The following is a 144,179-nucleotide window of genomic DNA, read 5'->3' on the forward strand; positions in this document are numbered from 1 at the left end:
GCTTTCCAGAACTGTGTCAGTTAGAAATAGGTTGACTCTTCAACTAAGTTATTCCTAAATGGCTGCATAGAGAATTGGCTTTATTAGATAAAAGCACAACACTTGAGGAGACTTATTTATATTTCAGGATTAAATCCCAGCATCTACCTCAGCATCAATACTGCTTAGTAGGAAAGTTATCTCCTAACAACACTGCCAGTTATTGAGCACTGTGTATGAAACACATCCACACTTTATTCATGAGCAAAATATACTTTTATATACTTTGAAAGATTTGGCATTTCATTGATGATTACCTTAAACTGCAGTGTCCCTAATCCTATAACCTGATGACTAACTTTACTGTGATGAGTCTATCTTACATTTATGTAAACTTTTTTTTTTTGAAAACAGATAAATAAAGTCTCTCACCAAGATCATAAAGACTCAGGATATTAGTAAAATCTGCCAGAGCTTGTGTTTCACTGACAACCTTATAAAACACAGGATGCTCCTCCCCTATACCATGACTCTATGTTCTCTAATCATTTACCTACCACATTTAATAAAATATCTCCAGAGTTATAAGATTTATATATTATAAATGCAGTATGTGTTTCAACCAACTTGTTCAGTGAATTTAATAGAAAAGTGGGAGGTATAATTTAGTCTCAGGGGAAGAAACAGCATGATACCAAAAGATCAGTCACGAGTACTTTTTTGATAGGTAAAAATAAAACAAGGTGAATAAACTTCCTATTAGCTAAATGCAAAAATCAGAATTAACTTCAAAATATGAAATGTCACTATCTGTATGCCACCTTGCTTTCATATACTTAATTTCTGAGGTCTAAAGCACCTTTTAAATTCACTCAAAGAGGTATTTTATGTTGATCTTTTTAATTGACAAAGGCAAATCTTTTTGACCACATACATCTCTTTTTTTTAAACTAGTATAAGACTCAATTTCTTAATGCCACTTCTACAATGACTTGTTCTTTTAAATAATAATAAATCTTCCCAATGGTTTAAGACATCTCTATTTCCATGATTTAGGTCATTTATATATTTTGTTAAATTTGCTGATATAAATTACTGAATGCCATAAATAAAGCCCCTTCTAATCCTAATAAGCTTAGTGAAATTGATATTTGAATATTATTTTAATGTTCTGAATTCCTACCCAGTATAGAAAATATATTTATAGCACTAATGATTCCATACTGACAGATGAGCCATGCTTACTTATGTAGCATTATATCATTACAGATGATAACAAAAATAAATGTGTATTTCCTTTATCACAATCTTTACAGGAAGATTTTACTGTGCTATTAATTTTTCATATATTTTAATATCTCACAAGTCATCCAAGAAAAAAACACAAAAATAACCATACTTGATATTTTTTCCACATGAAAGGCACATGAAAGACATGTGGTTGCAATCATGGTACAAGTTTTATTTTAACTTATACAATACCAACAACAACAAAAAAAACTAGTAAGAAACAAAACAATTTCCTGCCAGACTGATGATCAGTAGTTTGTTCCAAACCAACTGTTTACCTTTTCTATCCTTAGGTAAAGAGCCAGGCTAACAACATAATACTCTTCTGTTTCTTCCATCCATACCAGCTCCAAATTCACTTTTCCTACTGAGTCTACATAGGTTACATAAAAGTGACGTCCTCTATAATTAAAAAAGTCAGAAGGTCTGGTAGCAGGTCTCATGCAAACTGGGGAACTGAAACACCAAAATGGTTTCTCTGTTTCATCCAAAAGGGTAACATCCATCATATAACAATTCTACAAAATAAAGACAAAGAAAGTTGTAATACACATTTAGTACCTGATTATACAGTATTAGCTTAGACTTCTGAAAGTTATTGAGAAAAATCTGTATTATAGGCTTTCAAATCAAAATGTAGGGCAGTCATTTTCAATACATCCCAAACTTTCAAAAATATTTTGCTTTAAACTTTGCTACACTGGAGGTTTATGTTCAATTTCTTAATAAGAATGAAATTTGTGGGAGACATGAAATTTGGTTTCTAATATAAGTTCTGCCATTGTATATAACTCTAGATAAAACCCTAAACATGTCACTTTCTCTCTCAAGAAATCAAATTCCTCTTCTATAAAATGAAGGGGTTGAATTAAATTCTTTTTAAGGTTCCTTTAATCCCTAAAATTCTGATCCCTTTTGGAACTAGATTATTTGATCCAATGCTTCAACATAATGCCATATTTAATGAATACTATATGTTAGAAGGATATAGACCTTTGTAGAGAAAACCTCTTACAGGGAAAGCCAGATTGGGAAACTGGCTTCACTCATTATGAATGTCCACAAAAGAGAACTCTTTCAAGCATGCTCTGGCAGTTAGTTATTGGACTGTTGCATCTAACAGATCAGAAATGGAAGAATCAATCTTATTTTTATTAGATCTTTAGAAGAGAGATCTTAGGAAAGAGAAAGGAAAATCTTCTGGTCATTTTAAGGCATTTTAGTGTTATATCTTCCTTCCCAGGTGCCAAATCTCTCCTTAAAATGAACAGGAAAACCATAATAACTTAATTCAATAGCATACTAATGTTCTCCACCATACTCCAGCACTAAATTTTATTTTTTCAACCTAATTTTCATTAATTTTTAACTCTCCCCATTCTACCCCCATCCTCTCATCTTCATGTACAAAAAAAAAAAAACTGAAACAGAGTACAGTATCAAATAAGATCTAGGATTTTTTAAACTTTGGTCTGATATCTATCTCCTTTAGCTATGTGTGAGACATATGTATTAATGCAGCTAAGTAGTAGTCAAAACTAAATGGGCAAACAGTTTTAAAATCAATTTTCTGCAAAACAGTCCCACTTACTAAGCAAGATGTCAGATTCAAAGGTCTATCTTTGGGTAAGCTATGGCACTTAGATATGAACAGTCAAATTCTCAAAATAGAAATTCCTTTTTTACATATATCATTTATTGTTTATATACATTCAACATAGCATCACCTCATTAATTAGCTAGAATACCAGTTCCTAACAGCTGTATAAAAGGGCTTTTAGCAAGGGAGAGCTTATATAATCACCCAATCTCCACATAAAGCAGGAACAATATAAAAAAGGTATTGCCAAGTTGACAGTACTGGAAGGACCAACAAATATGGAACAGAATAAAGTATTAGATTCTAAATTGGATTGAAGGCTATAATTGACTTACCTTTTATAGTAACTACCTGGCCCTTCATTTTCTTAGTAACCATGTGTCCAGCAATTAGTAAGTACTTAGTAAATGTTTGTTGAATTCATTTAAATATAGCAACTTCTTTTTACTTACACACACACACAATGTTGTCATAGTTACTTGAATCAATAGAAGCATTTCTAAAGTGTGCTTAGCATCAGTAGATAGCACCAGCGCAGAGATCAGGAGTTTAAACTAGCCTCATACACCTGACATCTACCAGCTGTGTAACCCTAGGCAAGTCATTTAACCGCAACTGTCTTGCCCTAGCTTCCTCCCACTTCTAAAAAGAATATGGTTAGAGATGATTTCATCCTATATATTGATCTATATCAACCTGGTAATACTAAGTCTAATAGATATAAACTGCCATGTTAAATGTTAAACTCAAACTGTTAGAAAAAATTTTTTAATTTTAATCCCAGTGCAGTAAAAAGGACAATGGATTGCAATAAGAGACAGATATAAATTCCAACTCTTATTGCATAGTGACCCAGTTTTAAAATGTGCTATCATACATTTTACTATATTTGCATTTTATTAATTATCTCCCAGTTACATTTTAATCTGGTTCAGACTGCACCCAGAAGTATTGTGGGCTACCTCTAAATATGGGCCACATGCCTAACACTTCTGCTCCAAAGGACTGAGCTAACTAAGAAAATGGGTAAATAATGCAAAGAAGCAGCTTTTAAAAGAATATATTAAAAAGTTCCAATAATCAGTTACCTAAAAGTGGAATAAATTGCTTTTTGGAAATAATGATCTCTTCCTCACTGGAAGTCTTGCTAGGAATATTGTAAAGAGATTCTTGGTTAAGTATATTTTGGACTCCATTGCCCCAGAGGTCCCTTTCAACTCTGAGATTCTGTGAATAGAAGAATCCTTCAGTATCCATAATAAAGAGAGAGAAGGAAGTAGAAGAAGCAGAGGAAAATAAGCCTCACTGACAATTTATAAAGTATCCACTTTTTTCTTTTCACCTTTTCCTTCTCTTTCACTCCAAGTTTCAGCCACTAAGACTGAACTGGTCTAAGGAAAGGAAACATCTACGGGCCCAAATTCTCAAAATGTATTTTTATCATAAAAAAAACTCCATAACTCAACTAGATCTACTAGCGCTTTATATCAGTTTCCCCTGTAGAAGAGAAAAGTTCTGATTTGAAGATATCTGGTGCTCTTTTGCTTTCTTTTCCAGGCTACTAACCAAGGAAAACCAACAGTTAAAGCATAAAATGGAAGCACTGTTGCTTAGTAGCCTAAAGCCACACAACATACTATATACATCTAAGTTCTTTCTTGTCTTTTAAAGCATCTTTGTACACCTCAGAATTCAGGCATAAAGTTAAAGTCAGAGTTGAGAACATGGGCAGGCAAAAGAAATAAAAAAAAAATAGGAACTCAAGAACCACAGTGGGGAAAACAGTGGTATTTTAAACCCTTCTCAGTTCCTAGCCCTCTCCAAAAATGATCCCTGGATTTAAAACTACTTAAAGAAAACAACTTCAAATCCCAGCCCTGCCACCTGAAAGTTTCTGGTAACTCCTATCTGAGCTTTAGTTTCTCATCTGTAAAATGATGATCTGGCTCTAAATGTATTATGCATGAGAGTGGAAAAGTAAAGACTTAGAAAAAATGCATATTCTTATTAAATAATTACCTAGCTATCTTAAGGAGACTGGAGAAGGTTAAAAACATTTTTTAAAAACAATCCGTTACCTGTATACAACCAGCAAAAACATCTGTTTTCCAACAGAGGCCAACTTTTCCAATGAGAGGTAAATGCTGTGCGTTGTTTTTAAAACTTATAACGATGAGCTTCATGTATCCATTTTTAATGAAATCTGAAAAGATTTTTTAAATAATTACTAAATATTAGTATAATATCATCAAGAATTAGTCATTACTTAACTCACAAAATTTCTTTGCCTAGTTCTTTTCTCTTATATGTTATTTTGGTCCCAGAAGTATCATATGTGCTTATAACTAAATTATCTGAGCTCGGAACAATATTAGTACAGCTAAGACAAAATGGGAAGAAAAACTGCTAGAAGCCTTGTCTGGATCAACTGAGACAGTATGACAGTAAATGTTTAACAACCAGCTCTCCAGGGAGGAGAAAATGGCACATAATATTGGAGAATTTAATCTGTATTATCAACCTTTCCTCTACCATTTTCTTAGTCTAGACAATCAACAAAAAAATAGATCAAGCCCTGATCTGAAGCAATTGCAATTTTCCAAAGTGTAAATAAATGCACACTGAAAATATAATTAATTCCCTCAAACTAGTATGGACTGATATGTCCCTGCCTGTGTGATCCCTAGAAGAAAAGTTCAGAAACCTAGGTGTTTTCTAGGAGAGTCACTATAAAGTTCTGCTAAAAGAAGAATATAATCTTCTGATCTAACAATAATTGAAAAATATGAAAATAGCTTCATGTCTATTAAAAACAATGGAAGAGCAGTGTTTCTACTGGGCTTATATCCCAAAGAGATACTAAAGAAGGGAAAGGTACCTGTATGTGCCAAAATGTTTGTGGCAGCCCTTTTCATAGTGGTTAGAAACTGGAAAATGAATGGATGCCCATCAATTGGAGAATGGTTGGGTAAACTGTGGTATATGAATGTTATGGAATATTATTGTTCTGTAAGAAATGACCAGCAGGATGAATACAGAGAGGATTGGAGAGACTTACATGAACTGATGCTGAGTGAAATGAGCAGAACCAGGAGATCATTATACATTTCGACAACAATACTGTATGAGGATGTATTCTGATGGAAGTGGATTTCTTCGACAAAGAAAAGATCTAACTCAGTTCCAATTGATCAAGGATGGATAGAAGCAGTTACACCCAAAGAAAGAACACTGGGAAATTAATGTCAACTGTTTGCATTTTTGTTTTTCTTCCCAGGTTATTTTTTGCCTTCTGAATCCAATTCTTCCTGTGCAACAAGAGAACTTTTCGTTTCTGCACACATATATTGTATCTAGGTTATACAGCGACATATTCAACATGTATAGGACTGCTTGCCATCTGGGGGAGGGGCTGAAGGGAGGGAAGGGAAAAGTCGGAACAGAAATGAGTACAGGGATAATGTTGTAAAAAAAAATTACCCAGGCATGGGTTCTGTCAAAAAAAAAAGTTATAATTTTTAAAAAATGGAAGAAAGTAACAATAAAGTTACCTTGCAATTGAAGGCCCTGTTAAAAAAGCTGAAAGGAAAGAGATCCCAGAAATTTTGAAGAAAAGAAATCAAAGAGAAGTTTTGTGAAGCAGTAGTGAGAAAAATAGCCACTAACTAATAAGATTACTAAAAAATGGTATCATCAGAACTAGATGAGTAGAAAAGAAAAAAGATCCAGAGCATACAAGTAAGCTATGAAGTTATAACCTAAATCTACAAGGGGTTCTACAAAAATCAGTAAGTATAACCTTACACTGTATATCAATAGATCAGACATTTCTAAAAAGTATAGCTAGGTATAAGAATTTTCAATAATATTTCCTATTTTTGGTAGTCAGAAATGATCTTTTCCTCACTTGTACTCACATAAGCTATCTTTTGAAGCAGTTACCACATATTAATTTCTAAACACATGTGAAGTTTTTTTTTCCCTTCCCTACCAAATCATATGCTATTTGTATCAGTATAATCTACATTTTCTGCAAATTTATATTCTCTAAATATGTTTTGTGGCTGTAATGATGCAGTTTGTTATGGAAGTCATCTGGGAATCCTACCTGCTTCCTTCTCCTATTTTCCACCCCCAAATACCAAGAAATCAAAGCTCTCATACAAAAAAAAAAAAAAAAAAAAAAAAAAAGAGAGAGAAATATTTTGATGTCCTAAAAGCAATGTCAGTACTTTCTCTCCACCAGCTATATTGCCATTATCAGTGACTTCATTGTTCAGAATTCTTAATTCTTTCAATGGTGTTTTCCCTTAAATTATTGTGGTCATTGTGTAAATTGTACTGCTCGTTCTATTTATTTTGCTCTATATCAGTTCACATAAATCTCCACATATTTCTCAGAATTCTTCATATTTGTCATTTCTTATAAAATGGTCACATTCCATTTTATTCATATAGCATAATTTATTCAGCCATTTCCAAAATAAAAGTTAGCTATTTTATTTCCAGTTCTTTTCTATTACAAAAAGCACTGTTATAAATGTCTATGGGACCTTTCCCTATTTTATCTTGCAGTATATGTCCTGATGTTGTATCACTGAGTCAAAGCTTATACACTGTTTAATATTTCTAATATAATTCCAAATTGTCCAAAATGGCTCAAAATTCTACCAACAGTGCAATGTGCCTTATCTTCCCACAATATGTCCAACATATTTTCATTTTTGCTCACTTAATGGATGTGAAGAAGAAAAAAAAAAAAGGTTTTTAATGTGCATTTCTCTTATTAGTTTAGAACATTATTTTCCCCCAGACTATCTAGAAGTTTTTTTGGTTGTTCTTTTTTTTTAATGACAAACTTTATTGCAGGCATTGGTACAGTACTTTTTGTATTTTTTTCCATTTTTTTTAACTTGTCTATAACATTCTTTTTAAATTTTGAGTTAATCTGGATCGTTCAGTGTCTGATTTTATCTTCTGTTCACTGGGGAATGGCTCCAGTCTTATATATGGATCAATTCTCAATAATACTGGACAGCAAACATTTCTCCACAATATTTATTGGGAAGATTTTTTATTTATATTATTGGGTATAACCCAGCCAAGAGCATCACATTTCTCTCCTTTCTTTTCTTCGAGTTCAATGGAGTGATTTGTCACTGAAAATAGCATATTGTTGCTTGCAGAGATTTTGTTTGCTTTATTATTTTGAATGGAATTTCTTCTCAAGTTATTGTCTCTTTCTTCTTGGTTTAATTATAGATGTGAGTAGCAAATTTCATGAATGTATATACTCAAGAAATTTTTAAAGATCAAATATTCAATCATAAAAATAATTTTTCTTCAAAGAAACTAAAATGTTTTTAAATGATGTTAACTAAACATTCCTGGAGAAAATGAGGAGGGCAGACAGCACATCTGATTCTCAACAGGAGCTAGGTTCCAATAAGCTGAATTGACCTAACAGCAGAATAAGGCAGCACTTTGGGTGACATGAAAAGGGGTCTTTGAGGAGCCCTGGACTGTAAGGCCACTCATGGCACCTCCACCTGCCTTCTTCATCAGAGCCTCAGGAAAGTGGCTGAGGAAAAGCAAGTGAGAAGCAAAGAAAGCAAGAATGGTGAGTGCAGCAACTGAGGAATCTTTATAAACTAGGAAAGCACTGCCCTGTCTCCAACTAACTCCAGATTCAGGTACCCTACTTTGTAGGTGAATCTTTAAGCTTAGAACAGACACACGGTCCCCCAAAACAAAGAAAACTATCTGGCAGAAATTAAGTAATATGTCTACTAGGCAAAATATGGCAAAAAGTGACAGAGGAAAAAGCCAGGATATAATAAATGCTTTCCAATCTTGACTTTGTTGACACATAGCTTGGCTCTTTTAAAGTGGAAGACGTGAACAGATGAACAGAGAAAGGTGTGAACTACAGAGCACAAAAATGATGATATACACAGATGTGTGGTTAGTCAAAGCCCTCCTGTGGTGATCACATACACTATTCCACAAACGAAGGGGAGGCAATAGATGGAATCTACTGCTTGCCTGTGTGCCTCCCTTGTGACACAATGGCCTGCTTTGTAGATAGATATTTCTGTGCACTGCTGGAAGACATTAACAGTATAGCCCACATAAAGTGAGTCAAGCTGTAATTATCTGAAAGTCTTCATTCTAGCCCAAAGACACAGGCTGTGCACACTTCCTTTGCTGCTGCTGAGTAATTAAGCAAGAACTATGCAGCTTACCTCTCTTTTCCCCAGGCATAAGAAAGGATGCCAGATAAACCCTGACCCTTGCCAAACAACTATACTGTTGTCTCAGCACACCAAATGGGGGCAAAGAGGAAACCTGTAAAGCAGTGATGCCTCCTGAGGAGATATAACAATGACATTCTGAATGAACCAGATGTGACTCTGCGCCCTGCTCTATTATTGTACAATCATGCACAAAATCAAGAGACTCTAGACTAAGTGGGACTAAGGCAGGGATGTGTAATGGCAGTCAGATTATTGCCAAATGAGGAAACAGTCCCTCATTTTTCTGTGTTGCTTATATTTACCAGATTGCAGAAAATGGCCATAATTAAAAATCAACAGTTTCTGAATGGTAATTGTCTAAGCTAATAGATATTAATTCCCTTTAGTAATCACAGAATGTCTGAGAATCCCACAGCTAGAACAATGTTTTCTCTTAAAGGTCAAGACTTTTTTCATAATTACTCTGTAATAACTTGCAGTAAGGAATGATACTTGGAAAGTTTTTTTTTCTTTTTTCCAAGTTATATAATGCATTTATTACATGTACACATACATACATGAAGGCTGGAAGAAAAATCAAAGGAAAAAATATATATATACACACATATATAAGTGAAATTGCTAAGTACTTTACAAATATTACTTAATTTGACCCTCATAACTACCCTGAAGACAGGTGCTATTATTTATTCCCATTTTATTTTGGAGAAAATTGAGACAGACAGCAGTTAAGTTATTTGCTCAGGGTCACATAGCTAGTAAATATTTGAAGTCACATTTAAACACTGGTCTTTGTCATTCCAAGGTTTGGTATTCAAGATATATAAACAATTAATTATTTACTGTACTAAATAGCTGCATCTAGTAGTGAATCAGATTTCATATTTCAGTGAATTTTTACTCATCTAATGCTGAGTTTTTCATGTGGCTATAATAGTTTTGTTTTACATATACTAAATTCATAGTATTTATGCTAACTTAACTTCCTACTTGCATTTTGAAATATTTAAAGATAGAAGTTTAGGTGAATAAAAGTGAGTATTTAAGTATACATTAATGCTCACATCCAGAAATCTTCAGAATTAGAAAAGCTGTCAAAATTAAATAACAACTTGAGAACAAACATCACCTCACATTTCTATGGTGTTTTATACTTTAAAAAAATCAATTTTCTTATTAACTATTTTCTGAAATAAGCAATATCATTAACTCTATTTTGTAGCAGTAAACTAAAGTATTGGTATGTGAAATAATTTGCTAAGCACCACAATAAACTAAATGTGAACCAGAACTGCCTCTCTCTTTCCCTCTCTTTCTTCCTCTCCCTCTCTCCTCTCTGCAAGTGGAGTTAAGTGAATTGCCCAACGTCACACATCTAGGAAATGTTAAGTGTCGGAAGCCAGATTTCAACTCAAGTCCTCCTGACTTCAGAGCTGGTGCTCTACCCACTGCACCAACTAGCTGCCCCTCCTACATTTCTTTTATTTAGTTTTCCTATTTTTGTTTCCCTCCTAGCTCCTAACTATGAATATTCCAGAAAGCTATGCTCTCTTCATATTTTCTTCCTTATTACATATTCCATTGGTGAACTGATTTACATAACTGGCCTCAATTCTTCCTTCTATCCTAATCCTATCCTTCTATCCAGAATTCTTTGCACAGAATAATCATTTTTTAAATGTTTTAAGTTAATGAGCTAACAAAAAAAAAATCTCCCTCTATCTCCAGCTCTAAAAGCCTTCCCAACATAACATCAATACTTAAAACTGCCTATGGGATTCTCCTGTTTGGATTTGCTATATAAGTAATATCTAAAAGTGAATTTCTCATTCTCACTCAATATACTATCCTCTCTTTTCTGTCAGAGGTTACCATTATTTTTAAAATCTACAAATGATTTTTTTAATCATTTTTTTAAATGATCATTTTAAAATGAATCATTTTGATTCTTTTTAACTTCATACAACCAATCTGTCCTCACAGTTATTCTAATTAATCTCAATATCACTTGTTTTCTGTCCATCTCCATTTGCACTATTCTGGTGCAAGCTCATATCATCTCTCATGGATTACTGAAAGTGTCCCAGATGGTCTCCCTAATTTCCATCTCTTCTAATTTCTAATCTTCATGTATACTGTGGCCAGACTTTAATATTTACTCAAATGGTTTGTTATTTTGTAAGTTTGTATATAGCTTTCATCAATATATATTACAGATCCACTAAAAAAAATCACTAGTCATTATATTCAGAATCTTCATTGCTTGGTTGGCAACCTTTATGATGATCCTCTTCCCTCTGCTGGAAGATTTCCCAAAAAATAATAATAATAATAGGGTCATTTCCACAATGAGGCATCACAGCAATTTCTATGCCACTATTTTCATTATATAATTTCCCCATCCTTAAACCTACAATATAGCCTATTGCATAAAGTACAATCTCTTCTGCAAAGTTTTCAGAGCCTTTCACAGTCAGATACCATGCTATCTAGCATTGCTTCTTACAGAATATTAAAAGTCTAGAGGACTTTAGTGGCCAACCTTCTCACTTTATAGATAAGGAAATTTAAATACAGAAAGAGTAAGTGACTTGCACATAAGTGGCAGCACTGGTACTACTACTGAATCCAAGCTTTCTCACTCCTAGTTCAGTGCTTGTTCTAATATAATAGTTTGATCTTTATTTCTCTTTTCTCCTCTGCTTAATGATTTGGAGTCAATTTTAACACATACTGTTACCATAATTTGGTCATTGATATTACCCTTTTTGAGAATAGGTTTCTGTCTTTTTATTTCTCTCTCAATTTCATAATCCCACTTCACTATAAACTTGACCCTCTCTATCCTTTCCTCTTCTCCCAATCTATCATACCTTCTCTGGTCTCACATTTGTTCCTTCACAGCAGAAATTCTTAACCCTTCTGCTGTCACAGTTAAGAACTCAGAATGATTTTAAATGTATAAAATGAAATACAGATGATTAAAAAGAAAATCAATAATGCCATATTAACCGTTAAAATATTTTAAACTATTCACTATCCGTTTAAGTTACTTAGTCTTCCTGTTTCAGAGCTAAATTTCTTTTTTAAAAAAAAAGTATGGTCTACAGGTTCTGTCTTGCTTTAAACACTTCTCATTCACTCCTCAGTCCTTTTTTTTTCCCCCTCTTTCTTTTTTTTTTTTTTTTTTTTTTTTTTGGGATGAGGAAATTGGGGTTAAGTGACTTGCCAAGGGTCATACAGCTAGGAAGTGTTAGGTGTCCTCAGTCCTTTTTTAATGCATCTTAGAACTCCAGTTTTGGTCTGAAATCATTGAGTCCAAGGTTAATGACTCTTTCAAATGAAAAAAGTCTCTCTTGTTCTTTATACACCTTTGGATATTGTTAACCATGTCTTTTACTAACTGTCTCAGTTTGCCTCAATGACACTTTCTATCCTAGTTAATGTCCCCCTGTCTGATTATTTTTTCTTCTTTTAGTGGATAATCATTCATCTCCTGTTTTCTTAGATGACTGCCCCTTAAAGATTCTATCCTGAACCCTCTTCTCTTAATCTATGTATTTCCCCATGAATCTATTACTATGTCAGTTCTAAGAAACAGAATTCTAAATCTATACATCTATTCCTAATATGTCCTGAATTCTAAGCCCCACATTAGCTGTCTACTGGACATGTCTACCCAAATGTACCAAATATCAACTAACAAAAAAGTGTCAAAAATTAATATTCTCTTTTCCACCTATCCCTCACCTGCCTTAGCTCCAAATTTCATTATTTGTGTCAAGGCCACCACAATTCTCATTAACAACCTACGTACATACTCTTGGAATTACATTTGGAAATGGCAAAAAGATAAAGAATTTATTAATCAAGTGCTACATCCTGTTGATTCTGCTTCTACAAATCTTTCAAATCTGTTCCCTTCTTTTTACTTCCAAAGAGTTTAGCTTATCATTACCTCTTATTTGGGGTAATGAATTGAATTACTGCTATAGCCAATTAATTGCTCCTCTTGCTTCTAGTCTCCCTCTTCTATATTACCTCTTCTATACAGATGCCAAAATGATACTCCTCAAACAACCATCTAATCATATCACTTTCCTGTTCAAAAATTCAATGGCTCCCTAATATCTCTAAAGGACAGGAGTTCATAACCTTTTTGATGTCATGGACCTCTCTGTCCAAGAGTAATCTATGGAGAACTTCTCAAAACAATGTAATTAAATGAATAATGCACTGGTTTATATTAAATTATACTGAAATGCAGTTATCAAAATATTAAAAAAAAATTCTCAGACCTCGAATTAAAAAGCCTTGAGCTAAGATGAAATACAAACTCTTTGTCTGACATTTGAGATCTCCATAAGATAGCTACTTTTCCAGACTTACGTGGTAACTAATCTTCTCTTTGAATTCTGTTTCAAAGAAAGCGAAACAGAAATAGCTGTTGATTATACTCATCCTTCATCCTTCCTCTCTGAAATTTCTGCTATTTCCTGTGCCTGGGAAACACTCCCTTCTCATCAAGATTTTTACCTTTCTTCTAGGCTCACTTCAAATGCTACTTCCTTGGTGAGGCCTTCCCTCATGCACAAAATTGTTAGTGAATGAATAAAAAGCATAAAACCACCTTGCAACTTTCTCTTATCCATTCACCCCCCGCCCCCAAAAAATTTATCTTTTATTTATTTACATACTCATAAAAAGTAGAGGTTACTGGGTTCTTACCAACTCCACAAATATTGCATATACTCTGGTAGATTCTACATTGCTAGAGAAGCCAATCAGTCAACTAATAAACATTTAATAAGGAACTACTATGTACCAAGAACTGTGTTAAGTAATGCAGATACTATAGAGAAATAAAAGACAGTCCCTGAACTCAAAGATCTCAGAACCTAATGGAGAGAAACATGAACCAAACAAACATGAACAAACTATATTACAGGATATATAGCAAGTAAGAAAGAAAAGGAACTAGAATTAAGATGTATAGGGAAAGGCTTCCTGTAGAAGATGGAATCTAGTTGGAACCAAAAGGAAACCATTAGGTGAAATTAGGAGGGAAAATATTCCAGGTATGAGGGACAGCCAGAAAAAAATGTGCAAAGCCAAGACAGTAAAGAGGCAGTGTCATTGGATCTAAGAGTATCCAGAAGAGATTAAGGTAAGAACACTGAAGGGAGGACCCTAGGTTGTGAAAAATTTTGAACATGAAATGGGTGATTTTGTATTTTATTCTGAAGGTGACAGAGATCCATTAATCAGTCAGATAAGCTTATTAGGAAAAGGCTTCCCCAAAATGGTTGATATATATACTATATATACTTTCTGAGGACCAGAATAGTTAAAAACAGGGAAACACCACCAAGAAGCTAGGTACTATGCAATAAAGTCTCTAGTCATGACATGGAAAAAAATCTACAACAGCCTATATGCCTATAAAGCATTGCCTTCTACTTCTTCAGTAACAATGGTAAAGTGGTAGAAAGTAGGGTAGAGGATATTAAGAATGACAAAGATTTTTGGATCACCAATAGTAGCAACTATAAATAATAATTACAGCTTATGTGTTAACAGCTATTGCAGTTTATGAGGAAGTCAAGAAATTATATGAAGGATTCAAAATGGCCCTCAAAAGTAATTCAACATACTACATGATATTCGGTGACTTCAGGTCAAAAACAAGATAATTATCTTTTTTTAAAAAGTCACAAAACATAATCCAGAGTATGAAACAAAAAACGTGTTAAAGACTCGTAGATGACATAAAATCCTCAATTACTATCTTGTGATAGGTATGTACTGTATTTGGCCAATAACTCTGTAAATTCGTTAACTCATCCTATAATACACATATGGTTTTCTGATTATTTGAAAATGAAAGTACTATTATTCTATTCTTTATGAATGTAAACACTGATTTCTTCTAAAGTATATATAGGACCCTTGCCTCTCTTCATTCAGGAGATCCACAGTGAGGTGCTGTTGTTAACTGCCCTATGGAAAAACTAGTCTACTCTATATTTGCATTTTCCAAACAAAAATGGATCCTCTGGGAGTATTTTTGCTACATAGAAAATATGTTGAACTCTTAGTCTACCCCACAATTTAATGTGCCTTTAATGTCTAAGAGCCCTTTTTTGAAGGTAGAACTAGGGGTTAGATTAAAACAGTGTCTGTAGTATTAGCTTTTGTTTGATTAGCTGTTTGATTCTCCAGATTTCTCACTTGCCCCATTACATCATTCTCCTCCTCCTGCTGCATTCCCCCCACACTTTCTGGCTCCCTTTCATGTGCTATCTTCTCTCATTAGATTATATGTTCCTTGAGGACAGGGACAGTGTTTCATTTTGCTTATATTTTTATCCCCACCACTATTTTAACACACTGCTCGGCAAAGAGTAATTTCTTACTACAAGATTGTTGAATTGAAACACACCACACATCCCCTCAGTCATACAATTGCCTAAAAGGTATAGAGAACATAAAATTTTTGTTTACTGTGTTTACTCCTGACAATAAAAAAAAAAAAAGCATTTGACTTGGTAGAGCAAAATGCTACTTTAAAAGATCTCTTCCAAGATGATATCTCCTATGTATATATTAAAAACATATATAATTCACAGAAAGATGCAACAGAGATTTGTTGTTCAGTCATTTTTCAGTTATGTCCGTCTCTTTTGTGATTCCATAATACACCAATAATATCCATGGGGTTTTCTAGGCAAAAATACTGGACATTTGCTATCTTCTTCTCTAATGGATTAAAGCCAATATTAGTTAAGTGACTTGCTCAAGACCACACAACTAGTAAATGAAACCAGATTTGAACCCAGATATGCCTGCCTTCAGGTCCACTGGTTCTAAATTTAGGAATGATTACCAGGAAATGTGTCTGTACAATCATTTAGCTTCTATAGTAACTGAAGCAGACTTTTTACAAACTTTTTAGTTCACAATAAAATCATTACTTGGATATCATCTTTTCAATCATGTAAATGATTTTTCTATCCTTCCACACCCCATGTAAGAGATGGCTACCATTAGACACAAATAGATCTATATATGTGTGTATCTGTAAAATTATTCTATACATACTTATATTTGTCAGTTCTCTCTCTCTGAATGCAGAAAGTGTCTTTCTTCATAGGTCCCCTATAGTTCATTTGTGTACTTATAATAGTCAAAATAACATTCACTCAAAGTCATCCATAAGACAATATTGCTAGTACTGAATACAGTAATTTGGTTCTGCTCACTTCACATTTCCTTATTTCATGCAAGTTTTCCATGTTTTTTCTAAGATCACTGGGCTCATCATTTCTTATAGCATAGTAGTATTCCATTAAAATCATATACTACAACGTGTTCAGTCAATTCCCAATAAATAGGCATCCCACAATTTCCAGTTCTTTGCCACCACAAAGAGAACTGCATTTTAGCACATGTAGGTTTTCTTCCTTTTTGTCTAATCATCTTTGGAAATAGGCCAAGTAATAGAATCTACTACATATTTGATAGGGGTCAGTAAAAGACGACAAAGACCACAAAGAGAAAGAATAGGTAATACAAAGCCTAAGGAATTTTGTGCAAGTAGAAATACCTGAGTTATGAAGAAGAATCTGGTACAATTGATATAATCAATCGGTACAAGCAGCAAATGAAAGCATTACTAATGAGGGAATGAACAATTTTATGAATGTACCATACAAATTGAAGTTATGAAAGGACAGCCTTAGAGAGAAATAAAATATGAAATATTTATAGTACTTAAAAGGAAGGAACATATGTTCTGAAAGTCTCCAGTAAGATTAAGGCTTGTTCTATAAAATCTGACTTAAGATGAAAGGCATAAACTCTCGTCTTTAGAAAACCTTGAAAGTATAGTTTACAGTATAGGGCCTGAAACAAGAAAGCTTTCATCATTGCCTTTCAATGTATCCATAATCAATGAACAATGGTTTAAAGTATCCTGACAAAGAAAAAGAGAACTTAAAAAAACAAAAAAACTGGGGGAGGGGGTACACATGTGTGTATACATATACACATATATATGTTATGTAATACTTTGATATTAGTTCATGAGCGAGTTTCATGCTAAATAACAAATATAAGAAATAACTTTTTTCCCTACAGAGAAAAGGAATAAAAAGAGAAAAAAGAAGGGTAGAGAAAGGAAATGACACCAATTTAGAGATGCAACATCTCTCATAAGCCTAATGCCAAAAAAATGTTTGACAGCATAATATAATAAAATATTAAAGTTCTGAAAAATGGCCTCTCTTTTTCACTTCTGAGATCCTACTCCTTTTTAAAATCAATAGATGAGATATTAGACCAAATTGATAATGGAAATCTAAGTAAATGGTTATGGTAGGAATAGAAAAGGAGACCAAATAGCTCTAAGAGTATTCTTGCTATTGCAATGCAAAACTGCTTCCAATAACCACTAAATTGAAGCCTCATTATTTTCCCTTGACCTTGACACAAAAAAGACCAGAAGCAATAGTTAGATACAAATCACTCATACATACATCCATTTACCATCAAGTAATATCCATAGCCAAGATTTGAACAATCCTACTTCCTAAATAAGAGATATACCTAGCAGTTCTAAAAGAAAATGCTAGCTAGTCAGCTACACTGTCTCCCACATAGCAGAGATTAAAAGCACAATTTTTATGGCAAAAGATCTTTGTACACGAATTTTCTCTTAGCTCTGTTTTTGCTATAACTAATTAGTTTTTTAAAAAAGAGGCAAGCTCTGAAAAACTAGATTCAGTAATCACAAACTTTTCTAAAATAAAAAAAAAAAAACGAGTGCCCTAAAAAACAGTTTAAACGCAGTAACAGGTTATCAATACAAAAACACAATTTCTTACTTAAAAAGCAAAAAAAAAAAAAAAACCCTCAAAAATAAAAAAGGTTCATTCAAATTTAAGGGAAAAAATACTTTTAAGTATAAATGAAAAAAAGGAAAATTAAATCTTGCTAAGCATAAAATTTACTCACTGACACAATTTCTCAATGCAGGAATGTGTCTAGATTGGAATCAAAGGAGGAAACCCATTTTCCTGAATCTGTTTAAATTAGTTGCTATACAAATATTAGGGCAACTAGGTGGCTAAATGGATAATACCAAGCCTGAAATCAGGAAAACTCAACTTAATGAATTCAAATTCAGCCTCAGACAGTTACTAAACTGTGTGACCCTAGGCAAGCACTTAACTTGTTTGCCTCAGTTTCCTCTTCTACCCATATGAGCTGGAGGAGGAAATGGCAAACCACTTTCTAGTATCTTTGTCAAGAATAGTCCAAATGAGATCATAAAGAGAGACACAACTGAACAAAAACAACAAATAAATAATAGATTTCCAAGTAAAGAAATGTTACAATATCACAGTGAATTTTAATCCTAACCAAACTCATATTTCTAGCTATTTATATAAAAAAAATCAGCTTGTAGATATCATGGTCTTTTTATATACCTAAGCAATTTTACTATAAAAACACAAAAAACTATTTGCTATTTTATCAACTGATTTTCTGAAGGGGGATGCTGATGATAAAAGAGGAAAGGAGTATATGTGTTTTAGGGTCAGAGAAGAGGATTAAAGAGAGAGTATAGTATATTTTCACAAAAATGGTAAAATACTATCCAATTGGCAGAATTCATCTGAAAATCCTGTTAGACAACGAAGAACAATAAAAAAGGTGACAAGTCTGCTGATATAGTTTTAATTTGGGGGAAATTATTTCACTTAAACCTCCGTTTATTCACTTGTAAAAGATTTATAGTACATCAACTCAAATAGAAACAAAGGTCATTAAATCATATAGAAAGATTCCTATAACTTAGAAAACAACATATTAGTAGTATCTATGTTCTCTTCTATTTTTATTATTTTTGTTAAATAATTTCCAATTACATTTTATTCTGGTACAAGTTAAGTTGCGGGCAAGTTGCAGGTTACATGTTTGAAATCTCTGGATTAGACAATTTCCAAGGTCTCTTTCAATTCATAAACCGAGTTTTAGGCTTGATGCCAATGAATTGAAAATTCAATACTCAGGAATCATTTTTGCCTTATCCTAAGAATAATATTTGTATTTCTCCTACCCTAAATCTTGTTTTAGGTGACACGATATAATAAAAATCATAACTGATGGTCATTATTGGATATGCTAAAAGAACAAAGGTCAAGATTTTTTGATGGATAAAGTGTAGTTTCAGGGACAACCAAAATTTTTCTGGAAAGGCAAAAGTTGTCTAAATTTAAAATCAAAATTATTAACAGCAAAACGAACTAAGCATAAGATATAATCAAAACTTCTACAGCAAAAGTAAAATTAACATGAAGAGCAAGATTATATAATATTTTATCTTTTGGGGTCAAATGAAAATAGAATTAAAGTAACCATCTAAAATGAATTCTTACTTTCATCATGAAACTCCCTTAAAAAATTCATTTTCTTTAAATACTTCTTTATAATCTATTATGTAACTCAGGACTACACAGGAGGAAAAAGAAAACAAAACTTACCTTTCTGACCAATGGGTAAATAAAGGATGTCCTAAACATTTTAGTGAAGAAGTTTTAAGTTTCAGTAGCTTAAAAACTAAGACCTTTGAGGTACCATATATTATTGTTATCTATAGAGCTTTTTAAATAATAAGGTTCATGACAATAGAAAAAAAGTTTCTTATTGAAACTTTGACATCTCCTTGATACTTAATAAAATATTCTGCATACCCTAATTGATTAATAAGTGGAACTGAATTGAGCCAGGTAGATATAATATGGTCACCTACCTTAGATATATTTCTCAAGATTACTCTTACATGTTTTTTCCATTTGTTTAATTTTAAAATCCCTTATTAAATAAATAGTCCAAGAGGTTCAGGGAAAAAAGGAAATACTGGAGAAGAAAGATGGAGTCTTTCTAATATCAACATACAAAAGTTGACTGTATGTTCATATCAAGAATAATAACAATAGTAATAAATTTCTTCCTTGAAATTAATGAAAAAATGCAAATAAAGGGAGCCTAATTATGCCAGACCTAAAACTATATTATAAAGCAGTGGTCTTCAAAAGCATATTTAGTACTGGTTAAGTAGTCAATCAGTGGAATAGGTTAGGTTCACAGGACAAAACAGTCAATGACTATAGTAATTTAATATTTGACAAACCCAAAGGCCCCAGCTTTTGGGACAAGAACTCACTATCTGACAAAAACTTCTGGGAACACTGAAACTAGTATTGCAAAAACTAGGCACTGACCCACACCTAACATCATATGCCAAGATAAGGCCAAAATGGGTTCATGATCTAAAAGAGTGATATTTAAGCAAATTAGAAGAACAAAGAATAATTTATCTCTCAGATCTGTGGAGAAGAAAAGAAATTTGTGGCCAAAGAAGAATCGAAGCTCATTACTGAACACAAAACACATAATTTTGATTATATTAAGTTAAAAAGTTTTTGTACAAAACAAAACTAATACAGACAAGATCAGAAGAGAAACAATAAACTGGGAAATATTTTAACATTCAAGTGTTCTGATAAAGGCCTTGTTTCTAAAATATATAGAGAACTGACTCAAATTTATAAGAATTCAAGCCATTCTCCCACTGATAAATGGTAAAAGGATAGGAACAGACAATTTTCAAATGAAGATATTAAAACCATTTCTAGTCATATGAAAAGGTGTTCTAAATCATAATTAATCTGAGAAATGCAAATTAAGACAACTCTGAGGTACCACTACATATCTCTCAGATTGGCTAAGATGACGGGAAAAGATAATGACGAATATGTTGGATGGGAGGTAGGAAACCTGGAACACTAATACATTGTGGGTGGAGTTGTGAACTGATCCAACTATTCTTGAGAGCAATTTGGAACTATGTCCAAAGGGCTTTCAAATCGTGCATACCCTTTGATCCAGCAGTGTTTCTACTGGGCTTATATCCCAAAGAGATCTTAAAGAAGGGAAAGGGACCCACTTGTGCAAAAATGTTTGTGGCAGCCCTTTTTGTGGTGGCAAGAAACTGGAAACTGAGTGGATGCCCATCAGTTGGAGAATGGGTGAATAAGTTATGGTAGATGAATGCTATGGAATATTATTGTTTTATGAGAAACTATCAGCAGGATGATTTCAGAGAGATCTAGAGAGACTTATATAAACTAATGCTAAGTGAAATGAGAAGAACCAGGAGATCATCTTACACAGTAACAACAAAATTATATGAAGATCAATTCTGATGGAGGTGGCTCTTTTCAACAATGAGACAATTCAAGACAGTTCCAATGATCTTGTAATGAAGAGAGCCATCTATACCCAGAGAGAAGAGTGTAGGAATTGAGTGTCATTCACAACAGCATTTTCATCCTTTTTGTTGCTGTTTTGCTTGCATTTTATTTTCTCTCTTTTTTTTTTCCTTTTTGATCTGATTTTTCTTGTGCGGCAAGATAATTGTACAAATATATATGCAGATATTAGATTTAACATGTATTTTTACCATGTTTAACATATATCGGATTCTTGCCATTTAGGGGAGGAAGGCGGGGGGAGGGAATTGGAATACAAGGTTTTGCAAAGTTCATTGTAGAAACATTATCCATGCATATGTTTTGAAAATAAAAAGTTTTAAAATAAATTTCTCCCTGGAAAAGTAATGCTAACGATACTGAACTACAAAAGAAATAGTTGTGTCTGATTTAATTTACAAAAGTTCTGTGTTTTTGACTATGAACTATTCCTCTAGTACATCTGGTCCAGTGTTCAAAGTCATTAAATAACGTATAAAGTGAAGCCAGAAACTCTGATATCTACACACAGTAGGCAATTAAAATGGTTTGTAAAATGCCTTTAAGAACATATTTTACTAATCCATATTAAACAAAATTCTGTTAAGTTATAATATTATAAAACCTCATAATATGCTTTGCTGTGATTGTTTTTTAATGATTATTGCCCCTTTAACTGCCAAGAGTTGACTACAACTAAAAGTGTTCTGCTATCTAAATACCTTCACCCAATTAAAGAGGTCAAGTTGCAATCATAAAAATTATCAAATATCATTAATTCCATTTCTGTACTATTCATCTAGACATGCCAGTCTTCATATTCCTAAACGAGTGATCAGAATTTCTTTCAGCTTAAAACTATTTGGTCTGCCAAGGAATGTAACAGTTAAGGAAAAGGGTCCTTTTAAGAATTTCTAGCAAATACACCCCACATAAGGAAGAATATTTTTAAAAGAAAAAAAAATGAGTAAAGGGAAAAAAATAACCAACAAAATCAAGTGATGAATCTAAAAATTTTTTAAATAGACACAATCCACATCCATATATGTTCCAAAAGAAGTAGGTATGTCTTACCATATCTCTAATGCTTGGCCATCCTTATTTTTGATAATTCTGTACATTTACTATTACTTTATAAGACTTGGTTTTTGTTTCCTTTACATATAGTTATTTATATTATACTGTTGCTTGTTATATTATTTACTTTGCTTTCATCAGTTGTAAGCCTTCCATGCTTCTCTATATTCATCATATTCATCATTTCTTATAGCACAATAATTCACATGCCACAGATCATTTAGCCATTTTTCAATGTATGGGCATCCAACTCATCTCTAGTTCTCTGCCACTATACAAAGTGCTTGTTGCTATAAATATTTGGTGAATATGAAAATTATTTTTAATGCCAAAAACTTCTAAGGTTTATATGCCTAATAGTGGAATCTCTGGGTCAAAAATTACATTTTGATCACTTCATTTGCATAATTCTAAACTGCTTTCCAAAACAACTGTACTAATTCACAGCTCTATTAACACATTAGTAATTCTTATCTTCCTACATCTCCACCAACATTTACTTTTCCTATCTTTTGTCATCCTTGCCAATTTACTAGGTAACAGATGAAATCTTAAAGAGATGCTTTATTTGCAATTTTTTCTTATTCAGTGATTTGGAACCCTTCTTTCAGGTTATTAATAGTTAGATCTTCTTCTGAGAAATGTCATATCTTTTGGCAACTTACCTATTAGGAAATGGGATTCTGGTATACCTATTCATTTTACCTTCTTAACATCTCTCAGACATATCTTCTCTCTGACACTATTACTAACCAAGCATATACTATAGCAATGGCTCACTACTTGGAATCTCTGCAATGAATCTTTCCCCACTCTAACAAACCCTCTACTCAGCTGCTAAAGTGATCTTCCTAAAAGAGAAGTCTGATTTCTATCACTTAAAATGCTGTGACTCCTGATTACCTCCAGAATCAAAAATTAAATTTTGTTTGGTATTCAAAGCACTTCATAACTTGTTCCACCCCATCTCTGGCTTCCCTGATTTCCTTCAAATCTCAGCTAAACTCCCACTTTCTACAGAAAGTTTTTTCTGTTTCTCTTTAATTCTATTGCTTTCCCTCTATTGATTATCTTCAAATTATTTAGCTGTATGAACATGATTATTTGCATGCTGGCTCCCTCATTAGATTGAGTTTCTTAGCAAGCACTATATTTTGCCTGTTTCCCCCACTGCTCAGTATGACAATGCCTGACACATATAAAGCACTTAATGTTTATTGACTATATACAAAAACATGTATATGTATGTGTATACATGTGTGTATATGTCCAATATATACATGTGTATAAATACACACTTATATCAATAGTATATCTTTGATTATCTGAGAAATATGATAAAAAGTTCCAATTTGCTGGGTTCAAGGGAGCTAGGAGTTTGGAACCACAGAACATTATGAACCTGGGGTAGTCCCTCCATGGAGAACTCCACTATAAGTTGAAAGTTGTTAAGTAGCCCAATGAATTGTTATGATTATAATGTGAATAAATGAAGAGTTCAAGAGAATGGAATGATTCATATGAACTGATGCCAAATAAAGTAAGCAAAATATGGGGGGAGGGGGAAAAATTATGTGTAAGTGGAATGCATGTATATGTATGTTTATGTTATTGTTCATTTGTTTTTAGTTGTGCCTGATTCTTCATTACCCCATTTGGGGTTTTATTGGCAAAGATATTGGAGTGGTTTGCCATTTCCTTCTCTAGGTCATTTTACAGATGAGAAAGCTGAGGCAAATGGAGTTAATTGACTTGCTTAGGTTCACCCCACCAGAATGTGTCAGAGGCCAGATTTCAACTCAAACAGAATGAGCTTCCTGACTCTGGGTCTAACATTATATCTACTGCACTACCGAACTGATACTAACACTGACACTAAACACACTCTCCCTATCAAACATACCTACACATTGTGTATGTACTGCATATGTGTATGTGCATCTATAAAATGATGACAAAATAAATGAAAAGAAGAAAAATAGTAAAACTCAATATTGTATAACTATAGTGTTCAAGCTCAGCCCAAAGAATAAATGACCTCCTCCTGCAATTCCTTTGAAGATGGAGTAAGTGATAGGTGTGTCCCACTACAAATACTGTCAAATTTGGTTTATATGTTGCTTAGTTTCAGTGAACTTTTTTACTTTTTTCTTTGTTTTTTTATTATAAAGAATGACTTGCTAGGAAGGAGATAAGAAAGGAATATGTTCAAAAACAAATGAGTGTATATCCAGATGTTCAACTCCTAAAAGAAATGACTCCTCCCAATTTAAAGAATGACTCACATTGTCCTAACAATCTTCAAATATATTTATATAAGTAGCTGATACTATTTTTAGGCATCTAGATATTTTACTAAAAGTCACAGTGACTTCTAAAGATAAATATGTCAACTAGAGTATCCAATGTCTCACTTATAAAAAGTGAGGTGAAAAAAGAGTAAACATCTTGGCTAACATAAGACAATTAATAAAGAGAACCAGGATCTGAATCCAGGACATCTGATTCCACTCCATTGATCTTTTTTCACTAAAGAAGGATTTAGGAGAGGAAAGAAAGAAGAAGGACGAGTAAAGAAAAGGACGAGAAAGGAAGGAAAAGGAAACATCCTAATAGAAAAGAAAGTGGAATAAAGGAACCAGAACTGAAGTCACAGAAAGGATAATTAGACTTAGAGCAAGGAAGAGGAAAGGAAGGGAAAAGGAAGACTGGGAAATGGAAAAGGAAGAAAGGAAAGGAAGAGGAAAGGAAAGGAAGGGAGGAAAGGGAGAAAAGGAGAAGGAAGAGAAGGAAAGGAGAAGAAAGGAGAAGGAAAGGAAAGGGAGAAGGAAAGGGAGAAGGAAAGGGAGAAGGAAAGGGAAGGAAAGGGAGAAGGAAAGGGAGAAGGAAAGGGAGAAGGAAAGGGAGAAGGAAAGGGAGAAGGAAAGGGAGAAGGAAAGGGAGAAGGAAAGGGAGAAGGAAAGGAGGAAGGAGGAAAGGAGAAGGAAAGGAGAAGGAAAGGGAGAAGGAAAGGAAAGGAAAGGAGAAGGAAAGGAGGAAGGAAAGGAGAAGGAAAGGAGAAGGAAAGGAGAAGGAAAGGAGAAGGAAAGGGAGAAGGAAAGGGAGAAGGAAAGGGAGAAGGAAAGGGAGAAGGAAAGGGAGAAGGAAAGGGAGAAGGAAAGGGAGAAGGAAAGGGAGAAGGAAAGGAAAGGAAAGGAAAGGAAAGGAAAGGAAAGGAAAGGAAAGGAAAGGAAAGGAAAGGAAAGGAAAGGAAAGGAAAGGAAAGGAAAGGAAAGGAAAGGAAAGGAAAGGAAAGGAAAGGAAAGGAAAGGAAAGGAAAGGAAAGGAAAGGAAAAGGAAAAAGGAAAAAGGAAAGGAAAAGAAGGAAGATTTATAGGTAACCATGAGAATATATCACACCTGTTCTCAAATATAAAAGGACATAGTAAAAATATGACTCATATGTTCAATGACAACTGTCTCAGAAAATGAACAGTAATGAGAAAAATAAAAAGATGTTGATGCTGTGTCAAAAACAGAATTCTAATCTAATATCCAAAAGTAGTTATACTGAATCGGACTTGGAATACTCTAAGTTGAAAGAGATCAATGTCTCTAGCCATTCACAAAACGTAGTCTAAACTAAATTTATAACAACAGTAAAATGACCCTTATCCAATGGGCTTATAGTTTTCTTTTAAACATAGATTAGGCCTAACTAGATAGGTAAATATAGACTCGTCTCTACTCTAAATGTTCATACAGACTATCTCTGTCCAACTCTGTCGAAGAGCCATAAAAACTCATACTGGCCTAATCAGTCACAGTCTAAAACACTATACCTTAATTCCAAAGCTGTGATGTGATTTTGGTCCTCTTAGAGAACAACAGACAACAATCAACCAACTAAGTCATAACTAATGTCCAGACAACAATCAACCAACTAAATCATAACTAATGTCCAAGTACATTTTTTACAAAATGTTATTCTCTCATTTTTATTCTTTTATCAAAAGGCGTTATAAGAAATTAACTACTACCAGGTATCCACAATGAATTTACCCTCAATAAGACTTTCAAGTCTGGGTGGGGAAGAGTTCCATTTTCCATAAAATAGAAGAAAAACAAAAACAAATTTAAAAAAAAAGACTACTTAAATTAAGAGATAAAGTGATAATAAAGAGCAAGGGAAAATATAAGGTAGATAGGAATGAAGCTTAAAAGGTAAAAATTCTCTAACTAAACAACTCTCCCTAAAAACACATCACTTATGTGTTAATAGCTAAAAAACATGTTAGAATATAACATTATCATCAAATGGCATTTACTAAGCAAGCAACATGGAAAAGTACTATTTTGAATAATTCAGAAAGACATGCTCTCTGTTTCCCAAGGGCCATATAACCCTGGCATTGATTACAAAATAACATACAGCTGAATAATAAAATATTGAACACACAAACAAGTAAGAATAAATATTTACATTGTTTACTAGTCAAGCTTGAGCTCATTGAAAGAATATAGGAAAAAAAGGATTCTGAGTTAAGAATATTTTTTTCCCCTGAAAAATTTCCTCTACCTAGCTCCTACCCCCTCAGAAAAGAAAAAGGCCCTTTGTTCTCTTCAAATTCATTCCCAACATCTTTATTCAAAGATAAAATACTAGAAAAGGGAATTGCAAAATTAATAATCCAGAATCCATTTTTTTAAAAAAGTATGTTGTTTTCTTATTCACTGCCATCTGAGCCTAGCCATTTTAGACATTATGAAATCCTCCCAATGACCAAATCATAATCAGATGAAATGGAGGCTCATAGGGCCACAGATTTAGGGAAAGAATTTAAGAGCCCAGCTAAGAACCTGTCATTGAACTCCTAAGACCCAGAAAGATTAAATGACTTGCCCAAAATTACACAAGTAGTAACCAAGGTAGAATTTTAACCTAGATCCTCTTACTCATTCTTACATCATTCTTATATCATTCTTTCCATTGTACCATGCTGCCTCTAACCAAAAACAACAATAGTAATAATTAGCATTTAAATAGTACTTTATGGTTTGAAAAAAACTTTACAAGTATATTCTCATTTTATTCTCACAACAACCCTGGGAAATAAGTGTTATTAATATCCCCATTTTAAAGGTTAACTGATGTGTACAATGTCACACAGTTAGTAGGTGTTATAAGGTATATATCTAAACTCTATTTTCTCAACTACAGATTTTTCACTGTATTTTGAACCACTTAGCAGCTGTCTTAAAAGTTGCCAGAAGTAAACCTTCCTATTCCTATATCATTTTTCTTCTTCAGAACTTTTAAGGGACTCATGTTGAGTATCCCTATATTCCATATTATTTTTCCCCTGTCTACTGTCTTGCTGATTTGCTTCATTCTATGCAGGATTTTTATTCCATATCTGCTGTTTACTAGATGTTACTTTTATTCCGTATCTGCTGCTTACCAGATGTAACTTTTCTTCTCCATCACTGGCATGTATTAGCCATGTGATCATGATCTGTCTAAAGTTTCTTCTGCTGAATAGCTAGGTCGCATGCTGGGTTTAGAATAAGGCTCACCTTCATGAGTTCAAATCTGTTCTCAAACACTTTCTAGCAAACTACTCCTGCATCTTTACCAGGAAACTCCCAAAAAAGGTTCACGAAAAATTGAATATGACTTTAAAAAATGACTGAACAACAGCAGGTTAGAAATAATAGCTACATTTTTTTATTTCCTTCACAGGCTAAGTATACACTATTTCAAAGTCCAATTCTTTCCATACAGCAAAATAACTGTTTGGACATGTATACATATATTATATTTAACTTATACTTCAACATATTTAACATGTATTGGTCAACCACGATCTGGGGGAGAGGGGAGGGAGGAGGGGAAAGGAGGGGAAAAGGTGGAACAAAAGGTTTTACAATTGTCAATGCTGAAAAATTTCCCATGCATATATCTTGTAAATAAAAAGCTATAATTAAAAGAAAAAGGAAAAGGAAAAAAAAAAGGAATAATAGCTATACTACTTACTTCACTATATTGTGAAGAAAATGTTGGCAAAATTTTTTTTAATTATAGGAAGGTAGCTTATTGTTCTTTTGCAAATGTTTGTTCCCTAGGAAAACAACAATAAAAACAAAAGATAGAGCTCCAAGGGCTACTATCAAAAATCAATTATTTAGACAAAACTATTTTAGCTAATACAGGAACAGAGAACAAGAGCATAAATTCTAAGGATGAATGCTATGACAAAGCAGTTAGGGGTGGGGAACATTATGCAGAATGCTGAATTCATCAAATGAAATGACACAGCAGGAGGTTACTAAATACTAAATATATACAGAACCACATGAGACTTACTCAAAACTGTAGAAGGACACTGTGTTTTTATAACTCTGATGGCAATAGTGCCCTCTACTGAATTCTCACAAAAGCCAAACTGTATTACATTTGAATTCGGGCACTCAATTAGACTGAAGTCTAAAATCAATTTTTTTTTCCAATTCCTTTTATTAAAAGGCTTCCAGCTAGGTAAAAAAGCCATCTCGTTTCACTTAATTATTCTCCTAGTCCTCTCTCAATCTTCCTAACAATATCCTACTGGTTTTCTAGCCAATCTTTTTTAAACATTCATTTATCTATAAATGGAACTACAAATTAAGGAGACATGGCAGACCCTTAATCTTGGGAAGTTTGAATTCTGAGAGAAATACTTATACTTGTGGATAGAGGAGAACACATCTTTCCAGTTAGAAAACAATGCATGCTGACATATTATATAAATCCAAATGCCAAACCAACATACAGCTTAGTTAGAAGGTTATATACAATCAAGTTACTAATGCACCTCTCAGGCAAATTATTAATTTCAGTTTAATACTCATTTGACAGTCACCTATGTGCAAAGCAGAGTGATAGATGAACAAAAAGGAAGATAAAATTAAACAGCCCTTGTCCTCAAGAAGCTAACATTCTACTAGAGATACATATACAGAGACAAGTAAATTCAACATATTTGAGAAGGAGAAAAACAATAACAACTATATAGATTAGGGAAAGATTCACAGAAATGACTGTACTGGAGCTGAACTTTAAGGGAAGATACATAATCTGAGAACTATAAATAAGAAGAATATTCTAAATATCAGGCACAAATTATTCAAATGCAGAGGAGATGAATGTAGAGTTGAATTAAGGAAGAAGTTAATAGTAAAATCTGAAGGTAACAGTATAATGTGAGATAAGGTTAGAAAGACAGGAAGGAGCCAGGTTGTGAGATGCTTTATAAATCAGGCTAAGGAATTTCTATTTTATCCTAAAGATAACAAAAAACCACTAACAGTATTTAGCGAGAGAATGACATGACCAAACCTATACCCTATGAAAATTATTTTGTCATCTAATTGGTATGGATTGGAAAAGGGAGAGGCTGTAATTAATTAAGGATCTACTTAAGAAAGCTCAGGGGGACAATTTGCTAAAGGGAGAAGAAAGATGAGGAGGGAAGATGATGAGCTCAACTTTAGAAATTCCAAGATTAAGATGTTTTAGAAATACTCAGAGAAGTTCAATAAGCAGTTCAGTGATGCAACAAAAGAGGTTAAAGTTCATTAATTTGGGTAACCCAAAGCATGCTATTAAAATCACTGATATAAAGTGTAAAGATAGAAGAGCTAAAACCTTGAATACTCATAAGGGTATATAAAGTACGGACTAGCTCCCTGAAGGATCTGAGAATCAGCCAGAGTCAGATAAATCAAAGTCCTTGGTCTTTAGAGGGAGAAATGAAAGAGGCAGGCAAGCTGCCACATGGCTTGCCAAAGATGTATCCTGGATTCAGGAGTATGGAGTCTCCAGTCTCTCTCCTCCTCATCCTACCACTAAGTGACCCTGACTTCTCTCCCCCAGCTCTCTAATTCTTGCCTACAATTACCTCACCACCAAACATTCAGCAAGCGTCAATGGTGAGGAGACCCATCACATCACCACCTCATCTAAATATGTATATAGAGCCATTATCTCACATTGAATAGGTAATTAGCCTTAAATGCTCGGATGTCTGATTCAAGCGTACCTTTTCAGAGTTTCAGCCCTCTACAAGGGTAGGAGATAAATAGCAGACCAGTGAAGAAGACGGAGTAATAGCTGTTTGACATATATGAGAATGAGAAAAGAACAACAAAAAGTCAGGAAAGAAAATGTGCAGAAAGCAGAAAGTCAAGAAGTACAATAAGTAAGAAGAGGCCAGTGTATTTAAACAGTTAAGGCATTAACAATAATCTGTAAAAAAAAAAAAAAAAGCCTGTTTTGGGGGAGCAAGACTATATCAGAAACCTGGTTGTGTGTGTGGAAAAATGCATTATGTTATATAATAGTGGGAACATCAGACTGAAAAACAGGAAAGCCAAGATCTGAATCCTGCTTTGAACACTATTAACTGTATAACCATGGTCAAATCATTTTCCTATCTCTCAATCTCAATAACACCTGCAAAATCAAAGAGGGACTCTGAGTTCTCTTTCAGATCTAAACCAATTATCCAATGTCTGAGAAATAAACAAATATTAACATGAAATTTATAGGAATTAGATAATAAAAAGATGAAATGAAATCAAGTCCATTTACTGCAAAAACTAGCATGAAAACTTCTAATTTAAAAAGGAAAAGATTTGATCAGTTTCTTTTACCCATTTTAATTTCTTCATTTTATCAAGAGATCTTTCAAACAAGTAATTATCAATCAACAATTATTTATTGAATGTCTATATGTCAGACAGTGTGGGTTATGAATTCCTGCAAGGAGAGAACTGTCTTTAAAGTCTCTTAGTGTCCCCAGTGCTTAGCACAGTACCCAGCATATAGGAGGCACTCAATCAATTTTACTGACTGACTGGCTGCTACTGGGGATATAAGTACAATAAATGCCTTTTTGAAAGGGACCTATATTTTAATGGGGAAACACATATTAAAATCTAAAAAGCATAAATTAAAAGTTAATAAATAAATACAAATATATGAAGTATTTTTTAGGAAGGATGGATCAAGAAGAATCAAAAAATATTTCATGAAGAATATGTGCTTATATAGCAACTATAAAGGAAAGAAGGACTTTATGAGGCCAGGGAAAAAGACAAAACATTGACCAATGCAAAAGCACAGAGAAAAAGAGATGGATTTATAGGATGCAGGAAGGCAGTAAGATCTAATGAGACTTGATAGGTTGTGACCAGGTTATGTTAGGTTTTAAAAGCTAAACAAAAAATTTTGTACTTCATCCTAGAGGCAATAAGAAGTAACTAAAGTTGAATGAATAGGACAGTTAATATGGTCAGATCTGCATTTAATGAAAATTATTTTTAGCAGCAGTGTATAGGATGAAATGGAAAGGGAGAAATATGCGGCAGGAAGTCCAATTAGTAACTAGGCTGAGATAAACAAATTCTGAACTAAAATGGGTAGCTTTATAATTAGAGAGACCAAGTAAGATACAAGAGATGTTGTAAAGGCAAAAGCAGCAAGATTTAGCAATTGATCTGACACATGGGGTAAAAGAATAATGTCAAGTCAACAAAAGAAATTAAAAAGGAATAGTCAGGAAGGTAGAAAGAGAATCAAGAGAGAACAATATGACAAAAACTCAGAGGAGAGGCTATATATAATGCAATATGGTTAGTAGTGTCAAATACAGGAGACAGGAAGAAAAGAATAATGTCTGAGAATACTAAATCAGATTTAACAAATAAGAGGTTAAATTATTGGTAACTTTGGAGAGAGCAATTTTTTTTAATTGAGTGGTGAGATTAGAAGCCAAAAGAGCTAAATTGTGAAGAGTGGAAGTAAAAGTTGAGAGACAACTGAGTACAAGTTGTTATCCTTTTTCAATCTGTTTGGGTATGAGAGGTGAAGAGAAATATATGATGATACTTTGAGGGGATAGTGGGATTTAATGAAGTTTTTATTTTATTTTTAAAGATGGGGAAGCCTTGAGCAAGCAACAGGAAGGAACTAGATAGGGAAAGGCTGAAAATTAAAGGAAAAGGAGGGATGAGGATACACTTTAATGAAAAAAAAATTTTAGGAAATACAATCAAATGCACATCTCTTTTCAGAGACTGGGAAATGAATAAAGAGTGGGAGATATCCAAGGGTTTTGAGATGAAGAAAATGACATAAAGTCCATATCAAAAGACCTCAGTTTTTTTTCAGAAAAGAGTTAACCTTTAAAATAGAGAGAAGAGGGCTTGAGTAGGAAAGATGAGCTTGAAGAGTTTCCATAGAAAGTGAGTCAGGGAATTAATTATGATCAAAATAAAGGAATAACGACTCAATGAGAGTCCAGCTGAGGTTGCAAAATGTGAATCTGCAAGATGCACAATGAACAAGATTAAGAGACTTTCATCAGCTGAATTCATCAGCTGCATTCAGTGGCTGAGAGGAGGCAGGTGTAATGTTCTTCTCTAAAATGTAATGTTCTCTGGGAACAGGTTTCTTGGGGGGCTTCTGGAAGCAGCCTTTGTTTCCGTTCAGTGTAATCACCCCAAATGCAGCCAGGAATTAAAAGTCCAAATCTTTATTGTCTCCTTCAAAGTCTTGTCTCCTTCACTTGGGGCTCAGCTAGTTTTTCTGGAGGCCTTCTGTAGTCTTGGTTCCAAGAGCTTAAGCTGCCTTCTCTCTGGCTTGTGCATCTCCTCGACTGAACCCTGGCTGAGGTTCCGAGAGCTTCTAGTGGGCTTCTGTGTCTGGCCCTGAGAACTTCTTGCTTACATGCTGTACACTGAGTATACATCAATCATTATATCACTAGGAAACCATTATTTATTGTAGGATTGAATCAATGCTAAACTAGATTTAACCACTGTTTCCTCAATTCCACTTACTTAGCATCTTGTAAGAATCTTAACAGGCAGGAATGTTTCAGGATAAAAATTTGGTAAAATAAGAGCAGCAAAAGGACAAAGGAGCAAAGGATTAAAAATCTTCTGTCTGCATTAGGAAGAAAAGGAAATATATGCATAAGACATATATCTAAAGGAGTTTTACTTAAAGTATATTCTTGCAATCAGCTAGACAGCATAATAGATTGAATATTGGAACTGGAGCCAGGAAAACCTGAGGCAATTCCAGATTGAGACTAGTTTTCCCTACCTAGGTGGATCCTGGGCAAGTCACTTAATTTCAGTCTGCCTCAATTCCCTCAACAATAGAACGGGGATAATAACAGCACTTACCTCCCAGGGTTGTTGTGAAGATCAAATATTATATTTGTAAAATGCTTAGCCCAGTGTCTGGTACAAAGTAGGAGCTTAATAAATGCTTGTTTCTTTCCTTCTTTCTTTTCTTCCTTTGTGTAGATAGGTGAAACATTGTATCCAGATTGGAGCAATGATCTATCAGCTCCAATGATACCTTTCCAGTTTTCTCTTTTGCATGAGAAAAATCCCTCCTTTGATATGTGTTAAAAATTCTCCCTCCTTTTGGAAATTTGGAATGGGTGCTAAGAGAGGTCAATTAGGGAAGAATAAAAAAGATTACTATGTAGCAGTGAAGGCTTCATTAAAATTACCTAATATAAATCCATAAGGACACAACTAGCATGACTTTCTAAAGCAACATAGAAGAGACAGGGTGGAACATTGAAAAAAAAATCTGCCTCTATATTTAGAGGAAACTCCTCTCATAACTACTAGGTTTCTGACCTTTGGAAAGCCCCTTAACTTCCTTGGGCCTCTGAATCCAAGGCTGAGTTCCGGATTCCATCATCTGTAAAATAAGGAGGCTAGACTTTGATGCCCTGTATAGTTCCAGATTTATAAACCTATAAGAATTGGATAATGGGAATAATGAAATATTGAGGACTAAAAAGGCATGAGTAGCAGAAAGACAAGGAAGCCAAGGAATTACAAGTGGATGAAAATGTATAACTGAACTGTTTAACTACAGGGTAAAAGATTATAAAAGGAGCATCCTATAGGATGAGGGACTAAGCATAGAGAAAAAGAAGGTAGACCTTGTGATTATAACCAAGGGAAAAGAATAGATTTAAGAAGCTATGGGGAAAAAAAAGATGGAAAGACAGAGTATTATTATCAGAAAGGTTATGAAGAATATGGGAAAGTTCTGTAGGACTAGAAAAGACAATTGATCTAAAATTTTTTAACTGAAAATAAACCACTCTTTTCTAGAAGGAAGAACCAGGCCAAATGGATGGAAATTACAAATATGGAAATAAAGTAGATTTCAGGAAAAATTTCATAAAACTTGAGCTGTCCAAAAGCAGGACAGACTATCTCAGTGAGTAGAAGGCTCCCTTTCACATATGTCTTTAAGCAGAGAACGAATGATAACTTGGTAAAAGTATGTTAAAGTTAGAAAATTCCTCCAGTATGGGTTGTAATGGATGGCTTCTTAAGACCTTCCAATACTGAAATTCTGGGATTATATGAATAGAGTCTGCAAAGTGTAGGCCAGTAAGCTTGACTTGGATTCCTAGCAAAATTCTCTAACATGTTAAATAGGAACTTGGTAACCATTTAGGAAGGGAAATAAGCGCCAATCACCAAAGGCCAGCATGATTTCACAAAGAATAGGTCATATCATATTAATTTGTTATCTTTTGATATTATATAGGTTATGTAGATTTGGAACATGCAAAATAGCTAGATTGCAAAAGTACACTGACTAGGGAAAAGGGGTGTAGTGGAGCGACCCAAAGATCTTTTCTACTTAATATTCTTATCAATGACATGCAAAAAAGCATAAGTGGAATGCTTATCAAATTTGCAGATGACACAAAACTAAGAAAAATAATTAACACAATGAATGACAGGGAAAATCCAAAAAAATCATGAAGATCTCTTAGAATACTATGAGAACTATAGTTAAAATGAAATCAATTAGGAATAAAGGTCTTATATTCACATTCAAAAATCAGTTCAAAAATAGTACACTTAAAAAAAGTGTAGTATATGATTAAATAGAAGTGCATCTCAAAAAGAATCTTAGCATTTCATAGACTGCTAACTTAATAGTAACTAAATATAAGATATAAAGCTGAACGAAGAAAAGTATAGTATCCAGAACTAAGAAAGTTGAGATTCAATATAGTGATCATTGTTTAGACTATGTATGAAAACAACATATTTGATTATAGTACCAACATTTTAGGAAAGACATAAATAAGTTTGCAAATATCCAGAGGACAACCAGGACACTAAAAGGCCTTGAGAGTATGCTACTTGGAAAATCAGTCAAACTGGTGATAATTAGTATGCAGAAGTAGCTTCAAGCTCTCCATTGGAGGTATATGCAGGGTGCTTCAAAGGAAGATAAACTGCTACAGCATAATGTAAATATGAGTTATTATTCTATTCTTCACCACTGCTCCTGTGAATTATTATTGCCCTTTTCAATTCTACCTAAGCACATCTCCCAGCTCCTTAAATTTCTTCCTTCCATTCCATCCATTCCTACTCCATCCATCATCTCTTGTTTCCTTCCCTTTAACTTTATCCCCAAAAGTTCCCCAGCTTTTCCTTTCTCCTTAGCTCCTTATCTCAAGTTTCTTTCCCTTTCTCTTCATATGACTAAACCCAAGCTTAGCTATTGGCTTGGTTCAAATATAATGAATAAGAAGAGACAACACTAGTCTCTTTTTATCCTATTTTACATAAGTCCTATACTCTTTCCTCATCATTATGTTATATGTATATCCACCAACAATTTGAGGGATTATAATTGTTTTGCAAAACTCAGTTCTAGAGCCTATCCACATTATCAGGAAATACTCTGGACTAAACATTGAGTATAATCAGCCCAAGCTTGGTACGCTACAGAAGTATGCAGATCAAATGGGAAGAAGCACAGCCAACAGATGATGCTTCTTGCCAACATCCTTCTCATCAGGATTTTATGATTCTCCCTTATAAACAAGGAAATCAAGAGATAAGGGGAAGCAAAGTATTTGAACATAGTACAAGCATCAATGGGAAGATGAGACAATGGGTGCCACATTGGGAATAGTTATGGTGCTAGAAAAAAGCAAAGAGAAATGTACAAACAAGCAGCACATAATTTGGGAATATAAGATATATAGATTACATATACATTATAACTATGAATATGCATAGAGAAAAGTTGTCATAAAAGGGAAAAGGGAACACAAGTTAATAGAAGTAGATAGCTGTTGGATAGGGCCTAAAAACCACCAGTTATAATTCTATCCACCAGACCCTTCTACTTCAAAAATGTGAAATAAAAATTAAAATTCAATCAACTTCACCTTTCCTGCTGAAGAGATTACGAAAGGTACCACAAAGGTAGGAACTTCCACCACTGTGCATGTCAACATGGAGTTGATAACCATGTAGTCCATATTGTTGGTCAATGTCATCCAGAAAAGGAATGTGAGGCGGCAGCATATAAGGGCTTTAAAAAAAAAAATACACAAGAACATGTAACTCAACAAACAATATCAAATGTCAAACACAAAAGTTCACATTGGGCCCTTACAATTTAGAATTATATAATTTTTATTAAAAAAAAAAAAACACACACATACCCATTCACTGCAACCACTATTTAAAAAAAAAAAAAAAGACTTCTCAATAATTCTCAACATTATATAACTAAATGAGGTTTAAAATGTTAACTCTTAGAAAATGTTTATTTCTCAAAACCACTGGAAGATATCAGTTCTAAAAACATAAAATATGCTTGGGTAAAGCCCACCCAGGGTGAATACATTTGAACCGTGGTGTTTAGAAATATACTCCCAGGATTCTTGAATGTTCAAAGGCAAATTTAACCCTTTCTTAGCATTCTAATCAGCAATAAAAGATTACCCTTCAGGCAGAAAAAAAATGTGCCAAAGGTAACTCTTTTTCTTAAAACTAGGGAGAAAGATCACTACTCAGAAAAATTAAGTGATATTCAATAAAGGGGATAAATTACAAATTTTTCCTGAAAAAGAAATCAAGAATTCTCTCAGCAAGGAGGACTAAGAAAAGCAACAACTTCTTGCTATAATGGAAGTTGTTTTTCCTTTAATCATCTGTAATCATGACACATTTTTAGCTCCAAACAAATAAAGGAAATGTGCTTATGAATAATCCAGTAACTTTAGCAGCAACATGCCACTGGGCTGTGCCAACTGTTTGAAGATCTATGCTAACTTAGCATAACTTGATTTGAAACTCTAATTCTCTTTCACATTTACTCTACAAAAACGTGAAAAACAAGAATTTAGTACGTACACAGTGGCTGAGCCTAAAGTGCTTCTCTCCACCAGTAGATGAAAATGAAGGTTCGCCATAACAAAAGCCATTTCTTTCTCTTTCTGGAAAGTTAATTACAAAGAATACATTTTTCACCCAGACTACTTTAATTTTTTATGAGATCTTCTTAAAGAAAATGGCATATAAATCTTGCCAATAAATGATGTTTCATCCTACTACAAGATTGGTATAATGCTTCTATATTATTACTGCTAATATAGAATTACTATTTAATAAGACTAATACATTATACTAACAGGAAAGCCAAAATTCACACAAACACTGTTATAAGTAATACCTATAAAGACTTAACCTACAGATCCTGGCACTTATAAAGGAACAAGATACTTCAAATGTGTGTATGTGTACGTGTGCATGTGTGTGTGTGTGTTCTTAATATTTTTTACAAAGAGAAAAAGAAATCTAAAAATAATATAACTTTAACATGAATAGTTAATTGTCTCTATAATTATCATCATTAAGAGTGTAATTCCTTAACATTCTCATCTACTCTCATGGTTTCAATTATCACTTCCATGCAGACGATTCCAACAACTATGTAATCAACCTCAATCTCTTCCCTGAGTTCCACTACTATACTTCCAGCTATATGATAGATATCTCTGCTTAAATATCAAATAAAAGCTTCAAACACAATCTGTGTTTTCCCCCAAAAAATGTTCTCCCAACCTCCTGTTCCTGTTAATAACAGCATTAACATCCAAGCTACCCAAGCTCAAAAGCCTTGAAAATATCTTTACTCCTCCCTTTTTCGATATATATAATCTGTTGTCAATAGCTATCAATTCTACTTTCATATCTCTTGCATCCATCCATAACTATCTACTCAATGTACAACCTAATTTCAAAGTCTCATTACATCTTGCTCTAGATTGGTTTAAAAATTTTAGCTTTCCCTACCTCTTATGCTTTTCAAAATATCCTAAACATTGCTGACAAAATAATCACTGTTCAGAAGTGAGTCTAGCTTCACTCTATATTTACAGCTTTACTTCTCACTATTCTTTCTTTTGCCCTCTAAATTTCAGCCAAATTGGACTAACAGCTTCTCAATTTATTCTTATCTTTTCCTTTATCTCTGCATACATGCACAGAACTCATGATTTGTGGGTAGCCTCTCTATTTCTCTCAACCTATTAAAATTCTTCTCTCCCTTTAAAGTTGAATTCTGCCAACATTCCTTTAATTAAGCCTTTCCCAATTGTTCCAGCTCAACCCTTCCTCAAATTTCCCACAGCACTCATATGGAACAATCTTTTGCTCTTATCAGATTGTATTTTATAATATATTTATTCTTGAACATGTTTTGTCCCCACCTCTCTACCCCAGCATTAGTCTATAAATCCATTGAGAATCAAGATAATGCTGTATCCCCAGGACCTAGTATAGTACCTTACATATGGTAGCCATTTAATAAACGTCTGGACAATTGAGCTAAATTTCTAAAAGTCATCTCTATAGAATAACCTGAAGGAAACTAAATAAGAGACAAAAGGAAAAAGATAAGAAACACATCATTTAAATCCACAGAACAAGGTAAGGAGTAATAAAAATCACATGAGACATGATTTTTCATAATACTCCCTAACCCACACCCTCATCTCTTGGACATTATTTCCAGAATAAAAATGGTAGCATAAAATCCTAAATAAACCCCTGTGGATAAAGCCTTATCAACCAATTAATTGAACTTACAAAGATTTGACTTTACTATGGAAATATAAGACTATACTTCAAGTTGTGGTTTCTTTTACTCAAAAAGTCTATAAACTCTATAAAGGATAGCTAGCAACCAATTACCACCACTGAAAAGCAAGAAACTAACCTTAGTGGGAAAGGACAAATGGTCAAATTCTCTTCTAAAATGCTAAATTATGTTCAGTGTCCTATCCAGTCAATCAACAACATTCAATGACAGCTTACTATATGAAAAGCCCCACAATAGGCATTTTGAGTGAGTAAGCAGAGGAAGAGCATAAAAGCAGCAAAAGACATGCTCCTGAGCTTCATAAAACTTGATATCTAGATAGAAAATAGAACACACAGGGATAAAACAACAGAAAAGCACATGAACTAAGTGGAATATCAACAGGTGCAACATAAGAGTAATAAAGAATGAACAGGTGCTGAGGAAGTAACTAACTGGAGAAGTTAAAGGGAAGAAGTGATAATCATGCAGTTTTCTAATAAAAGTGAGTTCTGATCAAGTTTTTAAGGAAAGATTGCAGGGTGAGGGGATGAGTATATCTGAGGCAATAAGGATACACTTAAAGCAAGTTACAGGGTAGTGTAGGAGAAATGGAAGAATATTAGCTTAAATGGAGAAATCTACACAGAGCATTCTATATTCAAAATTAGGTGGTAAGATGATGAACAAAAAGAGCACAGATGGTGGCAAACCTTTAAATACCAAGGTAAAGAGTTTGATTTTGATATGAGATCAATGTGAAATCCTAATCAGATCTGGGGAAATAAAGAAGGTGACATGATAATAAGAATGTTTCACTAAAATTATCTTATTAATTATATGCAAAATGGATTATAATAGGGAATGATGAGAGGCAGAGAAAAAAATCAGGGAGCTGGCATAGTTATCCATCAAAAAAAGTATGATGGATCATAGTGAATTTTGACGGAAAGTAATGGCTGAACTGAACTGAAAAGGAATGAGAAAATCCAAGACATTATAAAGAAGGAATCAGCAGAACTTAGTAATATATTGGGCATAAGGGACAAAAGAAAGCAAAAAGACAAAAATGTTTTGAATCTAAAGAATCAAGGAAAATAATGATGTTATATCTATGTGTTATATCTGAAGGTTAAAAATTTTTCAACATATGTTGAAAACATATGCCAATGCTTTTTAATTTCCTCGTGATCATTAGAAACTGAAGAAGTCAGAGGCCTACAGCTAGAAATGTGGACTGTTTAATCATTCAACATGGGGTTAACAGTTAAATAAAAACTTGAGAATAAAGAAAAACTCATTATAGCAATGAGTATAGTATAGTATGATAATATAAGCCTTTTCATAAAACCTAATATTGTTAAGTTTAAGTAGCAAATGCAAACCAATCTTTTCATACAGAGGTAAAGTGAACTCCACTATACAAAAAGGACTTCAATCTTACCTTCCATAGACCAACTAGAAGCCCTGGGTTTAAGCAGAAGGTCCGAATAAGTCTGTCAGAGCCAATCGAAGTGGATTTAGTTAGGTTAGTCAGATTGTACTCAGCAACTAGGGAACGCCTTCGAGGTCTTTGAACATCAAATGCCAAACAAGGAAAGACAGAATTGAGTTTTAGTATTATCAGAGTTTATGTCAAGTAAGAAGATATTTTTAAAATCTACTTTTACAATAGATTGACAACATTGAGAGGGGAAAAAATCTAATTTTTGTAGACAAATAAAAAATATCAGCCCATCAATTAATTTCATTTCACTTCTCATTCAAATTGTCTTCCCTATTTTCTCTGCAAATCAATGTCTTAGTCAAAAGATAAGGAAGATAAAAGGATCTTCTGAACTCTTTCCTTTAATAGAACATTTCATAAATGATGCTGACCAAATGGAGGAAAAATAATACATCTAAATTGATTTAAAATTCATATGTAGAAACTAAAATAAAGCTCATATTTATAGAATACTTTATGATTAACAAAAGGTTTTCCTTGAATATAATTAGTCCAAGGATTATCCTCATTTACATCTAAGGAAACAGACTTGATAACATTAAATGACTTGCCCAGGATAATACTTCTTAAGTGTAAAAGCCAAAATTTCAAACTATGTTTTATTTTGTCCATCATTGTTTGTACTATTATCATCTTGCTCTTCAATAAAATAAATTGGCTGTCTAAAAAAAATCAGACTACTGTTGAACTGAAAAAGCCTTCAAAATTCACTATTAGTATAGAATTGACATTTAAATGTTAACTTGGTAATACTAAAAACAAATTACAAAAAAAATCTTGTTTTTAATGTTTTCATACAAGGAGACATAATAGTTTTTTTTAAATTGGGAATAAATGTTATTAATAACATAAAAGTAGAAATTTTGAAAAAAGTTAAATAACAGATTTTAAAATAAACTTTAACAATAAAATATATTTTATACAGTACGATCACCTAACCATCCTTAGCAAACAACAAAACCTTTTTTAAAAGATTTCTTCTAAATATTGGTTTGGACATTAGAGTTCAGGGGCCAATTCTAAAGCCCTTACTAATTTGATATATAGACCCTTACGTGGAATCTCTATATGAAAAGGGTAATAACTGAAAGTTCTCTACTAATGTATCAAGACATTTTGGTACATTGTAAAACAGAGTAGAAAGATCACTAGCCTTCGAATTAGGTGACCTGGATTAGTATCCTGGCTCTGACATTTAAAAATTTTATGACTTACAGGTAAGCAGTTTGTCCATCCATAAAATTAAGATTACATTCTACTATCTACCTCACAGAGATATTGTGAAAATGTATTGTAAATATTAAAGTGCTTTATAAATGTGAGGTAGAAATATACCTATGTGAATTTGGGAAAGTAACTAAGCTTGTTTCTTCATATATAAAATGATAAGATTATATATGGCCTCTCACTATCCCTTTCTAGGCATAAACCTATAATCCCACTATTATACACATTGAAGACATATTCTTTTACTGTGCTTTCCCAAATCTCATGCTACATATCTCTCTCTATTTCATGAAACTCTTACCTATAAATTATCAAATATTATTATAATACTTATTACAAGCTCACATTTATGGTTTTTACCTTCTAGAAGACAGAACTGGCTTGCTCCTGTTTAAATGCATTTGCTCATATTATTTCCCTAACTTGAAATGTCCTCCACACTTGCTCAATTTAAAGTGTAATTCAAATGCTGCCTCCCCTAAGAAATATACCTTTATCCTCCCTCTCCAGAATCATGCATATATTTTCATACTGTACTTATGTACTACTTATATTTTTCTAGCAAACAGTAAGTCTTATAAGAATAAGTTACTTATTTCATCTAAAATTTTCTCACCCAAATGTGAGGACAGAATACAGCAGATGCATAATAAATGTTCATTTCATTTTATTATGTTCCTAAACTACCTGATCCTTAATTTTTGAAAGTGACAAGTTAACCAAGAGGACAAGGAATAAGGCTGGTTAGTCTAATGGTACCCACACATGCAAAACAGACATTTCTATACCTATTAATTTAGCAAGAGCATATTCCATGTGATTATAGGAGACAAAGAAGACAGTTTTAGGTACAAAATGGGGAGGGGGGAAGGGAGAAAGGGTAAAAATAACTTTATAATAGTCTACATAACACACAGGTATTTTGTTTTGTCTTAAAGTGCTTATGTTTCAGTGAAGGCTAAAATCCTCAGGTAGGAAAAAACACTAAGGAGGTACCAATTTTCAAACTTTGCCTAGAGGTCTGATTAAGAAGTTCATGGATACACAACACAACACACACACACACACACACACACACACACACACACCCTGATTTGGTAGGTGACCAGAGGAACATAGATCATAATTCCTTGTCTGGTACAAAATTTATATACCTTGGGCTGGAAAAGATTGGGGAATTCAAGAGAATAAAACTTAGCCTATTTAAAGAAACACCACTTAATTAGCCCTGTATTCAAAAGCAACAATGAGCATATGTAACCAAACATTTCCCCAAAAATTTAGGGCAATCTAAGGCAAAGTACTCACGCTTCATTACATTAGCAATATAAGAAAATTCAAAAGTCTGAGGAGAAATGCAAATCATGCCAAAATGGAGTTTTGATTTATAATCTTCAAGTAGTTATAAAGAAAGAAAAGAGGAAGGTCACTATAATTTCTTCCTTGTTATGCTAATCTATAACAATATTCCTACTCCTTTCTAATGAAAGCATTTATATATGCAATAAAAATGTCTAACAAAGCAAATACATGAAGAATGTTTTACTGTATATTTTACTATAATTTATAAAGTACTAGCTAAAATGCATCAAGATTCAATGGAAATAAATTATAGCCAATGAGTTTCCCCAATAATATCTAGGATTTGTTGTAATGGGTTGAGGCTTGAGTTGATGCACTGAGGTCCCAAGTACGTGAGGCTAAATAGTAATTGGACTATACTCTATTAATATACATGCTTGGATAAAGAATGGCCCTCTCCCACTCTCTGTGCAAGTCCTGATGTGTTGTATAGGAAATGACGATTTTGGTGGGTGGAGGTAGAGAGAGGAAGAGAAGCTGGGAGAAATTGGGCCTGGGTTCTATGCTCCTAGCTGCTGGTTGTGTGGCTGCTGGTCTAGCTAGCTTCGTGACTCAGCTACACACATTGCTATTGCCCATTCTCTTCCACCTCCGATCTTTCTTCACTGAGAATAAAGACTGATGATTTTCTCCTAACCTGAATTCCTGACTCCGGCTGATTTTAAAATACGCAGTCTTCACAATTTGTCATTATATAATATCTATCATCATGCACATTATGATAATTTTTAGACATGCAGTGCCATTTACCTAGCTTTCCAGCTCAATGCAAAACAACATCTGTTTCAGTTAAATTTCATTTATTCATTTTTTAATTAATGGTTGCACTTTAGACCTAAAACTTGTAAACAATATGCTATGGGTTCTCAAGTAATACAATGTTTTTTGTATCTAAAAAAAAAAAAAAAAAATGATACAAAAGGCACTCTCCAGAAATGGCTACATGCATTATAAAGCTACATGCTCTGTTAATAGGCTAATTGCATTAAGCATGATAATTAACAGAATCACATAAATTCTCAAACAAAAACACCACCAAAAATGTACTTCAAGTCTTCATTAAAATAAAAGCTTTCCTGCTTACTTTTAGAAGAGTATATATGGACATACAGAAAAAGAACAACTTGTCTAAAAGTACCTTGCACCTGAACAAACTCTCAATTCAGTTAAGAGCAAGAATCAGTACCACCACTTAATAAGTGTCTATTATATGCCAAATGCCAAACAAAACAAAATGTTCCACCTTAGGTTTGTATTTACAAAAATTTAATCCCATGCTTTAGTGATGGCATTATAAAACCCAAAGAAGTAATACCATTTCCCAACAAAAGAATAATAATGTTCTCCATTTTCCAAATTAAAGTCATACAACAACAACAAAAAAAAGGATGTCAAAATTTTGAAGAGAAAAAAAGTTCTGAAGGCTGTTGAAAAGACAAAGGATATTGATAGTGAATATTAAGACTTTTTAAGGTGCAAAATAACTCACTATCATATAATCAAATTCAAAGTGGGAAGTGAACTTAGAAAATATAAGACATGAATTAAATCATTAATTTTGGGAGGAATATGTACATGAATGTGGATACAAGTAGATCTGGATTCAAACCTCATAAGAAATTTGCTAATTTTGTGACCTTAGGTAGTAATAAATCTTTTAACCTCTCAGCCTTAGTTTCTTCAAGTGCATAATGGAGATGCCACCTGTCACACAGGACAATATCAAATGAGGTAATCCACATAAAGTGCTTTGAAAACACTTACAATACTAAACAAATTTTAGCAGTAGTTATTACCATCATTTAAAAAAAAAAATCAGAATAATTAAGTAGAGACTTAGGTGGCCTCAGAATCAGCATGTCCTGACCTCAAAATCCACCTATGACTTTGAGTACATAGACCACTCATGTAACTTTTCAAGGCCTCGGGCAACTTTCTGAAACTACAAATTATACAGAAGGTGCAAATGTGTATTGGTAGAGGCAGTCTTCTCATCTATAAGTTCTCTACAGCTATGAGAGCAAAGGTCCAGCCTCTCTCAATAGCATTATTAGAAAAGTAGTCATGTGGTTTGAGATGAAGCAGTTACATACTTTATATTTCACTTTTATAAAAGACAAAAATAACCAAAAAAAAAAAAGTTGATAGAATTTATTCAACCTATCACTTGTTTTGTTTGAATCACAGGGCAAATGAAGTCAAAGTACTACACAATTACAACAAAATGTAACAACAACTTCTAATAATGACACTGAATCATTATGTAAAAATTAAGTTGTGTTTCTTAATTTTTATGGATGAAAAAAATAAGCACATATCAAGCACCTGCAGGCCCTGTGTTAAGTAAATTACTATCTCATTTGATCCTCAAAAATAGTCCTAGCAAGTAGGTGCTATTATTATCCTCATTTCACAATTGAGGAACCTAAGGAAAAAAGAAGTTAATTCATTTGCCAAGGATCACAGTTATTAAGTATGAGGCCAAATTTGATTTCAGGTTTTGATTTCAGGCTCAATACTCTACCTTCTTACAACAGAACAGAATGTAGTGGAGACTGCCATACAAAAGTAGACCCAAAAAGTTTAAAGATTCCATTATTTAGAGCATAACATTTTAAACAATTGAGATATTATTATATACATAACTACACAATGACACCATTTATTTCTCCTGTAGCAGTGATCTGGAAGTGAGTTTTCAGATCCAATATTTATAGTTTTTAGAAAAGTTAACATAACCAACTTTCACTAACAAGTTTTTCTAATCTAACGATAATGAACCTGGAATGACACTCACCCATTTTTGGTGGGGACCTTATAGCGGTCCAAAAACACTGGTGTCACACCACATAAATCTAATGTTGCCAGCTTGTCTATACGTGGCCAATTATTCCCATGCCAAACAACTGTGACAGATGTGTCATTCACAGAAAACTCAGCTTGCTCCATGATGTATTCTTTCCCATTTTTCTCCTTCAACACAATCACCCAACTCAATCCAGATACTCTATTTGGGGAGAAAATGTAGTTAAAGACCTTGAATTTATTTTTGAGAAGATATAAATTTTGTATTTCGGAGTTCAAATAGATAAATATTAAAAGAGCTAATTGAATTCTATAAACATGAATCATATTTAAAGATCTTGTTTCTTTTTTTTTCTATTTTTTCTCAATTACATGTAAAAAAATTAACATACATTTAAAATAAAAAATTCGAGTTTCAAATTTTCTCCCTCCCACTCTCCCCATTCCCTGCAAGACAGCAAACAATTTCATATAGATTACACATGTGCAGTCATGCAAACGATCTTCCCATATTAGGGAGGGAAGTAAGGAAAGGAGAGAAAGAAGGAAGAAGGGAGGAAAAACTGCAATCAGACTCCATTAGTTTTTTCTCTGGAGGCAGATAGCCTTTTCCAACAGGTCCTTCAGAATTGTCTTGGGTCATTGTATTGCTAAGAATAGCTAAGTCATTCATGGCTGACCAACATACAGTATTGCTTTTACTGGGTAGAATGTTTTCCTGATTCCGTTCATTTATCCATGCATCAGTTCACATAAGATTTCCCAGGGTTTTCTGAAACTAGTCTGCTCTTCATTTCTTACAGCACAATAGTACTCCATCACAATCATATACCACAACTTGTTCAGCCATTCCCCAATTGATGGACATTACCTCAATTTCCAATTCTTTACCACCACAGAAAGAGTTACTATAAATATTTTTGAACATATAGGTTCTTTTCCTTTTTCTTTGATCTCTTTGGGATATAGACAAGTAGTATTTTCAGTCAAAGGGTATGAAATGCTCTTAGTTATAGCTTTAAATTGCTCTCTAGAATAGCTAGATCAGTTCACAACTCCACCAAGACTACATTAATGTCCTGATTATTCAACATTACCCTACATCACCTGTCATTTTCCTTTTCTGTTATATTAGCTATTCCATTAAATATGAGGTAGTACTTCAAAATTGCTTTAATTTGTATTTCTCTAATCAATAGTACCAGAGTACTTTTTCATATGACTATACTTTTCATTTCATCTTCTGTTCATATCCTTTGACTATCAATTGGGGAATGATTTGTCTCATAAATCCACTCTCCATGTTTGAGAAATAAAAGTCTTCATTAGAGAAACCTGCTGTAAAATATTTGGCCAGTTACCTGCTTTCCTCCTTATCTTAAAAGCATTGGTTTTCTCTGTCCAAAAACTTTCAAATTTACTATAATCAAAATTATTCATTTTACATCCCCTAATGGTATGTATCTCGTTTGGTTTTAAATTCTTCCCTTATCTGTAGACCTGAAAAGGTAAACTTTTCTGTACTGATCTAATTTTCTTATATCACTCTGTCACGTACCCATTTTGACCTTTTCTTGTTGCACGATGAGAAATGCTGGGTCTATTCCTTTTTGTTGTTGTTGTCAAGTCATTTTCAGTCATTTCTGACTCTTTATGACTCCCATTTGGGATTTCGTGGCAAGATACTGAAGTCGTTTACCATTCCTTCTCCAGATCATTTTCCAGATGAAGAACTGAGGCAAACGAGTAACATGCCCAGGTTAACCAGCAATAAGTGTCTCAAGCCAGATTTGAACTCAGGAAAATGGATGCTTCAGATTCCCTGGTCTATTCTTAGTGTCTGTCAAACTGCTTTCCTGTTTTCCCAGAAATTAAAAGTTTGGATCTTTGTGTTGTCTAAGTATACCATTATCTCATCTGCCAAGACTCACAGTTTTGTTTCTTCGTTGGCTATTCTAATTCCTTCGATTCCTTTTTCTTTTCCTATTGCTACAAATAGCATTTTTAGTACAAAACTGAAAAAACAATAGTAATAAAGGATATCCTTGCTTTACCCCTGATCTTAATGGGAAGGCTTCAGATTTAATCTCCATTATAATTAATGCTTGCTGATGACTTTAGACAGATACTACTTATCATTTTAATAAGTTTCATTTATTCCTCTATTCTCTAGTTTTTCTAACATGAATTAATGTTGTATTTTATCCAAAGCTTTTTCTGCTCCTATCAAGATAATTATATGGTTTCTGTTGGGTTTGTTATTGATACGATCAATAATAGTGATAGTTTTCTTAATATTGAACCAGTCTAAGTCCCACTTAGTCATATTATATCATTCTGGTGATATATTGCTAGCATTTTATTTAAACTTTTTACATCAATATTCATTAGAGAAATTGGTCAATAGCATTTTCTTTGTTTTTACTCTTCCTGGTTTGAGTATCAACATTATATTTATGTCCTAAAAGAAATTTGGAGCAATTCCATCTTTGCTTATTTTCCTCAATAGTCTACAAAGTATTGGAATTACCTGTTCTTGAAATGTTTGGTAGAGTTCACACTTAAATCCATCTGATCTTGGGGATTGATTCTTAGGTAATTCATTGATGATTTATTTAATTTCTTTTTCTAAAATACTGTTATTCAGTGTTCTTCTTTCATTTATTAACAGAAGTATTTCTTCTGTTAATCTGAAAAATTTATATTTGTATGAATATTCATTTCATTTAGATTGTTATATTTATTGGCATATAATTGGGGAAAATAGATCTTAATAATTGGCTTAATTTTCTTTCCAGTGGTGGTAAATTACTCTTCATTTTTAATATTGGTAATTTGGTTTTGGTTTTTTTTTTCTAATCAAAGTAACTAATAGATTATCTATCATTGATTTTTTTCACAAGACTAGATAACTTTATTAGTTCAATTTCTTGTTTTCTCTTACATTTGAGTTCCAAACTGTTAATCCTTCCCTCCTTCCCAACTGAGCACTAGAGAAGGCCAACATTTGACACATATATTTGTTAAAATATATAATATGTAGTTCCATATATCAATTCTTTCTCAGAGCATGAATAGCATCTTTCTTCACAGGTCTTTTATAGTTGGCTTGAATATTCACAGAACATATCTCAGTCATTCATAGCTACTCATTGAACAATATTGTTGTTATTGTAGAAAAAATTCTCTTAGTTCTATTCATTTCACTACAAGTCTCCCCATGTTTTTTTTTCCCCAAATCAAACTGCTCATAGTTTTTACAACACAGTAATTTCCATCACAAATACCACAATTTATTTACCTGATCCCCAATTGAAGACTATCCCACTCAATTTCCAGTTCTTTACCACAAAAAAAGAGAACTGTTATAATAAATATTTTAGAACATATAATTTTGTTTTGTTTTTGTTTTTCCTTTTCCCCCATATTACCTTGGAAGATAGACCTAACAGTGGTATGTCTGGGTCAAAGGATATGCACAGTTTTATAATTCCTTGGGTCTAATTCCAGACTGTTCTCCAAATGGTTAAAGCAATTCAGTTTCATCAACAGTATACCAGTGTCCCAATTTTTCCATATCCCATCCCTTCCACAATTCTACCCAATCTGATCAATGTAAGATGATATCTCAAGGTGTTTTAATTGCATTTCTCTAATCAATAGTGATTTGTTTTTATAATCATAACTATATGTATATATAGTTATATATAACTTTGAATCCTCCTTCTACAACAGCTTGAATTTTCATATCACTTGACCATTTATGAATTAGGCAATGATTTACATTCTCTATATATTTAAGATATGCGGCCTTTCAACAATCAACAACAAAAAATTTCCTCCAATTTTCTCCTTTCCTTGTAATCTTGACAACTTTGATTTTATCTGTACAAAAAATTTTCTATTTAACGTAATCAAAATTATCCATTTTACAACTCACAATGCTATCTATCTCAGTTATCAGAAATTCTTATATTCATCAATCTGAAAGGAAATAGATTCCATGTTTTTCTAACTTAGGATATGTATTTTTTAATGTCTACATCATATATCTTTTGTAACCTTATCTTGGTAATGTGTCATACATATACCTGATTTCTGCCAGACTGCCTTTTAGTTTTCCCAACAATGTTTACTAAAAAGTGAATATTTATACAAAAGTTTAAATATTTACATCTATCAAACATAAGGTTGTATAATAATTTACTTCTGTGTATTGTATTACTACTCTATCCATCGTCCTATTTCTTAATCAGTACCAGATAATTTTGAAAATTACAACATTATAATACAGTTTAAGATCTGGCACTATTAGATCTCTTTTCTTTTTTTCTCCAATAATTCCCTTGATATTCTTTCAAATTAACTTTTCTACTAGTTTTCAGCCCAATAAAATAATTTCTTGGTAATTTAATTTAGATTAATATTTTGGCTGCATCCCATAAATTTATGTTGCCTCAATGTCATCATTATCGTTAATGAAATTATTTCTATGATGTATTCTATTACCCACCCATTCTTTAGATTACTTAGCTGCCAATTAATTTTAACCTGGTTCCAAGGCCCTTTATAAAACTTATTTTTTACTGAATGAAAAGAATGCATTTCTACATTTGTTTATGAAGTTTTTATATCACAATACAAAGTCAATTTTTGCAAAAATGTCATGTACAATTGAAAAGTACACTCCTTTCTATTCCTATTCAATTTTCTCTAGGGGAATATTATAACTTTCCTAATATTTTAGAACATATAACTTTGTTTTGTTTTTGTTTTTCCTTTTCCCCCATATTACACATATGCACAGTTTTATAATTCCTTGGGTCTAATTCCAGACTGTTCTCCAAATGGTTAAAGCAATTCAGTTTCATCAACAGTATACTAGTGTCCTAAATTTCTATTCATCTTATTTTTTATTTTTATTTTATGGTTAAATAGTTTGAAAAGGGGAAAGCTAAGGTCTTTCATTAGTATAATTTAACTATTTCCTTCTTTAACTCATTTAATTTTTCCCTTAAGAATTTGGATGCTATGCATATATGTTTAGCATTTGTGTTATTCCATTGTCTATGTAATGTTTTAGCAAAATATAATTTTCCCTGCTTATATATCTTTTAATTAAATCTGTGTTGGCTTTTGCTTTGTTTCAAACAATTGCTTTCTTCTATTTTTTTTTTTAAATCTCAGGTAAAACATAATTGATTCTATTCTAGTTCCTATTTATATTGTATCTCTTTTTCAAGTGTGATTCTTGTAAACACCATGTTATCAGATTCTGGTTTTTCTATATTGTGTTATCTACTTTCATTTTATAAGTTAATTCATCCCATTTACATTTGCAGTTATGATTACTAACTCTGTATCTCCATCCATCCTCTTTTTCTTGTTTATTTTCTTCTATTTTTATTCTGTCTTTCTTCAAGTTTATTTTGTTTCTAATCACTGCCTCCCATAATCCATTCTCCCTTCTGTCAGGTTTCCCTCTTCTCTTGTCAGGTTTCCCTTTTCTCTTATTCCCTTCCCCTCTTAGTTCTCTGCTAGGTAAAATAAATTTCTATAGCCAACTGAGTGTATATATTATTCCCTCTTTCAGCCAATTCTGACGAGCAAGAGTCAAGCATTGTCCACAGCTACCAGCACTTCCCCATCTTCTCTACTATAAAAGCTTTTCTTTTCACACTTCTTTTATGTGAGATAATTTCCTTCATTCTACCTCTCCCCACTTATCCCAGTGCATTTTTCTCACACCGTATTTATATCTTTTTTAAGTCATCCCATCATAATCAACTAACATCGCCTCTTTCTATATAAACACCCATCTGACCTAAAAATGAAAAAGTTCTTAAGAGTTACATGTCTCATTTCTCATATATTTAGTATTCCTCTTTCATTTTTCACTTTTCTATGCTTCTCTAGAGTCTTATATTTGAAAATTAATTTTTCTGTTCAGGGGTAGGCTTTTCATGAGGAATGTTTGAAAGCCCTCTATTTTATTAAATATCCTTTTTTCCCTGAAGGACTATATTGAATTTTCTTGGGTTGATAATTATTGGTTATAATCCCAGCTCCTTTGCCTTCCATAATATCATATTCTAAACCCTTTAATCCTTTAATGTAGAAGCTGCTAAATCTTGTGTTATCCTGACTATGACTCCAAAGTATTTGTATTCCTTCTTTCTGACTTCTTACAGTATTATCTTCTTGACCTGGAAGCTATAGAATTTGTCTATGATATGGCTAGTTTTCATTTTAATCTCTCAGGAAGTGATGATTAATTTCTTTTGATTTCTATTTTATCCTCTAATTCTAGACTATCAGGGCAGTTTTCCTTGATAATTAATTGAAAAGGGATGCCTACAAACTTTCTTTTTAATTATGGATTTCAGGTAATCCAATAATTCTTAAATTCGCGCTCCTTGATCTATTTTCCAGGTTGTTTTGCCAATGAGATTTTCTCATTCTTTTGATTTTATTTTATTGTCTCCTGATGTCAATGGAGTCATTAACTTCCACTTGCCTATTTATAATTTTTAATGGAATTAATTTCTTCAGTGAAGATTTGAAACTCTTTTCTTTTGGCCGATTCAACTTTATTGAGTTCTTCTCTTCAGTGCATTTTTGACCTTTTATCATTTTGTCAATTCTGTTTTTGAGGGAGTTGTCTTCTGGGTTTGTCTTTTTTTTTTTTTTTAAAGTGGGAGGTAAGTGCCTCTTTTATGAAACTGTTAATTCTCTTTTTGTAATTTTCTTGCATTATTCTCATTCCTTTTCTCAACTTTTCTTCTATTTGATTTTTTAAATTTCTTTGGGCTTTTCCAGAAATTCTTGTTGGACTTGTGTCCAAATCCCATTATTCTTTGATGATTTGCTCACATCTGTTACATCTTGTCTTTTCCTAAATTTGTGCCTCATTCTTCCCAATTTCCAAAGTTAACTTTATATGGTCAGGTTTTCTTTTTCTATGCTCATTTTTTCCAGTCTAGTTTTTAAAATTTTAACTTTATGTTCTTTATCCAGGAAGGTGTCTTATTCTACTGTAGCCAGTCTGGAAAAAAAATCTTGTTTCCAGTAAGACTTAAAGATGTAGGGCAGCTATGGTGCAGTGCACAGAGCACCAACCCTGACATCAGGAGAACCTGAGTTCAAATTTGGGCTCAGACACTTAACACTTATTAGTTGTGTGACCCTGGGCAAGTCATGTAATTCCATTTGCCACACACACACACGTACACACGCACACACGGAGAGATGAATAAGTTGCTTTAGAGACATTCCTTGGTGTGTTCTAGGAGACAGTAAACTGGCCTAAGATAATATATTTGGCTTAAACAATTTTAAGCTTTTCATTTCATGGATTCCCTTTTGGCAGTCTGGTAAAGACTATGTTTTTAAATATGAAAATGAAATACATGGGATTGCTAAAGAAATCAATAATACTGAAATGTAGATATCAAAATACAAAAAGTTCTAAGACCATAGAGCCTTCCTCTGAAATCTATTCACAGAATCCTCTGAGGTCCATAAAACCCAGATTAAAAACCCCTGGTAGAGACAGAATTAGAAATAATCAAGGACTAATTTTAGGCTACTTATTATGAGTGCTTTATGTTCAAGGTAGGAATAATACCTGAACTCCTGCCCCTATGCAATTTAGGAAAATGTTTCTTTAAAGGTACTGAGACCATCCTGAAGATTTGGTTTCCCAAGGAAACTATAGACTCAAGTTGCTTCCTTATCACCATGGCATAAAAGGCCAAATTTCAGGACTCTTCCTGATGCTACCTTGATAGACCATAATGAGCGACTCAGGCAAGAAAGCATTGCTCAAATAATTCAATGTAAGTTGACTTCAATATCCATCCTAGTTGAATATTCTTCTCTTGCTATGGGGTTAACTAAATCTCTTTTTACTTTTAACTGACATGTAAATGTCTCATTTGTTCTAATATCCAACTTAAACTGTCAAAAGTCTAGCCTGAGTCAGACCCAACCCATAACACTGTGGTTATTTTTTTTTTTTTTTAGTATTTTCATGGGATTCTATGATCCTTCTACATCTTCTTCAGAGAAAGTGCTGTGCTCTATGAGCAAAGCAGAATTGAATTAGCTTGGAAGAAATGCAAAATGCACAAAATTAGAGAAGCCACCCCAAATGTTCATAGGGACTATTTGTGGCCAATCTGTGGCAGAGCATATTGAGTTTATATTGGTCTGATCAGCCATACTGTAATTGTCAGATACACTGTAACTGGCATGAAATACAGGATGTTCTTTACTTATATTCATTTGCTACTTTCAATATTTGTATGGGATTTAGGGAGTCATTCACATCTATAAAAACCTATAAATATAAATTTCTCAGAATAAATTTGAGTGGGTTAGACATTTAAATTTTAGGACAGCATCCAAGATTAAATTCCAGTCCATTTAAACTCAAAAGTTTTGGGCATCCTGAGTCATAGGTTATATCTTAAAGATCAGTATTTTCCTAATATCTCTATAAAACATAACATGCCAATATTAAACACTATTTGCCCTTACAAAGTACTTCACCAATCTTAAATCAATCATTAAACATTCACACTCACATCATGGGACAGGGAAACTGTGATTCTCACTCAGTAATTTGTTGCTTACCTCAGGGCTTCTTTGGTTTTCACTGGCAGACCTGTATATGGATTTACAGGTTTTAGAAGCTGAGTTACAGCTGTTTTTCCAGCTGCTATTTGTTTCACAATATATTTTTTCTTCCAATATCCAGTTTCTTTATCATGAAGTGATGTATGGCTCAAAGATACAGCTGTCTTCTCTACTGAATTCATTTCCCAGTTTGACCTCTTAGGTGAAAAAGAAGCGGAGTAGATTCTGAACCAAATAAAACTGGAGAAAATTAAGGAAAATAAATGATAAGTTCCCTTTTCCTATTAGTAGTGATAATCAAATAAGGACTATTTGTCATATTCAAAATGATTGTTGAGAGTCAAGAACAAACAAATTGAGTCATCTAGGACATTCGTCAGGTCATAACTTTATAGCTAAAAAGGTTCAAACCCCTCATTTTGTAGGTAAGAAAACTAAGGCAAAGAGAAGTAATTTGCCCATGGTCACACAAGCACAATAATGGAAAAGCCAAGATTTCAACTCAGTTCCTCTTATTCCAAATCCAGCTCTCTTTCTACTAAATTACAATTAAATCTTCCAATGAATGAGCAGGCATTCCTTAAATAAAACAATTATAAACTCAAAATTCAAAAATCCCTTTCCTCAAGTAGCTTACAATTAACAGGAGAATCATGTTCATAGATAGATAGATAGACAGACAGACAGCTAGATAGATAAAAACACATACAAATGAAATAAAAAGTAATCTTGTAAGGGGAAAGTAGTACGTGGGGGGTAACATGAAAGGCCTCATATAGAAGGTGACTGACATGAATCTTATAAACTGAAGTGGGGGGATGGAGGGAGAAGAAAGAGCATTTCCAGAATGGGGGAAAATCAGTATGAAGGCATGGAGATGAGAAATGGCACAAGTAACAACCAGTTGAAAATTATTACTAGCTTGGAGAATGTGGAGGGGAGAAATATGTAAGTAAACTAGAAAAGTAGAAAGAGGTAACAATGTGAAGAGCTTGAAGTGCCCAACAAAGAAGTTTATATTTGATCCTACAGATAATATGTAGCCACTGGAACTTAATGAGTAGAGTGGTGATATGCTCATCTTAGCAAAATCACAAGAATAATTGTGTGGGATTGGACTAGGGAAGAGATATGAAATCCCAGAAGTAATAGGCAGCCCTGAATAATAGCTACAATACTGGATTTCCAAGTCAGAACAAACAAAATTATATTTTCTGACACTAACTTCCCTAAGTTTCAAACAGCTTATAAAATATAACCTATACAAGTGCAAGAAGCTCTGACACTGATGAAATCATAGATCACAACCTAATTAAAGGCAGAAAAAATGTTAAAATAAATGTTAAAAGACACTGAATTGAAAAAAAAAAAACTAGTAACTTCAATTTATAATTCAATGATGAATTCACAGAACTTCATTTTTCTTAGTACCAATGTTAAGTCTTTGTACCAATGTTATATTCTTAGCAATGGATTTCCCTACAATATATTAGGACAGAAATTAACACAATATTGAAGAAAAAAGAACTGCTGGTTTGTACAGAAAATATAAAGTAAAATAATAGGGTAACAACATTAAAAACAAAGAAAATATTCCTGGAGTGAGGGAAGGGATTACAGTTTTGGCTTTGTTCCTGGACTTTGAAGAAATTGTCTGTTTTTACTGAAAAAGGAAAATAGCTTAGACTATAAATATTTTTAAAGGAAGTATAATCTTTAAACATTGGAGGTACTTAATAAATGTTTAATTCAGTTGAATCATAAACCTGTTCATTTTTTCTATAAAGAAATTCTTCAGCAATTTAAGCAACTCACTGTATTTTAGAGTCTTTGAAAATTTCCTGGGAATTGGGAATATAAATGACTTCTCCATAATCCTATAACATATGTTTCAGAAGCAAGACTTGAAATCAAACTACAAAATACATCCTCTATACCACATCATATTGTCTCTCTTCTGCCTTAAAATGATTATTAGAATAGCTTATCTTCCCCCACCTGGCTAAACTCTTGTGGACATCCATCAGGCCCTCTTGAATTTCATCATCCTGCAAGATTACATCAACTCTAAAATTCAGACCTTCACAGGACCCAGGGAGTCTGCCCTTCCCTCTGATTGGAGGGGAGAAGGTGGCTAGTTGAGAGTTCTCCCCAGATCCTCCATTTAAGGAGGATACCTAGGGCGACCATTCTGTAAAGAAATGTGGAATAATGCTCAAAAATTGATATGTATACACCATTTGACCAAAGTTTAGATATGCAAATCAGGAATGTTTAAACTAAAAATTAAAATTAAATGAGTAACTATAGACATTTATCTTGGAGCAAAATACTGTGAGAAACAGTTCTGAAATATCTATCTACAAACATATTATCTCAAGAAGTTTAAATTCTATCTAATCTTTTTTAAAAGATTAGTTTTTATTAGGTTAATACATTTTTGGAGGGAGATCCCAATATGAAAATTCAAAAAGATAAGTCATGCCTTTTAAATTGTAAAATAAACATCTAAGAAGAGAATAATGGTCTGTTATACTTGGGACAGGGAGAATCCATTTTAAAAGAAGAAAGTACCACATTTTAGTCTTCCTAGAGTCTTATATTTTTGCTCAAATACCTCTTTTTACTTTAAAGACTTTTTATTTTCCTTAGTAAAATTTCTTCAGTTCATTAACAGATTTGTGATTTCACTGCGTAATTTCTTTCTAGACAGATTTCTATAGTCCATGTTTTCTCATGTGATATAATAGGCTAAGTATTTTTGCATATTTTGTACAAAAACTGCTCAAGGCCTTCAGTTGGGTCTTTTAATATTTAATGGTTGCCATTCTAGCACTCTCATTATTTTTCTTTTGAGCAGCCTTCCCCCCCTTTTTTGGCATTCCTGATTTGTATATCTAAATTATTAGATGGAGGGAGAAAAATCATAACTAAAGGATAACAACATCTACTTCAGGAAATATGACACCACTGCATTGGAATTCCTTATCTGTGCACTTTTCTTTCTTTCTACAAAACCTTCTTGCTTTCTTCAAATTTGTTCATTGACCATTTGACCCTATAAATGTTACTTTGCTTTAGCAAGATGATTTCTGATTCCCAAATTTCCTGTCAATATTATATAAACCTCTACTAATTCTAGATTTAACAGAAACTTCAAATAAAAAAAGAAAAGGGAACCAAGAGCATAAACCTTAGTATATTACAATATTTCACATCAATATTATTTAAAGAGACCTAAAACAAAATCAAAACTAATTTTCATCATATAAAATCTAAAATATTAGTAGGAATTAGAAATTGGTAAGAATAAGAAATAGGGACTAGACTTGTCATAAGGAAATTCACTCAAATAATTCAGGCCAACTTCTTTATAACAGAGAAGTTAAGTGAAGTCATGTAAGCCCATTAACAAGGAAGACTTGTATACAGATCTTCTAGATCCTTAAGTCAGTTCTCTATTCACCTTTCCAAAGTACTTCTTTCTGAAATAACCACCAGAATGAGTAAAAAGAATTCCAAGTAAACTTGGAAAAGCAAAGAGTGTGTGTGTGTGTGTGTGTGCGCGCGCGCACGAGCACACGCAAGCTCAATCTGATGCTGACAAAGGCACGTAAAAATTCAATTAGGAGTACCAAATTATATTGCATAATACTTTAAAGTTTACATACTACAAAGTGGAGATTAAAGATAGCATCATTTTCATTTTCCAGATGGAAACTGAGGTGCAAAGAAATTAAGTGATCTGCCTATTGTTACATTAACAAGCAAGCACCAAAGCCAGAATTAAAACTCAAGTTTCTTGGTTCCAAATACAATGCTCCTTACCCTATACTATGCTATTATTCAATATTTAGCAAATAGATTAATGTACTTTTCTAATTCTTAGCTGTGCAGAGAAAATTTAAGATAAATTATGACAAATGAATATTAGTGTCATCATCATAATGTAAGCAAGGCTCCAATCTTCTGAAGTATCACTTGAAGGTCAAAGGAAAAGACACCATACTAAAAAATAATTGCCCAGGTTTTATGATCCCTTCTAAAAATCTTTTCCTTTGGGTTAGGTATTATACTCCTCAAGCAGCACTCCTTTAAAATGCATTAAAGTCAACTTAGAGTGATTTTATTAATTTACCTTCTATCCTGAATGGAATGTCCAGGACAGTAAAAAGACAAAATATATCAGAGAAACAGAGGAAAAGTTGGGAGTGTGAAAAGTATGGAAAAACATGGAAAATGTTTTAAAATAAACCTCATTTACCTAGGCCTATAATCCCTACTATCAGATAATGCTAAACCTGATGAAAAGTTCTGACTGAAGCAGGGTTAAAGCTGAACAGTGTCCTCATTAAGTTTGGTATTAATGTGGTGAGCCTCTCAAAAGTGACTGCCCAAGCAGGAGCAAACTAATCCCAGCTTGGAGAGGAGGAGAGGAGGAAGGGCAACTTTAAAAAAAAAAAAAAAAAGTCAAATAAAAGTTTCTGTATATGTGGATGGACGTATCAATTGCTGCTGCACTTCCAGCCTGAATGAGATAGGAAGACCCAGTTCAAAATAAGATAAATTTTATCTATTCCACAGAACTGTGGAAGACTGAGAGAAAATCTATACTGATCTAAATATCAAAACCAAATGTTATTTTTTAAAAACTAAATTCCTAGTATTAAATATTCTTCTACTGATTGATCTTTAAATGATTAATTTAATGATTTTTTTTCATAAACTCTTATCACTGACAAGAACTAAGAAGTTATTTAGCCCTCCTATATACCTTATTTCTAAATGTGGAGAGAAAAGAAATGTTAAAGATTAATGTTGGTCAAGATTTTGCTGTACTGAGAGGATTATTCCACAAAATTTTACAAGAGGTATTATGGATTTTTTTCTTATAAGACTGTATTAAAAATGTGTATCTCACTCAAAGGAAAGCATTTCTATAAAGCATATATTAAATTGTGTTTTGGAAAAATAGGTTTAAAATAGCAATACAGTATTTTATGTAGTACTTTTTCTTCCCTCTCTAAGCACTTCTTAAAACCATCCATTGAACTGCTGATTTAGCTCATCAACTAAATTCTTACAAACACTATGAAATATTACTATTCTTCTTAACTATACTAAAAAAAAACTACACTTGGATTTTAAAAGTAAGATATGAATGCTAACAAATGAAATCATTCTAAGAACTTCATGTGGCATTAGCCACTATTTGATTTTAGAGTTTTTTGCTTTTATACCAGTTTCCCTTAATTTTCACAGAAATCTCCAGTGTATTTGTAAAGGAGAGAGATTAAGATTCCCTATGTCTCAACTTAGACAATTCACAACAGAAGTGGTTAACTGTAAGCAAGTTTTAATATATAAATAAGTTCTTTAAACCCTATTATTCTTTGATGAGGCATGAAACTGTCTGATTGGGTCAAGAAAGAAAACATCAAATAAGTCAAACTAGTTACCCTTATAGGGATTTTAACTTGCTGGGTGAAATGTCAAAAGTTTAACAGTTCTTGAGCTGGAGCTAGAAGAAGAATCAAACCAGAGAGAAAACTATTAATTCTCTTTTAAGATAAAGGAAATAGAGTGGAATGTATTTCCTTCCCCAAATAACTATATTGAAGAAACTGGATAAGTAGGAGAGAATGAATCCATCTGGAAACAGAGTAACTAAAGAAGACAAAGAGATATAGTCACCATCCAGGGGAGGACTGCAGCTTTAAAGCATTTACTCCCTAGTGGCAGGAAGAAACACCAGCTATGGATGAAAGAAAGTAAATTTTAATAGTCTAACTGAATTACTACTAATCCCACCCAATCCCATATTTTACTCATGTGCCTAAACAACAGTAAACATTAAATTTGAATCTACTTACTTGTTGAATCCATGGATGTGTGTGTATTTTCTGGAAGTGTGTACCCTAAATTTTTAAGGGGAATGTTCTGACTACACCACCTTAATAAATACTGTTGCTAACAAAGCTAGTTAGGTTTACTGGTTTAATTAACTACAAAGGCTCTGGTTAAGTGCTCATGAACTAAGATAACAAGAATAGTACCCCTCCCAACAGTAAAAGCCACCCTTTTGGGGACTCAAACACAAAATAGAAGGAGTTGTCTCACAACTCCTGTCTCACAGGAGTGTTAAATATATTTCTGTTTTGTTATTTAATTCTCTAGGCTTCAGTTTCCTCGTCTGTAAAATGCAGTGGAAAATACTTTTTTTAAAATGAAAAATAAAGTCAAGAGGTCTTCTCACCCTAACTCTCTCTACTCCAAATTGTCCTTTGCATCAGGGAATCTTATGCTATACACAGGAAAATGGGTAAGATACACTTTACTTTTTTATAATTTTGACTTTGCTCAGGCTTTTTGCTATGAGGAATAAGTTTTCTAAGTTTATCTTACTCTAACTTATTCATTCTTTAAAGTTAAATTTAACTTTAAATTTAAATTTTAAAAAAATACACTCTGCATGAAGCCTTTCTTGATACCCCTAAGATGGATTACATATCCTGTATTAATTGTACATCCTAAGACAATCCTTAAAAAAAAATAAATAAAGCAGCAAAATACAATCTCACACTAGTAGATTCTTCTAAGATAGTGGATCAGTATTTTTCATAATTAAGAGTTTAGGAAAACACATTTTTTCTTTTAAATTACAATACGGAGGTGATCGTGTGATTAGAATAATTCTTTTACATTGATCGAAGTTCATCTTGACTGGTAACTTTGTCTTTTCCACTTTATATTTATCCTTCTATTTAAGGTTTGATTAGGCAAACCTCCCATCACCTTGGATTTCATAGATATTACTGTTTGATGAATCTAAAGCACTTATTCAACATTAAGTATTATGTGTATCTGTGTGCTATTCCCTACTTAGAATGATCATGATTCTAAAGTTTAGATACTCCTAAAGAGTTAGCATAAGGTTCTTTATCTATAATAGGTAATTAATAAAAGATTAAAACATTTAATTGTTATGCTTTTCTCCTTACTTGTCATTGGCCAAAGAATAGAAGCGCTTGTTCACACAGCCGATACATAAAAGGGTAACAGCATCCAAGTAAGAAAATATCTTCAGTAGAATCTCAGAGGGCATACTGAGGAAAAAGCAGAGAGAAAAAAATGTAAATTTTTAATCTGAAAATTAGTTTTCTCAGCTAAAGAAACAAAGAAAAGTAAGTGTTCTCACCAACTATAAATGAATGCAAAATTTAAAGAGAAAGGGAAAGAGCAAACATTTCTCAAGAGGCTATTTGCCATGAAGTAGACTGAGGTCTTTACAAATATCTCCTTTGATCCTCACAACTTTGGGAGGTATATATTATCATTCATATTTTAGAGTTGATCATACAGACAGAAATTAAGTAAATTTGTTCAGGGTCATAAGGGACAGTAATGGGTAGATAGGTGATAAAATGGATAGAAGATCAATCCTGAAATCAAGAGGAACTGAACCCAAATCTGGCCTCAGACACTTACTAGCTCTGAGATCCTGGAAGAGTCATTTAATGCTGTTTGCCTCATTTCCTCATCTCTCAAATGATCTGGAAAAAGAAATGGCAAACTATGCCAGTATCTTTGCCAAGAAAACCCCAAATCAGGGTAATGCAGAACTAAACACAACTGAAATGACTCAACTGCAACACACTGTTAATGTCTAAAACCAAATTTGAATACAGGTCTTCTTGACTCCAAATGCAGTGCTCTATCTACTGCATCAATGAGCTGCCTTTAAGATAACTTGTAGCATTACTCTTTCTTGTTTTCTTTATTGGGGGGGGGGGGGAATCTGCCCTCATGAACTTTTCAATAATATAATAAAGTGACCCAAAAGCATAACAAAAAAAGCAAACTCCAACTTATATACATTTGTGGAAATTCTGCTTTCTTACCTCTTCCTTTTATAACTTGTAGATTTTTCCAAAGGTCAGCTCAAATACCAACTTCTACACAGATCTTTCTGATCCCTCCCCCAGACATTTATTTCTCCCAAGAAAATTATCTTGTAATTAAACATTTTTTTGTGCACAAATGTATGCCTAAACATGTTATCTTCTCTAATTTATTCCCTAAAGGCAAAGACAATTTCACTTTTTAAAAAAATTCACAGCATTTAGCAATGTCTAGTAAACAGTAAGTAAGTTCTTAAATCCACTGACTAGTTTTGGTACTTTTCAATTAATACAATTTAGTAACTATCTTAGAGGATTTCAAAGACTGTCACAAGAAGGAGAATATTGATTTATATCAGTATTCATGAGATCATAAACTGGAGAACACATCCTTGACTAATATGAAAAAACTTTTTACTTTTTTAAAAACTATTTTTAAAGCCTACTAGAAAATGATTTAATATTTTTCACATTTATTTGAAATCACAGTAGTCACAATCAGAGATCAAACACTTACCATATTTGACCATCCTTACCATATTCATCCATTTTTAACTCAGTCCTCAAGAGTAATCCCCCCAAAAAACTTTCAGATGACCTTCTTAGTGTTTCAAGATGAAATTGGGGTCCTACAAAGTTTTCTGAAGAATTTAAGCATTTATTTAATTTAATTACTTAAGCTAAGGGAAGGAGTTGGGCCTAATGTTCTCCCAAGGTTCCTTCCAGATAGATAAATCCTAGAATTATATGAAACATTACAATTGTATGACAGATACATCATGGGATTATGTGGGATGTTCCTGATATCGAGGGCCATAGGAACAGGTTCAACAAACCTTAAATAGAAGGATAAATACAAAATGGAAAAGACAAAACTACAGGTCAAGATGAACTCTGACCAATATATAAAAGGATTACCCTAATTACACAACCACCTCCTTATTATGATTCAAAAGGAAAAATATGTTTTCCTAAACTTTAATTAGGAAAAAATATTGAGCAACTATTTTATAAAAATCTGCTAGTCTGAGGTTGTGGTTTTGTTTTTCTTAAAGGACAGTCTCAGAATACACAATTAATGCATGATATGTTTACACATAACATCTGAGATGGAAAGAACCTTAGAAGCAATGGTCAGATAATTTTTTCAACAAAGAGGATTGTAACTTTTTTGTAGTGGATATCTATTAGAGAGAGTTTAATCACTCAGTCAAAAACAGGACAAACAGTAAGCAAAGAAATGTATTAGCATGCTAAGCAAACTGTTGATTGCAGCTTCTATATCTCTTAATGCATAGATTTAGTTTTTATAACTCTCTAGGCCTGTTTACAAGTATAGTCAATCAGTAACATTCTTCAGAAATTTAGGATAGAGAAGCAATACCTTTCACAAGAAAGGAAAAAAAAACAGAAAAGGGGGGAATCAATCAAGGTAGAAAAAGGAAGACTTCTGGAAGAATATCTGTTATGTAGCTGGCAGGGTTTATTATCAGAATGAAAAAATATTTATTATTCTGGGACAAGAGATTAGAAAAAGTGACTAAATACTTTTACAACTGTGGAAATTTAGCCATAGGTACAGGTTCCTTTTAGACAAAACTTCAGGAATAAGGTAACCATTTACATAAAACTATGTGTGTCTTGTCCAAGGACAACAAATAATTAAAGTAGTGAATGAGACTAACCATTTTACAGTTATACCAAACATTTTATTTCTCCTTATTTTCAACTATTATGCCACCAAATAGTAGGAAGATTTCTACATTGTTAGTCCATCAAAATGTCATGAGTGAAAATATAGTAACTTGACCAGTCACATAGCTAGATGTCAGAGGCAGAACTTAAATCCAGATCTTCCTCAAGATTCTAAGTACCTCTCATTGAGCCAAAATAACCATGTAATTTACTTTGTATAGATTTATATGTAGGCATATTGTTTACTTCCACAAAAGTAGAAGCTCCTTGAGGTCAAAAACTGTTTCATTTTGTTTGTAATCCCAGAACCTAGCATAGTGTTTGCCATATGGTAAACATCTAGAAATGTGTTTGCTGACCGATAAATCACTGACTCCCAAATCCACTCTCACCAACTATTATAGCTGTTATAGAAAGCTATTATAAAAACCTTCTGTCTTAGCTTTTAAAAGATTCACTTTCCTAAGGAATTAAGTTTACAATAGATAGAATCTCAGTAGAATAAGAGAAAATAAACTAAATTCTCTTCCTGTGAGAAGCATTACAAAAACAGTGAATGATAAATATTTTTTCCGTAACTGTAGGAAAGATATATGGGTGTATTCATATAAATGCATATATGCACATTAATACCTATTTATATGTGTTTATATATATACATACACACACAAAATGCAAATTTAACCTACCAATATTTCAATGAAACTCTGATTTCATTAGTATAGGTACTTCCTCCCAACAGATTTTAGACTAATTTTATCCCAACCATACATTTTTATTCTATGCAATTCTGATATATGTTCTTGCATGAATTGTGCAGATATGACATTCAACACACATTTAGTCATTCATTTCTTTAAGTCTTTCAAAATTCTTTGATACCAGTGTAACAGTAGCTTTTCATCGTGTTGTCTCTCAATCTTTGAAATTATCTTATGATGTTCCTATTTACATTCACTCTTCCCATTAGCAATATAACCTCTGTAAAGGCAAAACCTGATTTTTTTTTTGTAACCTTACAACTTAACATGTTAAGTTGCAGTATTTGATACTGCAGTATCACCTGCAGTATTTGATAAGCTGATTTGTAACAACATTTCCTAGAGGCTACTCATCCTGTCATTTCTTGTACCTAAATCTACATTGGTAATATGCCACAAGATTGCTTATCACCATATCCATTGTTAATTTAGCTCACATACATTCTAAAACTTGGGATACTTTAGGTGACACAATAGTTGATACATTTTTCTCACTGAGATATATTTCTTTTTTTTTTTTTTAATAGCCTTTTATTTACAGGATATATGCATGGGTAACTTTACAGCATTAACAATTGCCAAACCTCTTGTTCCAATTTTTCACCTCTTACCCCCCCCACACCCCCTCCCCTAGATGGCAGGATGACCAGTAGATGTTAAATATATTAAAATATAAATTAGATACACAATAAGTATACATGACCAAAACGTTATTTTGCTGTACAAAAAGAATCAGACTCTGAAATATTGTACAATTAGCTTGTGAAGGAAATCAAAAATGCAGGTGTGCATAAATATAGGGATTGGGAATTCAATGTAATGGTTTTTAGTCATCTCCCAGAGTTCTTTTTCTGGGCATAGCTGGTTCAGTTCATTACTGCTCCTTTGGAAATGATTTGGTTTATCACTGAGATATATTTCAATGAGAATATCAATTGACTGAAAGTAATTCCACCAAAATTTATTTAAGATATCACATAAATTTCATCCTCAAGGCTTTTTTAATTGTCACCTATAGCACAAATTTATTCTATATATAACTGTTCTGATTCAATTGGTCTTAGCAACTTTATTTTTTTAATGTTATTTGCATTTCTCAAATAGTCCATTAGGTTTCAAATTCACCTGTAGTAATTCCATTGCTGTCTAGATCACTATAGAAATGCTGACAAATCTGTTCCATTTTTCAACTGCTTGTTATCTCCCTTCAAGTTTAATCTGAAAATGTTCTTCAGATAGTCTGGCTTAATTCAATCTAATACCAAACTTTCTTGCAAATTTATTTCTCTTCCAATGCTTTTCTTTATTTTTGTGATAAGATATTATTTATAATCTTGCACTATTTTCCATAATATTTTACAGATGACATCATACTGTAAACTTGTTTTTGCCTTTGGCTATTATGTCTCTACTTGGTAAAATCAAGTATTTGCTGGCTGTAGTAGTTTGCAGGTTCTTTCCATATCTTAAAGCAATTTATAATCTTCCACTTTTGTTTATTACAAGAATGCCTATTACTTTAACTCAATTTCTCAGTAGTATATTATCTCATCTGCTGACATATCGAAAGAACTTAACAATTAACTGTTTAAAAGTTTTAAAAATGAGTTTATTGCTCTCCTCTTCCTTCTTTTCTGCCACTTCAGAAAAGGCCTGAACAGAACTGATAATCCTTTTCCTTCATTTCCTGACTTGCTGTTAATGAGAAGTATATCCATACTTATGGAGGTACTGGTACTCAAACAAAAGACTCAAAGCCTTTCTATTTGAATACAAACCACAAGACCTCACATTCCACAAACATAGCCTTCAAGATTTCAGAATCACCTTCATACCAAAGTAGCAGAGAAGATCTCTTTAGAAAATACTGACTACATTTTGTTTTTTACTTATATTTTATTTATATACTGACTATATTTTGTTTTTTATATTTAGATTCAAAGAAAACACTTTTCAAAAAGGAAGCAAATAAAATTATTTAATACCATCATTTAATGATTTTAACTATAATTCAGTAAAAAAAAAATCCTTATGTGACACATTTCATAAGACACTGCATTAGATTTATTTTTTAAAAAGGTTCTGGGTATTTTTTCTGGGTAACAATCATTTCATTAATAATGCCAGCATGTTTATTAATGAAAGGATGATCATCTGGCTCTATCTCTTAAACTAAAGTTCCCTTATGGGAACTTGGCTTCACAGTTCATATGCCCTCTGAATAATGTTCCTTAGGATAACAATCAGCAATTAATGAAAGAAGGAATATTACAATGAGAAGGTGAGCTATATTACAATGAGGGTCTTGGAGCCTGTGACTTGAGTTTCTCATATCTGGGTCAGAGACTTATCAATTCCTTAATCACCTTCCTCAGTAAAGGGAGAATCAATACTTCCCAGACCTGTCAGAGAAAACACAAGGAGCAGCAAGGCACCCATTAGCCCAGAGTTTATTTGATTAGATTATTTTGACCATCCTCACTGGGCAAATGTTTTAGAAAGATTCCCCAGATTGTTTGATTTCTGTATGAGGAAGTAGAAAAGGGGAAAAACCTTGATTCTACTACAACAATTAGTTAATAATATATGAGAAAAATAATCATTTCTCCAATTTGATTCTATTGAAAGAAGAAATCTCAATAAATCACTAACTAATATTAAAACACTATCAAAGATTCTTAACTATGGCTCTTACAAGAGAAAACAATGTGAAGGAAAAGGACAAAAATGGACTGCCACTTTGACAAAATCAAAAGGGCCAATTCCATCTGATAACATTTTGACAAAATCAAAGGAGGCCATCCCCTTTCATAAGTATACCTTACAGATAAAAGGCAAAAAGGAAAAAAGTAAACAGTAAAATAAAAGTGTGGTCTTTTGATTTTTTGGAAGCATCAAATACAGTTCTCTGGTTTGTGTGTGGTCTCAGAGAATTTCTTCTCTGGTTTGGGTCACTTATAGAGATATTCTCTGCTAAATATTTCCTACAATATTGGTCTTAACATGATTTTAAATTTACTTTGCCAATAACCTGATCAAATAATGAAAGTTAGTTCAAACTATGTATATTACTAGAAAATCAAACTTACATGTTTTTACATTGGCCAATTGTCATCCTGATAGACAAGACTGATGAAACTCAAATACAAACAAAAAATTAGAACCCAGTTTTTATGCATAGCATTATTCATTTGCCTATTAGGAAGATGAGATTCCACTAAAGAATATAATAACATTTTTTAAAAGAAGATGGATTCATTAAAAATGAATTCATTTAAAAGTTACCAGATGAACTTCATTTGTAACAAAAAGTTCTGGGGAAGAAATGTTATAAATACACTGACTAATCAATTTTGAAACAGTGCATATCAAATTACTTATAATAAAATATTTTCAACTTCTAGCCATATTCAAATGAAACACCTACTAAAAGAGGATCTTTCTTTTAAATCACTTACAAGATGGACCACAAGCCATTCTACTCTAGATGTATAATTATAACTGTGTGCTGCCATTTTTTTCACTGATACAGACCTGAGCATTTATGATATTAATTTCACTAACAGAATTATATCTTTGGTTTCCTAAATCTTTGTATTATTTCCTAATTATCCTCATACCATTTAAAAGAAATTAAATTACCTCAACTTACACAGAAATACACAACTAATAACAGGTAGCAAGGTTAAATAGTTAAGTTGTTTAGAATACAGGGGAACTAAAGTTCTAGGCCAAATAGCTCAAATCTTATATCTGGCATCTTATTACATAACTCAGATATAGTTCAGCATTAACCTAAAATAAAAGAACACAAATTTAAAAGCAAGCAGCTTAGAACCAAAAGATTAGAACAATGAGAAATTCAGTTAGCATAAAAGTCAATAATGCAAACCAAAAAGTGCCTACTACTTTATTATGTTTTCCCTAGTTACTGAAACAGGTAGGGATGTGGAAACAGGGAAGGAATTAAGTATGAAATGCCATAATGGACCATAATTATATTAATCACATGTCATTTCCAAACCTTAAGACATTAATAAATCTCCAAACAGGCTGATTCTAATTAACTTCCATTAAGTTTCTACAAAGTTTATTAATTGAGGCAGCTAGGTGGTATAGGAGATAAGAATGTTGAGCCTAGAGTTAGGAAGTTCTGAGTGTAAATCTAATTTCAGACACTATACAAACGTGGATAAGTTACTCAACCTTTGCTTTCTTTAATTACCATACTTGTAAAGTGAAGACATTATCAAAACCTATTTCCAAGAGTTGCTGTAAGATTAAAAGATATAATACTTGTAAAATCTTTAACACAGGGCCTGGCACATAGTTTAAACATAGGTGTTTAATGCCTTTCCCTAAATAATTCACATCAACAATGTTTTATATTATTATAATTATTTCATATGGTGGAGAAGAAGAGAAATGGGAGGAAAAGGTCATTGCATTTACTAAAGAAGTTTAAATAATATGGTTAAGCCAAATTATACTCCCAAACCTTAAGAGTTCCTATTTTTTAAACACTTATAGAAAAATTTAATATAGAAATGCTCTCTCTCCCCTCCCCTAACATGTTATCATTTAGCTTTTCAAAAATCTATCACAAAAAAAAATTTATTTCTCCTGAATTTCTACAATATTTAAGTTACTACAGTGTTTTAAGTACAAAATTTGAGTTTTTAGCTTTTCTTCTCTGGTACCCAATTATTTTTCAAATTCAAATTAGAAACTGAATACTGTTTCCTGATGTCTAGAAAGTATTTTATTTGATCACAAAAAGGAAGTCTCCTATAAAAGGCTAAACTTGTTATTGAACCACAAGTTCTAAAGGGAAGATGATGATGATCTAATATCAGATAATTCAGGAGAATAATAATACTCTGCTTTCAAAGCAAAAACTGTTCTCTCCTCTTTCCAATGGTCTCTAACAGAATAAAAGTTAGATGCAGTTTCACAACAAGAAAATTAAATTTACTTGCTACTTTTAAAGGTTTAGTTTCAGAAAACTAATCTAAATGATAATGACAGGCTGATGACTCACATCAACCTCTCTGTACTGTACATTCATCCCACACCCCTCCTTCTATTTTTAAAGAGCTCAAAATCAAAATAGCAATTTGATATATACAGTACCATGGCCCCTCCCCCAACATCTCCTTCCCTCCTAAAAAAAATGACAATCAAAATGACAGACTACTTCTGTTACTTACCCTTCAATGTGCATAGAAAGTTTTGAGGATGACTTTGCACAATGTCTTTCACACATGGCAGGATGCTCTGAAGGTTTTGGATTAAGCATGACATCTGATCCCTTACTGAAAATAATCAAAAAGAAATTAAAGTTATATAATTATCAAATAGAAACTATATTATGCACATTAAAAAAGGCAATATAAAATTACAGGACTAAGAATCCATGGCCTAAAAATTTATTATTGGGATGACATTTGGACAAGTTAAATCACCTTTTGGAGCCCAAGTATCCTATCATTTGTAAAATATTTCCCTCAGGACTGAAAGAAAATTCAAATAGGCTAGTCTACTGTACATGGAAGACCTTAGTAATTATAATATACTATACGTCCTTAAAATATTAATTAGCTTGAATGACCCAAATAATGAACATCACTCATATAACTTATATTGTGGCTAAGAAGCCTATAAAATGTTGTCTTCCAAAATGACTAAAGTCTGCTCTCATATTTCTGTTCTCATTTTGAGAGATTAACAACTGTTTTATTCAGAGCTCTTAATACAACAAAAGGATCGTTTTTCTATTTTTAAAATACCTTTGGGAGGAGAAAGCAAACTTTCTCACTTATTTAAAAAAACCTGCCAGAATTTAACTAATAAACCTAGCAGTTTGATATCAAGGAAAGTATGTTAGATTTGGAGTAAAACTCATCAAACATGATCTAATATGACACAGCAAAATATAAGTTAAGAAATAAAATTCTTCAAGGCAAGGTATAATTTCATTTTCTCTATTTCCAGTTATAAACACTTGCTGAATGGCTAATTTGAAATATGTTTTACATGATTTCACAGGTATAATTGATGTGTTCTCAAGGGGGAGGGGAAGAGGAGGAGAAAAGGAGAGAATTTGGAACTTAGTTTTCTAAAAACTGAAATGCTTAAAATGTTTTAGATGTAATTGGGAATACTTAATAAAAAAGACATTTTTAAAAAAACTTTTTGACTGAGTCAAGAGAACTCGGGATTCAAGTCCCTATCTTAACTTCCCATCTACAACACTGGACAAGTGAATCACTTTTTCATCTGTAAAATGAAAGTAATTAAATAAGAGTACTTTCCTGATTGCAGTTACTATTAAGAAAGCAGTTTGTAAATCTTCAAAAGACCCAGAAATTGTTCATTACAAAAACGAAGCATCAAATTGGAAACATGTCAGTATGTTTTTATTCAAATTAATCTCTGACGGGTACTAACTTAGACACAGACCTATAGACCAACTGCAGTTGTAACAACTGACAGAAGATTTTAAAACTAAGCAATTTTTACCTGCATGTGATAGAAAATAAAAAGCAAGATTCTTTTCCCCTCCTCTTAAACTTTTAGGAAATCTCCCAGAAAAATACAAATTTACATCTCTAATTCACATATAATTTCACCACAATGATCCCTAAAAATCATGAGTATATCCCCTTATAAATATGTATTTTTACATAGCTTCTGTTTCCCTTCTATAAAAGAAATAATGTACCTATAATAAAGAATAAAAAGCAAAACCACAGCATGTTTCCAAAATGGAGCTAAAATGGATGGAGTCATCTATACATGATAGCAATCTCAAATACTGGAAACTACAATAAAGGGTACAAAAGTTTAATTAAGAACACAATATTCCAACTCCTTTTTAAAAACATTTCAAATGTACTATTTTACAAATAGTTCTTTTATAGTTTTTACAAAGTATCCTCCTTACAACAACCCATTGTCATTAATCCCACTACAAAATTATACAATGGAGACATACTCAAAGTAACCTTAAAAGTAGCAGAACTAGGATTCAAATCCAGCTCCTCTCTTATCTTAATGATCTTTTTTTACACAAAACTGAATTTTAGAACTAAAAGAAAACATACAGATCATCTTCTCTAGCTCCTTTTAAAAAAAAAAAAAAAAAAAAAAGGACCAAAAGAAATCACCAAAGATCAATTAATAGCAAAGCCCATACTAAAATCAGTCTCTTGATTTCTAGATTCTTCCCAGAATATCATCCTTTCCTAACCATTGAATATCATTAAAAACACATTTCTCTCACTGCATAAAATTTATTAACCCTCCATTTCAAGAACTAGTTAATTAACAATACAGCAGGTTCTTTATGTCTTCTAAATGCATATGTCCACAAAATCAAAATGTACTTTTGACTCTTGGACACCATTAACAGCATATTTTCTATCTAAAATTAAAATCTCAGTTTAAGGGGAAAACAAGTTACTTTATGTTTTAAAGAGACACCCTTTAATCTTTCACTTGTAAACAAGCACAATAAAGAAAAGAAAATCAGTTCTGAGCTCTAGTTTTTAAAATATCATCAAAATGAACTGTATCAAGAAAAAAATTTAAATAATTTTTTCTAACATGTTTTCTATGTTTCTGAAATTTTGGTATTTTGAAATTTATGGTCTCCTATAAATCTACCCTTCTTTTTAAAAAGAGAATCATGACTTCCTTCCTAACATTTCATTTTCCTGTCTTGTCTTGAGATGTTAAAAATAACCAACTGATCGATCAGACAATATTCAGCCAATAAAATGATTATGTATAATTGTCTTTCCTTTACCAAACAAATCACAGATTGTACTTAAGCTTCTTATGCCAAACATAATAAAAGGCACTGTAATCATATCATGTAGTCACTAAGTTTACTCAACTTTAAAAGTACTGAAACGTTCAAGAAATAAAAATCTTTGTTTTCCTTTCCCCATAAAGAGGTCACAAAAAGTCTAATTTCAATAAGGGAGGCAAATTGATTTAAAATCCACATTTCCCATTTGAGTTCCAGGCCGTTTTTCTTCTAAACAAGTTATTATTTTGCCTTCTCAATGTTATCTGTCATAGAGTTTGTGGTATTCATAATTCCTGAGACTAGTGGATAAACTGTGCTAAGAATTCAGAGTAACTCTAATCTGTGAACTAGAAAATATGGGAAGTAATGCAGCAACATACTATCCCTTTATCCGGTGAAGATTTATTGACCCACTGGAAGAGACAAGCCATTTAGGATGCCAGTAAAAGACAACAGACATTACCTAAGAAGAGTACTCTAACTGGAATATAACTTTAAAAAGCATTCAGATTCAAAGGCCATCTCTTCCAAGTGAGAGCTACCTCCCCTAGTCTGGGAAGTCTTCATTAAGTCATCTAAAACAGTAATAAAAGCTTACTTTGGTTATTCCTTACACTGTCTTCTTTCTTTTCCAATTCTCTCAAATACATATAAAGAACAAAGAAAAGGAACAGCAGAGGCAAAAACAAAAGTCCCATAGGAAAAGAGATACATACTACTGTACCAATCTGTGCAGAACTGGTCAACTATAATAATCATAATCATAATTATAACATTTATATAGTACCTACCATGTGCCAGGCAGTGTGCTAAGCTCTTTGAAACACTGTCATTGAATCCTTGCAAACAAAAATCCTAGGAAGTAGATACTTTTTATTATCCTCATCTTATTTTAGTCAAAGAAACTGAGGCAAACTGAAGGTAAGGAACTTTCCCAAGGTCACAGTATCTAGTGTCAGAGGAATTTAGCTCTTCCTGATTGTAGGTCCAGCAAACTCTATCTGCCTATCTGTCTCTAATCAGAGATATTCTGTACAAAAAGGACATATTGAGATTATATTACAATTCCCCCCAAATTTGGAATTTACAAGAAATAACTTACTTGATCAGATTGAAATGCTATCATTGTGTGATGTAGTAGAGCCAGCATTGTATATCTGGAATCAGAGGATATGGGTTCTAATTCCAAATCTATACTCTTTTTAACTCTGATTTAGTTTCAGCAATGATAAAATTAGGGATAAACAACATTTTACTGTCTTACTTGGTTATTGTGAAACTCAAACAAAAATGTATGCAAATCAATCAAGCAGTTATTAAGCACCTAGTATGTTTCCAGACATTGTGCTAGGTGTGTTAAGCATACAAAGATGTCAATGAAATAGTTTGTGCCTTCAAATACTTAAAATGTATTGGGAGAGACCACATGTGCACATAAACAACACAATTTCAGTAGAGGAGGCACTAAGAGTAGGAGAAATGAGCAAAGTAGAATCTTAATATGCACTTTTAATTTCAAATGGCATATTAACAGTAGTTATTGATATGGTCAATATCAAAAGTGTCTCTATCATTTATCTATACTTTCCAGGGTTAACTGTTAAATCCAGTGGCTTTTTCTCCTTCGTGATTCCTCTGCAGCATCTGGCACTGTACCTAAATATTTTTCTCTGCTTTCTCCTGCTTCTCCTATCTCACTGTTCTTTCCAAGTTTTGATAAATCTCATGAGTATATGATAAACTCTTTTCTTTTCTTTGCATACTTCTGCAGTAATCTAATCACAAGCCTCTTGTCTTGAGCTCCATACTGCAATTATCAATCACCTGTTAAGACATCTAGATATGACCACCTGGTTATCCCTTAAGAAACAAAAGTCCTTGCACTCAAGGAGCATGCATTCCACACAAGATAGGTGGAATAAGGATATAAAATATTACCAAGTTATTTCTGGGGAGATGCAGTTGGGGCTGGAGAAGAATCAAGTTATAAGAAATGACTCTCAAACTGAGTTTTGAAGGATGCCAAGGACTCTATGAAGCAGAAATGGTAAGGCAGTACATTCCAGGCATAGGGACAACATTTACAAAGGAACAGAGGCAGGAGAAGCAACATTATATTTTTCAATAGTAAATTGGCCAGTCATTCTAGAATGCAAACCTCAGAAAAGAGTAATAGGTTATTAACATGGAAAACTAGGCTGGAATCAGACTGTGAAAGGCTTTAAAAATCAATGAGCAGAGAAGATAAATGATCCCTCTTTTCCAATACATCCTCCATATTACAACTTACATATGGTATTCTATCTGATGCCTCTACAACTGTCCCATATGCCTAGAATGGTCTCTCTCTCTTTATCTCCATTTCCTGGAATCTCTACCTTCTTAAAAGTTGAATTCAGTTGTCACCCCCCCTAGACAAGTCTTTCCCTAATGGCCCAAGTTGTTGTTGTTCTCTTCCTTCTCTATTTTGTATATTTTGTTTCACCACCGAGGAATATAAATGTCTTGAGAGCATTGAATGTTAGGCTTCTGTCTTTGCATTGTCCATAGGTTTTTCCTAACTTCATATGTTCTCATATATCCTACATAGCAAAAGGAAGATGTTTAATGCTTGTTGAATTAGGAATCCTAAAAGTATCTGGATGGGTCCATTTCATTTCTCCCCTCATTTCTGGTTTTAATAACAAAAGTCAAAAAGAAGATAGGCATAAGTCCCAAGTTCCTTCTCAGCCTAGACCCTTCATATATTTGGTGTAGAAAAAGGTACAAATAGCACAGAAATTATTTCACAGAAAAGACTTGAGGCAACCACAAATGTAGGTTTCCCTAGAGTTTGAGTGATCCTAAGCAACATAGGTTTGCTTCACTGTCAGATTTCTGGTAGCCAGAGCGTCTTTCTTCCTCCAAGTTCAGTCAGGTAGAGATGGTGAAATTCTTTGAGTCTTACAAGAGCTTTTCCACTAAATAAAATATATTTCTTCAAATTTCCTTGCCATTTCTCCAAGAGTTCAGCAAGTGATTTGAAAATGCGGGAAGAATAAAAAGACACTAGCCAGAAGGCCTTAACCTAAAGACCATAAACTTGTGTTGAATAAAGGTATTCCAATATAAATGTTTTCCTTTGTAAATCTTTGAATTTTATTTTTATGTACTTAAAAGACAAAGCCATAAAACTATACATACCCTTTGACCCAACTATGCCACTGCTACTAGATGAAAGGAAAAAGGAAAAGACCTACAAAAATATTTGGCAAAGAATTGGAAACTGAGAGGATGCCCATTAATGGCAAAATGGATGAACAACTTGAGATATGATTGTAAAGGAAGCCTAATATGCTGTAAGAAATGACTAGCACGATGGTTTCAGAAAAAATCTGGAAATAATTGTTATGAATTGATGCAAAATGAAACGAGCAGAACCAGGAGGAACTCTATACAACAATAGCAATATCATACCAATGGTCAACTCTAGATTCAGCTATTCTAATCAAAACAATGAACCAAGACAATTCCAAAGGGCTCATGGTTTACAAAAAAAAAAAAAAAAAAAAAAAAAAAAAGGCAGCTATCCACTTCCAGGAATGGAACTGATGAACTGAGTACAGATTGAAGTATATACTTTTTTCTTTTTACCTTATTTTCCTTTTCTTGGCAACATGAGTAATACGTAAATGTTTTGCATGACTCCACATGTGGAACTGATATCTTGCTTGCCTTCTCAACGGATAAAGAAAGAAGAGATTTGGGAGCTCAAATTTTGAAAAAAATATTAAAAATAATATCTAAACATAATTAACATATCAATAAGCAGAGAAGTCAATAAACGTAAAAACAACATAGGAGAAGAGTTCACAGATGTTACCAGGCCGTCAAAGGGATCCATGACACCAAAAAATTAATATTAAAATAAAAGGTTAATGACTTCTGCTGGATAGCTGGCACAAAGAAAACAACGGACATGTCCCAAAAGAGAAGGTTTCTATTCTTTCTCCTACTCACGTTGGGCCTCACTATAAAACTACCCCAGAGGGCCACCTGCGGTGCCCGCCAGTCCTAGATACAGATCCCAGTTATCTTCCTCCCCACTTCTCCGATCCCGGCCACACCCCTCCATTACACCCACAGGCTACGAGGCCCAGGGGAGAGACCTGGGCCCGTAATTCCTCCCCCGCGCAAGCGTAAGGTGCGGTTCTCTTTCCCGGGGTCACGAGGTCCCCGTGGCCTAAAGGCCAACTCCGATGGGAGAAGCCCTTCTATGTCCCCTCCCCCCCCTCCGCTCCAGTTCAGCTCCCTTCCCCCTCGCCATCACCCCTCCCCCCCCACGCTCGCTCTTCCTTTCCTTCTCCCTCCTCCTCTTCCTCTTCCTCCTCTCCCCCTTGCTAGGTTACCTGGGCCTCCGGAAGAAATAGGGCCCCGGGGCCCTGTCGAAGGGCGCGGGAGGGGAGGCCCAGGCAGCGTCGACGGGCGGGAGGCACAGCTGCCACGGGATCTCCTCGGCCGCTCGCACCAGCCCCTTGCAGTGCTGCCGGAGGATCCAGCCCCGTCCGGTCGCCATGGAGACGCTAGAACGCTGGCCCGGGCGGGACGGAGCCCGAGGGCGGCCCGAAGCCCAGATAGAGGGGAGGGGTTCGTCGCCTTCCCCCTTAGGAAGAGGAGGAGGAGGAGGAAGAGAAGGAGGCCGCTGCGCTAACGACCGTCAGCGACTCCGCACTCACGGCCCCCGCCCGCCGCCGTTCGCCGAAGTACTCCGGGCCTCCGCGGAAATTTCTTCCTCAGGCACCCGGCCCCATCACCGCCTGCGGCCGGCCCGTTTTCCTCCGCCCGCCGGCCGCTGGCGCGCAGGTCTCACTTGGGTACTAGGCGGCTGAGCTGGCGAGGGAAGGGTGCGGTGGGGGTTATTTAATTGCCCTTGTATAAAATTGCTGCCCCTAAGGGACCTACAGCAAATTGATGGAGAACTGATGGAAGCCCTGGAGTAATTGATGGGGAGTGTCCCGGGAGGACAGAGAAAGGGCATTTCTTTTTACAATTTTCTTATAAAAAAAAAAAAAGAAGAAGACCATATTAGAGATGGACGAAACTCTAAGCTGGTGGGTTGGGTTTTTTGTTTCTTTTTAAAACTTGACGAAATCGATAAATTATCTATTAGTTAATCTGAGGGGGGGCAGGGGAAGAGAGAGATCAAATAGCAATTAAAAGACGAATAAAATGAATGCACATCAGAAAGGAAATTAAAAGGATTAAAAATTACTTTACACGACCATACGGGCTAAAAAATAAAGAATTCAAGGGAAATTGACAAATGTCTACAAAAATATAAAACATCAAAATGTATCGGAACGATGATGACGCGCTTCTTTGCTGCCAGGCTTGAGCCTCATTTTATGCCTGTTCGATGTCGCCCATGTCTTGTAAGCTCCTGAAGGTCAGAAACTTTGCTTCTTGTCTTGGCCGGTGTTAGGAGCTTGAAAATACCATTAATTCATTCAAGCATCTTTATAATTATCTCACATTACCTCACCTCCGCCCGGTAACCTTTCTGGTATAGCTGTTCATTTATCTCTCTACCAAATCTATGCATCGCGGGAATCTGAGAATTTTTATGTAAATCCGTATATAAGCAAACAATTGTTTCTGTAAACTGAAGCAGCACATTTGTTGTTTTCTCAAGCTGTTTTTTTTTTTAAAATAAAAACACTATTGAAGAGTAAATTCTTAGCTTTTTGTCATGAATTTTGTAAACAAATGGATGCTAATGTTAGAACTACTATCACATGAGGGCGTCTTCCATTTCTTACGTGATAGGGAAATTAGAAAACCAGATCTCTGCCTCAGTTTCCTCATCAGGAAAATGAGAATTTGGGCTAAATCGTTCCCACTGTTTCTTCCATCGTTTAACAGTCCATAATTATATGGTAATGCCATTAAAGCAGGCTTGTTAAATGTGGAATCACTGAATTAGTGCTGATTTTATGGAAGAAATGTAGGTAATTTGGCCGTAATCACAGAAAAAAAAAATCAGTGAACCATCAAGAATTAAATTTAAGCCAATTTAAATTCACACAGTCTTTTTAATTTAGGGTAATACTGGGAGCTGTTTATCTCTTGACTTTGCGAAAGGTTAGAGGGAGAAAGGAAATTTAAAACTTGTCACAATTTATTAAAGCATACTCCATTCTAATACTTCAACTACGTGCAGCGCTGCTACTTTCCCACAAGAGCCTGAGAAGTGGTGAGGGGGGTTAATTTGAGCTCCACACGCATTGCATTGTGGGACTTGTGGTCCGTTTTTACTTTCCTACGGCGGGCAAGTCTATCCATAACGAGTCTTCAAACTACACATCCCAGGGATCCTCGATATTTTCCAGGAAACTTTGGAAATACAATGGCGGGGGGATATATGAATGTCACTGTGCGGTGGGTAAAGTTGTTTCTAGTAAAATAAGAAGAGGGCCGTAAAAGAGCGCAGGTAGAAGTTAATTTTTCCATTGATAACTTCATTTTAATGAGAAATCGCGACCGTTTACGTTTCTACATGAACCCTGTGTTTCTGATTGTGGTTCTAAGGGGCACTCACGGCGGACCGCGGTAGGTGTCTTGGCGGCCGGGTAAACTCGAAACTTGTGCAAAGTGTGAATGGTGGCAGGTTCTGCCCAGCGAACCCTTCTTCTGAACATGATTTCTGCGTCTCTCCTCCGAGCCGTTCAGTGCACAGAGAAGTTGCACAGTTACCTCGGGAAGCGACTGTTGTTGCTGCAGCTGATCCCCCTTAACAAAGCCTATGTTAAGACGTGGCCATGTTTGAGGTGGGGGCTGGGGGAGCAAAGGGAAGCTGTACCGCCACCCAGACGCATCCTTAGGGTCCCTCAGAAAGCCATCTGGACTCAGGGAAACAGGCCCCCGAGAGCGGAAGAGGACGGCAGCAAACAAGTGTCTGTGCAGAAAAGTCAGAGAGGAGAGCCCGCTGTTTCAGTTTCACAGAGAGGTAATAATCAGTGCGCCTTTTAAATCAGATGTAATGTTTAAATAAGAAAGGAAGAAAAAGTTATACAAAGATAGAAGTTGAACACATCCAGAGTCACACAAGCAAATTCGAACCCTGCCCACGTTTAATACTATCAAAAATCCTACTAAATTATAACTGACTTTGGGGGAGGGGGGGAGAAGGAGGAGGTGTCAGGTCACTTCATCTCTCTAAGCCTCAAATTTACATCTGTAAAATGAGGGCATTGGACTAGAGAAGTTTAAAAATTGTTATGTGTTATGAACCCATTTTGGCAGACTGGTGAAGCCTCTGGGCCCATTCTTGGAATGATCTTTTAAAATGCATCAAATAAGATATAAAGAAAACCAGATTCAAACCCACATCCTCCAACCCCAAACCATTTTCCATTACCTTAAGTTGTCTCCCTAATATATGGCAACCCATTCGTTTTATTTACTACTTGCAAAACCCTGTGCTAGGTCTAGGCCATATTGTACTTATTATTTAAGACCCAGTTCAAGTTCAACTTCTTCTGTAAAACCTTACCGGACTAATCTCTCTAATCTGTAACATAATTAATTTATAATCTTATTTTTTTGTAGTAAAGATTTTCCTATCCCAGTACTGATATCCCCGAAATTTCTCCACAGAGTGCACCAGAAAATTATTAAGGTCCTTTTCATTTCTAAATGTATTTAAACCTAATCTGCTCCATTACACCTTGAAAAAAAATATGAGAGGAGGGTGGAGTGGGGGGAAAAGAGTTACCACTTATTATAAATGTTTAGTATCTATTGGGGAAAAAATAGGGGTTGGGGGGAAATAGATTTTTAGGATCTTTTGGGGGGGAAATGACTGGAACCCAGCTCAAAAAAAGAAAAGAAATGAAAATTAAATGGGAATTTCTTGTTTGTAAATATTTGTAACATTTGTAAATCATATTTGTAAATATTTCTTGAACTATTACTAAAATTGTAATTTTAGTAATAGTTCAAGAAATATTTAACATAGTCCCTTCTAAGAGGACCATGTTCTGTAACTATCCAAAAGCAGCCTTTCCCTGTCTCGGAAGTGTTCCTCTCGTCTGTTTGGAAAGTAGAATATACATCATAAAATAATTACTGAATGAGAACTGGTTAATAAGATATTAAAGTGCAGCCATGGCTGTTAAAAAAATAAGATTATAAATTAATTATGTTACAGATTAAAGAGAGAGATTAGTATGGGATAGACCCAGTAAGGTTTTACAGAAGAAGTTGAACTTGAACTGGGTCTTAAAAAGTACAATATGGCCTAGACTTAGCACAGGATTTTGCAAGTAGTAAATAAAATGAATGGGTTGCCATATGTTAGGGAGACAACTTAAGATAATCGAAAATGGTTTGGGGTTGGAGGGTGTGGGTTTGAATCTGGGCTTGTCCACAGGCATTATCTAAACCAAGAAAATCAGCATCCAGAAGAGTCTAGTTGACCCCCCAAAAAAGAACAGGTGATTTGTTTTGGGTTATCAGGTCATATAATATGCATGTACATTATTTGTTCCTTTACGTTATTTTATTTTGTGAAAATCTAAATACTGAATATAGACAAAGCTCACTGAAGCTTTCTCCACTTCTGAAACTTTGTTGGGAGATTGGATGACAACCTTGGGTATGTGGTGAGAATTCTCTCTTATTTTGAACAATAAATGAACAGTATCATCAGTATCATTTAAATCTCAGTTTAGATAGATGAGTTAACTTTATCAGAGTTGGTATTTGTGCCATCTCATCTCATTTAAGAATCTCCATTCAAACCTTGAAAAAGTACGTGATCCTAGTCATCTTTTTTAAAGAAGAAATTAATCATATATAAATGTATTTATGGATATGGTGTCAGAAAGTACATTAGTTTTCAATATCAAAATATTCCTCACAGTTAAATATATTTTCCTATACATTTGTGGCTAGAAGTGGCCTATCCCCAAAATTCTCATCCATTTATGAAACTTTCTTATAATCCAGTTTCTAAATAGTATGGTGAATATTTTTATCTGTACTGAAAAAATCACATGGAAATTTCAGGGCATTCCCCACATCTGTTTAGTTTACAAATTATTTGGGCTACCCAAATTACCTTTTCAATTTATATTCTTACTAAAGTCAGTTTTTTTTTTCTGTGCCCCTTTGAATAATTCATGTAATATTGTATTCTTTTAATAATGCACAATGGTTTATAATTCACAAAACTCTGGGCAGAATATGGGAGACCATGCAGAATGGTCTTTGCACATAGGAAATGTGTGAAATTTTGGCATTTGCTTGGCAATGTGATATCTTAACAATTTTAAATAAAGGCACTTTGAAGACTGAGTGAATAACTATTTGAACACTATCAACTTGAAGAATGTTTCTTAGTGCTGGTTTCTACACATATAATCCCATATATTTGGGCCCCCTTGAAGGCCAGCAGTTTTCAAACATAATAGCTATCTTTATTTTCACCCACCTCTAATTGAAATTTAGCATTTCCTTCCATTATCTCTTTTTTTAATAATAGCTTTTTATCTTTCAAAATACATGCAAGGATAGTTTCCAACATTGAGCCCTGCAAAACCCCATGTTCCAAACCTTTTTTCCTCCTTCCCCCAGAGAGCAAGCAACCCAAAATAAATTAAACGTATAATTCTTCCAAAGATACCATCACATTTATCATGCTGCATAAGAAAAATCAGATCAAAAAAGAGGGAAAAATTCCCTCCATTATCTAAACACATTCTTTTGAAAAGGGATCCATAATATTCAATAGATTGCCATAGAGTTCCTCTTCACACACAAAAATATTAAGAACCCTAGGTCTTAAAACTGAAACCTTTAAAACTAATTCTTTAAATCTTGTTGGGAAAACACAATTTAAAATACTGAGTTCATATGTTTTTGAGTCATTAGTAGCTGTTCAATTGTTTTCAATCATATCTGACTCTTCATGACTCTTTTTGAGGTTTTCTTGCAAAGATACTGTAATAGTTTGCCATTTCCTTCTCTGACTCATTTTACAGATGTTGAAATGGGAGCAAAACAGGGCTAAGTGACTCGCTTAGAGTCACATACCTACTAAGTTTCTGAGGCCACATTTGAAATTAGGGAGATGAATCTTCCTGATGCCAGAACAGACACCTGCCCCTCTACTAGCAGTGTCAACATTAATTTATTGATATGTATATAGTGCATGTTTAATTTTTGTTGTTTTCCCTTTACAGTGAAAGAAGCTGGAAGAGACTTTACATATTTAATAATAGTGCTTATTGGAATCAGTGTCACAGGTTGAAAAAAATAGCAAGTACAATTTCTAAATTTCTCTTATTTCCATGTTGCTGCATTTGGATCTTACTTTGTTTTCATCTGGTTATCCCGTGATTTCAGGTGGCTTATTCTATGTTATTTTCAAAGAACTTTTCTCTGCATCCAGTCCCAATAAAATTTTTGGAAGAGCCTTAGAAAAATGCAGATGTCATCCAGAGGTTAGTTAAGATTGTTACCACATGTGAACTAAAAAAATGGAAATTGAGACAAGAAGAACCCTGTGTTACACAGGGTTAATCTCTTACTTCTAAATGATGCATTTCCAAGGGGAAAATGTGATTCTATATTGGAAGTGGAATGGTATAATAAAAAGAGTGCAAGGCTTAGAGTTAGATAAGAGGAGGTTGGAATGGATGGCCATTAAGATTCCTTTCACATCTATAGGATCCTATATTGGAAGTGTTTGAGCCCTTCCAAGTGAAACTCAAACAAAAATTCATGTTAGTGTTACAACATTAATAGTATACAATGCATTCTTATATTGGTTAAAATATGCCATGGTATTTTCCAAATATTCAAACAGTATTCAGGTATGTTTATTTTTCCAGGACCCATTTTAATGTTGAAAAATATTACTTTGCTTAATATATTAGTAGCAGAAAAATAGTAATTCATCTTTCACTTATAGTGCTAGATTTACTTCCCAGAAATAGCTTAATTACTGGGAGGATCTCACAAGGATTAAGGTTTAAATGAGTAACTTGAAAAAGGTGTTGGTAGCAATGTCAATTAAGATATTATCATACATAGCCAAAAATTAACATCAAAAAGCCATCTCTCCTCCCCACCTCCCAACATAAGCCATTTTATGGTGTGAATTATTGTACTGTCTAAAGTTTTCCATTTTTCATTGTTCTTCAGTTCTTAGAAACAAGCATAAAATTAGGAGAATCTTCTGTGTATAGAAAACCAAATATACATAATAAGAATAATCAATATAAACAATATCATAGCTAGGAAAAGTACTTTATAGAACTCATCCACTTAGAAGTTGTCCACTGTTGTTAAATAAAATGAAATTTTAAAAAATGGAGCTAAGATTGATATCACAATCAGAATTTGTAAGATCTAAAAAACTAACTTGAAGTTTAACCAAGCAAAACGGTTACTAGAAAGAAATAATTATTGTCATATATTTAATCTGTTACTCTTTGAAGTTAATTATATGAATAAGCATTTGTAACTGTTCCAGCTTCACTGTTGAGATATACTTGTTATAATATTACTCTTGCAATTTTTGCCAGAAACAAAAGAAACTGAATACCCACATCAGGGTTTTAGAGGAGTGAGAGAAGTAATATAGCTGAGGGGAAAATATTTCATTTATTTGGATAAAACAATTTATTTGCCTTAGCAGGGGTTTCTAAAGGGGTATAATTTAAAATTTTAAAAATCGAATGGCCACTTCACAATGAATTTCCCATAAGAAGTAGTTTATTAAAACATTTGGAGCCAATCTTTTCTAAATATGTCAATATTATTTGATTTCTACCTTGCTCTAGCATTTGCTTCTTAAAGTCTTTTGTTTTAATAGCATCTTATATTAAACTTTGCTCCTTAAATCACATTAAAAACTTTAAACATTTCATTTTAATATCATGAGCTGCTATTATTATCGAACACCTGATTGTTTTGTTTTCAGAGAATTTGTGTTGGGTGGGTGTTGGTGAAAATAAGATTTCACTTCAACTTTGATTGATCTTTTATGCACAAAAGTCTTTAAAGAACTAGAAATCACCCCAAAAACAACTCTTAAAATTTCTTTCAAGGTCTTTGTTTACTTTCTTAATTACAAATAGACTTAAGCTTACTGATTTGTGGTAGAATAAATCTTGAGCTTCCTGTAAGAAATATTTTACATGAGAAATATCTTAACAACTTTTTAGCTTTTAAGCTACTTTCTTTTTTTTTTTTCCATAGGTAATCAGTGTTTTTGGTAATAACATTAAAGGTTATGGGGAATCAACAAGGCGAGGTAGAAGACAGCATGTCAGGTATAACTTTGCTTGTAATGAAGTTAAGTAATGATGAAAATTAAAAATATTAAAAACATGATCTGTTTATCTTTTTGGCAGTTATGTTGAATATGTAAAAGATGGGTTAAATTATATACGTCTGAAATTCTACATTGAAGGCTCAATACCAGGGAAGCATGGAACTGTGCATCTTGAAATGAAAGAGGTATGAAAATATCATGGATGAAATGATAATGGAATTCCTAGAAATTGACATTACTGGAAAGAATAACATCTTGACATATGTTTTTCCTATTTTCAGAACCCAGAAAGTGGCCAATATGAATTTCGCTATATATTTGTGGATGTTGATGTCCTTCCTAAAAGAACCATTATTATAGAAGATAATCGATCCTGAGATAATTAACCAAAAGAATTAAACAACTCTTATATGGTCTACTATGTCACATAGTGGAGAATCACATATGTTCCAATTTTCATAGTTCTCTTTGTGAGTCTGATATGAATAAGACATAAAAAAGGATGTTTAATAAAGAGGGGATTTATGTTACATTAGAATGATAATATTAGAGATCTTCAGTTGGGCAAAAAGCCATGAAATAAAGTACATCTGTATTTTATCCAAATGAATTGTTATTCAGGGACATTATTTTTGCTTCATCTAGAACAATACCATCTTTCAAAATAGGAATTTTATTTTATTGAAACTTTATGCTGCAGAAATACAGAAGATGAATTGTGGGGTTCCATGCTTTTCCTTATGTTATACAACATTATTAAAAAAAAAAAAAACTTTGAAATAAAATTAAACTTGAGAAAAAAGGTTAAAAGTAAAATTATTTTATTGTACAATTTTGAATCTGAATTCAGTGAATATAAGAAAGTGATTTAGGAATTAGATCACACCAATCAATAAAGAAGTCAAGCCATACAAAATGAACAAAAATTGGATGCTGTATTACATTAATTATAATATTTAGGTAATTTCATATATGCCATTTTTTATGTTATGTATATTTTATAAAGCCAAAAGAGACCTTGGGAGTAAATAAAGTTAGTGTAAGTAACAGTTCCTTTGATTATAAGTAATCTCTGGTTATATATTTTTGTTGGGGTTTTTTGCATTTTGAGGGAAGGGGGGAATGGGAAAAGCTGTCACCAAATAGGGATAAAGAATGCTAAATCTGCTTCTAAAATTTTGGGTACCAGAACAAAGTGTAAGGTCCAAGTGTTGACTTTCTGGTAACTAAGACATTGATATATCCTTGCTAAAAGGAGATGCTTTTTTCAGAACATTTAAAATAAGACACTTGTTTTGAGTTTTAATTGTTAAGACAGGCTGTTGAATATAGAGGGGAAAAGCACTAGATTCAAAGTTAGGGGAGTTGTAGTTTAAATATCTGTGTTATCATACAACACAATTCAGCTTCTCTCAGACTTTCCTCATCTATAAAATGGAAATAATATTTACATTATTTATTTCTTCATGGCTCTTGTGAGAATCAAATGAGATATGGTACACAGACACTGTAAATCTTTAAATGCTATAGAAATTTTAGTTTTATTATTATTAAAGTATTATACTGGTTAGTTTTGAGACCACTTTGTATGAGAGATGTGGTATATCAAAGAATATTAGAATTATAATATCTAGCTTTTATATAGTATTTTAAAATTTTCAAAGTTCTTTGAGCGTAATAATCAGAGTTTGAAAACCTGTATGCAAATTTATGTTGATACTGAAATATTTAAGTATCATTTTGCCTCCAAACAAAGCATATGCTGTCTTTTATATAGATTTTTAAAAATTTCTTTGGATTCTGAGTGGGTTCCCTAACAGTACTTGTGGAGATTTCAACACGCCCTTGAAATCTTACTGCTGTTGGCCAGTAGGGTGAGATCCATAAAGACTTAGTCTCCAAATAAACTCTGTGAATTTTTTCTTTGAGAGAGGAAAGCAATTTACAAGTCTTATTGAACTATGAGGCATGTACCATTTAGGGAAAATTCTAACTCAGTTCAATTATAAATACTATGGAAAAAAGCTTCTATAAATTGAGACCATAACAACAGTGCATCCTCAATATCATGTTACTCATACATTCAAATAAAAAAATGAAATTAATGAAGACAATCAGGATAATGAAGGGACTGAAGATTACGGCCTATTGAAAGAACTATTTTGGTATTCGTGGACTAAAAACTAAGTTGAGGACGTCTTTGTTGTTTGTTATTCAGTTTTGTAGACTGTCATCTGAAGAGGAAATAGATTTCTTTTGGTTGGCCCTCAGAGGACAGATTTAGGATCAACGGGGAGAAATTACAGAATAACAAATTGAACTCTTGTTTTGATATTAAGAAAAGCTTCCTAAAAATTACAATAATGAAAAAGTAGAATGTTCTGCCTCAAGAGGTAATGGGTTCCAATTTTAAGCAAAAGGGGAATAACTAGTATGCAACAATGGTGTAGAGACAGTTATTAAAGTATAGACTTAATAGGTGGCCTCTGAAGTCTCAACTCTGACACAAAAGAAAATGCCACATAAGGTACAGATTGGTCCTTTTCAACTGAGAGTCTATGAATTAGATTAAAGTTACTACAAGTGTCCCTTTTGAGTTGAAATGATATAAGACTACATGGCCCAACAGCTTTACCATTTTCTGAGAAAGGGAGAGCTGAATAAGCCCAAGAAGAAAACCAGAGAGATGTACAGTAAGCCATTTTTTTTACTTCCATTCCCTTCCCCATACACAAAAAAAAAAAAAGAACAAAAAAGCCCTAAAGCCCTTAACCTCCAGGGCAACCAAAAAAAAAAAAAAAAAAAAAAAACCAGCACCGCACGAATACAATTAGTGGAAAACATTAAAAGCTGCTGTTAGCAATAAGAAGTAAAGCTGAGGCACATAGACACATGACTTAAGGTTCATGAAGAAAAAAAGACTTGATCTTTAAGATCACTTACGGTTCTAAATCTATGGTACTATGAATTAGTGTTCACTAAGTGAAAGGGGATAGAGCATTGCACCTTGAGTTAGAAGACCTTAAATGCAAATTGATCTCCAACACTTTTTTGGGAGTTCTGGGCAAATCAGCCCGTCTGCCTCAGTTTCCTAATCTGTAAATTAAGAATAATAATAGACAAAGAAATTGAAACTATTTCTAGCCATATGAAAAGATGCTCCAAGTCATTATTAATCAGAGAAATGCAAATTAAGACAACTCTGAGATAGCACTACACACCTGTCAGATTGGCTAGAATGACAGGGAAAGATAAGGCTGAATGTGGGAGGGGATGTGGGAAAACTGGGACACTGATACATTGTTGGTGGAATTGTGAACACATCCAACCATTCTGGAGAGCGGTTTGGAACTAGCTCAAAGAGTTATCAATCTGTGCATACCCTTTGATCCAGCAGTGTTCCTCCTGGGCTTATATCCCAAAGAGATACTAAAGAAGGGAAAGGGACCTATATGTGCAAGAATGTTTGTGGCAGGTCTCTTTGTAGTGGCCAGAAACTGGAAACTGAGTGGATGCCCATCAATGAGAGAATGGCTGAATAAATTGTGGTATATGAATGTTATGGAATATTATTGTTCTGTAAAAATGACCAGCAAGCTGATTTCAGAAAGGCCTGGAGAGACTTATATGAACTGATGTTGAGTGAAATGAGCAGGACCAGGAGATCATTATATACTTTAACAATAATACTATATGATGACCAATTCTGATGGGCATGGCCCTCTTCAACAATGAGATGAAACAAATCAGTTCCAATAGAGCAGTAATGAATTTAACCAGCTACATCCAGTGAAAGAAGTCTGGGAGATGAGTGTGAATCACTACATAGAATTCCCAATCCTTCTATTTTTATCCACCTGCATTTTTGATTTCCTTCTCAGGTTAACTGTACACTATTTTCAAAGTCTGATTCTTTTTGTGCAGCAAAATAACTGTATGGACATGTATACGTATATTGCATTTGACATATACTTTAACATATTTAACATGTATTGGTCTACCTACCATCTTGGGGAGGGAGTGCGGGGGAAGGAGGAGAAAAATTGGAAAAAAAGGTTTTGCAATTGTCAATGCTGAAAAATTACCCATGCATATATCTTGTAAATAAAAAGCTATAATAATAAAAGAATAATAATATATCTCCCAAGGTTGTTATGAGAATCAAATAGTATTTGTGAAGCTTTTTGCAAACCTTAAAAGGCTATTGTCAAGATATTAGTAAATACCCTGTTTACCAAAGCTAAGGCCCAGCAAGTAGGCTGTGCACTGGTGTTGGCGTAACAGCAATCCTTTGCTCTCACCTTTTGTATGATCTCAATCAAAGCAAAACCCCAGAATTGCTTCACAATGGCATGAGGTGATCTCTAAGTTTGGCCAAGTACCTGTAGTGTCCATATTCCCTTCATGAAACCCTGCTATGAATCAAATTTGTCATGTTGTTGCTGTAATCCCTCATTATCAGCGCTATAGGTCATTTCCTACCCATTGGTATAAGTATTGAGATCTCCCCTAACTGCCTCCGGGACTCCCCACCACCAACTGGGGGCCGGGTTTCAGCCCATGTGTCCTTGCTTGTTAGTGTTTGCCTCACTTTAAAATTTAAACTTCCGTTTGATTCCTGACTCCTGTCTTTAGCAGGTTAGAAGCCAGCTGCAGTCCAGTTAATGCTATATTGACTAGCAATTATGTTATACTTGATCAACTTAGTCTAAGAGGAAAAGAATAAAGAGTCCATTATTTCTACTATTTCTAGTCTAGCCAGGTCATAGGTAAGAGAGTCCAGTTATATATTTCCCTTGCTAGTTTCAGGATAGCCTAATATTACTACAAACTCTTATAGGTGAGAAATGGAGAAAAAAGAAAGGAGCATGAAATTGCAAGGTCCTACATTGTTAGCTCTCTACTATGTTCACTTTAGGGAAGAAGGATGAGGACTGGATCTCTTAATAAGGCCAGGCCAACTATAATCAAAAGGATCTTGTTATCAAGGATCCTGTTTGATTTAGTCATATAACCTTCTCCCATCCAACAAAAGTCTCAGACCAAATCCATCCAGGCTGCTGCTCCATCTTACTTTGGTCCAGATTTCTACTTTACAGATACCTAAGTAAGACAGAATACAACAAAACATCAGTAGTTGCCAGCATTATTATTGATACCAGAGAAAGCCAATTCCTGACACTACAGCATCTGCCACCCTTCATAGAAAGTGGCACTTTCAAACAGGTTAGGTTCACAAGACAGAATAGTCAACTATAGCAATTTAGTGTTTGACAAACCCAAAGATCCTAACTTTTGGGATAAGAATTCATTATTTGACAAAATTGTGGGATAATTGGGAAATTAGTATGGAGAAATTAGGCATGGACCCACATTAAAATATACCATGATAAGATCAAAATGGGTCCATGATTTAGACATAAGAACGGATTATAAACAAATTGGAGGAACATAGGATAGTTTCTCTCTCGACTTGTGGAGGAAGAAGAAATTTGTGACTAAAAGCAACTAGAAAACCATTATTGATCACAAAATAGAAAATTTTGATTATCTAATTAAAAGCTTCTGTCAAACAAACTAATGTAAAAAGATAAGAAGGGCAAAAAAAAAACTTCACAGTTAAAGGTTCGATAAATATTTCCAAAATATATGAAATTGACTCTAATTTATAAGAAAACCAAAATTCTCAATTGATAAATGGTCAAAGGATATGAACAGACAATTTTCAGACGATGAATCAATTGAAATTATTACCACTCATATGAAAGAGTGTTTCAAATCACTATTGATCAGAGAAACGCAAATTAAGACAACTCTGAGATACCACCACACCTGCGATTCTAAGAACGGAAAAAATAATGATGATTGTTGGAGGATGCGGGAAAACTGGGACACTATATTGTTGGTGGAGTTTGGAATGAATCAACCATTCTGGAGGCAGTCTGGAATTATGCCCAAAAAGTTATCAAACTGTGCATACCCTTTGATCCAAGTGTTTCACTGGGCTTATACCCCAAGGAGATACTAAAGAAGGGAAAGGGACCTGTATGTACAATGTTTGTGGAGCTCTTTTGTAGTTAAAGTGGAAAATGAATGGATGCCCATCAATTGTGGGTAAATTGTGGTATATGAATGTTATGGAATATTATTGTTCTGTAAGAAATGACCAGCAGGGGACATTGATGCATTGTTGGTGGAGTTGTGAATGAATCCAACCATTCTGGAGAGTAGTTTGGAACTATCAAAAAGTTATCAAACTGTGCATACCCTTTGATCCAGCAGTGTTACTACTGGGATTTAATCCCAAAGAATACTAAAGAAGGGAAAAGGGACCTATGTGCAAATGTTTGTGGCAGCCCTTTTGTAGTGGCTAGAAACGCTGAATGGATGCCCATCAGTTGGAGAATGGCTGAATAAATTGTGGTATATAATATTATGGAATATTATTGTTCTGTGAAATGACCAAAGGATGATTTCAGGGCCTGGGAACAAGAACTGATGCTGAGTGAAACAAGAGGGCCAAAGAGATTAATTCTTCACAATACTATATGATTACCAGTTCTGATGGACCTTATCCGAAAACGAGATCAAAAAATAATTCCAAGGAGCAGTAATGAACTGAACCAGCTTCAGAGAAAGAACTCTGGGTGATAAAAAACCATTACATTGAACTCCCAATCCTATTTTACCCACCTGCATTTTTTGATTTCCTTCAAAGCTAATTGTACAATATTTCAAAGTCTGATTCTTTTGTACAGCAAAATAACTTTTGGTCATGTATACTTATTGTGTATCTAATTTATATTTTAATGTACTTAAATCTACTGGTCATCCCCATCTGGGGGAGGGGTGAGGGGTAAAGGTGAAAAATTGGAACAAGAGGTTTGGCAATTGTTAATGCTGTAAAGTTACCCATAATATAACCTGTAAAAAAGGTTATTAAAAAATAAAAAAAACTTTTTAAATTAAAAAAAAAAAAAAAAAATGACCAGCAGGATGAAACAGAAGGCTTGGGAAAGACTTAAGAACTGATCTAAATGAAATGAGCAGAACCAATGATCATTATATCATCAACAACGATATTGTTGAAGATGTAATCTGATGGAAGTGACTTTGACAAAAGACCTAATTCAGTTTCAATTGATCAATGATGGACAGAAGCAGGTACACCCAAAAAAGAATACTGGAAAATGAATGTAAACTGTTTTGCATTTTTTGTTTTCTTCCCCAGGTTATCTTTACCTTCTGAATCCAATTCTTGCAACAAAGAACTGTTTGGTTCTCACACATACATTTATCTAGGATATTAGGACATATTAATATATAGGACTCTTGCCATCTAGGGGGGGTGGAGGGTGGGAGGGAAAAATCAGAAAAGAAGTGAGTGCAAGGGATAATGTTGTAAAAAAAAAATTACTCTGGCATGGATTCTATCAATAAAAAGTTACTATAATAATAATAAAAAATATATATTAAAAAAAAAGAAAGAAAGAAAGTGGCACTTTCCCCCACCTCCACTCATCCACATATGCAGAGATAACGGAAATAATGAAAAGTGGATTTTTTCAAACATAGCATTGTCATCAGGCATTTAATATTAGTGGGAGCAGAAACTATTGTCAATGTCAATAGCATGATGGAGAGGGTAAATAAACAAGGAATTCTATATAATTCTGAAGCTCTTGCTGATTTGCATCATACCCAACTGGGACAGTATTTTCTTCAGTCTTTTTTTGTTTTTTAACATATAAGAACTGGTTTATTAAATGCTCAGAGGATAGACCTATAGTTTACAAAAATCAATAGACCCCCAGAGATGATCTTAAGCCACATTATATAAGTTTTGTTTCTATAATCAGGAAAGATAGAATGGAATTTTACAGAGGGCAAAAGAAGGCAATAATTTACACATCAAAGAACAATTATCTGAAGGAAATCTTCATCAGGTAAAATAATGAATTGGTTAGCAAGCATGGGGATATATCTTGAATTTGCACCTGAACAATAAATAACTAATTTTGTTTGTTTTTTGCTGAGGCAATTGCTGAGGTTAAGTGACTTGCTCAGGGTCACACAGCTAGGAAATGTTAAGTGTCTGAGATCAGATTTGAACTCAGGTCCTCTGACTTCAGGACTGGGAGATCCTTACATCTTTTTTTAAGCAAATGGTAGTAATAAAGCTAGACAAGAAATTCTCTTATGAAGATATATATAACATCAGTGAGAAGAGTAGAAAGATGTAGGGTCACCTGTGTGGAACATGTGATCAGGGTAATTGCAGAGACAATTGCACTCCTCTAAAATTCAGGACTTGCTGCTATCTTCTCCTGACATTCTAATGGTTCTTCAGGCTGCACAATGTCTATCAGTTATAGATGCTATTTCTCTGCTGAACATTCCAATATGTATCAAATATGTAATAATTTGCCTAGCTTCTGACTTTAACTGAAATCCTAGGAGATAGCTTCCTCTCTCCACAGTCTTTTCATAGAACTCTCCAGATTATGGATCCCTTAAATCCCAGCCACACATAGCCTGTGTTCCCAGATTGCTTCCTAAAAAAAAAAGAGGCAGCCCTGGAATCATCAGATTTGGGAGCCATAAAGGGATTTCAGTATCCATTCATGTAGACCAGCTCCAGATCGAAAATGAAAGCTCTCTAAAGGTTTTTCTGGACACAAAACTTCAGTTTGCCTCTTTATAACTTTTAGCAATTCTTTCTACTAAACTGCTATGTGGCCAAACAAGGCCCTTGTTCACCCCTTTTTGAAACGACACATAATGATCAATGTCAGCTTTACCAGAAGTTCTGGTCAGACAATTGGTTCCAAGTTTTCCAATCAGCTACTCTCCACCTGTTCCTGGTTCAGTGGCTACCTGCCCACCTGCATAAAATGTTTATTTTTTATGTCCAAAGTATAAGTATTTAGGACTGAGAAGCATATGCTGAATGGCATAGTTTCAGAATAGTCATCTAGTGCCAACAGGAAAAATGCACATTGGGAAAGCATAAATTAAGAATATGGCTGTCCAAGCCACTATATCTGCTTCCTGGGACTTGACTCAATATCTATTTCTGGATTCTGCCTGCTGTTAACTTTTTCATCAGCCAGTCAATCAACATGCATTTATTAAGAACGTTGTGCTAAATCTACAAGCCTTTTGTTAATTGACTTTGTGCTAATGTCCAAACACTTTGCTAGACATTGGGGAATAACAAGACAAAGCAGAGTCTGCAATCAAGGAACTTATATTCTCTCAGAAAAAAATAGTTATATCTACTTATAGCAGCAGATATAAGTAGATACAATATCTGTATCTACTTATAATAGCAGATATAAGTAGATACAAAATAAAAACAAAGTAATTTGGGAGGAAGAGCCATTAGAAGCTAGAGAAATATTAAGAGCTCATGGAGAAGGTAGAACTTAAACTGAGTTTTTGTTTGTTTGTTTGTTTTTGCTAAAGTAATAGGGATTAAGTGATTTGCCCAGGGTCACACAGCTAGGAAGTATTGTCTGAGATCAGATTTGAACTCGGGTCCTCCTGACTTCAGGGCCAGCACTCTATCCATTGTACCAACCTTAAAATGAGTTTTGAAGTAAAACAGGGATTCTAAGACTGGCAAAAGCCAAGAAGGAGTGAATTCCAAGCATGGGGTATCTAGGCCATGCAAAGACACAGAGAGGGAAGACAGAATGTGTAAGGTACAAAAGATCAGTTTGGCTAGACTGAAGTGCATTAAGAAGTAATATACAACAGGAATGAAAAGGAAAGTTGGAAACAGATTGTGAAGGGTTTTAAATACCAAACAGAGGGCTTTGTATTTTTATATTGAAGGTAATAGAAAGTCACTGGAACCTAATGAGGAGAGGGATGGCATAAGAAGAGCTATTCCTTAGGAATATCATTTTGGCTATTATGTGGAGGAAAGACTGGACTGAGGAGAGATCTGAGCTGGAAGAGCAATTGGAAAGCTGTGTAGTTGGAAGGCTAGTGATGCCCTTAAAAGAAGGAGGAAAATTGGGAATAAAAAAAAAATAATGAGATGAGTTGAAGATAGTTGTGGACATCACTCAGCTTTCCCTATAGATAGGGCCACCAACTTTCCCTCCTCTTCTCCTGCCTTAGTACCTAAATTTAATATAAATCTCTTTAATTGTTGGGGAAGGCAGCTAAGTGACTCAATGGATAGTGTTGGGTGTGGAGTCAGGAAAACATCTCCCTAAATTCAAATTTTATCTCAGATACTTACTAGCTGTGTGACCCTGGGCAAGTCACTTAACCCTGTTTGCTTCTGTTTCCTCTATGATAAAATGAGCTGAAGAAGAAAATGGCAAACCTTTCTAACATATTTACCAAGAAAAACTTAGGTAGACTGAAATAACGAAATAACAAAAATTGTTCAGCAGGGGAAGGAGGTGCTGAACTACTTGTCTCTCCCAGTGGCATTGGTAATTTCCAGAAAAAAATATGATGCTATATGAAACATTACAAGGAAGCAGTTAGTTCCAAAGGAACAATGTTATAAATGAGCTAACAGAGCTTGACACATTGTATGTTTTTGATGGGTTTGGTTCTAAAGCTTTAACAGTATTCTGGCAAAATGATATTGCTTAGGCTTATATCTCTATGTCTGTAATCATTTTGAGAAAACATAATAGGAATCCATAATAACAAGCAAAGGGAAAAGTACAAAATTACAGAAATGTTAATAGCTAACTCTTGTATTCCAAACATATGTTGAGGAAACTAGGAATTAATCTTATTTCCCTTTTTTCTGGGCCAGCTAGGTGGCACAATGGATAGAGAATTAGCCCTGAATTCAGGAAGAGTTCAAATCTGGTCTGAGACTTAACATTTCCTAGCTGTGTGACCCTAGGCAAGTTACTTACTTAACCCTAATTGCCTCAGCAAATATATATATCCCTCTTCTTTTATTGATTGAACTCTCTTTTAGATCTTATACCCAGAGTAAACACTTACCCCAAACCTCTCCCTCTACTCTTTTTACCTCTCAAAATCGTTCTATCCTGGGATACCCTTTTTTCTTTGAAGAAAGAAGTAAAATGCAAATACTATCCTTTCCTCCTTCCCCACTATTTCTGCCTGTGCTTCAGTTTTACAAGCTGAGTGAAATCTGTATAATTCAGGTTCAAAACCATAGCTCTGGACTAAAAGATTAGATTCAGTATTAATGGCTTCTTAACAGCTATGGCTAATTCCCCACCCTTCTAGGTAGAAGCTTACCTAGCAGTATTTAAATTTGTCCTGATACTAGCTGGCTCTTGACTAGCAGTATTCAATTTTCCTACAGACATTGAAGTTACAAAATGTGAAATTTAGTAATAAGAAGTATGTAAAAAAGAAAGAAAAGATTACTATGCTAGCATTAGTTAACAAAGGAACAGTTATTGCTCCCAAAATGCCAGTTTTTCCTTTCTCCTAGGGGTTCAGTTACTACATGAAAACATATTTCATAGTACCAACTAATAAAGCCCCTACTTCATGAAAGGTTATAATAGATGACAATAACTGATATTTTGCTAAATATTTTAAACACATTACCTTACTTCAACCTCCCAACAACCCCATGGTATAGATACTGTGACTATTAGTATCTCTATATTTCAAATGAAAAAACTCAAACTCAAGTTAAATGACCTATTTATTTCTGGTCAGAACTGGGGCATATGGATAGCATCATGGATAGAATGCTGGGCTAGATTCAGAAAGACCCATCTTTCTGAATTCAAATGTGGCCTTAGACACATATGAGTTATGACACTGGGCAATCCACTTAATCCTGTTTGCCTGTTTCCTCAGCTGTAAAATAAACTGAAGAAGGAAATGGCAAACCATTCTAGCATCTCTGCCAAGAAAACCCCAAATTAAGTCATGGAGAGAGAATAGGACAAAATTGAAAAAAAAAGATCCAAACCATACTTTTGGTCAGAGCTAGTATCAGCAGCAAGATTCGAACCCAGTTCTTTCTAACTGCATATCATATATTATATCACTCTGCTTGAAATAAGGAAAAGTTTCCTATCCTTTGAGGGCAGACAAAAGTAAAATTAGCTCCTTCAGGAAATAATAAACTCCTCTTCACTAAAACAACCCATCAGAAGCATACAACATGCCAAGCTCTGTCAGCTCATTTATAACGTTGTTCCTTTGGAACTAAATGCTGCCATGTAAAGCTTCATGTAGCATCATATTTTTTCTGGAAATCGACTATTGTCATTGGGAAGACAAGTAGTGAGATTCAGCACCTCCCTTGCTCCCCAACAATTTTTATTATTTTACTTGTATCAGTCTACCTAACTTTTTGTGACTTCATTTGGGGTTTTCTTGGTAAATATAAGTACTTTAAGTCAAAGTCTAGAGACAAACACTTGTTGTGAAGATGATTCCTATTCAAAGACAGACAGCTTCTGTAATCAATTCTACTCAAATACTTCTTTGGTGACATCTTTTAGCTACTGTTTAAAAGCCCCTCTGTTGCCTAGTTGGGTCAGCCTCTATGTATCAGGCTAAGTAGCCTATGGCTATTTAATCGTCAGACGACCGGGATAACTAGGGTATAACGTGGGGCCCACTCTCTCTGATGATGTCACTTGTTCGCCCAAAGAGCCAAGGTCCTCTCAGACTATAAGAGCTCACTTTGACTCTCCTGAATCAGCCCGTTTCGCTCAGACTCTAAGGTGAGATTTTTTTCTGAGCCGCTCTTTGCTGCTATCTGCTGGCACTTCTCATGAATGCAGCTGCTACTCCGGGAGTTTGCTCTTTTGGGTCTTGTGCCTCAAGTTTCTTTCATCTATCTCCTTGATGATTCTAGACTTCAGTTCCCAGTCCCTAGCCAGTGCCTCAGAAAAGCCCTTCAGCATTTGATGCTGTCTGCTTTTGAGTTGAACTCTGCTACTTTTCAGATGCTTCTCAGTCTAAACTCTTATTTCACTTAGTTACAGAAAATACCTTTTTTACTTTTATCATACCTTTGATTGACAGACCGGGTCACTGAAAATCATCCTGGGAGTTATATTTAGCAAAACTCAGGCATGGTTATAGCAATGAAGAGATTCTATATTTAAACCTGAGTTAATGCAAGTCATCATGGAAGCAAAACTGAAAAGGGCTGAGTAGAGCTTAGTGCCCTTCACTCAGTTTTTCCCATATTTATCCTCAGAAACCAAACTGCTACTTTTATGAAATGAGGGCCCTTTGCCTTACTATTTACACTCCACCAGGCTATGTATGATCTTTATTTCCCAATGCACATACTCTACTCTTTGTTGTTGTTCAGTCCTGTCCAATGCTTGTGACCCTCATTGGGTTTTTTTCTTGTCAAAGATACTGAAGCAATTTGCCATGTCTTCCTCCAGCACATTTTACAGATGGGGAAACTGAGGCAAACAGGGCTAAGTGACTTGCCTAGGGTCACACACCTATAAATATTTGAAGACAGATTTGAACTCAGGAAGATGAGCCTTTCTGACCCTTGGCCTAATGCTCTAGACACTGGGTCTACTAGCTGCCCCACTTTACTATAGATTGTTCTTTTTACTGTTCTATGAACATGTCATGATCCATGTTGTAACAGAAATAGTATTGAGCTGAATTATACTCCTCAGAAGCACTAAATTACTTTGAACAAATTAGGGAACTTCTCTATCTACACAATTATTTCAAAAATCAATGGTCTGCTCTTTAAAGAGACATTAAGATTCCTTCCAGCTCTAAAATTCTATGAATCTTATTTCTTACCTTGAAAATCAAGACTTGTGTTCTTTCTCCCACTTTGAGCATTCTCTTCCTTCATTTCTGCCTATTCAAATCACAGCCCAATTCAAGCCCTAAAATCCTAGCTCAATTCAATTTCAATTCAATAAGCATTTGTCTGTTATGTTAAAAAAGCTGTACTTCTGTGAAATCCACTCTTAAATATTCTAGTTCTACTTCTTTTTTGAACTTTGCTATACTTAAAATCTATGCCCCCAAATTTAGCAGTACAAGGAATTTAAATCTCAGGAGGGAGGATTTAAAGCTGGAAGGAATTCAGGAGATTATCTAGTCCAGCCCCTTCAATTAATAGATGAGGAAGCTCAGACATTGATGACTTAATTATATAGAAAGGCAGCCAATGTCATAGAGAGCTCAGATGATTTCAAAACCTGATTCTAATGTTTCCTAACTGTGATTATAGGAAAAGCACCTCAGCTCTTTGAGCCTCAGTCTCCTCAATAGTGAAATAGAAGACAATAATACTTGTATTACCCACATGAAAGAGTTGTTGTAAAGCTGAATGATATATATAGATTGATAGATAGATATAGATATAGATATAAAAACTAAAAAATTGGGCACACTATTATGATCCCATTGTGAGTCCTTGGATTGAAACAGAAAGAAAACCCAAAAAGGATGAAGAATAATAGACCAGGCTTGTCCTGGTATCCAAAGGTCCTGCTGACATTTAACAGTCAGTTTAGTGAGTCCTGAAAATAGTTTAAAAAGGAGCTCAGCTCCTGGAGGGATTAGTAGAAGATGCTAATAACTAAAGAAAAGAAAGCTATAAGAAACATTGTAGAGATAAAAGAGGAAAAACTCAGAAAGAAGTAACCACTTTTTTATAAAGTCCCTGAGAGTAAGGTTTCATGGACCAACTGGCAATCAGTTAAACAGGAATAGTTTTACTATTTACTAAATCCCATCACCTAGATGACAAACACCAGAGTGATAATTTTGTACAGTTATCTTCCATATCTCAAGATTTAGGGGTATGGCACCCCTGCCATCTGGAAAATTCACATAAATTTTTTTGACTCTCCCTTCATATTAGAGAAGTCTGAATTATTTTGATATTAAAAGATAAAATGTTTTCTGTGTCATCTGTTGGCCTTCTTGTATAGTCTGCATCTTCTGCAAAACTCTCAAAGAATTGCCATTTAATTTCTTATGCTGCCTCAACTTATATGGAAACCATGATGGAGAAAGTCACAACATGGAAGGGAGAAATATTTCCTTTCACTCATTAAGATCCTTCAATGAAGCCTGGAAACTTCTTCTCTGGGAATATTGCAGTCCAATTCACCTTTGTTTTATAAGTGTACTTTGTCTTTACAAACATAGTTAAACCATGAGACATTAAAAGTTGAAGTATTTTTATTTGGAATACATTTCTTGAGCTCACTGAGACCTGGCTCTCTCCTAATGGCACAACCACTGGCCACTTTTTCTAGCACTACTGCACTTTTACTCATACCACCAGCTCAACTGATAGTGGTGGGGGAATTGAGATAGCCCACTGTCAATTCCAGGCTATCCCTTCAAGCAGAAGTTATTTAGATACTTGCTTCAGTACTCCTGGCTTCCACCTTTAATAGAGAAATGGAAGGAGCTGGAGTTCTCTTTCCTCTTGCAAAATTTGCCCTACTCTTCATGTAGGACAGGCTCTTCATTGCTAACCAATAAGGAAAGAGTCCCTTACCACTGGCCTTTGGGGCAAGAGTTACACAAATATAAAATCATATTTGGCTTTTACAGTCCTTTACAACTTGGCCACTTTGTGCATTTCCAATCTGTTTACATCTTAATCCTCTCCATACATTCTATGATCCAGTGACACTAGCTTCTTTATTATTCTTTACACAAGATACTTCCATTTCTATATACTGGGCATTATCACTATTGTCTATGCTTAAAATTTTTCTCCCTCCTATTGGCTTCTTTGGCTTCCTTCAAGTCTTACCTTAAGCCCCACATTTTACAAGGTCTTTTCTAGTCTTCCTAAATCTTGATGTCCTATCTCTGATATTATTTTCAATTAATTTCTTAAATATTATGTTTATACATAGTTGCTTGCATGTTGTTCCCCCATCATGCTGTGAGTTCCTTGAAAGCAAAGATTGTTTTTATATTACTATTATTCCTTTCTATATCCAGCACTTAATGGAGGGCCTGGCATATAGTATATGCATAATAAATTGTCACTGACTTGACTTTAAGAGGAAACTGAAAAGGAAATATCCTCAGAAAAAAGACAGAGATAGACATAACATCTAGGTGTTTTACCAGTTCAGTCCCTGACCGGGAGCTCAGAATCATACTTCCTTTGATATTATTCCTCAGAATGAAGAAGGAGCATTTAAACTAGAAAACTAGAAAAGCATTTAAACTGGGCAACAAATTAGTAATGTGGGAAGGTGCAAACAGTAGATTTTGAACATCCTTGATTATCACTCTACTCTACTCCACCACTGCTATACACACACACACACACACACACACACACACACACACATAAACACACATGTAGTATATGTGTGTATATTTGTAAAGTCTTTACAAACTTTGAAGTGTTTTATAAATAAAAATCTCCTAAATGAGACCAATAAATCACTCAAATTGACAACCCATATATTAAAAACCAGGTAGGTAAAAAATATGTTATATCAATGACCACCTACAATTCCAAAGGACTGAAGATGAAGTGAATGATCTACTTTCAGAAAGAGAAGTTAAGGATTCAGACACATCTTTTTGGACAGACACAATATGGGAATTTATTTTGCTTGATTATGAATATTTTTATAAGGTACAATATTTATAAGATAAATATTTCTTACAACAGAGATAGGAGAAGGGCAAATGGGAGCTTTTACTTGAAAGAAGTAAAACAAAATTCGAATTAAAAAATATTATGATGCAAAGTATGATATATACTGGGATATATATATCTGGGACAGACTCTGCAGACTGACAATGAGCTAAGTCCAGAGATGAAAAGAGGAAGGAAGCAAATGATACTGCTTTGGGGAAATTGTATAGCACTTTTAATAACCCTGTCTTTGTCTTGCAACATTAATCCATCATTTTAATACCAGTCCTTTTCCTGTGATGTTATATGGCTTCAAATCACACAACACCATAACTCCAAAGAAACAAAATTTCAGGTGACATAAAAGGCAATGGAGAAATATATGGTATATGTAAGTGGACTGCAGAATAATATCATTAACAATATTACAAGAGAAATATCAAAGATATAATTAATAACTAGGACCAGAAAAGGAGGTAGATTAGTCTTATAGCAAACATGAAGGAAATAAATAGATAGCCCGTGTGCTTCAGTGGTACACAAAGAATGATGATTAGCCTAGAGGAAAATCTCCATATCCTTAGGCAGAATCTCTATGGAAGATTGTGGGAAGCTGTGGACAAAGTGTCACACATGGGTAGGTTGCTGTCTGCAGTATTTAAGGGACTTCACATCCATGAAGTCACAAAATCCATTAAAGTATTAAAAAAGTCTTAGGTTCCCAATTAGATTGTCATTTTCTACATGGAACCATGTATGCCTTTTTTTGTATGCCTCATATTTTCAAGTGCAGTGCTAGACCCATACAAATGATGTAAGGCAGACCATTATAGCCTGTCTCTTGTGTATTATTTTTCACAAACACCTCAGTACCATAGTGACAGGTACCACAGAATCAGACATTTTATCCTCTTACCGGGAAAAAATAGCGTTCTATACTATATGTTCAATTATTCTGTCTAGTCTATTGTAGTCTTAAATGTCAGGAACAGTGAAGCATCTTGCTCTACAGGATGACCCCAAAAATAAACTGAGTATACAATGTGACTTTATAGCTATTGCAAAGCCTCATGAGAAAGCAACATGTGACCTTTACAAGCATCATTTTCTTCAAAGCATATGACAGTAAAATAGGTGTGATAGAGGCAAAAATATAATATTAATATGTTAATCATATTGCTATAGTAATTATATTAATATGCAATATTGGTATATTATAATACACAAACATGCATTCGTGAAAAACCCCCTTATAAGTTATATGTTAAGTCTAGTATATATATTTTTCATAGAATATATTTGAAGCTGCTGCTTCTGATTTTTTTTTTCATTTTCTATGAAAGGTTAAATGTCCATTATCTTCTTAGTTAAGCATTTTCTGCTGTATAGATTCTATGCTCTGGTTCTATAACATTTTCACAAATCCTCTACAAACTCTTATAAATTTCCACATGAAAAACCAGGCTAGAAGGCTTATTTTTCTGTTCAATTATTATTGATATAGCATTTATGAGATGCATAATGATCCAGAAAACTCAGTCCAGGAGCTCATTCAGGAAGACTTACAAAAACAGAGAGAATAAGAGGTTGGTCTAGAGGATTAGGGGATTGGGAAAATAACAATCTACTACTCTTCCTCTTCTAGATTTGGCACTTGTAGAATTAAATGGACTCATTTATCACTTTAGAAAGGTTTATAACAAATTGTGTAGAATACATAAATAATATCAAAGTGTCAAATATGTTCCTCAACTTTGAACACTGCATCAACTGAATCCCTGGCAATAACATTATATCAAACTGGAAAATACACATCAAGGTAGCATAAAGTGATATATTCAAACGTTGTTATACTCTGTTATTGATGACAACCACAATTTGGAGACACTGGAATCTCTAGAATAATAAAACATCAGACCAGAGACTTAACATTTAACCTCTATTTGAGAATAACACCCTGACTGATACTCAACTCTCCAGGCTTCTCAAGCTGAGCCTGCAGAATTCTACCCTTTACTCTTCCATCTCAATCATACATAGGTACAATTTCCCTCTTTGTTCCTTCTCAGTTATTATTATGTGGTATCACTCTTAAAGGTAACTCTTTGAAGGTAAAAACTGCTTTCTTTTTTACTTCTATTTGTGTGCCAAAATAAACTTAACAACATGTGCTTAACAACAGCTCGTAGAAAGTGATAATGTTATCTTAATATCTCTAGCATTTCTTCTGTTTCCTTTTGAAATTTCATCTAAATATCTCCCCCAAATCTTCTAAAAAACCTTTGCAAGATAATAAATAACACAACTGACAAATGAGAGGTAGTGTGATGTAATTAGATAAAAGAGCTGTCCTTAGTTGGGAAAAGCTAAGTTGAAGCCTTATGTTAGATAGCCTGGCTATGTGACCTTTAGCAAATCATTTAACCTCTCAGGGTCTCTAGACACCTCTGCAAAACTAACTTCTAGAGCCATTGTCAATCTGCATTGATACTTCTATCAATCAGACTTTATCACCTGGAGTTATCTACACTGATGAAATTTGGACTCTAAAATGGTTAAAATACCTCAACACAAAACACACAAATAGAAAAGAATAAGAAAATCTAATCTTTTGTTCTTTAAAATAATTATAATTTAATAATAATTTTTTTAATTAATGAAATGATTTGTAGAAAACACAAGAAAATTAGAAGTGATTGAAGGTTTATTTTTACAACGTCAATAGTTCTATAGATACTACTCCAATGGTAAGGAGCTTAACTAATGCCTTCTTACCCTGTGTGATGTTTGGCCATAACTTCCAATAAATCTTTCAGAAAAGATCTAATTAGGGTGATAGAGATTTCCCTCTAGGTCTCCTAACATTTCATGAGTATTTGTCAATAGTTAGGAAAGAAAAATGTTTCTAAGATGATGGAAATACATACATATATATATAGCAAGAACCTTAGAAGTCACCTTTTATTCATTCTCAAGAAAAGATCAGCTTACCTCTTTTCGAACAATCACTTGTAGGCACTTCTGTGTCTACAATGCATAAAGCACTATGCCCTTCTCCAATTCTATTCTCCAATTTCATAGATTGGTGTGGCGGAAAGAATGTTCTATATGCCCAAAGGAGTATAAAATCATGTATATCCTTTCATCTAACAATGCTACTACTAGGCATAAATCCCAAAAGAGATTTTTTTAAAAAAGAGAAAGGACCTATTATTTACAAATATATTTATTTGTAAATAATATTTATTTGTGCTCTCTTCTCAGGGCAAAAAATTGGAAATTGAGGGGATGCCCATCAGTTGAGGAATAGCTGAATAAATTGTGATATGTGCATATGATAGAATATTATTGTTCTGTGGAAAATGATGAGCAGGGTGCTTTCAGAAAAACCTGGAAAGATTTCCAAGAGCTCATGCAAAGTGAAATGTACTGTGTACAAAACAACGATAGCATTTTAAGTTGATCTGCTGTGAATAACTTTGTTATTCCCAGCAATACAATGATCCAAGACTACTCTGAAGGACTTATGATGAAAACTGCTATCCACAGCCAAAGAAAGAACTAATTTGTCTGAATGAAACTTACTCTTTTTTTTAACTTTATTTTTCTTGAAGGGTTTTTATTTTGAGGAGGGAGGAGATCTATGTTTTCTTATATAACATGACTTTCATGGAAATATTTTGCATAACTTCACATATGCCTTCTTCATAGGAATTGGGAGGTGAGGGAAAAGGGAAAGAATCTGGAACTCAAAGTTTTTAAAACGAATGTTTAAAAAATTGTTTTACATGTAACTGGAGGAAAATAAAAATATTTTGAAAATTATTTTTAAAACTGTTCTGAGTTTCAGCTCTATTATTTACTACCTATGTGATCTTAAGCAAATCAATTTATTTCTTTGGAGTTCAGTTTCCTTTTCTGAAAAAAAATAATGACTCTTAGATTAGACTTCTAAGACCCTGTCCAGCTCTAAATATATGATACCAAGTCAGAGGGCAACTATCATATTACCAACTCCTTCAGTAGCCTACAATGGAGTTCATATTGTCTGGGTTGACCTGAACTTATCAAAAACAACTAAAAGTTATTTTGGTATCAATTCCCATTTTTAGTCTGGCCTTCTAGTCCAAAAGTCATCAGAAGAAAAATAAAATTTGAGCAGTTCTACCTTCTCTTAATTATACTTTGTCTCATCTACTCTAAGCAACAGTTTATTCCTTCTTTGATGTTCCTCTTTTTCCTAATATAAATTTTTAGAAAATATCTTTTTTGTAAGTCTTACCTTTCCTACATGGCCTCACTTCATATTGAGTGTTAGCACTCCTAATTCTTCTTACAGGACCCTGGCATACTTTGGTGTATCTTTCATCATCAGGTCTTGCTTCTATCTTCAGCATGTCTTTTAAAAAATCTAAGTTGGTTGAAAGATTAGTTCCTTGTTCATCCATTATTCTTTTTAGGCAATTCCCATTTTTTTCATCCTCATCAAAATTGGATTTTTGTGTCATTATGTCTTCCTTGAGAACTTTACATTCTTGATGAAATGATAGCCAATTAGATTGTACAAAAAGATGGACCAATGGACCTGAAGTCAGGAAATAAGTGAAGACACTTACTAACTATGAGATTTTGAGTAAATCATTTAAATATCTACTTCAGTTTGGTCTAAAGTACCTAACTCTCAGGATTGTTGTAAGAATAAAATTTGTAAAGCCCTTTACAAACCTCAAAGAACCATATAAATGCTAGTTGTTAATTTTATTATTTTCAATATAGAATTTTAGACCATAGGATTCTACCTATCCATTCTATGAACACTTTGAAAACATCTATAATCTAGAATGTATGAGAAATTATGACCAACTTCCCTCTCCACAAATTCTGAGAGTGTCACATCTACTCTAACATTCTTGTCATTTCCACCCTATCAAATGTTTTCTTTCTTATCCATGGTAATCAAATTTAGCATAGAATTTCCCAGAATTATCATTAAATACAATCTAAAATTATAACTTGTTCTTACTTTTAACAGAGAGAAATTTTCTTCAAATGTCCAGATAACTGATATTCCTATATTACTTCTCTATTATATATTTCCAGAAGATATTCCAACCATGTATCTCATATCACTAACTTTCAGTGACATATCTGACATTTTTTTTTTTGCTTCCTTGTGCTAGTATCTCCAGTTCATCTTGTTTGCTCTCCCTATATTTCAAACATTGCATTTGTACATCTGGGGCCATATGCTTTATCCTTTGATTCCTTCTTGGATTTAGTTTCTTATGAAGTTTTGAAAGTTTCTAATACTATTCTTATTATAGCTACTCTCTATGAAATCTAGTTATATGTACATACATATACACATATATATACAATTTTTCATTCTACATTTTTTTCAATTCAAGTCCTTTTTATTAGGGCTGGAACAATCTAGGTAAATATCTACATATGTATCTAGACATATAACAATAACAATGACAATGATTCCGTAGCCCTAAGCTCAAAACCTAGAGTTCACATATACCAAAAACCTCTCTTTTGCTTTTTTTTTTTTTTTTTTTTTTTTTTTTTTGGTGATTTTAATTTTTCTTTTTTTGCAGACATGTATTCTGTGTCACTGCCATGGAGAAACACCAGTAGAATGTTGAAGTTTAAAAAAACAAGCTTTTGTTTTCAAAGAAGAAGCTCTGTCTTTTCCTGAAGGAAATTCAACCTGCTATACTTCTTCGTTTCAAGTCTAAAGCCAATTCACTATCCCTCTGTACTGCCTATCGCAGATGGATAGAATGAAGGACAAACTCTATAATTCATCTATCCAAATGCATGTTGAGTTCTGGGCAACAGACATTCTACATCCATTTGATCTTATGCAAATGAATAGATCAAACTTCTTTTAAGTGATTACAAATTTCTTCCAGGAGGTTTTTGCAATGTGCTAAGGAATACTAAGCTACCCTGATATAACAGTTCAATTCAATTGCTTTCCTCCCAGTTGAGATCACTTGCATTAAAGAAATGAGAGTATTGATTAGGGGTATTTAGAGGAAAGTAATTTGAGCATATGGGCTACTCCATAAGGATAAGACAGACCCAGGCAGGTTGCCACAATAAGAGTCTTAGGTACTATAAAAGTATGAGAGAACTTGGAAGGGTACAGTAGGCAGTGAAAGGCATGTGATCCAAGGAAGGTGGGAAGGTGCCAAAGACAGACTTTGCCCATTCTTAAAATTTGCATCAGAGTCAGCCCCTGCTCCCAGAAACCATAACAACAATATTAGTTATAGTTTTGAGCTATTTTAAGGATTACAAATATATTAAATGAATTATCTCTCTTGATTGATCAACCAAAAATTATTTATTAAGTCCCAGGGCTTTATAGGGTTTTCAAAGAAGACTAGTAACTTTAGTATGAGGGCTTGTAGAGCTCTTGGTAGGAAATTAATATTTCTCTCTTGTATTAATAACTAACTATTGTATTAGGACCAAGTTTTTCCCATTTTCTATTTCCTCATCCAGAAACCAACTAATGTAGAAAATTTTAGGCAAAATTAACTAGGTCATACAGTAATCATACATCTAATCATACAATAAAAAAAAATTCTATGTTTAGGCAACTGGGTACATTCCTTTTCATTGCATGTGTTCAGAGAGGTCTGTCAAGTTTTGATTCTCCCTTTTGTCAGACAAGTGATATGGAAATTGATGTATCTTGAACCAAGACTTGAATAATCCAAGTCACATACCCCAAGACCCTCACTATACTATAACCCAGACACCCATTGTAATATCCATTTTCTCATCAATGATTAACCAATCAGAATGGATTACCAGCCCTCAGGAATACCTATTCTTCAAGGGGTTTAGAAACTGTGAGCCCACCACCATTAAAAGTTTTTGGTCAAATGACCATCCTTTTATTAATGAACATCATGGCTTTATTTTAAAAAATGATTAAATTACCCAGAAACTATGTCTTTTGGAATTTTTTAATTGTAACATCTTTTTAGGGTTTGTCATCTACCTTTAGTATTACCGTCACTCAACTCCACCTTAGGTCCAAGAAGCTGTAGCATGTACACTGGCTAAACCAAGTTGAGGGTAAACTGACAGGTCTTGAACCTGTCAATGAGTTAAGGGGATATTTACCCTAAGGATGGAATGGGCAGATGGGAACAATTTGTTCCAACAGCCATGCAGGCAGCTGAAGCAGGTGCTATAGAGCACTTAGAGCTTGCTGAGGTCATCTGCTGCATCTCGAACCATCACCAGTTGTTTTGACTTTTATCTTGCCACTGGAATTCAGAGAAAGTGAGATTGACAACTTTGTGCAATCGAATTCACTTAAATCGAATTCACAACCTGTCGAGATATTGCCTCTGATGTCATTGCCCTCTTTAAAAATAAAAGACAAACAAAAATAAATGTCTATTATGTAAGGAACTTGCAACAACTCTGGAAGAAAAGCCAGTCATTTAGAGAGGGAAAGACAGTATAGGAGACATGCCATTGACATTGATGATGTATAGACAGTATAGATGACAAGTATAATGGTATAGTATACATGTATAGATATATAGTATAAATACATAGTGTAGACAGTATATATGATATGGCATTGAAGGGAACTCTAATATCTCCCTTTATTTGTTCTCACCCAACTGTCCCCTTCCTACTTACTGGCCACCCTAGAAACCCCTTAGGTTGGCAGCTTCTTAGGTCCAGGTAAAAAGGAAGTCCTCTTCTTTTCTACTATCAATCTCCCACAATAATGCTACAACTCTACAGAAATGTAGGAGCAATTTTAAATTTGCTATTCTAATTAGTATTCCACTACTGGTTTCTAGTTCTGAGTCAGATTATAATGTGTATTTTCTTTAGAGGTATTGAAATCTGGATCTGATTCTGCCTATGACTTTGATTATAACTGATTATAAAAGAGCCAATAAATACTGACTGATTTCACATGCATATTGAGTCATCTATGCCTTTTCAGTTCTATTCTCTGTATCCCTTTTTTCATTTATGTTAGAGTATGAATATTCACCCCAAATGGAAGTGCTCTAATAGGGTTTGCAGAATTGTGCTTTCAGGATCTCTTCACAGACTTATTTCATATAATTACCTCCTGTTCCAGACAAAATGGACTACTAAAAATTCCCCAGATATTGCCTGACTTCTCTCCCATGCACATGCCTTCACACAGGCAACATTCTTCATGCCTGAAATTCATGCGCTATTCATTTTCTCCAGGAAGACACTCTTATTTCAAGGGAAGTTTAGTGCTATCTCTTCAGTACAGCTTTCTCTGATTCATTAGTTGAAAGTATTCACTCTCTCCTTACATTTTCCTGGAGCGTGTTCCTTTTATCTCTTCTTATTTCTGTATACCCTATTTGCCTCCATCATCTCCCTCCCCAGGAGAAGATAAACTTCTCCTGAGGATAAGCATTTTGTCATTTTCATCTTTGTATGCCCAAATCCTAGTTAAATGCCTCATAAATATAATAGGCCATATCAGGATTTATTAGATTTATTAAATTCAAAAATATAATATTTGTCAATGTCAGTATGAGTTCATACTAATGTTTAGCACTTCATAAACATTCACTAGTTAAATCTCACAAAATTACAAAGTAGATGGATTTCAAATGCAAAGCACAAGCACAAGGAGTGTTGAAAACATATTTGAAAAAACTCCTTTTAATTTGTCTGGAAATATTAAGAAATACTATACACTAAATAAATTGTTTCTGGCAGGCCTGAACCTAAAACATAGAATATGTTATAAGGATTAATTTTTTTCTTCAACATTTGTAAACTTTATGAAAAAAGGAATCACATTATACAAATCTCCACATGTCCAGTACAGCTCTCTGCAGTCAATCAACCTGCACATACACAGTAGAAACTTTATGAATGCATATTGGAATTCAATTCTTCAAATAGTAAAAAACCAGAAGAGGTAGCTGACCTCTTGTTCACATGTATCATAGATGTATCGGGAAGCACATTTACTTTTACCTTTTAACAATTTTAGAATTTGCTTAAGCAAAGAATTATAAAATTGAACAAATTTCCATATAGTGGTGGTTGTGTTAGAATCTTCATGATTCACGGGACCATATTGTCCATGGGATTTTCTTGTTAAAGATACTGGATTGATTTGTCATTTACTTCTCCAGTGGATTAAAGCAGATAGAGTTTGACTTGTCTAGGTGTATACACCTATTAAGTGTCTAAGGCCAGATTTTTATTCAGTCTTCCTGATTTCAGGCCCAATGCTCTATTCACTGAGCAACCTACCTATAAATATAAGTCTGCAGAAACTTTAGTTACACATAGAACTTTATTTATTGATATCTATACAAAGAGACTTTTTCAAAATCCAACAGTAAATCCATTTTGATATAGGCATCTGATTTTTATATACTCAATAATGCCCCAAATAACATAAATTTTGTATTTGACCTAATTTCTCATAATAACATTGAATCTGAAAATATTTGCTAAATTGCTACTGTGTGTTTTGCACACACAGGCCCTATAATTAATATGCAAGGAAAGCTCCCTTTTAATAGCTTGTAATATTTAGACTAGGCCTTCTAGTTAAACATTAGATAATAAATGACACTCAGTTGAATAAAATGCCAATTTTTCCTGAGTTTCATAAAACTTAGATTCTATGAATTTATTCAGCCATGTTTACTATAGGGCCCATTCCAGGATCAAGTATTTAGGACATATATTATATATATTTTATTTTTTTATATAATAAAAATGTTGATTCACCATCACTAGCTCATTCATTTTTAGTTATTTCTGCCAGTAGTGGTGCTGTCTTGCACTGAACCAGTCACACTATCCTTATGAGACTGGTAGCATATAATTTCAAGGAGGTGTGCTAGGATAAAGAGTGTTATTTGTATGTAACCACAGTTTTCAGTACAACTATATGACTCCCACAAGGATTTTTAACTATAAATGACCTCATCAGAACTAATTAGCTACCAACTAATATACTTATTAATTTATATAACTGACTTATCAATAACATCAGACAGAATTCAGAATAAGAACCTAAGTAGTCAATGGTAGAGGCAGGGGATAAAAAAAGGAAGAATTATCTGTTTAGTCATTTTTTGGCGTCTATATCATCTCTCCCAGATTGTGATTATTTAGAGTCTAAGGAGCTATGCCATTGTAAAGCATTTATACAGCACTGACATAATGATAACATTTATTTGTGACATTAGAAATTAGCTTCTCATGGTCATACTAATCCTTACAATTCAACAACAATGTAATTCATGAGGAAATTGTAAAGCTTGATTAAAAAATGTGTTTAATTAAAAACCAATCCATAAATTAAGCCAAAGGTGCTCACCCAGGATTTCTGTGCCTGTATTTCTGTGCCTCCCTGTAGGAGGCTCCTCCTACCTGGCCTGCCATGGAAAGAAAAAGTAAAAGATTAGAAGGAACAGGTAGTGAATTTGTAGAAATGTTAGCCAGTCAAATGGTCACTCTCTAGAACAGGTGAGGCTCTGGCCAATAGATGGTAATGATCTTAATAGATCATAATAGATGGTCTTTATGAGTCCATACTCATGCTCTGGGGCTATTTTTAGAAAGGAAAAATCCTTCATTCTTCCAGATATTTGTTATGGAATGGCTTTTAGTTGGCCCACTATCTTGAATTGAGATTTTTTTCTTTTTGCAGAGCTCTATAAATCTTGTTTAAAATCTTGACAATGAACTTGGGAATTATACCATTGCTTGTTTCTATAAGTATTTTACTAAGCTGAGGCCATAAACCAGAAGCTGACCTTTCTCAAACACTATGACCTCTCATCTTCACTATGAGATTACCCTATATCTTTTTTTCCATTTTCTGAGACTCTAACCCATTATTCAATCAGCAGATGTGACTCACCCAAATATGAGCATACAGTATCATATGATTCCCCAAAGAGATCACATGTAGATTTGTTTGAGCTTCCCAAGTCCCCTCAAAGATAATGAAAGATGCCATTCTGCTACACAAACCATTCAGATAGTTGATGTTTTCCAAAAATATTTCTATAAGTGACTGATGCCCTCATTATATTTCTTTAGATATATACTCAAACTGCCAGAATTCTAATGAAGTTATGCTATGATTCCACATTCATAAAAACATAGGTCATGAGTCCCTACCAATGTGTTTACTTCCAATAGCCATCCAGGGGATACAACTCAAAACAAAAGCATTTATTGACATTTGTTGTTGTTGTTGTTGCTATTGCTAAATCATGTCCAACTCTTCATGACCTTATTAGGGTTTTCTTGGCAAAGATCCTAAAGTGATTTATCATTTTTTTTCTCCAGTTTACTTTATGGATGAGGAACTGAAGCAAATAGGATTAAGAAGCAAATACAGCTTTCAGACACAGTGTCTGAAGTTGGATCTGAGCTCAAGAAGTTGAGCTTTCTGACTCCAGATCCAGCATTCCATCCACTGTGCCTCCTAGGTGCCCTATTTATTAAAATGGCCTAAAAATAATAATAGTTAACATTTATAAAATGCCTTTAATGTTTCAGGAACTGTGTCCAAATAGGGTCATGAATGGTTGGTGTAGCTGTCTTTGAGGGATTTTGGAAGTTTAAATTCTTCCACAAAATGAGTAACATGGAAATTTTTGCAAGAAGGAAGGAAGGAAATCTTCACATGCTTGAAGCAGACACTCCCCTAATTCACCCATGAGTTTGTGGCCTATTGGTTACCTTCAGCCTGGCTTAGTCCATCTGCCAAAACATTTTACCAGGATGTGGGAGCAGTGTGCATTCTTGGAGGCACGAGTAAGAGTTGAGTGCCAAGTAGACACCAAAAGTGGATGAGAAACCCTGAAAAAAGGCTCAGCAGGCACTCTAACCAAGGAGTACTAGTCCTCCTTGAATGCCCTTATACCCCACTTTGCACACATGATCAGGATGCTTAGAAAATTTCTTAATTTAATCGGAGATTGAGCTGCCTCCTTTGTACCTTCTTTATAAGTAGTTTTAACCAAGAGGCTAATGTCCTATATTATCCATCATATATTTTAACTCATTGCCTTGAGGTAGAAGGTGGTATAAATATTATCTCCCTGCCTTGAAAAGTTGTACAATGAATCAACAACTCTATTCTTCAGTTCTGAGCCACCTTGCTCTGGCAAAATAATAAAGCTTTATATCTCTTTCTGTCTGTGTCGCTCTTTGTCTCTGCCTTTCTATTTCTCTGTCTGTCTTTTTCTCTGACTCTGCCTCTCTCATCCCTCATCCAGATGATCACTTCTTGAAGATCCCATCTTTCTTCTCCTTTTTTATTTTTGAGCAATTTTGAGGGGATCCAAGTCAAATTCAAAAGGTATCTTTCAGTTCCATAAAAGCAAAGGGCAAGGTAGACACACAAGACTCCTTACCAGGTTTTGCTACCAAAATTTCTACCTCTCTATGGCCTTTTTTTCTCTCTTCTTCTCTCTCCTTGCCCCTAAAAAACTCCTTGCTGGACTGCACTTTGCTTTATTTCTAAACTTCTGGCAACTGCTATTGCTACTGGACTACTATTGTTACTACAAAGAACACAGAAGCAACTAAAATGAGAGGATAGTCATTTGAAAATCTCAAAGATATCCACAATCAGAGGCAAAGAATTGGAAATTTAGGGATATCTATCAATTAGAGAATGGCTGAAAAAGTTGTGGTATATGATTGTAATGGAATACTATTGTGCTATAAGAAATGATGAGTAGTATGATTTTTAAAAAAAACTCTGGAAAGATTTGTATGAACTAATGGAAAGTAAACTGAGTAGAACCAGAGGAACATTGTACACAGTAAGAGCAATATTATCCCATGAACAACTATGAATGATTTAGCTAGAACACACAGAACTGATGATGAAAAATGCAATCTACCACCAGAGAAAGCATTAAAAGTCTGATTGCAGACTGAAGCTTATAATTTCTCTCTTCTGTCTCTGTCTGTGTCTCCTCCCCCATCCCTATCTCTGTCTCTCTCACTTTGTTCTAATTTGCTTTTACAAATGAATAACATGGAAATATTTTACATGATTGCAACATGTATAATCTCTATCACATTGCTTACTGTCTCAAGGAGTGGGGAGAGGAAAGAAAGAGGTAGAGAATTTTAAAATTTTATATGTAATTGAGGGGAAATAAAATACTATTGAGAAGATTCAATCATAAAGGAGGGAAAATGACCCACCTGTGCAAAAAAATGTTGGTAGCAGCTCTTTTTGTGGCAGCAAAGAACTAGAAAATTGATGCCCATCAATTCAGGAATGGCTGGACAAGTATATGAAGATAATGGACTATTATTGTTCTATAAAAAATGATGAACAAGCTGATTTTAGAAAGACATGAAAAGATTTACATGAAGTGATTCTGAGCAAAACAAGCAGAACTGGGAATATGTTGTACATAGTAATAGCAAGAATGTGTGATGATCAACTATAAAAGACTTTGTTCTTCTCAGTAGTTCAGTGACCCAAAGCAATCCCAATAGACTTTGGACAGAAAATGCCATCTGCATCCAGAAACAGAATTATGGAGACTGATTTGAATCAACACATGCTATGCTCAGTTATTTTTTCTGGTATTTTTATCTCTCCCATGATTTTTCTCTTTTACTCTGATTTTTTCTCCCAAGATAATTCATAAAGCAATGTGTATTAAAAATAAATAAATTTTTTTAAAAATAAGATTCTAATGTATGGTGGCAAGACATGGAAGTTTGATGCACCAGGTTCAATTTTTAAAAACTGAAAGCTCAAAGAATTTACAGAAATGATACATCTAGATAATTATCTATTCTACAAAAGGATCTTTGCTTTACAAAAAGCTTTCTCAATGGGATACTTTTAAATATTGAGTTCCTCAGTGTTAGTACATTATTTTCAGATCAATAAGCACTTGACAGAGTCCTAAGCAGAAACACTTAAAGCTGCCCTGTTACTAGTAACTGACAATTGAAGATCAATAGAAATGAAGACAAAGCATCACAGATATTTTGAAGGTTTAAAAAAAATAACACTGACGAGTTTCACTTGTGGGTTAATTCTAATGGGTGTCCTCTGGTTGGTTCAATCTCCTATAGATGAGTTATTGAGAGCTCTAGTTTTGGGTAAATATTGATCCACAGAGGACTTCCAACCTGAAATCACTTTTCGGAAGTGATATATATGTGAAAGGAGGTAGTCTAAATGCTAAAACCAACTTTCATTCGTGGGAAAGCTAACATACAGAAAGGTTATTCTTCCACAACAGGCTAATAAGTTCTAAAGCTGAAGATAAAACAGTGGTCTCCAAAACAGGGGCAGCTTCTCCTTAGTTATCATAGCATGATGTGTGTGTGTATATGTGTCTCTGTGTATGAGTGTCTTGTCTGTGTCTGTCTTGTCTGTATGTCATTGTGTGTGCGTGATCAGCCAATAAGAGGATGGAAATATGGATCACATTCTGTGGTTTTTAAATGTTTTTTTTAAATCATCATTTTAAACTCTTGCTTTATTTAATTCTTCTAGGAATTTTGAATTTGTTTCTATGCTGCATTTTGTTCTAAGGTTTTTGCTTATAGATGTTTTCAACTCATTCTCTTTTTCTGTGTTTCTGGCGTGAGCTTCCTTCCCTGTCACCATAATAATTCTTTATGGTAGGATTCTTTTTGTTGTTGTTAGCTCATAGTTCCAGTATACTTCCTGACTTTGGGTTATCCGATGTTAATGCGAAACTGCACATTTTTAGAAGGAATGTCTGAACTATGCTTCTGTCTTTTTATATCATTCTGCTCCTTTCACAGCACAGGATGACCACTTATAAGTTTGCAATGCTTTCAAAGTAATATGATCCTGGGTGAAGAAGTCGGCTCACTGTCCTCCTGACTAGAATTCAAAAAGTTCCTGACCCAGGTTGCTCTGTCAGCTTGAACTTAGTTGGGAGTTTCAGTAGACTGCTGTTGGACTCAACCACTGTTGGTCTGTTGGGGGGCTCTGCAGATTCAAAACAATAGGCTCATTTTTAATTCTGGGACTTCTTGATTATTCCACTGATGGCTATTTCTGTGGGTGGTAGGCTAGAAATCAGTATCTATTTCTGGATTTGTGATACATATCCACTGTTTACATCCCAAAGTTATTTCTAATTCAATATGAGGTTGGGATATCACTAGAGATAGCTAGCAATCATTCCTCCATGACCTCTCCTTTCTATCCCGGGTCTGTGACTCAGAACTGGGTAATGAGCAACAAAGCTGCCAGATAGCACACAGTCCTGCACTAGGTAAGGGATCCCTTGAGATGGCCAGACTCAGATCTCTTTCAGTCCTTGAATGCTGGAATATTTTGCCCATTAGGCTGCTGTCCAGACCTTATCCTCTTTTTCACTTTTACATCGACAACCATGCACATTTGTGGATCCCATCAATAGTAACCTCAAAGTTAAATATCAACTCACCTCTCCTCTATCCCCATACTTTTAGGTATTCCTATACCCAAGGCACATAAAACAGAAGTTGCTGATAAATTATTTCAATCTGGTGTGTCCTTCACAATCCCCAACACTCTCCATCAACTTGGAAAGACAGAGTGATGGAGGTGATGTTGAGACCTTACTAGTCTCTAAGTCTTCTGAAGGTTACCTTTCCCTAGATTTTCAGAGGGCAGCCAATGTAGAGGTTTATAAAAGTAAAGTATATAGTCCAACAAAGCTTCTTGAACTGTGAGTCCCAACCCCATTTGGGGTAACATAACTGAATGTGTGGATGGAAGTCACAAAATTATGATTTATTATCAGTAAATGTTTGATTTTTATCCCTATTTCATATCCCTATATATCCAGAGTTGTATGAAAATTTCTTGGATAAAAAGGGTCACAAGGGGAAAATGAGAAGCTCTATAGTACAATATCTTCACATGGTCATCTGATATAGTGGAAGGTAAGATTCAGGTTAAAAATATTTTAGTTTAAAATTTTTATGTCCTGTATAGTATTTATAGTACTATAAATTTCATGTATTATGAAAAGTGAACATTGCCTGGAATCATAGGTTTGTTTGTTTTTTAAATTAAGATGTTAACACAAAGGTTAACATAGAATTCTAAGGAATTACTAGTGAGAAAAAATGTTTTGCACCAATTTTACTTTGTGTATTGCATTTTATAGGTTACTTTGTGATTATTGTATTAGGAAAAGTACATATTATCAGAAATAATATTTTGTTATAAAGAGTTGTATGCATAGAAGTATATCAGCAAAATGATTATAGTTTTTGGTGGTCACGAGACCCTAACCCCTCATTTCCCAAAGGTTCTATATATTAACATTCATGGTTTTGACTTTCATGTTGTTCTAGGAATGTTACCCTAGAGAAAGCTGAGAATCGATTGTATTTCTCCTGTAACAAAGACCTTGTTTTTATTTTGTATATATTCTATGTGTCTGTATGTTTTCATACCTATAGATGTTGTCTTTTTCAATAAAATGTAAGCTCTTTATTTAAAGGACAGGTACTGTTCCATTTTTATTTTTATGTCCCTAGTGCCTGACACATAGCAACTGTTTATTAAATGCTGGTTGGTTATTTGATGGATTTTTTGTGTCTTTATCCCTAATTAATCAATGTTTGTTGAACTATATTGAGAAAACTTATACTTTTTAATGTAAGTTATCAATTTGATGAATTTATCAAGGGAGATTTTTTTTGGATGAAACATTCAATAATATTTTTCCTATAGATCCATGGTCCTTATCCCTGGGTCGTGAACTTTTTTTTGTTTAGTTTTGTTTTAGCATTTTGATAATTATATCAAGAAAATTCCTTTCTTTGGTACTTTGTAATTAAAACCATCTTCAGAAAGGATCCAGGTTTCACCAGACTGCCAAAGGGGTCCATGGCATACATAAGCAAGTGAGAACTCCTGCTACAAAGTGTATGGACATACCTCTGGCACCTATTAAAGAATGGGTTTCACTTATGGGGCTGCTCCCAAGATGAAGTGGTTATCTCTCATCCTTAAGGAATCTTTGGAGAGAACATGAATGTTGGGGAGAAGTGACAACCTTTGCACCAACCTATAAAAGGAATCCAAAGACCATTCTGGGATCTTCTGACTTTTTTTACTTTTTCTACTTTTCTTCCAGAGAGCTCCTGAGAGCCCAATACATAAGGTTCACAACTCCCTCCTTACCCCCTGAACAATTAATAGCTGCATTTCATCAGAAACATGCTTATTCTGTGGTACAAGAAGGTAATTCCCAGAAAATACTGATTTTCAATCTTAGCCTTTTAGTTAGAAGAAGAGTGATTGCTTTCCTAGAAAGCACTTATCATTGAGATCACCTTGTGAATAACACCAAACTGGAGAGTTTATTCATCTGGCTTTCTAAAGAGAAAAGAATTCCCTTAACATCTCTACTTTTGGTAAAAGAAAGTCACATCTGCAACCTCTTGTGTTTTCCTCCTTGTCTCCCATTCCAATTCATTATCTTATAATTTGAGAGTAGTTTCTGTTATTTTTCTTACATTATTTCAAAGTCAGAATTCAGTTACTTTAAGATAGTTTTCTTCATATTTACTAACTTATTTAGCATACTTATGCTCAGTGAATCATTTAAAAAGGAACTTCAAAATTCCCATAAGATCCAGAGTAACTTGTGAGCAAAGGCTTCTGAAATTTATTTTATCCATCTTTCAGAAAGAGTCAGATTGCCTCTCTTGCTGTTCAAATCTTTGCTATCATAGTGACACATGTCACTGCTATGCACTAAATTTCTCATACTGCCATGTACTAAATTTCCACGATAGAACAGTCAGAGATACATCTTCTCAAGCCTAGCTAAACAAAAGGTTTTCCCTCTATGCTCTAATTTGTAAACGCATTTACATATATGTGTGATAGTTATAAATACTAGCATATAGATGTGTATAAATACATATATATATATTATAAAGTCAAAAAGAAAAAGTACAAAATATTTCAAAAGAAAATGAAAAATGTAAGAGGCAAATTGACAATTTTAGTAATTACTTTTTACTTTAAATTTTTAAAAACTGAGAAACTCAAATGGATTAAGCTGGGGACTACTTATACCTAAATAAAATTTACTACACTGTTAATTCAGAAAATGAAATGTTTTATTCAGTTTTAGTAATTGAATACACTAGGGAAAAAAAGCATATGTTGTCATAACCCTGCTTAATGTGTTTTTTAGTTATAATGTTTTTTACCACAATGAAATGTTTAAATGTCTATCCATGAAACAAGCTATTTTCCAATTCACTTGGCTCATAGTATCTACCAAAACGATTAAGTTATTTTCTGGTTTTTATCACTGACAAACAGGTAATTTTGCTTCCCCTGTGCCTTTTTATTAGACAATATAGAAGCCTGTGTTTACCTCTCAATTTTAAAATCCAGTGCTTAAGTTTTACATATTGGGGAAAATATAATTCATCTATAAAATACTAGTCATAGATAGAGTAATATAATGATTTCATTGGTATGGTGCCTATGACACTTCCATTAACTGCTAAAGAGATTAAGAGTTATAAGGCTATCGTGAAAACCCAAAGAATTAAACCACAGGTCTGCAGAAAAGCATAATAGACTTCCAAGAGGAGGCAATTGTTATGATTCAAAGATGCTTGGGTATGGACTTGTAAGATAGTTGGTCTGAGTTCTAGTCTATAATGACTTCATTAGTGACTATCCATAGAACACTAGACACTTTGCTTCTCTGGACATCCTTTTTCTTATCTAATAAATGGATCTCCCTCCAGAGTTAGCATTCTATGACAATGTTGTTGTTGTCATTATTCAGTCACATCTGACTCTTGGTGACCCTATGGAATCAGCAGGTCAGTATTGTTCCTGGATTTTTCTTGGCAAAGAGACTGGAATGATTTGTTTTTTCCTTCTTCAGTGGACTAAAGCAGAGACTAAATGATTTGTCCAAGAATCACATTGCTAGTGAGTATCTGAAGTCTATCCATTGAACCACTTAGCTAACATTTAAATTGTTGTTATATTTGTAAAGTGTTTTACAAATGTTATCCCACTTTAACTTCACAAAAGCCCTAAGGAAGGGCTATAATCATTATTCCCAAATTGTTCTTCTTTGATGGTTCAAAAATTTTAATCATGCCCAATTCTTCATGACCCCACTTGGGATTTTCCTGGCAAAGAAACTGGAATGCTTTGCCATTTCTTTCCCAACTCATTTTACAGGTGAGAAAACTGAAGCAAATGGAGCTAAATGACTTGCCCAGGATCATACACCTGAAGTCAAATTTGTACTCAGGAAGTTACTCTATCCACCATGCCATGTAACTGCTCTATTCTCAGATTATAGATGAGGAAACTGAGGAAGAGTTAAATGACTTCCAGGGTCACACAGCTAGTAAATATCTGAGACCAGATTTCAACTTAATTTTTCCTAATTCCAAGTCCATCTTGTATCCATCTTATCACCTAGCTATTTGATTCTAATACCTTCCCTTTATAGCAAAAGCAAAACAAACAAACAAAATTTGATAGTTGTATAAGAACGTGCCCATTTAAGATATTTACTGCATTTCAATTGTATAGATATATAGAAGCATAGCATGGATAAATATCTCTGGACTTTTGCTCTCCCCTTTCTATGGAAGACCTTTAATGGAACAGGACGAGAGCTGTGACTGGATATTTGACCTTTGGATTGCCTATTTCCATGAATTTTATCAGGTAAGATTTATAGCCATCCCTTCCACCATCACCCCCAAATATTTCTGAAACAGAATTCATTTTGATTCAGAACAGAAGTCTTTTCCATTGTTGTTTTAGTGGAAGAAGGTAGCCTCAAGCTTTTTACTGACTTGGACTCTTCCTAACAAATGCTAATTATGTTAAAGATCATCACAAATAATCAAAAATAAGATTAGGTACACAAGATGTAGTAATATATGATCTTAGTAATCATGTTTGATAAACCCAAAGACCCCAGCTTCTGGGATAAAAACTCACTATTTGTCAAAAACTGCTGAGAAATCTGGAAAATAGTATAGTAGAAACTAGGCATACACCAACATCTTGCACCATATAACAAGATAAGGTCAAAATTGATATTTGATTTAGACATAAAGGATGCTACTACATGCAAATTATAAAAGGAATAGTTTATCTGTCAGATCTAGAGAGAAGGGAAGAATTTTTTCACTAAACAAGAGATAGAGGGAATTATAAGATATAAAAATGATAATTTCGATTATATTACACAAACAAAACCAATGCAACTAAGATTAGAACTGAAGCAGAAAGCTAGGGAACAATTTTTACAACAAATATATCTAATAAAGGTCTCATTTCTCAAGTATAAGAAAAACAGAGTCAAATTTATAAGAAAATAAGTTACTTCGATTGATGAATGGTCAAAGGATATAAACAGTTTTCAGATGAAAATATTAAAGCTCTTTATAGTCATTTGGGGAGGGAAAATGCTCTAAATTACTATTGATTAGAGAAATGCAAATTAAAACAACTCTGAGGTACCATATACCTAGCAGATTAGCTAATATGACAGAAAAGGAAATTGATCAATGTTGGTGATAAAAACTGATAAATGTGGGAAATTTGGGACGTTAATGCATTGTTGGTGGATTTGTGAACTGAACCAACCATTCTGAAAAACAATTTAGAAAGAGATCCAAAGGGCAATTAAACTGTGCATACCTTTTGATCAAGCAATACAACTACTAGGTCTGTATCAAAATGAAGGATGTACATGAACAAAAATATTTATAGCAGCTCTTTTTGTGGTGGTAAAGAATTGGGAATTGAGGAGATGACCATCAACTGGGGTATGGTTGAATGACTTGTGGTATGTGAATATAATGAATACTATTGTACTATAAGAAATGTTGAGGGCAGCTAGATGATGAAGTGGATAGAATACCAGCTCTCAAGTCAAGAGAACCATCAAGCTCTCAAGTGAGTTCAAATCTAGCTTGATACTTAACACTTAATCAAAGTGTGTCCAGTATGATCCTGGACAAGTCATTTAACCTGAATTGCCTTATACACCAAAAAAAGAAAGAAAAGAAAAAGAAAGAAAGAAAGAACAAATGTTGATCAGTATGATTTCAGGAAAACCTGGAAAAATTTATATGAACTGATACAAAGTGAAGTGAGCAGAAGCAGGAGAACAATGTGCATACTAATGGCAACATTATGCAATGATCAACTATGATTAATTTGGTTCTACTCAAAACTACAATGATCCAAGACAATTTCAAAAGAAACATGTACTATCTCTCTCCAAAGAAAGAACTGATGGAGTCTGAATTCAGATCAAAGCACATATTTTACTTTATTATCTTCATGTTTTCTTTTTCCTTTTGGTCTTTTCTTCTTTCTGAACATGGCTGATATGAAAATATATTTTACATGATTGCACATATGCAACCTATACTAAATTGCTTAGGAGAGAGAGAAGGAAAGAGAAAATTTGGAGCTAAAAATTTTATTAAAAATAAATGTTAAAAATTGTCTTTACATGTAGTAGGGAAAAACACTCTTAAAAAGAATGCTTTAATATTCAATCATTCACATCAAATAATCAAAAACAAACTCATTTATCCAAGCAAAACACCAAAAAGAAATTAGAAAAGTTATCCAGTTTAAAATATACCCCAAAGAGAAGGGCTTTATGACCAAAGCAGAACTAGAGATCATTACTGATCACAAAATAGAAAATTTCGATTATACCAAACTGAAAAGTTTTGGTACAAACAAAACTAATGCAGACAAGATTAGAAGGGAAGCAATAAACTGGGAAAATATTTTTACAGTCAAAGGTTCTGATAAAGGCCTCATTTCCAAAATATATAGAGAATTAACTCTAATTTATAAAAAATCAAGCCATTCTCCAATTGAAAAATGGTCAAAGGATATGAACAGACAATTCTCAGATGAAGAAATTGAAAGTATTTCTAGTCATATGAAAAGATGCTCCAAGTCATTATTAATCAGAGAAATGAAAATTAAGACAACTCTAAGATACCACTACACACCTGTCAGATTGGCTAAGATGACAGGAAAAAATAATGATGATTGTTGGAGGGGATGCGGGAAACTGGGACATTGATGCATTGTTGGTGGAGTTGTGAACGAATCCAACCATTTTGGAGAGTAGTTTGGAACTATGCTCAAAAAGTTATCAAACTGTGCATACCCTTTGATCCAGCAGTGTTACTACTGGGATTATATCCCAAAGAGATTATAAAGAAGGGAAAAGGGACCTGTATGTGACAGAATGTTTGTGGCAGCCCTTTTGTAGTGGCTAAAAACTGGAAACTGAATGGATGTCCATCAGTTGGAGAATGGCTGAATAAATTGTGGTATATGAATATTATGGAATATTACTGTTCTGTAAGAAATGACCAACAGGATAATTTCAGAAAGGCCTGAGAGACTTACATGAACTGATGCTGAGTGAAATGAGCAGGACCAGGAGATCATTATATACTTCAACAACAATACTATATGATGACCAGTTCTGATGGACCAGGCCATTCTCAGCAACGAGATCAACCAAATCATTTCTAATGGAGCAGTAATGAACTGAACTAGCTACCCAGAAAAGAACTCTGGGAGATGACTAAAACCATTACATTGAATTCCCAATCCCTATATTTATCACACCTGCATTTTGATTTCCTTCACAAGCTAATTGTACAATATTTCAGAGTCTGATTCTTTTTGTACAGCAAAATAACGGTTTGGTCATGTATACTTATTGTGTATCTAATTTATATTTTAATATATTTAACATCTACTGGTCATCCTGCCATCTAGGGAGGTGGGAGTAAGAGGTGAAAAATTGGAACAAGAGATTTGGCAATTGTTAATGCTGTAAAGTTACCCATGTATATATCCTGTAAATAAAAGGCTATTAAATAAAAAAATAAAATAAAATAAAATAAAGAGATTGGAAAGAAAAAAAAATAAAGTGATATAATATATATATATATATATATATATATATATATATATATATATACCCCAAAGAACACAGAATTGTGTATGAACTCTTTACTACAAGTAAGATGATACCTCTGTTCAAACTAAGAGAGGAAATCCAATCTCACCCAAGGAAAAGTCCTATCTCTGAAGTCTTTAGGAAGGCAACATTTAAATCAAGGGTATATTACATATCTTCTCCTACATATCTTCAGCTTCCAAAATCTTCCTTCCTCTATTGAAGAATGTCTGGATTATGTGTCTCTCTTCCAAAAAAAAAAAAAACAAAAAAACTGTGGCATCTACCCAAATACCTACATAGGGACAAAACATTATTCTCTATTAATTAGGAATTGCATTTCTTTCTGAATAAGCAGCAACACATAAAATATACCAGGTTTGGTTGGAAGCCAGATATAATAATCATAAAAATTGGAGGCGTCAGGAACTGAGAAATGCAAGAAATTTATAGGTATAAAGTTCTTCAAAATCATCATTAACTAAATAATGTTTCCAGATAATTTTTTTTCAATCCATAACTTTTTTTTATCTTCTCCTTTGAAACGGAATTCTGCCTTTAAAGAAATTCTAACTTTCTACAATGTTATGTTAATTAATATGCTAGAAGTATCAAGGAAGCTAATGATCACTTATTGGAGATGCTATATAGATGGTTCTTTCAATAAGCTGTCAATTATATTATAATCCCTTCTAACTCAGGGATTCTAAATTCAATGAAAATATTAATTTTACATATGCATAAATATATGTCCTTATTTTATATAAATATGTATAGCTGGGACTATATAATTCCAAGTAATTGGTAACTATGATCAATTCAATTGTTTGATCTATGATTCTAAGGGTCTTTTTTCCATATTAATGATTCTAAAAGTCTATGAAAAGATATATTTTATCTAAACCTTTAGTTGTATATAAATATGTATACCTGTGCCTATAAAACTCCATAAGGATCTATTTTATGTAGATGTAGACAGATAATATTAGGTAAATAGATAGATGATAGAGATATGGACACGTCTACATAACTAATAGTTGGTCAATTCAGGCAACCATATGATAAATTTGGTAAGATATTAATTAAAACAGCTTTTAAAAACTAAATTGACTAATAGTTTGACTAAATTGATTATATGTTTGTTGAGGTGACCTGCCCGTCCTTAAAGAGGACGTTGTTGTCTATTCTTTGCTTGGTAATCAGAATTTCAACTACATAACTAAAAGATAATCATATTACAATTCCACCTCCCAAGTCACTATTAATAATGCCTCATTATGCAACTAGAAAATATTTCTTTTAATACCTTGTTCTTTTCGTTATTCCATTCTAAAGTACTTTAGACTTCATAAATAATGATTTTTTTTTATTTATTTTTTATTTATTTAATAGCCTTTAATTTACAGGATATATACATGGTTAACTTTACAGCATTAACAATTGCCAAACCTCTTGTTCCAATTTTTCACCTCTTACCCCCACCCTCCCTAAATGGCAGGATGACCAGTAGATGTTAAATATATTAAAATATAACTTAGATACACAATAAGTATACATGACCAAAACATTATTTTGCTGTACAAAAGAATCAGACTCTGAATTATTGTACAATTAGCTTGTGAAGGAAATCAAAGATGCAGGTGTGCATAAATATAGGGACTGGGAATTCAATGTAATGGTTTTAGTCATCTCCCAGAGTTCTTTTTCTGGGTATAGCTAGTTCAGTTCATTACTGCTCCATTAGAAATGATTTGGTTGATCTCGTTGCTGAGGATGGCCTGATCCATCAGGACTGGTCATCATCTAGTATTGTTGTTGAAGTATATAATGATCTCCTGGTCCTGCTCATTTCACTTAGCATCAGTTCGTGTAAGTCTCTCCAGGCCTTTCTGAAATCATCCTGTTGGTCATTTCTTACAGAACAGTAATATTCCATAATTTTCATATACCACAATTTATTCAGCCATTCTCCAACTGATGGACATCCATTCAGTTTCCAGTTTCTAGCCACTACAAAAGGGCTGCCACAAACATTCGTGCACATACAGGTCCCTTTCCCTTCTTTATAATCTCTTTGGGATATAATCCCAGTAGTAACACTGCTGGATCAAAGGGTATGCACAGTTTGATAACTTTTGAGCATAGTTCCAAACTACTCTCCAAAATGGTTGGATTCGTTCACAACTCCACCAACAATGAATCAATGTCCCAGTTTTCCCACATCCCTCCAACAATCATCATTATTTTTCCTGTCATCTTAGCCAATCTGACAGGTGTGTAGTGGTATCTTAGAGTTGTCTTAATTTGCATTTCTCTGATTAATAATGACTTGGAGCATCTTTTCATATGACTAGAAATAGTTTCAATTTCTTCATCTGAGAATTGTCTGTTCATATCCTTTGACCATTTTTCAATTGGAGAATGGCTATAAATAATGATTTTACTGTCTCACATGGAAGATCAAAAATGGGACATGCCTCAGATTATGCTAAAGAGTTGTATGGTTCATTTCAAAGTGTTATTGAAAAATTAGAAATGTTAATATGTGTGACATTATTATTAAAAGGATTTCCAAGCCAAACTGTAGGTTCTTTTTTCTAATTAAATTGAAAATTGAAAATATTTGTTCACTCTCATTCCTGCATTTTTTAATAAGCAAAGCAGCTATATATTTGATTTCTATCAGTCAATCAATCATCTCTTAAGCAAATACTATATGCCAAACAATGTACCAATCACTAGGGATACAAAGAAAAGCAAAAAACACTCCTTACCTTTTAAGATCTCACAATCTAATGGGAATAGACATACAAATAATTCTGTATAGACTGTTATATACCATAAATAGGAAGCAGTGGGAGCTATGGGAAATCACTAACATTAAGGGGGACTGGAAAATGCTTCCTGATGAAGTTAGGATTTTAGTTGTTACTTGAAAGAAAGCAAAGATAAGAAGGAAAAGGATCCCATGCATGGAACAAGTCTGTGAAAATGCCATGAATCAGGAGATGAATTATCTTCTTCAAGGAAGAGCAAGGAGGTCAATTCACTGTTTAGAAAAATTTGTGAGGTTGGTGCTGGAGGTAAGGTGTAAGAAAACTGGAAGATTTCTTCTTTTCTGATGAGTGAAAAAAGAAGTAAATAAGATCTCTGTTCAACAATGAACTACTATTCAATTTTTATACTCTCTCCAGTTGGGGGAACCACATATCTAAGTTATGTAGAAAGACATTGGATTCAGAGTTAAAGGGTTTAAATTTAAATCCTGCTTTTATATGACCCGCTTGGGCAAGTCACTTTTCTTCATTAGGCCTCAATTTTCTCATTTATAAAAGAAAAGATTTGGGCTAAATAACCTCTAGAGTACCTAACACTATCTCTGTTTTTCTAAGAACTTTTCCTCTTTTTTGTACAGAGGCTCCCCAGAGTTCTATCTTAGATGATCTTCCTTATCTGGCATCTTTCATATTTTCTTGAAATTCTTCTAACTTCAGGGTAATTGATGTGGCCTGATGTAGTAAAGAGATTATTGAAAATGGAAAAATGAGTTCTTTTCCCCAACCTCAACAACAATCAATAAAAGGTGTTGACCAAATAGAAGCACAGTTACACTTGGAAGCATGAATAGATAAATGGAATTTAATTGCCCTAAATTATCAGAGTGAGAGATTATTGGTTGGGACAGATAAGTAATAGAGAGGTCTTCAAAAACCTAGCAAATTAAGGGATCTTTATGTGCATTGAGCAGAGCAAGGCAATTCTATTTGTTTTACGTGGACCTAAAAGGCAAAAATAGGAACAATTAATAGGTAGAAATTATAGAGAGGCTTATTGAGTCTTAATGTAAAGTAAAACTTTCTAATAATTAAAACTCTCTAAACATAGAATGGAATGACTTAGAAGTCAGTGGATAATAGGACACGTTTAATCATAGGCTCAATGACTATATGTCAGGAATATTTTAGAGAGGATTCTTGTTCATGTAGAGGTTAGATGTGGCCTCTGTAGTCTCTTTCAACCTAGATGCTGTGATTTTATAAAGTTAGTTAATCTTTCTGGGTTCGTTTCCTCAACTATAAAATTATTATAAAATAGGTGACCTTTAAGGTTTTCTAAATCTTAAATGCAATCCTAAATTCCGTGATGTCTTTATGAATATGTGATAGTATATAATGGCCACAGGGAGCATGGTAAAAGCAGCATCATTTAACTGCTTTTAAAGACTCCAGGCAGATCTGTCTGAATCACCTGGACATCCAATTATTCAAAGGTAACTGAAAAAGCAAACTACTGAGTTCTTGATTTGCTGAGCTGTAGGAAACACAGGACAGCAAAATTATGGACATCGACCTCTCAGGCTCAGATTCATTGCACCTTTGATAAAAGAGGATAAAACTTAGAAGGTAAATCACACTTCTCTGAAGGTTAGAAACAACTCCAGAATCAGGATTAGCTGGAACATAAACCTATATCTGACTATGTCTCTAATGCAGCAAGAAAATGACTTTTTGAGCCACAGTCTTGATGGATTTATGTATCTCATAAGAGCATATTAAATAAAAAGAACTGGAGCTGGAAGAAACCTTAAAACCAGACTACCTAATCCTACCCTTTAATTTACAGATGAAAAAGCTGAAATAAAAAGGGGTAAAATAACTTGTCCAAGGTAGGCTGAAATAAAAAGGGGTAAAATAACTTGTCCAAGGTAGATAGGTGAATCAGTGGAGAGCCCATTGAGCCTGGAGTCAGGAAGAGGTAAGTTAAAAATATGATCTCAGAGTCTTACTAGCATCATAACCATGGGGAAGTTATTTAACCTCTGTCTGCCTCAGTTTCCCCAACTGTGATATGGGAATAATAATAATAATAATACCTTCCCCACAGGGAGGATCACATCAAATGATATAATATTTATAACGTGCTTGGTATTGCTCTTGGCATATCATCATCATTATCTATATGTATTATGATATAATATCATGCATATGTTAGAGTGAATACACATAATATATAATACATATAATAGTAGAATAGAGTGAATACACATAACTATTCACTCTGACAAAACAGCTTTTGGCAAAGAATTGATATCATCTTGATCAGGACTTAGAAATCACACAATTTAGTTGTACATAACAATTAAATAATTCATTTAGTATAATGGAACTGGAAAAACACTTATTTGGGACTGAATCTATTATAATAGCTCAGTTAAAATTCTTAAGTACCTGAAATTTGTATTCGTCTAGTAATTTGATCTCCAAAGGACTGTTGGCCCTCACAGTGAATCAATGAGGACTGGGAAGCATTAATCTGCCTTGTTTAAAAAGGAAGAAATTAAAGCCCCAAAAGAGGAGTTAAGACTAGAACAAAAGTCTCCTGGTTCCTTGTTTGGCATCTCTTCATTCACTACACTGCCTCTTAGTAATTACCATAATCATGAAATTTCACACAGTCTGGGTCAGTAAGCCTCTTTCAGTATTGCCCAGTATTAACTAGTTGCAGATGAACTGCCCAAAATTCCCCATCAAACTTTTTTTGTTTTCATTAATGGGTTCAAACTCTGCCTCAGACACTTAAAGGTATGGGCATTTCATGTAACCTCACAACCTCAGTTTGCTCATCTGCAAAATGAAAGAATTGGGCTTAATGATTTGTAATATCTCCTGTCTCCAAATCTGTGTTTTTATGATCCTACATAGAGAAGTAGGCAGTGGCATATAGTGGAAAGAGCACAGATAAATTGAACTTAGGTGACAGACAAACAATCTGGGATTCAGCTTCCTTCTTTGTAAATTGAAGGCACTCAACTATCTATAAGATCCCTTCCAACTCTCAATCTTATGAACTTTAAAAATATATCTTTTTTTAAGTTTTGTGAAATGTTTTACGTAAGTTATCTCATTCCAAACATGCAATAATTATTTTAAGTAGGTACTTTTATTGACATCCATTATACAAAAAGGAAAGGAAAGTTGAAGGAAGTTAAGTGACCTACCCAGGCTCTTAAGAGGAGTAAATTTCTGAACTGGATTTGAGACCATCATGTGTCTCCAGTTCTAACACTTCATACACTCTGCCATGTTGCCTCCTACTAGCAAATAGATAAATTTTCTCAAATGTTGTCAATATACTTGTTCACTCTTAAAGCTCAGGAGCAGCTTCTCTGTTATTAAGGCAATTTCTGAGAGTAGGATCAAACCCCTTTATTACCATGCTTCTAAAGCCATATGGGATTTTTGGCTTGTACTCATGTTAATGAAAGAATATATAGTGCATGAATGATGCTTAAAGAGTATTTCCTGAATTTGCTTTGATTGTCCATTATGTTTCAGCTCCTGTTCCTTAGCATAGATAACTGAAGGCTGGCCATGGATTTCTTTTGGGAACAGCCAGTGAGTAAGGGGCTGCTAGTGACTGCAAGTCTAATTTTATTTAGAAATAATTAAGATATAAATTATATAAAAGATGATAAACCCACTAAACTAAATGCTGCAATGGCTATTATCTATTCATATTTAGTTTATGGAATATGAAATGAGTATAAAATAAAATATAGTGTTTATAGTGCTTTTAAATAATAACATAATTGAATCTTAATAGGCTCATTACTTTCTACATCAAAGATTTACAAGGATGTTGCTCATTTTCATCTTTATTAAACGTGTTTATGAACATTATTAATATATTTTCATTAACATCCATTTATCAGTGACTTTGTTTTTGTTTATCTAATCCAGAAGTTTTAACATGATTACTTACTAAAGGATATTCAGAATTACCTCATGAAGGTATGAGATTAGACACAAGTAAAGAGACCTGATTTTGATATCAAGAAGATTCAGGTTCCAAATTTGTCTTAGATACTTAGTAGCTTTGGGAAAGGCATTTAATTTCTTTAAATCTCAGTTTCCCCATTTGTAAATAGTAGTACCTATTTCATAGGCAGGTTGTCAGAGTCCAGCTAGAAAATCTATATGAAGCACTTTGCAAATCTTACAGCAGCAAATAAAATATCAGCTTTAATTATTCTATTAGAAGTATAACCTGTGGCCCAAAAGGGTGCACAGTTGGGGACCTCTATAACCTCTATACCCTGAGGTTCCATAGATCAAGAATGACTTCTCTTTAGGAGAACCAAGAGAACATTGTACACAGAAACAACAAGATTATGTGAAGATCAATTGATGGACTTGGCTCTTTTCAACAATGAGGTGATTCAGGACGATTCTAGTAGTCTTGTGTTGGAGAAAGCCATCTGCATTCAGAGAGAGAGGACTATGGGGACTGAGTGTGGATCACAACATAATATTTTCACTTTTTATTGGTTTTGCTATTTGCTTGCTTGTTTTTTCTTTCTCATTTTCCCCCTTTTGATCTTATTCTTCTTGTACAGCAAGATAAATTTGGAAATATGTTTATGGGAATTGCACATGTTTAACCCATCTTGGATTACTTGCACTCTAGGGGAGAGAAAAGCTGAGGAGGGAGGTAGAAAAATTTGGAACACAAGATTTTGCAAGGATGAATGTCAAAAACCATCTTTGCATGTATTTTGAAAAATAAAAAGCTATTATTATTGAAAAAAAATGACCTCAAAACTTAGTTTGCATTGTCCTAGCACCTTAGGCTTTCTGAGGAACATCAGAATTCATCTCATGTCTAGATCTCTACCAATGTGAGTAAAATGATCTTCAGGTCTACCCGAAAGATCTCAAGTTAATTAATGTAAGGTGTGTGTGTTGTTCATATAGATTATGTCTGTCCATATGGGTCAGTCTGAATGTGGTTTATAAGAAGCCTTTACCCACCCTTCTCCAAGGAAGACTGATTTTTTTGAGAAGGGAAAGCAGGAAATTAGCATCAGAGGCTGGCCATTCTGCTCCCTTTAGAGAAAGGGTACTGGCCTACAATTATCATTATTGCCTCCTTCTCTAATTATTAGTCTAGTGGGAAACAATTTCTAGGTTCAAGGTAAGCTACTGATTTTATCTCTTAATGGGGGAAAAAGTATCCCAAGCTATATATCTCAGGCTTGACTCCCTTCTAACCAAATACCAATTTCACAAAGACCACATGTAACAAATTCAAACAAACCCATTTGTCAAGCAGTTAAAAAGATATCAGAGAAGGGATAAAGATTGGAATGTGCCAAATAATACATCATAGTGAACAAACTCTCCCACAAGCAGAGATAACTCTGCTTACCCAAGAGAAAGTCCCAGAACTCACACAAAAGGAAATTCCTAAAGTCTCCAGTATAATAACCTGGGGATAGAGTTGTGATTGAGGTACCACTTCCTTAACATGTTGACTTCTTCCCAGAATCTCTCTCTCCCTTCAGGGATCTCTCTAAAGAAAATCTGGAAACATATGTCATCCCTCTCAAAAATGGAAGTCAAATTCAAAATATCTTTCTCCCAAACTTGCTCCCAAGCTCCACAGTGAAGAGACTTTTGAAGATAGATTTGAGCCACGGGGTTACAATAATAATATGTAACAAATACAGAACAGCCTTTATTTCATCCCACAAAAAATAACCAAAACAAAAAAATGATTCATAGAAGCCCATAAACCATCAAAACAGTATCCTTTCAGCAATAAGAAATCCTAATTTTCTCCCAGGATCTAGCACTACCTTGTAATTGAAACTTTCTGGGAAAAGAAACCCACTGAGATTACCAAAGAGGCAACACTTTCCTACTGAATCTAAACTATCCAAATAATCCACAGGAATTGGAGGGTAATTTCCTGGTTTGTTCATCTACATTATGGCTCTCAGCATCTGCTATGCCTCTCATTCTATAGCCAAGTTTGTATGTCTTCTTTCCAGAAGGCTGAGATTAATAACTTTTCCATTATACCAATGATTTTAACTGTCAAAATCTTTTGAGCCACTTGGATCCTTTTTCTAGAGCTGCCATTTCTATCCCCAAACACTCTCACACTACCTCTCTATGTATGTTAACATTGGCATTGAGAAGTACTTGAGGGGAATAAGCAAACTCATTCTAGATATGCATTTCATTCTTTAGAACAGAAGCATCAGATATTCATTCCACAAACCATAATATTCCTGAGTGCAAACCAAATCAGATTAAAATATAATCCCTATAGGGTTTTAATGTATGTTTCATTTTTACACTAATTTACATTAATTAATGTAATAATGTTTTATTAATTTTAAAAAATCAAATGTGTGGTTTTCTAAGTCAATATGTAGTCCTCTGGGATCCTTATGTAGCCCATCTGGGCAACTAGATGGCACAATGGATAAAGTGCTGGGCCTGGAGTCAGGAAGACTCATCTTCCTGAGTTAAAATTTTAGCCATTTGATTTTGGGCAAGTCATTTAAGCCTCTTTGTCTCAGTTTCCTTATCTATAAAATGAGCTGGAGAAGGAAATAGCAAACCAGTCTAGTATCTTTGCTATGAAAATCCCAAATGGAGTAAAAAAGACTTGGACGCAACTGAAAAACAATTGAACAACCACTGTTCTAGATTTTAATGTCTTTCTGTGGTCAGTTCTTTTTTTCTTCATCTGGTAAAGTTGATCTATTAGCTCCTTTGAAGGCCAAATCCTACTGTGTGTTTCTACCTGCTACCTATAATTCTTGGTCCCAAAAAATCATCCCAAATGCTGGAACTCAATCAACTTAATGAAATTTAAATGAGTCAAATAGTATTTCATCCAAGAATACTCCCCAACCCCAACAAGGTGATTTGATCAAAGTTCCAAATGAGCATGCTGTAGCTCTTGTGGACATATAATCAAAGTCTCAAAGGCTTTGTCCTTTGACTTTCTTGTCACTCTCTATACTGGACAATAGCATTTTAATTTTCTCCGAAGTATATGGCTAAAGAATAAGGGTGGGGGAACTTTAGATGGGGAATCACATTTGGCTTTTAATTTGATTTCACAGAACTCTTGGGGTAATACTTCCCTACTAACTATTATAAAGCCCAGAAGATGATTTCCCTATGGAGTGCTCTGGCTATCCCATTCAAGTAGACCTCATCAAAATGTAACTTTGGTCAGGAAATAACGCATTTCATATGAAAGACAGTGTGACCTCAGACTATGGATCTCTTTTTTTCTGCCACTCTCTTTCCTTTTGTCCTGTTTCTTTGTGTGTCTGTCTTTCTTTCTCCATTGACCTATCTCCCATCTCTCCTCTTTCTTTTCTTTTCATCTTTATTCCTTCAAGTGGCCCTAATATAAAATTGATTTTTGTTTTTTTGTAATATACTACACTAAATCAAATTGTATTTTTTAAACTTCTTTAAAGTTTTTTTTCACAGTTAACTGTTTAATTTCTATTTTTTTATTAAAGCTTTTTATTTACAAAACGTCCTGTTCCAAATTTTCCCCTTCTTCCCACCCTCTCCCCTAGATGGCAGTAGTTCAATACATGATAAATATGTTAAAATATATGTTTAATCCAATATATGTATACATATTTATACAATTATCTTTCTGCAAATCAAGAAGAGAAAAAAACTGAGAAAGAAAACAAAACGCAGCCAAATATCAACAGAAAGAATGAAAATGTTATGTTGTAGTCCGCGCTCAGTTCCCACAATCCTTCTCAGGTGTAAGTGGCTCTCTTCATCACAAGATCATTGGAACTGGGTTGAATTGTCTCATTGTTGAAGAGAGCCATATCCATCAGAATTGTTCATCATAGTCTTATTGTTGTCATGTATAATGATCTCCTGGTTTCAAATTATATTTTTATTGATATCTTTTTGTTTTAATATCACTTTAATTTCCAATAGGCCTTCTTCCTCTCCTAATGAGCTATTCCTTGTCACAAGCAAAAAAGAAAGAAAGAAAATGCAGCTCAACAAAAGCACCCCAAAATCAATCAAATATTCTACCATATGTAATATTTCAATATCTATAATTCTCTGTGCACAAAAAGATATTTTGTCTCAACTTTGCTCTATCAATTATATTTTTTAATTGAATTGAATGATTTTGACATTGTCCTCATTTTATATTTTATATATTTTATAACTTTCTTTTTATTTTGAAAAACAAAGTAAATTAATGTTTTTATTTCCCTAAGAAAGGAAAAATTAAGTTATTTTCCGTACAGGGAGTTCAATTTTGTTGTTGTTGTTGTTTAGTAATTGTTCTTCCTATGAATCAATGACTCTTGAACAAGCAAAAAAAAAATCTCTACCCCTACTATAGAAAGAAAAAAAATTTAACTGTCCCTCTTAGACTTCTAGACTTTAAGGGTGAGGAGATAGAATACTTATGATAATTGTGATAATATATGCTATAGGAAATAAATGAGTAAAAAGATATTAACAAAGACTTTTTAAATGAAGTCAAGTCAAACCCTACCCACAAATATTGAAAGTGATGTTTGGGAAGAAAACCCAAAGACAATTTCTTAAAGCCAAGCCCCAAGTTTCTTGCAACTACTTCCCAACAATGCTCAAGGGATGCTATAGACAAAAGAAAAGGAACTATAAGAAATAGAATCTGGGCACTCCTATGAATGATGAACTGAAAAAAATTATTCTTGAGGGTTAGAAATTAAAAACATGCTTATAAATGGGAAAGAGACTAAAAGATGAAAGGAAATCTCAAAGGGCCTACAAACGGAATAGGAAACTTGTGAAAAAGGAACTAGAAATGAGGCGAGAAAGTAAGGCTATTACTCATCCTTAAAACACCCTTAAAATCTTCTTTATGTAAAGAGATTGGCATCAAGTAGGGGTAGTACTTTCCCAAAGCATGTTGGATTCAATGATATAAATGGCCACCGTACAGTAAGTGTGACAATATGGAAAATAACATAATTCTTGGGCAATTTTAATTCCTCTTCATCAATTTTTGTGCCCAATCAAGGTACTCAGCATGCAAATTCATTTGTGATTGCATCTAATTCCTGTAGGAGAGTTTCTAGACTCAAAAGGGAATCTGTAGAACTAAGTTTGAGTTTCTGTCCTCCATATGATCCTGAACAAGTAATTCTGAACTTCAATCAGCCTTAATTTTTCATCTGTAAAATAGAGATCACAGTGTATGCACTAACTACCACATAGAACAGTAAATAAAAGAAGTATGGTAGTAATGGGTAACAAATATTTGTTGATCATCAAAGAATCACTATTGGACCCATAGAAGCAGGGTTACCGGTACTTCTTATTCTATAACCAGCAGGGCAATTTGGACCAGGTTCACTCTGGGGGAATTTGACCTCTCATGACCTCTTCATCGGGTTTTTTACTTTCATCTCTCAGGAATGATCTTAATGATAGTAAATTAGATTTTGTTCTCAAGTCTAGGAGCTCTTCCAAAAAGGGGAAAGCAAAAAAAAAAAGTTATAATATAAGTTGGATATGGGATAGGTTATTTATTCTTATAAGCTTATATGCTTATATGGAAGGCTAAAATAAAATAGATTATTAGGGTAGGATATACAAACTTATCAGGTAATAACATAACCACTGTTACAACATGCTAGGAAGAATGATACTTAAATTTGATCATAGCATGAATTACTTTCGGGATTATTGATTAAACATTATATATTTTTCATTTGCTTTATACATTATATATTATATATATACATATATTGCTTTAAACATTATATATTTTTCATTCACTACCCTAGTATTTTAACAGTGAGGGGGGTTGACAGGGGTTTTCACTAGGGCCCCCAATTGCCTTTGTCTCTTTTGTATGAATGAGTACCCCCAAGATAGATAAATCAAGGCATGGGAGCTTGAGAGATCTGGGGACCTTGATCCAAATGAGTTGGAGCTTGTGGCAGGGGAAGCCTTTGCATTGGAAAGATCATTGACAAATGAGAATAGAAGGAACCTAATCTCTTGGCCTGGCCTGCAGAGGATAGGGACCTCTAAGAAAATGTTAGTGAATAACTTCCCTACATCTCTTTTTTTTTTTTTTTTTTTTTTTTTTTTATTTAATAGCCTTTAATTTACAGGATATATATACATGGGTAACTTTACAGCATTAACAATTGCCAAACCTCTTGTTCCAATTTTTCACCTCTTACCCACCCCACCCCTCCCTAAATGGCAGGATGACCAGTAGATGTTAAATATATTAAAATATAACTTAGATACACAATAAGTATACATGACCACAACATTATTTTGCTGTACAAAAAGAATCAGACTCTGAATTATTGTACAATTAGCTTGTGAAGGAAATCAAAGATGCTGGTGTGCATAAATATAGGGACTGGGAATTCAATGTAGTGGTTTTAGTCATCTCCAGAGTTCTTTTTCTGGGTATAGCTAGTTCAGTTCATTACTGCTCCATTAGAAATGATTTGGTTGATCTCGTTGCTGAGGATGGCCTGATCCATCAGGACTGGTCATCATCTAGTATTGTTGTTGAAGTATATAATGATCTCCTGGTCCTGCTCATTTCACTTAGCATCAGTTCGTGTAAGTCTCTCCAGGCCTTTCTGAAATCATCCTGTTGGTCATTTCTTACAGAACAGTAATATTCCATAATTTTCATATACCACAATTTATTCAGCCATTCTCCAACTGATGGACATCCATTCAGTTTCCAGTTTCTAGCCACTACAAAAGGGCTGCCACAAACATTCGTGCACATACAGGTCCCTTTCCCTTCTTTATAATCTCTTTGGGATATAATCCCAGTAGTAACACTGCTGGATCAAAGGGTATGCACAGTTTGATAACTTTTTGAGCATAGTTCCAAACTACTCTCCAAAATGGTTGGATTCGTTCACAACTCCACCAACAATGAATCAATGTCCCAGTTTTCCCACATCCCCTCCAACAATCAACTTCCCTACATCTCATTGTAGTGCTATGATACCACTTAGAAAGTGATAGATGAGAAGGACAGTGGAAAGGAAAAGAGAAGTAGAGATGGGCTAGTGACCCATGGTGGAAAATCACTGAATCATCAGATTTTCTGACTCAGCAGCCAATTAAAGTGAGAATCCTTTACCCCTGATTATTATTCACCAATAAACATTTATCAGGTGCCTGCTATATACCCGGCACTGTGCTAAACAAATGGGATACAAAAAAAGGCATGAGACAGTCTCAAACCCCAAAGAACTTACAATCTAATGGGGCAGACAATATGCAAACAAATATATACAAAGCATGATTTGTACTGCATAGATAGGATATAATTAACTGAGGGAAGGTACAAGAATTAGGAGGGTTGGGAAAGACTTCCTATAGAAGGCAGAATTTTAATTAGGACTTAAAGGAAGCCAGAGAAGTCAGTAGTGATGAGCAGAGTGAGGAGAGCATTCCAGGCATGGGGGAACAGCTAGAAAAAATGCCAAATGAGCAAGAGATGAAATGTCTTGTTCATACAACAGATAGGAGGCCAGTGGCCCTGGATGAAAGAATAAGGGACAGGGAGTAAGGGATAAGATTAGAAAGTTTAGGGCAAAGGGGAGAACCCAAGTTATTAAGGATTTTGAAAACCAAACAGAACATTTTATATTTGATCCTGGAGGGTATTAACAAATTTATAGCAGGGGAATATGGTCAGACCTGGGCTTTAGGAGAATCACTTTACTGGCTGAAAGAAGAATGGATTGGAGTGGGGAAGAAACTTGCAGACATGACCAAAAGTCTCTTCTGATTGACAGGATGTTTACCGTCTGCTCTCTGGTAATAAGCATTTATTAAGTACCCACTATGTCCCAGGCACTCTGCCAAATGTTGGGGATACAAAAAAAGTCAAAAGACAGTACCCAATCTCTAAGAAATCACAGTCTGTTACATCTGTAAATCATTTTGTAAAGTATTCTATAAATACCAGCTTTTATTAACTTTTAATTTCAATAATATTTTATTTTTCCAACTAGATGTAAAGATAATTTTCAACAGTAATTTTTGTAAGATTTTGAGGTCCAAATTATTTTCTCCCTCCTTTACTTCCCCCCACCCAAGACAGTTAGTTATGTGATATTGGTTAAACATGTGCATTGCTTTCCAGATTTCTCAAATTGATCAGGAAAAATCAAACCAATAAAAAAAAGCCACAAGAAAGAAAAAGCAAAAACACAAACAAACAAAAAATATAAAAATACTATGCTTCAATCCATGCTCTTTCTAAGGATGTAGATGGCATTTTCCATCTCAAGTCTATTGGAATCGATCAATGCACTGCTGAGAAGAGCCACATCTATAATATTTGACCATCACATAATCTTGCTCTTATTGTGTACAATGTTCTCCTGATTCTGCTCAATTCACAGCATCAGTTAATGTAAATCTTTCCAGGTTTTTCTAAAAATCAGCCTGCTCATCATTTCTTATAAAACAATCATATTCCATTACATTCATATATCATAACTTATTCAGCCATTCCCCAATTGACATGTATCCATTCAATTTCCAGTTCCTTGCCACTGCAAAAAGAGCTGCTACAAACATTTTTGCACATGTGGGTCCTTTTCCTTCTTTTATTGATCTCTTTGGGATACAGACCCAGTAGTGACATTGCTGGATCAAAGGGTATACAAAGTTCTGTAGCCCTTTGGGCATAGTTCCAAATTACCCTCCAGAATGGCTGGATCAGTTCACAATTCCACCAACAATTGTGCTTTTGCTTTTTTTAAAAGGCAAAGAAAGATTCCATTTTTTCATCATCTTCATTTCTAATTATCTCTGTCCCCTTCCCAGAAAGCCATTCCTTGTAAGAAATTATAGTTTTGGTTTTTTTAGGAAGGAGGAGAGGGAAGCAGCTCAGCAAGACTAACAAACATATAAACTAAATCTGATAGAATATTTAATATTCTACTCCCATAGTCCCTCATCCCTGGAAAGAAGCCAGAGAGGTCATTTTCTTCTCTATCTTTTAGGGACAAGACTAGTTCTTAATTACATAGTGTTTCAGTTATGAATTTTATTTTTTTTTACATTTACATTAAGTATTGTGTAAACTGTTTTCCTGGTTTCCCTTATTTTACTTAACATCAGTTTTCATGTCTTACCATGTTATATTCTTTACATACATCATTTATGAAATCTTGTTAATATTTGGTTATATTCATATACATAATATCTTAGTCATTAATAAACTAATCAACAATAATTTTGTTCCTAATTCTTTTTTACCATAGAAAGTGCTGTTATAAACATTTTGGTATATGCATGAGATTCCTAGAAATATGTATATACTTTACCAATGAAGTTTCTGGTTAAAGAATATGGACATTTAAGTAACTTTCTTAACAAAATTCAAAACTGTTTTCCAGAATAACTGGCCAATTCAATGCCTTCAATAGTGTACTAGGTGAAGGAGAAAGGGAATAAACACTTATATAGCACTTAATATGTGCTAGTCACTTTCTAAGCATTTATAAACAACTATTATTTCATTTGATACTAGTGCATCTACCTTTCTTCATCTCTTTCAAGATTGACTACTTCCATTTTATCATTTTGCTGTCTGTGAAATGAAATCTGAGTCCTTCTGATTTGTATTTCTCTTATTAATAGTACATTGGAGCAATCTTTCTTATGGTTTCCACATACTCCTAAGAAGAGGAATGAAATAGAATGAGGAGAATTGTATATGGCACTACTATTTCATCATTAACCTTCAAATATCTATCTCAATATATAACACCAATGGGCCAATTTTATAAAATTTTTAAATAATATATGTCATGCTCTTTCAATACTCTGTACTCTTGATTATAACATTTTGATAGTTAGAAGTACAACAAAATTTAGGGGGAAATTGGTATTTAATTAATAGACCTGCAACTGGATGGGATATGCATATATGGATAAATAGCAAGCATTCTCTATGCTTAAAGTGTTGTCATTATGTACAGTTATAATAAATTCCTTTCTTATAGGTTCATATTAGGTTTCAGGTGGTACCTAATTGATTTACTTCATCGATTCCATAGTAGTGAGATATAGTAGAGAGAGCACAGGACTGGAAATCAGGAGACTTGACTTCTCATCCCAGCTCTGATTCTCCATAAATAACAAAAATAGTTAGCATCCATATAAGTTTGTAATATACCTTACAAATATTGTCTCATTTATACTCCTAATAAACCCTTAAAATATGTGTTATCATTATCCCCATTTTAGAGATGAAGAAATTGAAACAAAAAAAAAGCTAAGTGACTTTCTCAAGGCTAGTAAATGTCTAAAGCAGTGTTTGAATTCAAGTCTTTTGACTTTATGTCCAGAGCTCTAACAGGCACCATTGTACTTACTTGTCTCTATAATGTTGTAATGGAATGAATGCTGAATTTGGTTTTATAAGATCTGATCTGAATGATTTTGGGCAATTCAGTCTCCATAAATTATAATTTTCTAATCTATATAACTGTATTGCAACAGATGTAACTGATGAAGCAAGCCAAATTGTCAATGTGCTAGGTAGTCTCCCGTAATAGAAGTGTGGCTTTCTGATTCCTCTTCCCTCAGAGACACAGCTTTCTTTTAAAATGTAATATGCCCAAAATGGCAGCTGCCAATGGTTTTAAAGTGAAAATGGCTTACTCAAGCCTTGTTCATATAGGGGTTGCTATGAGAGCTTCTTCATATATGATTTCTCAGGAAGACAAGAAGAAGAAAAGGAGGAGGAAGAGAAAATAGCAGCATTACCCAATTGGAATTGCCCAACTGGAATAGGTCCTCAGAGAGGCAGTTACTCACAAATTGCTGTTGTTAGCCCTTTACTCTCAAAGAGGACCAAAGATATCAGGATGGTGATGTCTTGATTTGCAAGTGAATTTGAATTTAAGTGAGGCAGGGCTGTAAGTTCTTAACCTCACTCTCTCCTCCAGAGTCATCTCATCTGACAAGATTTGGCTCAGGGGATGTGCTGTGCCAATTCTCCTCTCACAGCCCAGTTTAGGAAATTCTGGGAAACTGTCCAACCCCCAGACAGCTCCCTATCTCCCTCTGATCCATTTCTAAGCCTTTTGGCTGAACTTCAAAAAGGTAGATTTTATGTGTAATATGAAAGGATTGGAATAGATAGTTTCTGAGGTCCTTTGCAACTCGAAATCTTTTGCTCTTCCCTGGGTGTTAGTTTTCTTATTGGTAAAATGAAGGAGATACACTAGATGACTTCTAAACTCTCTTTCTAGCTCTAATATTCAATGTATTGTTCAATATTTAAAGATCTTTTAGGAGAATATATCATAAGACAGATTTAAAGAAACTCTCTAAGTAAAATTTGTATCAATAATGTTTCCTTCAAAAGCAAATATAGCTTCAGTGTTGCTGTCCCCCCAAAGCAACAATTCCCTCCTTGCCTAATAAGGATGGGATTTATTGTGAGGTCTAGGATGTATCACTCCTATTGTTCTAGTTATATCCCTTGCCTGAAAGTTCCATCCATTCTTTCAATAGTCCTGAAAAAAAAATCAGATAATTTTCTTTACTCCTAGGGAGAGGGAGATCAGTAGGATAACAGTCACTTTGGTTTGAAAGAAACTTGACAGTAAGAAAAAGAGAGAATCTCAAGCTGCTTCCTTCCTTTTAAGCCAAGCTCATTAAATGTATGTTCTGTACTTCACTGTCCTCCATTTTCTAACCAACAATTTCCTTCTTAGCCAGCTCCACTATAACTGTACTAATCCTCTGCTAAAACTGCTCTCAAAGTTTGTCCATGACTTTCCTTCCTTCCTGAAAATTCTGGAAAAAATACTTTCTCAATTCTTATTCTTTTCAATCTTTATATGCTATTTACAGCCCTGGGTTCAAGTCCCATTTCTGATCCTTATCACTCTGAGTTCAGTTTGAGGTGGTTAGGTGACACAGCAGACAGAGGGCTAAACATGAGTTCAAATCTGGCCTTAAAACTTACTAGCTGTATGGATTAGCTATGTAATAGCTAGCTGTATGTACTAGTATTAATACTATATGTACTAGCTAGCCTGGGCAAGTCACTTAACCCTTTTTGCCTCATTTTTTTCCGTCTATTAAATGAGCTCAAAAAGGAAATGGCAAACCACTCCAATATTCTTGCCAAGAAAAAT

The 144,179-nt window shown here is 33.9% G+C and overlaps 2 protein-coding genes across 8 annotated transcripts; one reads left to right on the forward strand and one right to left on the reverse strand.

The window, feature by feature from the left end:
- Positions 1 to 1,420: 1,420 nt before the first annotated feature.
- Positions 1,421 to 112,588, reverse strand: FBXO15 (F-box protein 15). Of its 7 annotated transcripts, XM_031946704.1 has the most exons (11): positions 112,507 to 112,588; positions 106,402 to 106,704; positions 70,595 to 70,699; positions 62,029 to 62,133; positions 55,025 to 55,267; positions 46,380 to 46,589; positions 40,931 to 41,057; positions 37,758 to 37,840; positions 36,785 to 36,930; positions 4,948 to 5,072; positions 1,421 to 1,787 (listed from the first exon to the last, which is right to left on the reverse strand). In XM_031946704.1, exons 3-11 carry the CDS (start codon positions 70,681 to 70,683, stop codon positions 1,518 to 1,520), a joined length of 1,398 nt encoding a protein of 465 aa, XP_031802564.1. In that variant the 5' UTR covers positions 70,684 to 70,699; positions 106,402 to 106,704; positions 112,507 to 112,588; the 3' UTR covers positions 1,421 to 1,517. The 7 variants fall into 7 exon arrangements, with proteins under 7 accessions (XP_031802564.1, XP_031802561.1, XP_031802560.1 ...); XM_031946701.1 differs by lacking the exon at positions 106,402 to 106,704 and having other exon boundaries at positions 112,507 to 112,558; XM_031946700.1 differs by lacking the exons at positions 106,402 to 106,704; positions 112,507 to 112,588 and adding an exon at positions 77,589 to 77,993.
- On the forward strand, positions 79,542 to 86,294 carry TIMM21 (translocase of inner mitochondrial membrane 21). Its single transcript, XM_003760096.4, has 6 exons — positions 79,542 to 80,185; positions 83,424 to 83,486; positions 83,587 to 83,684; positions 85,447 to 85,520; positions 85,602 to 85,707; positions 85,804 to 86,294. The coding sequence occupies exons 1-6, from the start codon at positions 79,837 to 79,839 to the stop codon at positions 85,897 to 85,899; spliced, it is 786 nt and encodes a 261-aa protein (XP_003760144.1). The 5' UTR covers positions 79,542 to 79,836; the 3' UTR covers positions 85,900 to 86,294.
- Positions 112,589 to 144,179: the final 31,591 nt, after the last annotated feature.

The sequence above is a fragment of the Sarcophilus harrisii genome, chromosome 1, assembly GCF_902635505.1.
Source record: "Sarcophilus harrisii chromosome 1, mSarHar1.11, whole genome shotgun sequence".
NCBI lineage: Eukaryota > Metazoa > Chordata > Mammalia > Dasyuromorphia > Dasyuridae > Sarcophilus > Sarcophilus harrisii.

Excerpts from the sequence above, each read along its gene's own strand:
- FBXO15 (XM_031946700.1), bottom strand. The coding sequence starts at position 77,755 with ATGGCGACCGGACGGGGCTGGATCCTCCGGCAGCACTGCAAGGGGCTG. Across the intron at positions 37,841-40,930 it reads TTCTAGTTGGTCTATGGAAG|AAAGAGAAAGAAATGGCTTT; the intron begins GTAAGATTGAAG and ends TTAACTTTCCAG. Across the intron at positions 1,788-4,947 it reads TTTTTGCTGGTTGTATACAG|AATTGTTATATGATGGATGT; the intron begins GTAACGGATTGT and ends TTTATTTTGTAG.
- TIMM21 (XM_003760096.4), top strand. The coding sequence starts at position 79,837 with ATGGTGGCAGGTTCTGCCCAGCGAACCCTTCTTCTGAACATGATTTCT. Across the intron at positions 83,685-85,446 it reads AATGCAGATGTCATCCAGAG|GTAATCAGTGTTTTTGGTAA; the intron begins GTTAGTTAAGAT and ends TTTTTTCCATAG. Across the intron at positions 85,521-85,601 it reads GGTAGAAGACAGCATGTCAG|TTATGTTGAATATGTAAAAG; the intron begins GTATAACTTTGC and ends TCTTTTTGGCAG.